Below are 128,697 nucleotides of genomic sequence, written 5' to 3'. Positions count from 1 at the left end.
TCGTGGATATCAAAATACTTTTTTCAGATATCGATATGTTTTTTACACAGTGTTCACCGTCCCGAGGGTGGTTAGCTTTTTCCTTAATAATGATCCTATGCCTTTCAACTTCAAATTATGGAGGTCAGCTTCAGAATTGATAGGATTGTGATGGAAATATTGAAAATGGAAGGAATTCAGCAATTTCCTTAACCTAGTTCATGGCAAGGCTTTGAGCCAAGCCACCTTCTATATAATCAGTTGCTTACACTCGCCACTGATTAGGTCACATCACAACGCGCTTTAGAAATATTTTCAAGTTTTGTTCATTCAACCTTCCAATTTAAAATGAACTTTAATCAAACAGATTAGGAGCCAAGCCCGCCCAGCTCAAGTTTCTTTTTTCTTCACTCTATATAATTTTGAAAATCGAGCTGAGCCAAGTATTGCACAGTTTAATTTGATTTAAAAACTTACTAAATTCAACAAATGTGACAAGTTTAGTTTGTCTTTATAAAAACAGATTTTGTACGACGGGTTTTTTAATAAATGACAGTTGATTTGAGTAAATTTCATTTGCCATTCCTATAAAAGTGATAAACTAATAAATTGAACTTCTTCTGTATGCTTTCTTGCTTTACACACAAACAAGCTGGGTGGCTGACCTAACTTAATCTTTTCTAAAGACAATTGATATTTGCGATTTCGTGTAGTTTTTTTTTTTGTCAAACTTTTGGAGATTAATCATTCATTTAGAGGAATCGAAAACGTATAACTCTATGGACTGAATCAGAAAAGTCTAGATAAGATTAACCGAAAGCCAATAAAATTGTGTGTTTTTTTAAAAAAAGTAGTCTTTAAAATTAGTGAGTTTTTGGTGTCAAGATGTGAATGATTATATTTTGGTAGTGTCAGCCAGTCAACTAGCTAGATGATCAAGCATTAATATATAGTGCATACCCATTAGGGTAGATTTGCATCATAGCATAATCTTACCCCCACTTCAATGAAGTTGACTAGGCAACAGAAAATTACACTTACTACTAAAAAATAAGGCCAGTGGCTTCTTAAAGCCAAACCACTCCAAAATTAATATTCAAGCAAATAAAAAAAAATCAAATTGAAAGCGACTTTCATAGTCCATATTTTATAAACATTTCCATGTGTAATTCGGACAATTAATTAAACGAATTCTACAACTTTTAATTAGCATGTTGGAATTTTTATTTAGTTTTCTTAATTGTTTCGAAGATATTATTCGATCGATCTTGAAACCAAAAACAACACTTGTTTACCATTTCAACGAATATATGTGTGTATGCTTTAGTGAAGAATAATTTCGATTGGAGTAATAATTTTAACTATTTTTAATTCTGTGCAATCGATCCGAAGACACCTCGTTGACGCGTCATAATATTTAACTTTTTGACACATATCCTATATATTAAATCATGAAATATGAATTTAGAAATATTTGATTTGATACTTGGAGGCACACCTACACACGTATACAACACAATCGCCTTTTTGCTCTTTATATATATTGGTGGTTCTAAATAAATGTGCATATCATTATCCTATAGTATATACACGTGTAATTCACGTTGCATTCTCTCTGTTTTTTATAAAGTAAAATAACAAAATAAAAACACGTCACCGTTCACCCCTCTATGCTATTTTTTATTATTATTACAAGCTGTACGAATAATACAAATATGAGAATTATGTCAAATTGAAAATTCTCAATCACTATAAACCCACCTCAACTGATGACCTCATTAAGAGGAGAGACAACCACATCAAATACACGGAAAATAGAACCCGTACGTATATGAAGAAATTCGAACTCTTGACCTCGTAATAAGATTCTACAATCTTGGCAACTTGAAATAACCCAGTTCGTTAAGGCCTTGTTCCACTAAGGTTATTTTTGGGAAAATGACGGCCAATGACGTGCTTTGATAATTAATATCTGCCAATGACATTTTCAGCATTAACAAATATTAATTATCAAAACACGTACTGGGCTATCATTTTCCTGTTATTTTTTGCAAGTACTTATTTCTCGCTTTATGAGACATGTCATTATAATACATCACATTTAATTCAAAAAATAAGTACTGTATTTATTTCTCTTAGCAGAACAGTGCCTAAAACTTAGCAGGACCTTAGAGCATCTGCAATGGTAATAATTAAAACTAATAACCAAAATGTGCCACATCAGCATTTGGTTATTTATTTAGTCCATAATCAAATTTAACAACCTCTATCCCACATTGGTTATTTTTACATTCCTAACAAAAAAAAAACCCTACAATACATGATGCACATTTGTCCAATTGTAAACGAGTTCCAATCACGCACCCGACCATATCAAATTATTCGTCTCAATGAGACGATTCCAATTTGGTTATTTACTAAAAGACTTGTAACTTTTCTTATTACAATGTGGGATATTTTTTGAGCATTATTGTTAAATTTGTTTATCCACACTACCACACCCATTTATTTATTATAATGGGATGCTCTTATCTCTCTACTCTCTACTCATATTTATTTGTCATCTGGCAGAAGGAGCCAGAAAAACACACCCAGGCCTATAGATTTACTCATGTATTTTATTAACTTCGTATGACGCCTGTTCTTTCTAAATTTTTGTTTCAGTATTGACTTTTTCTGCCATGAATTTTATTAGATTCCCATTAAACTGATTTGGCTATTCGTCTCAACGAGATAGTCGAAAAAGTGAAAAATTACAATTAACAATAAAAAAAAGTTTCACTATAAACGAAAAAGCCAAAATAATTGTCTCATTTTTCGTTATTATAATTGGGACCAGGGTCCTGTTCAGTTTTTATTGGGTCCAGTTTGGTCCAATTTCGAGCCATTGTGGGGCCCAGGAGGGACCCACAACATTGATCAAAATCGTTCATTTTGTTGAGTTCATCAGGTATGTAGTCCACATAAAAATTAATTATCTCGATCGAACATCGATATATAAATGAACTAAATAGATTTGAACAAGGAAAACGGGATGAAATAAAAAAAAAATTGAAACTTAAAGTGCCCATTTCTTTAATATACATATATATTTTGTTCATAAACCTATTGATGTTCGATCACATTAATTTTTCACGTGGACAAAATACTTTATACCAAATGAATAATTTCGATCATGCCCACAATGGCCCAAAACTGGATCAAACTGGACCCAACAAAAACTGAACATGTCCTAGTCCCATTATAATTTAGGAAGAACTGCTCCTTAGTTGATTATAATTGTGTCCATCATAAACACTTTTCATGCATTGCAGTTTGCATGGATTTCGCTTGTAAGTGTAGAGCTTCTTTTTCTTTTGCCAGAAGGATAATGGTTTCCATTGATAAATCGAAAAATGCAAAAACAATCAAAGAGCGTATTCATCCTTTGTCAAAGGCCTGGACACTGGACAGTCATATTGACGGGTAACTTACCAGCTCCAATTTGTTTAGAGCATTCACGGATACTCATCAATCTCCAATTGTCCCATTCTTGTGTATGTGACCCAATTTTTGGCTCAACCAACTTAGTTTAAAGGTAAAATAAGTTTGACCATTAAGTTTGCAGCCTTGATACGAAATGGTGTCTTTTTTCCCTACCTGTTCCATTTCCCAAACCTACCCAATACACATTCCCTCGTACCAAAGTTATTAGGCCTTGTTCCGAAAAGAAAAGAAAAAAGTAATTATTTTTTGAATTAAATGTGATATATTATGAGAGAATGACATGTTTCGTAAAATAAAAAAATAAATATTTAAAAAATAAGAACCTTAGCAGAACAGACCTGAGTTCCTTTCTGATGACACTCTAGTGGTGTCCCAGCCATTCAGGGCTTTAAGTCATGGTACTCTCTCTCTTTCTCTATCTCCATTAACATTCTATCACTTTTCATGATACAAATAGAAAACAGATTAGTACTTCGTCAGTCCCATTTTGTGTAGTACGTCTTTTTCCACAAGTCATGTCATTTTTCGAATAAGAAATAAAAGATTCTTTTGCACTAATTTTGAGATAGTTGTCATCTTTAAATTGGTGCCAAAAAAAATGAAAAATAATGCACTGAAGTAATTAAAAAAAATTTGACCCGAAAATTATACGACTTTTTGTCCTGATTGGTACTAATCCTCTAATCTGCAATGCTTCCATTCCTATTCAATCCCGCATCGTTCATTTCGTAACAAAAATTCATTTCTTAGATGAAATATGATTCTCTCTTGTTCAGAATTATATGTTTCTAAAAGATTTAAAAATAAGACCTTTGCATAAAACTATTTTCACCTTATTTGTTGATTTCCAAAACTTATTTTTCTAGACTTGAGCTCATGGCTTTAGGTATTCCTAGCCTTAAACTCACGTTTTGAGGTTAAACTTCCTTGAAGTCACCGGAAGGTGAGGTTACCCATTACAAAAACAATCTGCAGTGCAAGGGCAACTCCGAAGGGGAAGGTTACCATTATTAAAAGAAACCGGCTTTTCTATCTATGATCTGAAGTCCGGCTTTGGACCGTCTGTAATCACGACTGGCCAATAGTGTTTTTAATAATTTAAATTTATCGACATATTTTTGAGTGTAAGAAAGTATCGTGTCAGAAATAATCTGAACCAATGAATATCAAATTAAAGACCGAGAGGAGACTATTTCCGGTGGTCTATTCTGACAGATGGGTCCATATTAGACCTACCATTATTATGGAGAGAGCACAGAATAATTTCTAGAGAGAGAGAGAGAGAGGGCACTTGCAAAAACGGCCAACGAGAACAAGAAGGTCTCTTTTCATGCGTGTATGTGCGTGTGCATCCAAAGTCCAAACAAAACAGAGGAGAAGATTAAAAAGTCCAATTGAAAGACCTCCACTTTGCTGAATACTTAAAAGTATAGAAGCCGCCTCTCTCCGCCCGCCTCTCTCTCTCTCTCTCTCTCCCTCCCTCCCTCCCTCGCTGGAATACACTGCCAATCGGGTTCTCAAGTAGGTAGAGAGAGAAAGAAAGAAAGAAGGAAAGAAGAGAGACCATGAACCAGAAGGCCGGCGTTTCCAAAGAGCTTAATGCCAAGCACCGAAAGGTTCCTTTTTTTTACCCCTGGAAGTCTCTATGATCTTGTTTGTACATGTATATTATATCGATATACACCTGAAAAAAATATGGTTTTTTTTTCTTTTCTGTCTTTTTGTGGGTTTCAGTTCTATTGCTTGAACTCTAATAAAAATATCCAATCAAAACCCAAATATCCCTTTAGTTTATTAATACTAATTTCTGTCAGAATGAAACTGCCGATTGAGATAACTGGGTCTGTTTAGGCTGTGACGTTCTTTCAAAATCATGTTCGAGATAAAGAAGATGAACAATAGATTGTTGCATTCTCTTGCAAATTTCTTCTTTTGGTTTATTTCATGGGATAGTGACAAATTCTCAGAATCTATTCCTGATTGATATTTGGTCATTGCCCACGAAGTTTTTGCTGAAAAGTTTAGTTGGTTTTAATTGGGTCACCCACCTCCCTCTCTATTTGCATACAAGAATTAGGTTACTATTCATTAGCCTGAGCAGCTGTCAGAAGTGTTTGATGATGCTTTGATATCCGGCATAAGGCCCCGCCACTTAGTTGTGAGTTGTAATGGGTGAAAAACATATTCTTGGCCAGATTTTTATTGCTTAATCATGTACACAGCTGTATGTTGTATTAAATGATGGAGGATCTATTTTCGCTTTTGTAACATACCCAAAAGATTTGTGTTTTCCTGACTTGGTATGTCACTGACAGATGTATAAGCTTTTTGAATCACTTGCATACTGTTTGGGGGCTGGAAATCATCGATGAATCACCAACACAACTAACTGTCCCATACGTATCCCTTGTGTTTCCGGCGTGTCGGTGTACCAAGTGAGACACGTATGGGGACACATCGAGGTGTCACTTTATAATGTAAAGAAACTTATTTCAAGAGCTCAAATTTGTAACAAACTTGTCAGTTGTACCAGTGAGGGATCCCGCACAGTTTTACTGGGCGGTCCTCGCTTTCCGAACAAATTTCGATAATCCGAGCCTTTCAAAGTGATCAGAACGTGATTTTAAGGGTACCCGCGAAAAATTGGCATAAAAAATGACCGGTAAGGGCTTGATCGGACCAGTTTTCATTGAACCGTTCTATGAAAACTGCTCCGATCAAGCCCTTCCCGGTCATTTTTTTGCTAATTTGTTGATTGTATCCTTAAAATCACGTTCTGCACACTTTGAGTGGCTCGGATCATCGAAATTTGCTCCGGAAATGGAAGGTCCGCACTGTAGAACCATAAGAGATCCCTCACTGGATAATTTGTGTGAGCGTGTGTGTGCATTTCTTTATTTTTGTCGTGTCCCCCACTATATCCGTGGCCCCGTTCATTAAGAATTGTCATTTCATGTGTCTGTATCCGTGTCCGTGTCCATATCAGTGTACGCGTCCGTGCTTTTCTAATTTATTACTTCCTCTCTTCTCATCCTCCTCCTGTGATTGTTACTCCATACCTGTTAGTCGGAGAACATGGATGGAGGTAGAGTAAAAGTTGATGGGAAGGGATACTAAATAATGAGCACTGACCACTTTTGAGAATTTTGTCAATTTTTCTTAGGAGAATGAACGCTTATGGTAGTAGTTAATTGTATAACGATAAATACTTAAACTAGAGTAGTGATACATCAACTGTATCCTATCTTTTCTTCTTTTATCGTTTATTTTATCTGCCTTTTTGTCTTCAAAATTAGGACTTCCTCTCCTTCTCATCATTCTCCCATGGGTTTACCTAGTTTTTTTGATAACTCAGGTGTTCGGGTAACTTATGCACACCTCAACTAATCTTGGAAACCAATCGCATTGTACACTAGCGGGGGCTCAATTAAAACCGGGGCAAAGCCTCATATAGACAAGCCCCAAATGAGTTGATAGTATAGCACTTTGGAAGTTTTGACTGTGAGACCTTAGGAGGAAACGAACCCCAAAGTCTTGGGCCTTGACCACAAGGGGGGTGTTACCCTTCAGTAGTGATACCTGGAGAATATGGAAGACCCAGAGGAGTCTTCCAATATCAATGGGTTGATTGTATCCGGTCTCTTCCAAAAGGAAAAAAGATCTCTTAGTGTTGCTTCCTGAATTCGAAAGAGAGTACTTGGGTCTCTTCCAAAAGGAAAAAAAGATCTCTTAGAGTTGCTTCCTGAATCTGAAAGAGAGTCCTACCTGCTTTCTGTTTTCAAAACTTCCTCTCATTCTCGTTATGGAGGCTGGTTTTATGCCTTCACTAATGATGGGATTTACTCTTTGATTTCCGGGTTTGAATATGCAATTATGCTTTAATCAACCTGGTCTTACTACAAAACAACACACCATTAGTGAAACTCCGGCCAGTGGAACTCGACTGGAATGCCCTCCGATGATCATGTTTGTTTCCTCTCAAGGCAAACCTAAGGACTACTCACTTGTCCAAGAACACTCAAGTTTGGAAAAGAACAAGTCAAGAAGATATATTTCTTACAGAGAGGGTGCTTAGTCTTTCTCACATATGCCTTGTTCTATGTTCTCTTATCATGTTTATGAGTGAATGGGCTAACCATCCTCATATTGGTTACGCCTTTGTTAACCATGGTTTTTTCTAATATCTTTGCTTGTGGTACGGGATATGCCCATGCGTCTACTTGTCAATAAAGTAACCATTTCAGAGGCGCATGGCATACCATGTGGTAACTGCTTGTTCATTCCTCTATCTTTGGCTTCTCTGCATGAAAAGACTTCTCCTCGGAATAATGTCACCTCACGAGAAGGTAGCAAGTTCCGTTGTTTACCTCTCCACGTGCGGATTAGGGGTCGCACGTGCGGGAGAGTGTAAGATTTTGTCCCACATTGGTTAATTATAACCTCCAAAACTAGTATATGAGCCTCGGTGGCCTCTCCTCTCATTGCCAATTGGTTTTCAGTTGGATGATTTAACAGCCTGGAACAAGTATTCCAATGGAATGAACAATCCAAACCAGCTTCATTCCAATCAATCAAACACAATAAATTAGTTTGAGTCATAGGGGTGTGTGGCAGAAGTGTTTTGTGGTGCTAGATTACCATTAAGTTGAAGCAAGATTCTACCGAATGTTTTAACACTTGCTTTCATGTATGCGACCTAATGTTGTGTGTCATGTTTTGAGGAAACTCTTATACCTCACCTATTTGGAACTCTCATGGGCATGTGACGTTCTCCTGATCTGGAAAATATTTTTTATATGGTTTCTGAAAAGGAGTTAATTGGACTTTGATTTCATCATTATCTAGCAATTCAATTTCTGTCCTACTAATCAACTTTATTTGTACTATGTGAGCATCACCCTTTTGGTGTTTTGAGTGCAGATATTGGATGGGCTTCTTAAATTACCAGAGAACAGAGAATGTGCTGACTGCAAAAGCAAGTAGGTATATTGGACAAATAGTGAAGACGAGAGACATTAGGGGCAACATTGTTGTATCTCTTACACCAGGCTCGGATTTGCTTACTGTGACATGTGACTTGTTTCAATGCAGAGGACCAAGATGGGCTAGTGTGAACCTGGGAATCTTCATTTGCATGCAATGTTCTGGAGTTCACAGAAGTCTTGGAGTACACATATCAAAGGTGCATAAAATTGCTTTTTCTATTTTATTTTTAGTTTCATTTCTGGATTTATTCAGTGTTCCTTTCTTTCATGAAAACACTTTTTCATTTGATTTCCGAAGTGTTGTACTCCCTCCGTCCCATATTGTTTGCTCCCTATAAGAGACCATGTCATATTGAACTTCAAAAACAAATTACTTCCCGAAACTATTCTTTGAATTTTTTTGCACCTTTCAAGAGATCTCAATGAGTACTTTTGAAAGGTGGCAAAAAGTTCAAGAAACTATTCTCAAAAGCACCTTATTTTCTGAGGTCAAAATGAGATGGAGGGAGTAGTTATTTCACTTATATGTAGGCTCCAAAGTTTTGTAGTCTTGCCTAGCAAATTCCTGTTCACTCTGCTGCAGGTGAGATCAGCCACACTGGACACATGGCTTCCCGATCAGGTTGCATTTATTCAATGTGAGCACCACTTTTACTTTTTTGGCTTTTGAAAATTCTGTTCATTGTAAATCAGTTTTAAGAATAAGAAATACAGAAGTGGGTGCATAACACCAATGATTGTAATGATTTAATTTTTGTTCCTTTCAGCGATGGGAAATGAGAAATCAAATAGCTATTGGGAAGCTGAGCTGCCTCCCAAGTATGATAGAGTTGGAATCGAGAATTTCATTCGTGCAAAGTATGACATTGTTAGTTGATCAATGTCTAATTGTATTATTCAATAGTAATTCATTGCTGTGATTGTACGGTCCCGGTTTTGGCCATGAGGGTGTTAACACAATATTCTTTACTATTCATGTGAATCTATTAGGTATGTAGACAAGAGATGGAATCGAAGGGATGGAAAAGCAAAATCACAATCTCCAGTACATGAAGAGAAGCCGTCGGTCAATAATCCTGAACCTCAGATTGATAATGGACCTAAATATCCCAATCCCATTAAACAGTCTACTGAAGAAAGGAAAGGGCCCCCTCTGCCAATTAAAACTGGAAGTATTTCCGCTGCAAAAAGTAATGGCCATGTTTCCCCTAATGCATCCCAGCGGGTAAATGCTTGTTCTTTATTAATTTCGTTTGCAATGCATTATTGATCCTAACATCTATCAGTATACTTGATGATCTTGTCTTTCCTTCTATGTTGTGTAAATAACTGATATCACATGTCAACTAATTAGCAACTGAACATTAAATCTGAGTCAATGACGTTTGTTTAACGAGAGATAATAGTATTACCACCTAGGCGTCTGAAATTGAATGTCTAAAAACCGTTAGGTAGATAGATGGAGGAAACATCACAATGGCATACGTTCATAAAACATCAGTAGGGATACAGAGAGCTATGGTGCAATATTTTACTAAGGTGGTGTATAGTTTCCCATCGTTTAAGTTAAGCATTTAGAGACTTTTATCTGAATGGGTGGTCTCTTTTAATTAAGTTAATTGACCTTTTGGAAAAGGATACTGATTTTACGAAGCTTCTGATGTGTTGAATCGGATGGGCAGGATACTCCTGATGCAAAAACACAAGAAGTACATCAGAAAGCAGAAACTGCAGTCCCAAAGACTAATGGTACACCTGTTTCTTCGGCAAGGAAGGTTGATTATGCCACCGATCTTTTCAACTTGCTCTCAATGAATGATTCCAATGATAACAACCCCAAGCCCTCTCCTGCAAATGATAATGCAAGTACGGGAATCCACTGTATGTTCCACTCAATGGTTCCTCTCCAATTGTACACTTCCGGATTTGAATTCCAATTTCCACCTAAATTTTCTTTTAACTTCCGTAATTTGCAGCTGCTGAAAGAACATCAACACAAGTGGAAAGTGTCTGCTCAAAATCAGTTGAAATAAAGACCCAATCAGACCCTGGGATCGAGGAATTAGTTAGGGAGTTACAGTGGGTCACAACACCCAGTAATGATAAACCTGCCAAAGACGAGAGGAATAACACTATGAATCTCTTTGATAAGGTAAATACGAAAACTACGTAGATTTTATTCCAAGAACCATAGGACCGTATGATAGAGGTCATTGTCGTAGATTCGGATCTTACAAATAGAAGGGGGGTTGAATTTGTAGTAGTTTTCTGTCTTTTCCACATACAAAAGAAGGCAAATATTCCTTAAGGGCCTGCTTGGTTTGCTGGATTAGACATGGGCTTGGATTGCAAATCCCTAGGGCCAGGATATTAGGGGCTTGAACACCAAAACTTGTGGGGGGATTACTTTTCTGTTGGAAGAAAATCCCCCACAAAATGGAGTAACAACACTACGGGGGATATAATATTAGTCTGGAAGGATTACGGGGGATATAGTATCAGTCTGGAAGGATTGTGTATCATAGGGGATTACGTATCTCCTCCCAGTAGTCCGACCAATTAAATATGGCCTATAGCCTGCAGCTTTGATGTGTGCTTTTGCTTGTCTGCAGCCAACTATGGTGTCCCCATTTTCTATCCATCAACAACAAGAAGCAGCTCTGGCTCAACAACAGTCCTTTCTCGTGGCTACTGGACCAACGTCTTTCGCAAGTCCCCAACCATATTACGGGAGTATGTATCACCATGGACCAATTAACGGTGTTCGCTTCCCCTCTCAGATGATGCCTACGGCTCCTCTACAAACCAATATGCAGGTAAGGATCATAAAATGTTAAATCGATGTTTTGCCCATCAAAGTGCAATCTCTTATATTGTTGGCTTGTTGCTATGTTCTTGAGGCAGATGGGATATTTACAACCTTCATTTCCCACAAGGAGTGCTGCTCCTCCTTATCTAACAAGCAGGTACATACTCCATGCTCACACTATATTTCATTGTGTTCGTAGTAATTGGTATGTTTGTTGCTTCGCAAAGTTCATTGATTGGAGGGGAGGTCTAGCTTTCCACTTTTTCATCAAAACCACACAGAGCAAGCCTGGTTTTTTTTTTTTTAAAGGAAAAAGAGACTTATTTTTTTTTAAAAAAAGTCTCTTTTGCAATTTCTCTTGAGCCCGAAGTCATGTATATCATAATACGCTATATCTGGCTATAAACTTGTTTGATTTGTTCTCTGTTTTTTATGCTCGTTATGAGCGTCCGTTGAATTCAAGTGACAAACTAAGATAAAGATGGGAACTAAAATAGAGTGTGTTATAGTTTCAGCAAGTCTCAGACAAAGCATATGTCTGAGTATACTATCACCCAAGATTTCTGCATATATCACTTGCTTAAGTTGGTGGAATGAGGAAAGCCCGCAGTGTCAAAGACCTAAAAGTACCTTAAAGTTTTACGTCTGATCATAGCTGTTCAGAAAAGTCATTTAGCGCAAAGACTTCAGGATCCTCAAGGTTGTTACTGCGCGAACCTTATATATTCGAATATCTGATGATCCATTATTGACATCATAAAATACTCTTTTGTGCACATAGAATCCTTCTAATAGAGTCCCTCCGTTTTTCGTTAGCCCTTGAGAAGTAGAAAGAGATACAAACACCCGTTCTGCATAAATTTCTTGGAATTTGTCCGTTAGACTATTTCGTAGGGTTTTTCGGGTAATCACATGAGTATTATTCAATTTCTCATGCACCGATTGCAACATACGACTCTCCATTCTCCCAGTGTTCTTGTTCAACCCTCTTCTTTAATCCTTACAAAATGGCAAATCCTTATGAAAAGAGCTACTCTATTTTAAGCTAGCCATGCTATGTTTCACTTATAGCGACATCATTGATTTAGTGTTAGGCTATGGTTTGGATCTTGGATTCATTTAGGATTTTAGGGAAAGAAAAGCAAAACAGAAATGGATCTACTTTTACAGTGTCATTTTGAAGTCATTATTAAATGAAAATGTTGTTTGACAAATAAATCATTTTCTTTACCCAACCAAAAGGAGAGAACAATTACCTTATACTTCATTTTTCACGGCTTTTCCCTGTCGTTTTCTTTTCCCTTCGCCAATCTAACCCCGACTCAAAAGTCCAAACACAACGTGGGTGAATTTAATACTTGGAGAGTGCCCAAAAAAGTGTTAGGGACACAGACATCTGGACAAGTATCTGGAGTCGTCCGATGCCTGCGGCTCCCGTGAATGCACTATGGGACAGCATACGTCGGATGGTTCTAGACACAGGTGTTCTGAACGTCTGCGCAACATTATTAAGAATTGCCATAAAATATCGCAATTACTGTATAGATCTCAGACGATGGCATGTTTTGCAGCCCGTATACCACAAGGCCAGTAGCTCCAAATAGCCAAATGACAAACTACAGAGGGAATGCACCAGCTTCTTCGATGGCTAATCCAGCACCGTCATCCAATATTCCAGCTCAATCAGGATCAAGAGATTATGATCTTTCATCATTAGTACAGGGGATGTTTACCAACCGGTGAAACATCGCGTGAGTAGGGAAAATCAGGATTTACAGGGAAAATAGTGTCTGGATTTGTTTTCTTCTTTATTAGAATCAGTTTCATATAAATTCATGTGACATTCTCATTTGTATATTGATAGGCATTTCCTTTCGGTAAAGAAGCTAGGTGTCCAAATTGCTTCCCATTTTCTTCACTAAATCTTATCTTGGGGTGGTTATTTTAGCTTTCCACTGTTTTTATGTTCATGATTTGGTATTTTTTGATATCCCGCGAGTAACTTCACACTACTGTTGAGAGAGGGTGTCCGAGAGTTTATATATACTCTGGGCCAAAGCCACAATACAGTTGAGACGAGGGAGAGCGGGGAGGGGGAGATAACTGTAGCAAAGAAGGAAGACAGGAGAAATTAAATAATTTCCGTTGCATGGAATTTTTTACATCAGATTAATAAAAAAAATTAATAAAAGAAACACAATAAATCCATTTTTGTCGTTCCCCAAATACTTATCTCACTTACTTCAAACAACCTTTCAGTCATGATAAAGATCGAGTACTGCTATGGGTACCGACGGTACCCATAGGGAAAATGCACCGACGGCCACCGGACGGCCGTCTCCGGTCACCGGACGGCCGATCCGAGCCGTCCAAAAATTTTAAAAAATAAAACCGAGTGGCCTTACGCGAGAATCAATGGCATCCGAGGTGTGTAGGGTACTTGATCCGAGCACCCATTTTTCGTGTATATTTGTATATACGTGTATATACACGAAAAAGGGGTACTCGGATCAAGTACCCTACACACCTCGGATGCCATTGATTCTCGCGTAAGGCCACTCGGTTTTATTTTTTAAAATTTTTGGACGGCTCGGATCGGCCGTCCGGTGACCGGAGACGGCCGTCCGGTGGCCGTCGGTGCATTTTCCCTATGGGTACCGTCGGTACCAATAGGATTTCTGTTTTAATAATTGACAATAACAAATTAACAATTTCGTACTTTACATGATGTGTAAATTCGAAACATTAGCATTAATGCTATTAAACATATTATGCCAATGCTTTATTGAGGTAGTCAGATAGAGGACTAATGGACACACAAATTCTTTCTTTAAACTAAGCAGGTCATGTGATATACTCTCTCCGTTTCTAAAAGATAGTCCAATCGGTGAAGACATTTGATTTTCGGATAAGCAATAAAGAAATTTCATGCACATGTAATTTTTTAAATTCTTGACACCAAATTGAAGATTTCAATTAGTTTCTATTTAATTTGGTATCAATAAATTTAAAAGATTATGCACAAGGAGTTTTTTGTTTGCACATCTTTCAATACCTTTAACTAATTTGCATGTTGTATTTTATATTTTTGGCTTTTCATTTTGGAAATAAGCAATATTTGATACTTACGAGGCCAAAAAAACATTGACCTTGATTGAGAAAAAAAAAAAAACTTTCTAGTTATGATTAAAAATGTTGTTTTTGTATTGAAATTTCAGAATCCACCATTGCACAGTATATTTCTATGATTGTGTCACTACGTATGGTTAATCCCATAGTTAAAGCTTAGCGATGGCAAATTATCAATAATAATTCCATTGACAATTTTAAAGTGTAGCTAGGGGAACTCGGGGACCTATACCTCACTATAGAACTGTAGTGCACAATTCGAACAGTTCAAAAATTTTGTATAGATGAATGGCTGAATCAATCACCCACCACACTCCTGTAATACACCCTTACACTACAATATTCCTGGGTCGACAACGTTAGGGCTAGTCAAAACTAGTTTACTTAACCACCTCACCATTTTGGGATGGTTCAAAGAAGTTACAAGAAAGAAAGAACACAGTAACAACGACTTCAAAGGTGGTGGCGGATTAGGACAAATAAATCCCCGTAATGTTATTAATGTATCCATGCAGGGATATACCACAGAAAAGATTCCCACCCCATGCAGTAACTGGGCGACATCTGGCGATCAGCTAACAAATTGACGGTGCTCATTATCCATAGCCCTACACCCTAAGGATAAAATATATATATATATGAGTAAGCTTTTAATGCGGACCTCCGCACCCAAGCAAAGTGCGGACCTTCCATTTTCCGATCGAATTTCAATAATCCGAGCCGCTCAATATGTTCAGAACGTGGTTTTAAGAATATTTCGCGAGAAGTCAACAAAAAAAAAACCGGGAAGGGCTTCATCTGAGCAGTTTTTGTTTATTTTTTATTGAACGGTTCAAATAAAAATTGCTCAAATCAAGCCCTTCCCGGTCATTTTTTTGGCCAATTTCTTGCGGCTACCTTTAAAATCACGTTCTGAACACATTGAACGGCTCAGATCATCAAAATTCAATTAGAAAAGAGAAGATATGGGGTGGTCTGCACTTTGCTTGGATGCGGAAGTCCGCATTAGAAGCTTATTATATATATATATATATATATATATATATATATATATATATATATATATAGAGAGAGAGAGAGAGAGAGAGAGAGAGAGAGAGAGACCAACTGTAGAAAAAGATCAATTGTGCAGTCAAACACACGGCGCGCAATGGCCATTTTTCCAGCTACCACGTACCACCGTCCATAGCTGAGAAGTTAGAAGACAAAGCTTAGCTAGGATTTAACCTCTCGACAGTTAAGGAATTGAAGAAGAATACAATTCACGAATGTGGAACCCACCCCTGGGTTTCCGAGCATGTGAAAGGGCTCATCCAAAAGTTTATCTTTCTGTTAATACCGGTGCAAACGACTAAAGATCCGAGCTTTGTAGTATTTGAGCTATCAATCTATCTTAATACTGGTGCAAACGACTGACGATCCCAGCTTCGTAGTGTTTGAGCTCGGCTCATTTACCAAACGAATCCAAAACATGAGCTCGGCTTGTCGAGCCCTAAGCAAGCCGAGCATGGCTAATTTATTTAACGAGCCTATACAAATGTTTAACAACTCGTTCGAACATCGATGAGGGCCTGATCCATTTTTGTTCTTGCGAATTCAAAGACAGGACGAAAATCAATCAAGCTCTTATAATCAATATCCGATTGACCGGATTTTTTTTATAAAAAAAAACCCTACTAAAAGCATGTTTTAAACAAATTGAACGGTTCCGATCATTTTTTAGAACAACGAGGCAAGTCACACACAATCCGGTAGAAGGTTGGTGTACATCAAATGGTATACCCGTAGTATTTTTTTGAGACCACCCTTGCTTGCACCAATCACGGTGGAGTGGTAGTTATTTGGGGAGTTGAAAAGTACTAACGGTCTACCCTTTTAATGGGGCCCAGACCCATTATCCAAATCTTTGGCCAGCCCAACTGAGGAAGCTTCAGAATAATGCTGCCCTTTTATCTTCTTGGACAATTGGACCGACTGATCTGATATGTACTACAAGTCAATGCGTAGAGTTTAATTTCCATAGTTCGTTCATACCAGAGATAAGGCATTATAAACAAGGCAATTAGAAAGTTCACTGAAGCTTCAAAGAAAGTAAGTACTCCCTCCGTTTCAATTTATTTGTTATTTTTTAGAGTTCGTGTCACTTTTCAATTAATTATATTTTGTAATTTATAATGTTTTAGGTGGTTTCGAAAACATTGAATTATAGAACAAATCGAGATCTATCAAACAAGATCCATATTGGATATAAAATTTACAGTCGTGCTACCGTTCCCGACGGGAGGAATCCCGATCGGAATTCCGACGCCCTACCGGGCCCACTCCGGCCACCGAATGGCCAATTCGAGCTGTTCAAAAATTCTATAAAAAAAAACCGAGTGGGGTAACGTGGGAATCAACGGCATCCAACATGTGTAGGTGGCCGATCCAAACAGAAAAATGGATTGTTTGGATCGGTCATCTACACACTTCAAATGCCGTTTATTCCCGCGAGGGCCCACTCGGTCTTTTTTTATAGAATTTTTGAACGGCTCGGATCGGCCGTCCGGTGATCGGAGTGTGCCCGCCGGGGCGTCGGGATTCCGATCGAAATTTTGGATTGGGAACCATAGACTTTCCGTAAAATTTATTACCATTTTAAAGATATAATTAGTTTTTTAATACAATTAAAATAAAGCTGGGACAAGTATATCGCGACGGAGGGAACACTAATTAGAAATGTGGACCAGCTTAATTCCAACATCTGAGATATGGGGACAGGTGAACTAATTAATCAAGTGAGAACGTCACATGACAAGTGGACTAACTGCAGGTAAGGGGATAAGATTTCGAGACCCTTACCTTGCGGGATGGTGAAGGACCCAAAAAGTCGCTTTGTAATGATGAGAATTGGACTTGATAGCTAGTAATAATCAACAAATAGTGTAAGGTGCCCCGAACATGTGGCACCTAACAATGGTGGACAAATTAACCCTACCGTGTAGGTCTGACAATCAATGCTTGAGATCAGGAATTTGCTTTCTCTTGAAGTCTCATATTTATTTGAAACCACTCACGTGCTGTCAACTCAAACCTTTTGCTCTGACTTTTCTTGGGGTGCGATTGGTGGATGGTGGGATTGCTTCATCAAAATTAGTCAGGGTGCGAGTAAACTGGCCCGAACATTTGAGTTTTCTCACGGGGAAAAAAAACTATGGTGGACAAAATAACGCAGTCCTTATAGTTGTACAATGTAAGCATTTTTTTTCGACATCTATTCTCTATTGATGCTATGGTGTCCCTGGTCATTTTGGGGACACCGTAATTTTTGGCATAATTTAACCATTATAAGCATAACTAAAACTTATTATAAGCATAACAAAACTCAAATAAGGCATAACCAAAGAATATCCAAAAAATCAACCAAGGCATAACTATGCTATGGTTCTGTTATGCTCATAATGGGTTTTGGTTATACTCATAATGATTTTGTTATGCCAAAAGTTACGGTGTCCCCAAAATGACCAGGGACACCGAAGTCATATCGACGGAAAGACTCTTTAAATAGTTATGTAAGTTTCACCATAATTTGGGAGAGATTGTATAAAGATAAAGGATGATGCTATGGTGTCCCCGGTCATTTTGGAGATACCGTAATTGTTGGCATAATTTCACCATTATGAGCATAACTAAAACCCATTACAAACATAACAAAACCCAAACAATGCTTAACCAAGGAATATCCAAAAAACCAACAAAGGTCTAATCAAATCCAACCAAGGCATAACAAACAAGTTATGTTTATAATAGGTTTTGTTATGCCTTGTTATGATTTTGTTATGTTTGTAATGGATTTTGGTTATGTTTATAATGATTTTGTTATGCCAAAAGTTACGGTGTCCCCAAAATGACCGGGGACACCGAAGTCATTCCCTAAAGATAAATGTAAAAGTAAATGTGTCACTAGTATTGCTCTGAGGTACCAAGGTAGAGGAGGGCAAATGGTGACGTGGCTCCAATTTTGTTATGCTGTCTGGGAGTACCTATTTCCTTAAGCTCCGTTCACTTGTCAAGATATTGGTAGGCAAAATGTATTCTCGGAAAAATTTGAATGGAGTGAAGCAATAAAGGAAAACAAAATGTATTTTTCTTTTATTCGTTCATTTGATAATCTATTTTGAGAAAGTAAAAATTTAAGTAGTTTGATTGTCTACGAAACTAGCATAAAAAAAAGATAGTATATTCTTGAAAAAAAAAATTTTGCATAATAAGTTTTGGCAGACAATTAATTCAAGTAGAAAAGTTAGAGAATTAAACATATAACGAATATGGAAAAAAAGTCAGACATTCTCGTACTTTTCTTTGTTTTTCCTTCAAATGTGAACAGGCCAGAACCCGAAGGTGAGGGTTTTTTTTTTCTTTGTTCGGTTGGCCTAGTCTCTTGCTTTTTCTTGAGGAATGGGCCTCTTGGCTTGTCCCCATGTATCCTCTGTATGAACGTTTTGAGCTTTAGTGCCTTTTCTTTTCGTGTAATACAAGCATATTGGCAAAACATATTAGTTGATTGATTAAATCGTTCCTATAAATTGAAAAATAAAATGGTGAGATTGTTGTAATTAAATCCATTTTATAATAAAAGGAATTCAAAATCTACTATATATGAAGTAACATATATAGGAATTCAAAATCCATTTTATAATAAAAGGAATTCAAGCATATTGACACATTGTGATTTTTTATTATTAAGGAAGAAGTTTCCCCTGTTTAATGTGATTCCAATGTAAATAATAATAATCCCCTCCATGTCATATTCCTTGCCCAACATTCCATTTTAGAATGTCCCAAAATGTTTGTCCTTTTAAAAAAATAAAAAAAGTGTAAAAATTACACAAATTAACCCTCATAAATGATGTACGGTCTTGTTATTGTCAGCCCATTGGGCTGACGATAAGCACACTAGAATGCAAGAAAAATATGTATTTTTATTTATTTTTTACACCCTTTAATACACATTCACATACCTACTATTGTCAGTCCATTGGGCTGATTTTAGAATTTTCTAATGACGTAAAGGAGTTTTAGATGTAGAGGATAAGAGGTGTATAAATCTAATTTAAGCTTCACAAGAGGTCATGCATTGATTGTGTGTCCCTTCAAAAATTGAATTTCCCGTGGTGAACAAGTAATGTGGGGCGGAGATAGTAATATTTTAAAACTCCTGTGGTCAATATTATAATCCTCAAATATTGATAGGCTACTCTTCTGAAAAATACAATGCAAATGAATAAGAAAAAGAACAAGAAGCATGATTTGATCAATTTGTAGGACCAGTCCTGCAAACTCTCATTATATATGCTTTTCTCCAGTGAGGGGCATCCAGACAAGGGGATATTATGTGGTGGGTTGCCCGACAATGCTATATGGTCGTCGATTCGGTCGGCTCATTTCAGCAATGAATGGTTCGGATCAATAGAAGCTCGGATTAAATACGAGTCGTCGGCGTCAAAGACTCAAAATGGATGGTCGGATCAGCTACCTTAGTGTGTGCTGCACAACAAAATTTCCAAATAGCTTCCATAGTAGTAGTTTCTTCTCACCATTAATGAAGAATTGCTTTACAGTTCAAAATAAGAAGAAGAAGAAGAAGAAATAGCTTTAGAAAATGGGCATTACAAAAAAAGGGCATGTGGTCGGCTAGTGGGTTCCACCACAAAGCTCTTTCTGCACTCGAGCCACCAGCGCCCACTGGACCCGCGCTTCAGGATCCTATTCCTGCGACAGCTTCCACTGCTAACGGTCACTTTTATGTTACCGTTGCGGGTTTCTCTCATTTTCTAAATTCAAAATGTTCTCTGACACCTTATCTGCGGAGTATTTAATTCTGTTTCAACCTAATTTTAATACTCCCAGGATCCTGTATCTAGGAAGATTACCGCCCGTGTGAACGAAGTTTATGGAACGCTTCAATTAATTAATTATTTACTCAAGTCCTTCAATTAAGATACTAGTAAATTTTTGGCCTCGATATGACATATATATACCCTTTTATTGTACTCCAGTAAACATACCCTTTAGAAAGAATACTACTATTACTAGCAATTTGAAAAAAGGTCTTTCTATTGGCAACATACTCGTTTGTTAATAAAATTGACATTTTCATGCCAATTCTAATTAAAAAAACAATTTGTCCGCAACAACTATTTGAGACTTTTTGATTGCGTGGGTAAATAAATATGTAAAGAAACAGCAAAAAAATGATTATTTATTGACTCAAGTAGTGGGGCAAATTGTAAAATAAAGACAAATAAATAACGGCAAACAGAATACAAAAATTCATACCTTACGTTGTACAAAAGAAGAAGAAGATTACAAATAGATTAAGCTAAGACAAATCGATGAAGAATATTTAGTCTTAATTTTGACCTATAGTGGAATTAGTGAACTCGCAATTTCATTGGCACCATTCATTTAGAAATACTGGATTCATAAAATTTTACTATACCCAAAAGAAAAACGGGGCATGGGAATTCAAAAAAAAAAGAAAAGAAAAGAAAAGAAAAGAAATATGAATGAAAAAAAGACATATGGTTTACCGTAATTTGTTGAGACATACAAATTAGTTAGATTTCTTTCATAACCTAATGTATTTTCACGAAAAGAAAACTTTCAAATTAATACTGTTTGCATATGCTAATGATTAACCAAAGGATACGTTTTTTATAAGAGTTAAAAATATTAAAGGATGCCTTTTGTAAATTTACTCAAACAAAATGAAAAGGTGGCACCTTTACGGTCAATTTCCTTAACTAGAAGGTGGAGTAGTAGTAATATGCAATCACAACCCACTTTCGGGGGTTAACTACCAGGCTTTGATTTCCCTGTTCCCTCTTCTTTGTTTGTGCTTTTCAATCAATAAAATGGGGTGTCATTTTTAGTTCATACGCATCTCAACTATTTCCTTCTTCGGTCTGATCAAAAGCGAATTATTCGCGCCAGAATTAAGAGATTCATAAGAGATTTCTCTTTCTATTACTTTACATTTGTTCCTTCACATTTTGCAACAATTCTGTTTACCCACGCTAGCACTAGGTATTGAAGCCAAACGACGCAGATATTCCATGTCTTACTTAGCCCGATGACAAACACATGTATGCACAACCCTATGGGTTAATCCGGTTGGTTGATAAGTTTGCTCTCCACTTGGCTTAGCATGGTTCTATTCTTGGGATCAGACCTCATGAGAGTTCTTTTTGTGAATTTTCTAGTCCCAGCATGGTTGACCTTCCTTCAACTAGATCAAAAAAAAAATTAATTGAGGCACGCGTAAACTAACCCGACCACCACATACCATAAGGGAAAAAAAACACATGTATCCACTCGTATATTCTTAGGCTCCATTTCTTCTATCAATCCAATTTCATCATCTAATCTCATCCTAAATAAACATACTCGTTATCAATCCCTTCTCATTATCAATCTTAATTCTAATCTCATCTCCTTACAAATTACATCTATCTATTATCACTGTTATTTAACCGGACCTTAACTCTTTAATAGGTGACCAATGGAATTCACATTCACTAGTGTACTCAAAATAAAAATAGAAAAAGCGGACGGCCCACATTTTACCCTTAATCGGACGGTCCACATCTCATCACAACCCACAAACCGCGTCCCCTCCTCTGCTCTTTACATAGTGGAGTATGATTTTTGCTTATATATACCGCATCTCCAGATTCTCCCCCTGAAAAGTGAAAACCGCATCAGCACATTTCCCGTCTCTCTCTCTCTCGCCGATAAAGGTAAGAAGAAGATTCGCCGGTTGGAAAAAATGGCGATTTCGAGCACTTGGGTTCTGTCTCTGAAACTTCTGTTCATTTCGACCGGCGTCGCATCCGTAGCTTTTTTGATGAACCTCTCTGTTCCATTGATAACCCACTTCGTACTCCACCAAATCCCTCTCGTTTGGTCCACTTTCGTTTCCTTGTTGAGGCCTCCGTACCTCTACTTCGTCGTCAACGGCATCATCATCATCATCGCCGCCACTTCGCGGTTCCACCACCACAAGCCCGACGACGGCAGGACCCAGTCGGAGCCGTCGGCGGTCGAGTTGAAGCCTCCGCCGTCGGATCTGGTGCACTCAGGATACTCCGCCGTCTCGACCCCGCTAGAGTTCGGCGTCGGCGAGTCGCCGGCGGTGTACGAGGACGAAGTTGTGGAGAAGACAGTGGTATTGAATGGCGAGGGGCCTGCGGGTGAGGATGCCGCGTGGACGCCACCGCAGAGGAGTATCTTGGCGGAGGCTGAACAACCGGAGTGTGTGTTGGCGTCGCCGGGGAAACCTCTGGTTTCTTCGAGGTTCGGTCACCGGAAACCGCTGAAAGCCAGTCCTGAAGGTAAGATTTACGTATTTATTTATTTTGTTTGAAACAAAGTCGATTTTCTTATTTAATTCTCCAATATTTAAGGATCCGGTTCTTTAGCAGTTGGACGGGAGAGAAGTCGGTGCAGTTGAATCTCGACTTTCTCGACTGTTTTATATTGACAATTAATGGTTCAAATTGCAAAAATTCTATACTGGGTAGAATACTTTTAACAAATTTGAACAGTTGAAGACACGTTTTACATGATTAGGACTAAGCAAATTGTCTTTGGACGGTAGCAAGCCGAATTGACGAATTCATATGTTATGCTCCACTAATTCAACGATCAATGCTATTGACACCGTATTATGACATCGCATTTTTTCTCCCTATTTTTCCTGAATAATTCTATTTGTTTAATTTTTAGGATTAGTTAAATAAGACACAAAAATCCAAAGAGTTGGCACCGGAAGAGGTTTGCACCCTCCTAAAGTCTCATGTTCAACTATTTCGAGGGCAGTCAATATAGAGCATATGCTCCAACTTCAAGTGGAGCTTCCGCTAGCGTACGATGGATTTGTGATCTCCCAAAATTAGTCGAGATGCCCGTAAAATAATCCAGACTCCTGATCATCAAAATAATGAAACATTAAAAAGTAGCCAAATTTAAAGAGAATGTTTGTTTTCACAGGCATATTGGTCCCTACAAATACTAATAAAATTTAAATGCCTTCGGCTGAATTTGTACACTTTTGTGTCTTGATATGTGCATTTATATTGCATTGTTTATATTTAAAAAAGATTTGAATTAAAAAGCCTACAAAAATCATGTCAATGTTAGAGAATAGGTATTACTCAGCTCAATCTCGGTCGGCTGTCCAATAGATTGTTTTTAATCTAAACCATTCAAAATGTTTTTAAACAATCAAGATTGAGCGTTTCCATAAATAAATTATTCTCGTCAATGTTTTTGTTCAACATCTAACAAGTTTCATTGCATTTTCGAGTATTATTTTACAGAGTGAGGGACAATTTAGTAATTTGCAATTAAACGGTGGCCATCGGCCATCATTTCAGGTGGGAGGTCGTTGAGGGTGGCGAAGCCGAAGCGGCAGGAGACGCTCGAAACCACCTGGAAGGCGATAACGGACGGCCGCCACGTGCCGCTCACGAGGCACCTGAGGAAGTCCGAAACGTGGGAGAATCACGGCCGTCAGTTCAACACCACCACCGATCACTCTCCGCCGCCGCCGCAGATCGTCTTGAAATCGGAGACGCTCAGGGACCGAACGAACTACAACCCGCAGCCGGCGAATCCCTCTCCGGGTTCGAGCAAGCTGCGGAAAGAGGCGTCTCTGAGTCAGGACGAGTTGAACCGCCGAGTCGAGGCGTTCATTAAGAAGTTCAACGACGAGATGAGGTTGCAGAGGCAGGAATCAATGAACCAGTATATGGAGATGATCAACCGCGGGGCCCATTGAGTCAACAGCTTAAATTAGTTTGTTGGGTTTTATTTTATTTTTTGGTTTAATTTTCAATGGGTTGGTTATATAGTTGGATAAAACAAAAGGAGGAAAAGAAAAAAAAAAAAAACCTCACATAGACTCTAGAATTATAGGGTTTGTTTTTTTATTTGTTTTGGGGTTGAAAAAGATAAAAGGTGTGGCAAAGAAGCTATTTGATTAATTTGTTTTTTGGATATTTATTTTGATTAGATTAGATTAGGTGGCTTGTGTAAAGGATCGTTATATGTGTGTCTATTATGCTAAACCTAAAGGTGAATTGAGAATTATAAATTAGTAGGAGCATGAGATATTGCCTATTCAACTTTTTATTTTTTTGCCAATTTTGGGGAAAAAAAAATTACTTTACATGGTGTTATCATGGTGGAAAGCCCAGAACAAATTGTAATATCAGAAATTTTTAATTTAATCCGTCAACATGGAGAGAAAAATTGGAATTCACATGAGGAGCCTTTTGACTCGGGGATGGTGCTGCAAATCAAGTCCAAGGATCATGCTATATCAGCAAGGGCAAAATGAAATCCAAAATATACAATAGAAGACAATATTCACCAATAAAAACTACTCCTACGAAGGTAAGATTTTGCCATACATCACGACGGGTTCCATTTTTTGAAAGCTTTGCATGCTAATTTTGTTATTACTGCTTTCAAATCTCTCCTCATAAAAATTGAAGTGGTTGTGATTTGTTTGGCTCTGTGTATTAGTAAGAAATGAATGGGGAAAAAAGAGTTCGAAAATTCTAGTGGGAGCACGTGTCCCACTAAGCTTATATGGTCGAATCCTGATTGTTATATGCGATATCTTAATAGACACTTCAGAAGAACGGAAGAAAGTTCAAATATTTGACTAACGGGTATTACTAATATGAACAGGAAGAATACAAGGTGGGCGGTGGCGGGAGGTTGTTGGGCGGTGGATACAAGGTGGGCGGCTATAGAGTTTGGGGTCATCAACGGTGCGGCAGGCGGCGGGAGAATGGGATCTAAGGTTGTTGACGTCTCTCGGGGCATTTTTGGGATCGGCAACATACGGCGGGTTCTTCAGTGGGATGGCAATTTGGGCAGAGGTTTGTTCAGGTGTGGTGACAGATTAGGCATTTCGGGTTTGGAGGTGTTTTAGGATTTTGTTTGTCTTTGACCAGCGATTGGATCTCAGGTACCTATGGAAATTAAGGATTAACACTGAGTGGTTCTACTTCAACCCACACAAGTCACAAATCCTACCTAATTTCGAATTTCCGGTTCAAATAGAATTAGTTTTTGGCCTTTTGCACATTACCATCCTATGGAACATAAACTTTATGTCTTTTTAGTTGCAGGTAGTATGTCTTTCCCCTTTCGGAAGGTGGAATTTGGGCCCCTTTCTATGTTGCATTTCCCCCGTTTCTTGTCGACAATTATCACTCCCAGACTAGCAGTGTCCATTGTCCACCATCACAATCATTACACACCACCAAGTTCACATGGCAGTCGCTTTAAGCACAAAACTTCGTGCTTCATGATTTTGAGTACATAAGAGTAGCAACACCACGAATATTCACGTGAGTCATGACACGAGTCCACACATTCAGTCATGAACCCCACAAAAATACCTAGTGCAGAAGAGTATTAGTCGATATCTGCATGTAGTTTGGCGGAACACGCAAAAAAAAATTAGGTCCGCACGTATATACTCATCCGTGTCTCTTTTGGAGTTGGATGAATGGCCAACATCTCCACCATCTTGTTTCCTAGCAAACAATCTTCAAAAGTGGGATGGACCATGGATGATGCTCCATTGAGAAAATTTGAAATCTTTTCATTCTTCTGGTTAATCAAAAGCGCTGCGACCTGGACCTGTCCAATACCGATGAGGGCCACCATTTGATTGGGCAGTCATGAAGCCCTGATTCATCACCATCCAATGACATTGCAACACGTCACACGCTTTCAGCTCGGCTAAACAATCAGCACAACTGTAAACAGCTACATTCAATGAAAGAAAGAGAGCAAAATTCCGGCCAGTTGATTCATTTCAGTGGAAAAATCTCCAAATTCCAACTTAAACCTGGAAAAAAAAAAAAAAAGAGCCGAGAAACATTCACATCTACAACGAACTCTTTCCACTTATAAGGTAATGGAATGAGCCAAAAACTACAGGGTATTGCAGAAATATACAACGAAACCTTTCATCAATGCGTCTATAGTACAGTGACCAATCCAAAAAGAGAATGCCACAAGTGACAAAAAAGAAGAGTAGAAAACTACATCAAACCAATCTTTCTGACAACGGCATCGAGACTTTACCACTTACCGGACTATTAAGATTGGCAGTAAGTACATTTCCATGAATAAATCATCTGTGTGAAGTGTTTTCAAACCATTGCTCCTCGCCTTTGTCTTTTTATTCTCTCAAGTGCGCCAAGACGGGCCCCATCATCTGTATCTTTAGTAGCAGCGCTATCATCTCCATTGCCATCATTATTGTCGCCCTCTTCCCGCTTCCTAACTAAACCACCAAAAACGGCAGAGGGAACATCTTTTTGTGCAATCTCAACTCTCTCATCATCTTCCGAGTCACTCTCTTCCGGTAGCTCAATGTCCTCGTGATTTGCAGCAACTTTTAATCCTCCTTCAGTCTGAGACTCCACTCCCGCGCTCACAAAACCCACTACTTTCCTGTTACTATCTTTGGTAGCAGTTTTACCGGCATCAGGCAATAATTGCTTCTCTAGAGCAGCCATTTCGTCTTCTGGAACACCGGCTTTTTTTAGTGCGTCCATTGCTTCGTCGAGATTTGGCTGCTTATCCTTTTGCATCAGATACTCGGGAAGGATGAAATGTGTCTGGAAGGTGAACAAAAAATGAGTATAACTAAAGTAAGAGACCACATAGAAACACTAACTACAAAATTCTAGAATCACAAAATAAAGCAGGGGGAATATGCATATTAATCTTGGAAAAAAAGTTTTTGTGCAAGCTAAGATTGTAGTTATTAAGAAATAACATACAGAGTGATATAGAGCATCTCCAGTAGTGATCTACATTTTGTGCTATTTAGGACCCAAAAAATGCACTTTATACATTGCTACGGCCTGCTCCACTAATGTAGGATCTAAATTCTAAAGTGCTATTTAAAAGGGTGTAGTCTAAGATAGCACTGTGCTATCTAAGATGTCACAGAAAATAGAGCTGTGCCATTTTAGCACAACCTATACTATAATGTGCTTGAGCAAGAGTTCTGGTTGGATTGTGCTATTTTAGGACTGCTACATTCAAAGGCTACACCACTGGAAATGCTCTAAGGAACTATAACCAGAACAAAACTCATGTTGCAAAATCCTTTAGAGAACTGATCATGATTCCATTAACATAATCCCAAACTTGTTTATTTGATCTCTTGTAGACAATCCAGTGTTTTGATGAAACTAAAATTTAATCCAGAAATCAGGCTGATATAGTTTTTGACACTAGAAGCAAATCTCAGAAACACAATACTTATGTACATGGGTGTATAGGTCCTTTTTTACGTTGGCCTTTACTTTTTTATTTCTCACTTTCTTTTGTACATGGGTGGCATCCCCTTGATGCCTTTTCAACAAAATTTTATTTAATATCAAAGAAAAAAGAAGACAAGTCCCTCACCACAAATAAAGGATACAGGGAAAAGACCAATAGAATGTAAGAACATGAAACCTACCTGGCTATAACTTGCAGAAACACTCCTTTTAATTCTTAGCATTTCTCGGAAGGTGTCTTCATTACCATGGTTCACCTCAAAATCGTTCCATTTGTTCCATATATCAGGATCTGATCGCGGATCCGCAAACTGAGATGCATATATGAAAACCCCACGAGCACGATCTATTTCTCCAAGGCTCTTCTCCAGCTCAGCATATTTCATACACATGGTCTTGACATCTTTGTCCGGAAGACCAGATTCTATGGCTTGCTCGTATATTTCCCTTGTTCTTGGAACACCGAATATCTCAGCGGCACGAGCTATGTAGATCTCGTACATGCTCAATTTCTCATGGGGCGGAACCGCCTTTGTAGATTGGTCATAAACCTTCATTGCTCGCTTTGCAAGACCATAATCCTCCTCTAATTTAGCATATTGAAGGTACAATGGTTTCACAGATTCAGCTGGGGTCTGACGCACAATAAGGTCAAGGAAATTACGAAGTTAGCATTATTAAAAATTCCTGATACTCGAAGGTAAATAAGAAATAGCTATGCTTAATGAACTCTTCCAAATGTATTAGGTGGCCGTGTCCAACACTAGACACCAAGACAAAGGTATGGAATCTGTGTCCAACATGTCTAGTAGGACATTTACCAAAAAAAACATATTTTATGATTGGAATTTACCGTGAACAACTCATACAGCTCAATGTTCTAAAACTCGGTACTCGGTACTCACTCGGCCGGCCACCTTGTACCTTCCTTGGAGGCCGAGTACTCGGCGATTACTCGGCGAGTAGAAACTACTTGGATTTTTTTTATATGTTCCCCAAATGATATTCATAATGCATAATGAGAAGTTTTCATAGTTCAAACCAAGTACAAAATTACTAGTCCATTACAAAGTTTAACGTTCAAACCAAATGAAACCAAGTATGAAATTAATAGTCAATTACTTGATTGGTGGTGTTGTCGGAACAGCAGTCTCGTTGGAAAAGAAGCAGCAGCTCGAAGAAGAAGAGGAACAGCAGCAGTCGCTTCGAACAGCAGCAGTAGCTTGATTGGTGTGTTTACTCTATTAGGGTAAGTATAAAACTATACTGAAATTACACTAATGACCCTTCAAATTTAACATATTATGTATTTTACCCCATTTTTTCTGTTTTTTTTAATTTTCTCCCCACTTCCGAGTAATCTCGTTTTACCGAGTAATCGGTACTCGCCGAGTAATGCAGAGTAATCGGCTAGCCGAGTAATTCCCACCGAGTAGCCCTAACTCTCCTCGGCTAGGCACCGAGTACCGAGTACTCGCCGAGTATTTCCGAGTTTTAGAACACTAACAGCTCCTATATTATGCACAAAGTACTGTAAGGCACCCTGAAAACACCATCATCCTAGAAAAATAAGAAAATAAAAGCAACATACAACGGAACATGAATATATTAGCGTGTCCCATGTCCATGAGATGAACTTTAGAAATTCAACACTTAGCCATGTAGTCGCCCATTACTCGTACCCTGGTACATGTAACCAAGAGAAAGAGAGATAACCCGAGCATCACCATTGAAACAAAACACAATTCTGGATAATAAAGTAACTCAACAAAAAAAATCACCTTCTCCTATAAGAATACATTAACGTTCGCAAATCAACAGGAGTCCAGGACATTAAACAGTGGGAGCAGTAGGCAACTTAAGTGATCGCAAATCAATAGGAGTCCGGGACATTAAACAGTGAGATCATACTGATCCTGGATCGTTTAGTGGCTCGACCTACCTAGTGATTTCACTGACTTATACTTCATCAGATTTTTACTTGACCCTGTAACTATGTCTTAACAGTACACTTCATATTCTATGACTAGTGAATGCCCGTGCCTAAAGGCACATGCTCCCGCAATTGGTTGCAACCTAAACCAACAACCCGACGTTACTATTAGCCACCTCAACTAATGAAGGATCTAATATGGTGCATCTTTTATTTTATTTTTCCCTCAAAATCAAGCATGCGTCCACAGAATGTCTGCGCCATATAGCAATTCCCACAAATTATTTGATATAATTTTTTTATTCATATAAACTCTTAAACCACTATCTTTGTCCATTTTGACACGGCATGTGCCTTTGATTTGTGATATTGCATAAACCTACCTTAAAAAAAAAGCAGACGGCGTAATTCCTAATCAAACCTAGAGTTCCCACACAAATACAAAATTAAAAGAAGACCTCTTTTAACTTTTGAGAAATTATTGTGCATGCTGATTCTTCATTGGCCCCTCATCCATCAGTTCAAGATTTTGTGCGATGGACTCTTTCTAAATCTGGGGTGTATTCAGCTAGATCAGCTTGGCAAGCTATGAGGGAGACCTTTCCAGTAGTTCCTTGGGCAAAATGTGTGTGGTTCACTTGCAATGTCCCACAGTGGGCTTTTATTGAATGGTTGGTTTTCCTTAGCAGATTATCTACCAAGGATAGATTGTCTAAATGGGGGGTGGTAGTTGATACAAGATGTCTGTTGTGTCAGCTGTCAGATGAGTCTCACGAGCATTTGTTCTCTGAGTGTCAATACTCTCGGGAGGTGTGGAAGATGCTCTTGTTGAAGAATAACGTGGTTCGTCCTTGTGGTGGTCTGTCTAGTGAGCTAGATTGGGCTTGTTCCCACAGATCTAGACTCTTGTTCCCACGGAGTTTAAAAACTTTCAATGGCTGCTGCTATTTACGGGATATGGAGAGAAAGAAATAAAAGACAGTTTCAAGGCCTGCATATGGGTGCCTCTGTGTTGGGTGCTATGATTATCGAAGAAGTCAGAGCTGATGCTAATAGACTTTTAGTTAAAACCTGGAATCTTAGTTCCAGGATTCTTAGTTCTTTGTAAGTATAAAGTTGTTTGTTTTTGTTGTGCTCCACTCCCTAGTTAAGTGGGGGAAGGTAAGTTAGATGTAATTGGTGAGGATCTCCTCTTGTCTTTGGTTTGGTTGCTTAATAAAGGGTTAATTTACCACACACACAAAAAAAACCTTTTGAGAAAATTGTTTCAACAACAAAACCAAAGAGACAAAAGAAATGTACTTTTCACAGTTTATGCTTCAAGAACGATGAGAAAAAAATGCATGTTTAATTGTTGTTTGCACCAAAATTTTCCTTCAGCCATTAGAAGAGATTTTCATCCATGATTGCAAACCCAAGCAAGTTCCATAGGCTTTCTAACCAATTCCAAATGTTGACAGCAAACTCTGAAAAATAATCCCCACACTGCCAAGCCTAAGTTTCTCATCTCAACAGTAATCCCTACGCCTATGGTTTCTCATCTCAACACTAATCCATGGTTTCTCCGACATCTGAAGTTATGGGAGGGCGCAACAACTGACAATCAAACAACACCTTATGATAGGGGAAGAAGATAATATAATGATAGGGGAAGGAGAGAATATGCCTTAGGGAAATAATTTTTGAATTTCCACTTTTTTATAAATGCACTCTAAAATTCGTCTTTTAATTCTTAATATTATACATAATACAGTTTTCAAAGCGCACCAAAAGATAAATTTTGGAGCGCATCTACAAAAAATAGAGTGCAAAAATTATTTTCCTATGCCTCCCCTTCAACAATCAACCAAACACCTTCCGATCAAATAAAGATAATCAACAACAATTCTTGAATTTGGATTTCGAATAAGATCATTCATCCTTAACAATCCTGCATACATCCTTAACAATCCCGCCTAGGTAGGCATGGTATGGCTGACTTTTTATCTAACATTGGCAATCTTTCCTTCCGTTTGGCCTGACAACCAGTACCTCAAAACCACAACCAGTGACTCAATTCTCAACCCAACTCCATTGTGGATATTTTGTCAGCACATGTAGGTTGGTTCCGCATAGTAAATTAATTGCAATTTACTTTTTCTTATGATAAGTTTTCCGGGTGATAAATAATAGCTCATGTAATTTACAGCCACGACATGGATGCATAACATAGCATTTGTGATAATACATAGTACACCGTCGGAAAAGTTTCTCACAAAATAAGTTTTCTGAAAGGGAAAAACTTTAACTAATGAGGAGCTCAATATTGGTTGCAATGTTCTAAAAGTAGCTGGGCGCTAGTCGGGCGGTCGGCCACCTTCGAGCGACGAGTAATCGGTGCATATTAATTAGTAATCGGCGATTAATATCTAATCGGATAGGCCCTGCCAGCGATTAATCGCCAATTAATTCCTTGTATTTAGAACACTGATTGGTTGAAGGTTGGAAACTCCACAGCCAAATTCATCAACACATCACACAAAACCACAACTATTCCGATCCCACCAGGATCGGAGGTTGCCGCAAATGGATGGGTAATTGGATTGCAACCCATTTGTTTCATATACACCAATTCAAAGTATTTCCCCGAAATAGACTGACTAGATTGGAGTATTCCACTTAACCGTTAATCATATTTTAAAAGGTAAAATAACACTAAAACGCTTACACAGTGAAGCTAATTATTGCTTCCCCGCCCGATTTTGGGTGGGAGATGTCAAGTGGGAAAAACATAAAAACCAACCTCTCGGAAGATCTACCCTTACCAACTCCATGAGGTGGACTTCTAAAACCTCTGATCTGATATGAAAAAACTTTGGATATCTCAATGGACCAACAATATTTTTGTGAGAAAGAAAGGGCAAGGAGAAAAAACATCACAGGTAGAAGAAAATGATGATAACTTTTCACATACTCCGTATCAAAGACAATAAATGCTTCTGTGTAAGGTAATTGACCCTGAAAGGCACATCCAAATGTAACCTAGCCTAAAAGGCACGCCCCCTATACTTCAGTATTTAGTACAATTTTAGGTATCCTCGAGAAGGTGAGGGTATAAAACAAAACATTACTTTCTGTTTTGAACAAAAAGTATGCACACTAAAGGGAATATATTATGAACGCAATCAGTAAATCATAAGTCGGTACGGTTTGTAAAAGATAATCAAGAAACTCATCTTTGCCCTACAAAAACAAACTATTCATCGGTTTAATGCAGAAAAAAGCCCATCTCCTGCAACCACATGGGGTGGTTATTAAATGCAAGGAAGTTGAAAACCACCTCCCATAACCTAAATAATGTTTCTTTGCTTTTGACCGTCTTATTACACTAGTGGGAAAGTCCTTTTTTTTTTGCTTGACAACCTAGACTACAATTTGGCTAAGAACATATACTGACGTCAGCCACTCGCCCACAAATCAGAAAGATAACTTAAATCATGACAGAAAATAATTCAGGAAGCCAAGCAGAGGAAGAGCCACAGTGGCAACAGGAACACATAGGAGAAGGGTCCGCTAGCATTAACTACACATTCAACGTGCAAGGCTACTAGTCAGGGACTCAGGTGTATGTCAAATGAACCTTAAATGATGATTGAATTTCATACTAAGCTTTTGGATCATGTAACTTTCGCAAAATGCCTACGGAAAGTGCACCATTAATTGATGATTGCTTGCAAGGTAAGTAGTAAATACATATGCTAATATCAGACTGTGTTTTAACCCTCATAAGCATTGAATCAGACTGCTGACAGAAGTTTTCCAGCAAACTTTTAACTGCAGCGGATTTCTCATGTACAGTTCAGCCTCCACCGACAATGTCCAAATACAGAGCATAACTTATCACCTATCACTATCAGATTACTTTTCGGAAATCAATAAAAACACAAGTAGTGGATGGAGCACAAAGGCAGTTGCGATTATTATACAAGGATAAAGAGGCTAAAAAAAACATACCACTTCAACAGCATGCTCAAACAGCTCTCGCGCACGTTCCAATTTTGATTTCCCATATCTTTTAACAAACTTGGAAAGATAAGTGACCCATATGTCCTTAACATGTGGATATTTAAAAATCTTGACGCCTCTTTCATAAACCTTGAAGGCATCCTCAAAATATTTGTGTTCCTGGAACATCCAATCAAAAAATTATTAGCTCTCCACCCACGCAAACAAGAACAATATTAGAAAGACAATAGAAAGCATATTCTTACCTCCAAAAGCATAGCATAGTTAATTATGATTTGTGGTGTGGCTATTCTTAGATCCAATATCCTTTCGTAAACCGCACGAGTTGACTCTAAAGTTCCAAGGCTTTCCTCTAAATCAACATAGAATGCCCAAAGCCTCAAGGATTTATGCAACTTAATCTGCACTGGTTCGTTGCCATCAGCAGCCACTGCATAATAATAACATATACTAAAAGTCAGAAGAAGAGTCATAATTCAACAAATAACTCATCATTGAAAGTCCAACTACTGCTTAAATGTAGCTTCTCATAAAGTAGAAAAAGCATAATTGAACAATGTTAACTTAATTTTTGAGTTTCCAACAAGGTAACTTGACCAGTAATAAATGCATTCTACACAATTACCAAAGAGAAATTTAAGTCACAGACATTAAGGGAGTATATGGACGGGGCACGAAGAATTTCAGAGAACCAATTCACATTGAAATTCTTCGTGGCAGTTGAAGCCCATACCATTGAATTTCAAACACTGTCCTCACAAATTGTAAATGAATTTGCTTCTAAATAGAAACTGGTTGGTAGGTGGGGACAGCGAGAAGGGTGAAATTTTGGGAGCATGTTTGCTGTAGTGGTGAGAGGATGCGGGATGTTCATCCTTCTATATTTCCGTCGGCGGCGGATCGGAGAGCGGCAGTGGCGGATTACCTTAAGATGGATGGGGAGACAGTGATCCGGGATACTTCTCTTAGTAAGGAGGTGCATGATTAGGGGTCGGACAAGTTTTTTGAACTTTCAAGTATATTAGATGATTACTTATCAAAAAAAAATTATATTTGCGGGACTGACATGGGGAGGATTAGTTTTATCCTTTGTCGAGCTGACCAGCATTCTTTTCAATTGCTGAATGGAATGCTAGATGACTTTTATCTATACTCCAAACTTATGCCTAATCTAGATAAAAGTATTATTTGTTAGTAAGGGTCTGAGAAGTGGATAAAGCTTGTTCGCATAATATCTTGCCTGTTTCAGATGGGGGGTGTTTCCAATGAGGTAATTGGGGGTGCCTTTGATCACTACTAGATTGCATTCAGTTGACTATAAGTTGCTTGTTGATACAATCCTGAACAGAGTTCACTCATGGACCAATAGATTAATTTCTTATGGGGGCAGATCTCAGCTCACTAGCTATGTTCTTTTTACTACCCAGGTTTATTGGAGTTAGATGTTCATACTTCCCCAAAAGGTCTTGAAGAGTATTGAGGCTGTGTTGAGGTCTTCCTTTTGGTCAGGGCCTGAGCTTAAAACAAATTGTGCCAAGATTGGATGGAGCTCTGTATGTGCCCCAAAGGTAAAAGGTGGTTGTGGTCTTATGGTCCTTAAGGATTGGAAGAAGGTTGCAATGTCTAGGCTTTTATGGGCCATTGAAAAGAAGGCAATCACCCTATGGACAAAATGGGTCCATGTTTATATCATCGAGGACCAGTGTATGTGGTCTATGACTATCCCAGCTCTTGCATCTAGGACAATCAGAAAGATTTTTGGTCTGAGGAATTTGGTTCAACCATGTATAAAGTTCAACATTGGTAATGGTCAAGGCACCTTTCGTGGCTTGATAATTGGCATCACCCGGGTCCTCTAAAAACATATGGATAGTAATCTCCTCAGGACTTTACATTCCAAAGTGGCTTCTGTGATTAGGAATGGCTCCTGGATCTGGGCTAGAAGAAGCAACTCTGTTGTTAGAGAGATTTTGGAAAGCTCACCTAATACTTTAATTCCTAAGACAGCCCAATAGGACTCTATCATCTGGTCTTTAACTGCAAATAGGGCATACTCTATAAAGTCTGCTTGGCAAGCAATTATGCAGCATTTTCCAAAAGTCTTGTGGTGTAAGATCATTTAAGCAATATGTGCCAAGATGGACCATAATCCAACGGATAGCTGTGTGGGGTAGGCTTTTGACAAAAGATAGACTGCAATCCCAGGGGTGTTATCTCTGATAATAGTTGTGTCCTTTGTGGTGGGGGTCCTGAAAGCCATGATCATCTATTTTTTTACTGCACCTACACTTCTCATGTGTGGGTGCAGGTGATGCAAAGAAACAATGTGCATAGAGTTCCTGGGAGCCTGTTGCAGGAGTTGGCTTGGATTGACAAGTATAGAAGAAGGGTGAGCATGTCGCATGCTCTTTATAAACTGTCCCTTGAAGCTACTGTGTACCATATAAGGAAGGAAAGGAATTTTCATATTTTTCAGAATAAGAGTGATGGGATGGACGCCGTGGTGAAGCGAACCGCTGATATCTGGTTCTGCATTAGTTCTTGGAGGAACAAAAGGACTTCCATTAATCAGAACTTATGTTTGGTTTTGTATATTTCTTGTAAAATATTTGCTATATCGCAAGTGGAATGGTAGCTCAATGGTAGGCACCATGTAGTCTCCCATGCATTAGGTTGAAAATCACTAACTAGTAACTACAACTAACTAATACTGAATTTTGCCAAACAAAAAAACAATTTGTTACATCATAAGTCCGTTGGTTGCAGGGTTAGTTTGGTACTGCTGTTTCTGTTTCAGTTTTTGGTTATGTTTGAGGTCTCTTTTATTGAGGTAGTGTAGTTTGGTTGTTTTTAGGGAATGCCCTAGTGGTCAAGTACTCTGTTCGGTTCAATGAAATTTAACTTACCAAAAAAAAAACACATTTTAGGGTACAATCGTTGCAAAAGTAAAAAACTTCCAATCCGCGATTATTAGTGGAATGATTAACTAATAATAAGCAATCATCAGTAGACAAAAGGAACATGATGATTACCTCTCCGTTTCACCTCCACTGAAGGCTCAGCTGTTGCACGCCTCATCAACTCCAAAGCCCCTTTAAAGTTCTTATGCCGAAGTTCCATTTCAGCCCATTCACACCAAACACTGGCCAAATTATCAACGGTTTTGTAGTTGACCTGAACCGCCTTATCAAAAATCACTCTTGCATTGACAACATCCTTGTGATCCTCATACAACTTGGCAAAAGCAACCCACAGTGTATGAGGTTTCCCCACAGCTTTCATAGGATCAACTGTCCTCACTGCCTCTGTGTAAGTCAGAATCTGCTTTGTAGGGTTACCCTCGAAAAGCTTCACTCGCCGATGCCATTGCTCTACGTTATGCGGGTTTTGGCGAAGAAGCACGCTATTAGCCAGTTCTGGCCTCCTATCCAATAGATACTCGACCCGGGCCATTCTCAATTCAACTTCTTTATCATCAGACAACCAAAATCTCTTCAGCTTCCTCTCAATCTTCGCCACATGCAAACGGTCATCTTCATCATCGTCGTCGTCCTCATCCTCTTCACCGTTTCCCTCACCCTCGTCTAGCTCATCCTCGCTTACTCCTTCCATCTTCACAAGAAGCACGGTCTCTTCAAACTGCGCGTAGGCATCGAAAATCACACTAAAATCCCTAACCGTGACAACCGTAGTCATCCCCTCCTCAAACACATCCCTAGCTTTCTCTGTCAACTCCCTCCTGATATAATAATCCGCAAGCGCGGTCCAAAGCCTCCCAACCTCATCCGTAAACTTCCTAATCCCTCCTCGAATAATCGCATCCACGTTCATCCCAGAAACCACATCCGCGTGCTGCACAAGCAAGTCACACAACTCCAGCCACAGCTTATGCTTAGTCTTACCCTTAATCGAATAAAACCTATCGTCGTTCAAAACCCCGGCTAACCTCTCCGCGGCCTCTTGCCACAGGCCCGAATTCACCAAAAACTCGATAAAATCCTCTATATGCGAGGGGTCGTACTTCAAGTACCGTCTATAAACCCTAAGCGAGGTCTCTATCGGGACGCCCCTCTGGCTAACGAAAACCAGGTAGGGGTCCCAAACCCTATCGTGCTGGGTCACTGGCAAAGAGCACAGAGCGCGGTCGAAGGTGCGGCGGGTCTTGGTGACGAGCTTCTGCTCGGTTAGGGTTAGCAAGTACATGATCCAGATGCGGGGCATCTTGTGCATGGTGACGAGCGCGCGCTCGAAGGTGTTGTTGAGCTTCTGGTACTCGCGGTGGGTGATGGGGAGGGGGCGGACGAGCTCGAGCCGCTCGCGGAGGAAGGCGTACCAGAGCTTGTAGCTGCCGGGGAGGGCCTTGAGGGCGCGCTCGTAGATGGTGAAGCGCTTCGTGTGGGGGGAGTCGGTGCGGGCGACGAGGTAGCGCCACCATAGCTTGAGGCTGAAGGGGTTGCGGAGGAGCTCTTCTTCGTAGGGAAGGTCGTCTTGGCTTGGGTACAACTCTTGCGGAATCGACATTGGATTTTGGGCGGAATTTGGGTGGTGACAAAACCCTAGATTCAGAGAGAGAGAGAGAGAGGAAATGATTTCCTAAACCTCACCTGTGGCCTGTGGGAGTAGTTTTCCTGGAGGAGAGAGAGAGAGAGAGAGAGAGAGAGAGAGAGAGAGAGAGAGGTGAGTTTGGGTCGGATTGCGTAAATTGGGCCAGTTTTGGGTGGGCCCGGAAATAGGGCTGGGCCTTGGCATCGTATTCAGTCCAACCCGAGTAGTCTTGTGGGCAAACATAAAAATAAAACCTACTAATAAGCTTTCTTTATTTTTCTCATCAAAAAAGAGAAGAGAAGGAACATGTGATATTTTATGCTAAAACGTACTGATAATGTCAAAACTATTTTTTGTTGGTGTCAAAATTTTAGTGCATAAAATTCTTGTACACTGCGCATGGTACGAGCCTTTTGAGCACTAGAATTTTGGCATTATCATTTCCCTACAAAAAAATAAACTTAATATGTAACCTTGACTTGATTTTTGGTTAGGACGGAAAGGAAGAGAAGAGAAGGAACGATTAAAGAAATAAATATCTTCATCGTTTGGATTGAAAAGAAAGGGAGAAAATATCAAACAGTACTGAAAAGTGAAAATGAGAGAAAGTAAAAAAAAGAAGTGAAAAGAAATTTTCTTTTCTTACATTTGTTTGGTTAAAATGAAATTTTTTTGTAAGAATCTTGGAAGAAAAATATATATGTACTAAAAAAAAAAGAAAAGAAAGTGCAAAGAAATTTCCTTTTCTTACACGTGTTTGGTTAAAACGAAAAGTTTTGTAAGAATCTTGTAAGAAAAATATATATGTACTAACTTATCCTTAACTTACATAATGGATTATGATAGCAAAGAAAATGTTACGGACATAATAGGAAGTATCATAAAACATGACAACTTTTCGCATAAAAAATAAATAAAAATTCATTGTGTTTTTAGCAAGAAAGTGAAAACTATGTACTCATGTGTTTAATGAGTTGTACAATAAAATTCTTACACTTTCTTGTATTTTCATGCTAATCAAACACCAAAAAAGTGTAAGTATTTTCTCTTTCATGCATTTTTTTTTATCACTTTCACTCTATTCAAACAGACTCAATTTAGATTTTTTCTTACATTTTCCTACAAAATTATTTTGCCTTTTCCCCTATTCCTTTTACTCTTAACCAGACAAAGCCAAAAGTGAAGAGAGAAGAGAAATAAATCAATCAAGAACGTGATAAAAATAAACTATCAGAATTGTGGATCCTTCTTGGGTCTACATGGATAGTCGAAAACATTACTTTCTTAGATGTCACTGAAAAAATCAACTACGTAAAAAATCACGTTTGTTCTGATACCAACTACTATTATTATTTCGGAGTCTATTTATCATGAAAAACAATGTTATAATGCTGAATTCGAACTCATTTATGTCAAGATAAATGTGTTTCGGAATCATGTTAATCCATATCCGAAAAATAATTTTATGCATGATGATATTGTTCTCAACAAGTTCTAAAAAGCAATCGATTACAATTATTTAAAGTAACCTGGTAAAAGGCCCAAATGGCCTAACTAGATCGTCCTGTCTATAAGATAGAATGGAAAGACAAGATTGAGAATGACTTTCGATTTATTTGGTCTGAACTTTGTCTGACAAAATACCTAATTTTTTCAGGTTTTTTCCCCCTTGAGTTCCGAATCAAGATCTTCATATGATTTTATTTTATGATCAAAGTGAACTGTGCTGATATGACCATCACGTGATGTAAAATAGAATTCATTATGATTTCATTTTATGATCCAATCCAATCATTTTCATAATTATAGATGTGTATATCTTACTCACACAATAAAGATTAAGTTGATCGGATAGCTTGCCCAAATCCTATTGGTCATAACAAAAATGGATGAGCAAGTGGATGAATCATCCAATGACATTGATGATCTATGAAATTAGTCATTGGAATTACTCAAATAAGACCGTGATGAGTTTCATTTTAGATTACACGAGGTTCAAATAAGATGATCCACACGCTAATCCAAAAAAAAAAGATGATCATCACAATTCCCATACGATGATCCACACGCTCAAGTTCCAACCATTATCACATACGCCTGTCATGCATTCTTTGCTCTCAATTATCCCACACCCCTCACGCTATCAATTTTCGCTCTTGAAAATTTTAGTGCTAATGAGGAATATATTTCAAATGCACTTTTACGGTTGGGCTCGTGCTTACACACTTGCACACCAATAAAGCAACTAGGTTCCAAGTTTCCAACCGCACCCATGTAAGGTTTGGGTGGAAAGAAGGGAAAAACAGGATTGTATTAGGCTAGAGTAAAAAACCCGTTGACCCGACCCGAAGAGCTTCAATCGGTTACGGGTTGAAATATGTAAGAAAAAATTGGTTTTCGGTTTAGCATCGGGCAAAACTGTCAAACCCGACCCGATCTATATATAATATATAAGATTATATACCATTTTTTTTCCAGACAAACTGAAATTCAATATTATATACCATTCCTAGGTATAAATACTTCCCCGTTCCAAAAACGCTCCAAAATAATGCCAAACAAGCCTACACAAGTTCCAAAAACGCTCCAAAACAACGCCAAATAGGCCTACACAAGTATACGGTCCAGAAGTCCAGATCTAGAAAATGAAGCCGCACACTCCTTCGCTTCTGCCGCACATCATCCACCGTTTCTCTCTCTCGCACACCGTCCGTCGTCTACCGTTTCTCTATTCAAAGTTGAAAAGGGGTCATTCGCCATCATTCATCCAGATTTTGGTAGAATCAGTAAATCTCATGCGTATAATACAACAATCTTAAAAAAATTGAATTTTCCATTACTAACTTATGTTTTTGAAATTTGTAGTTTCGGTCAAAAAAAAAAATTGGGTTTTGCGAGCTTCGATTCATGTGTTTGCCCAACCCGACACGATCCGCAATTAAGAATCGATTTTCCAGACGGTTTTGCCATTACACGTATCGGTTGCAGGTCAAAAATGACCTACCCAACCTAATCGGGTCGGGTGACGAGTTCAGGCTAAAAAGCGGCCCAATCTGTGCACACCACTAGTTGTATTAGAAGCTCCCGTAGGGCCGTACGCTGTGTCTGGCGAGAGAGAGAGAGAGTCGTCAGCAAAGGCAATAATTACACGTTGTTTCTGGAGTATTTGATCTCCCATTCCCAAATAATAATTCCCACACGCAACCCCCCCTTGTCCGCAAGCCTACACCTCCTTCTCCTCTCTCTCTCTCTCTCTCTCCATCTTCTCCACCTGCAACAGCTTCACATTATTCAAAGCCGCGTTTTCACTCTCGGTAAGTCCTCTCTCCCCCCATCTGTACCTAATATATCTATATTCTCTCCCTGTATATATATCTGTTCTCTGTATGTGTATTATTTGAGTTGACTTTACCAAGGAAGCCCTAATGGTCTCCTTCTCTTGAGGTATCCCCCCTTTCGGCTTTTATTTATTTATTAGGGTTTCGCGACACGATTTCCACTCCCTCTCAATTTAGATTCGCGTAGATTGCAATTAATTTCTACGCACTGTTGATTTTGGTTTTCATAAAGTTCGATCTTGATCGCAACGGCCGATTTTGAAAACGTGTGATTTCAGCGCTTGTTGAACTTTAATGTAATTTGGTTGTGCTTGTGTCGTCATCTCCATCGATTCACCAAACCCTCTTGCCATTGCCAAATTTTTTCTAGACAAGACAAAAATTTGGCATGAAGTTGGCTTATTGGCCAAATTTTCCATGTCAGCGTCCATGTTTAGGATCCATTGCTTGTCAGGGAAACAACACTCCACCACAACACCAACCGTACCTGCCTACGTGACACTGCATGATTGGTAATTGGAGAACAACTACTTTGCAACCACCAATCATGCAATGCCACGTAGGCGGGTGTGGTTTGTGCTGTGGTGTGGTGGAGTGCTGTGTCCCTAGCATTATTGTAAAAAATATTAAATGTGCTAAATGGGATTGAACTAATGGATCAGAAACACAAATCAATGGAGATACTCTTCGGACTTGTTTTTGTTTTTTTTAAAATCTTGGTGTGTGTTTGTTTCGGTCTGAAGCTGTTCCTATTTGTGTGACACAGCTTATTCATTTGGCTCATGGGCTAAAACATGATGAAAAAGCTATAAAAGAAGTGATTTTCAGAAGCTTTGTTTGGAATATTGTTAAGACTCTTGCTTTATAATAATTTGCTTTTATGTAGCTTAAGGGAGATTAGTCTTGGTGTGTAATTTGTTCCTTTAATGGTTACTATGGTATTGTGATTGTTGTCTCCAGCGAAGAAAGTTGGTCATATTTGCGCGTGTCCCGTTCTCTTCTCCATTTCCAAGTTTGAAGACCTATTCAATAATACAGTAGTTCAGAAAAAAAAAAAAAAAATCTACATTTTTATACTATCTAATGGAAGTTAAGCTATGGAACGACAAGCGCGAGAGAGAGATGTATGAGAACTTTGCCGAGCTCTTTGCCATCATCAAAGCCACTGAAAAGCTAGAGAAGCTATACATTCGGGACATCATTTCGCCGGCGGAGTATGAGCCCGAATGCCAAAAGCTAATTGCACATTTCAAAACTTTAGCATCTACGCTCAAAGACACTGTTCCAAGCATTGAGAGGTTCCATGACACATATAAGATGGATTGCCCCGCAGCCTTGAACCGCCTTATCACTTCAGGCGTCCCTGCAACAGTTGAGCACAGGGCTGCTGCTGCAATGTCAATGAGTTCTTCGGCTTCCGTAGTGGCTGAATGTGTGCAGAACTTCATTACTGCAATGGACGCATTGAGACTGAACATGCTTGCCGTTGATCAGGTCCACCCATTGCTGTCGGACCTTTTGGCTTCACTCAACAAGCTTACCATATTACCCCCCGATTTCGAGGGGAAGACAAAGATGAAGGAGTGGATTGCAAGGCTTTCGAAGATGGGGGCAGCTGATGAGCTAACAGAGCAACAGTCTCGGCAGCTTCACTTTGATCTGGAGTCGTCTTACAACTCTTTTATGGCAGCGTTGCCCACTGCTGGGAATTGACTGGTGGGGTAAGCCTGTAAATAAGTGGACAATGTTGTTGTTTCGGTGGCTCTGATATGTAGTTTCTTGCTTTTGTTTCACTGGGAAGAAACTCAACGATTGTTTCGAAGTATTATTGCTGATTCTGTATGACTTTATATACGGGTTTTGGGTGGCTAGATTGGTGATTGCTTAACTGATTGTTTGTGCTGACTATGAAAATATATTAGTTCCTATAAGATCATGATAATGAATATGTACCCTAGGCTTGCTTCTAGATGTTTATCTTCATTTTCTGATTGTATTTGGTAATGGCTGTAAGTTCTTAAATGGCATTTTATCGCTTCAGTTTTGAGGTTTTGATTGTTTCTTTATGGGTTTGGGAGTTATTCTTGCTTATGACATTTTGTATTTCTTTCCTCTTCTATCTTTCTTAAGTCATGAAGGAGAGGAAACATGGTTATTTTGTTTGCTACAAGTGAACCACTCTCTTCATCATATAGTATCTGTAATTTGATAAAGGTGGTTGATTTGAATTCTTAATGTTGTGCTGTTTTCCACTTCAAGGTCTTGGAAACTCTTGTCCTGTATCAGTTTCCATATTTCACCATTTATGGTGCTCATGCTCCCTATATATAAGTTGCTCCTTTCATTTTAAAGCGAGATCATGCTTTCTTCTTTCAGCATTACACCTAGATTATGCTAACGTAATGTGATTATATTATGCCACCCTGTTTGACAGGATAGTTATAGCATTGTGTCGCAAAATCCCCTTCACTTTGTATTTCTGATGTGGTTTATTTAGATGACCAAAAGTGTTTAACTTTCTTTCTTGCTTTGGATCTTCTAGTAAAGGCTATTCACTGTCCTTGACTGTTTGATTTATCAGAAATGCTACACACACATACAATCTGTGCACAGATTGTGCACAGATTTTATTGTGGGGCCCACCACGGATTCCACACAAATCATCCAAGCCGTTCATTAAATGTAAAACATTTTTTCAAGGGTCCCCGTAAAAAATAATCTCAATCCGATACCTATAGATGCTCGATCCAATCGTATAACTTTTCATCATCTGAAAATCTGAATGAAAAGTTAGATGGTTGGATGAAGCACCTATAGATATTGAATTGAGCTTATTTTTTACGGGAACCCTTGAAAAAATGTTTTACATTTAATGAACGGCTTGGATGATTTGTGTGGGACCCGTGGTAGGCCCCACAACGAAATCTGTGCACAATCTGTGCAAAAAAATCTGTACCGGTAGCAGGACTCTTGATTTATATCCTCCAAGTTGCTTCCAACTTACTTTTTCTCCATTTTTGTTACTTCTCTCGATCTGATTTCTGACTCTTCGCTTCCATTTTCCCCCAGTTTTTTTTTTTTTTTTTCTATCTTGGATTGGATGGGGAGTGAATAAATTAGAACCTACTGCAGCCATATCCCTTGCTGTACGAATTTCCTTTTGAGACGAGGAGTCGATGAGTGTGTACTTGCACAGTTGAGGGATCTTACACATTGGCTTCATTAGCATAACTTCCTCCTTGAGTTACTTGAGTAGCGTGCAGCTAAAGCATAAATTAATGGTTGCTTCTCATTGCTGCTCAACCAATATAGTTTCACCGTACTTTAACGTCGAATTCCCCAAGCTCTGCACTATGACTAAACCTTAAGATTGTGGAGTATCTGTTATGGTGCATGAATAGTTGAAATGGTTTCGGAAATGGCAATAGGAAAATGGAGAGAGATTATGCTGAAAGAACTAGGTTGTTGACATACCTAGATTGCCAATGCCTTTTTCCTTTCCAAAGGGATGTCTATGCATTGCCTATTCTCGTAGAGCTTTGGATGTTTCAGTGTGTTGAAGATATTAGGGGTATACTTAGCAAGCCAAAAAGGGTTTAGTTGGTGTTGGTGGAATAGATGTTGATTCACATGAATTTGGGATTTTTTGCAAATTCTAGTCGACTTTTCACTGATGTCAATTTAACAAGCTGGTTTTTCTTGAAGTTGCCAGTCATAGGTGTTTGGAATCTGGACAGCTTCAGGAAATTAGTGATGATCTTGGGTTTTTTGTGATTATAGGTTGGTCTTTGTTGAGAGGTAGAAGATAAAGTTTTGCGTTTTAGAGGAGGCGGCAAAAAGCTACAAGTGGTTGTTGGATTTCTGAAGTTGCAGAATATTGGGATTAGCTCCGATTACAGGGTTTAGGCAATTGCTATTTTATCCTAGCTTGTGAATGTGCACAAAGAAGAAGCGAGGAAGAATCAGTATCCGCAGAAGGGTATTCGAAAACTTAAGATTGGTAAAATCTCCATAATTCCAGAGCGAATAGCCTAGAACCATTTATCTATGCCAACATTTCCCAGTTCCCTCACCAAATGCAGGTTTTGTGTTATATGCATGAGCGGAACTCTCGCATCGCCATTACAAGTGAACACCTGCAGTACGTATGCAGTACCCTCGAGGGCTCCTCGCTAATCTTTGGTGTCGTGTTTTACTGTTACCGGATGGCATCATCAGTTACCATGTTCTGTAGTTATCAAGCTCTGGGCTTCCAAGAGGTTTATACGTGAGTTTACTTGTCAATTTTTAACCCATAATAACTTGTCCCCAACTTAAGTTTACTTCTGATAGCAACTTTCTTTATTAGAAGCCTTCTGATTTCTACATTTATTATCAGGACACAGAAAACAAAAAGTACCTTCTCCAAGGGGGTACGCAACTCCTCTCTAAACCTGCAGGCAAGAAAATAAAGCTCTCAACCTTTCCAAAAAATCTTCTGTACAAAAGCAGCACATTAGACAGAGTGGCACAGCTTCCCACACTTTCCTAAAGCTACCCTTTGAGTGTAACCTTGAGACTCTTGTAATATCCCATTTCTAGTGACACATCAAAATAGAAAGATTTTTGGAGCTTCTGGCCATTTCATTTTTGCGTGCAACAAAATAGAATGCATGTATGGTAGTCCATTAGGGAGTATTGCCCCATCACACAATACCATTTTTTGTAAGAGACTCCGATGTTGGGATCGAAGCTAAGGTCCTACCACATGTGAATAATGTTAGGAGTATGTTTAGGGGCTATGAGGACTTGAACCTGGGCATTGTCCAATTAAGTACAAGTTTCCAATCGATGAACCAACCCCTCATTGGCAGAACTTCTGGCCATTTCTAGTGATACATTCAAAAAATAGATTTTAGAACTTCTGGTTTGTTGGATACAGTAGTTAAAGCCCCTCTGCCTTGTGACAGCCCAAAGTACTTCCTTCGAAATTAATTTGCAACAATGCCACTTGCACATATTTTTGTGCACATATCATGCACATACATTTTTGTGAGGCTCATATCAGGATCCCACAAAATGATTCGAATCGCTCATCTTTTTTAAAATATTTTTTGGAGGGTTTCTGTAAAAAAATCAGCTCCAACGAATATCGGTAAAAGCTTTTTCAGAAATCGCAGGGCAAAACAGAATGATTCACTACGATTTCTGAGAAAGCCTTTACCGATATCCGTTGGAGTTGATTTTTTACAGAAACCCTCCAAAAAATATTTTAAAAAAGATGAGCGGTTTGAATCATTTTGTGGGACCCCGATATAGGCCTCATAAAAAATGTATGTGCATGATATGTGCACAAAAATCTGTGTGGGAATCGTTTCCGATTAACTTGTTCACAAGGTGCAACCGTGCAAGAATATGGAAGACAATTCCTTCTTTTTTAGATCCGCATATGGAAGACAATTAGAAGTTCTCTTCATTGCAGAAACACACTCTTTTTCAATAATGCCCGAAACCTATTATCATTCTTCCTGCTATGCCATCCATCTATTCTCTCTAATATACACACACAAACACATATGCTCGTATATCGTATCTGGACATTAGAAAACCTGTTCTCCAACTCCCAGGGCAAAGTAGTCCAATCTCTCTCTCTTTCTACTTTGGAAGCAGCAACGGAGCCAAGAGCGGGAAAAGGATGACGACAACAAGAACAATCCCTAGCAGGATGGCGTAGCACGTCCACTTCCTAGAGCTCTTTTGATGTACCCGGGCCTCCTGCAGTTGCTCGGTCCCACGCCTCACGAACGAGCTTGCGTGGGCCACGTGGCTCTCGATGTCGTTGAGCTGGTGACCTTGTGCCTCCACCAAGGCTGCCATGTCCAAGAACACCTGGTGCAGCTCGAGCAAGTTCTTTTCAATCTCCTTCACCGCGTCATGTCTCTCCTGAATCTCTGATATAGTGTCCAGAATCCGACCCCTCCCCTGTTCCTGAATTGCCTTTTGCATGAAATTCTCGCTTTCACCGCTTGAAATCAAGTTCTCAATGGTTTCTTCATTTGCCTTCTCTCCCGTAATTGTAAAGTACCTACACACGAATGAAACTAGGATTTAGAATTGGAGCGGGGACAGATTTTCGGAGATAAATTCTATTTTCCGAGTTTTTGTAGAATAATTTTCGAAGACTATAGAATTAGTTTGGTTATTGTGAATACCTACGCTCTACCGTTTCCTTGTATTCAGCCGCCATTTTCCCCCTCAATTCCTGGAAATCGTCCATCATATCCTTGAGTTTCTTTCCCAACCCGCCAACCACTGAAATCCTGGTTCGGTCCGCGGACGACCCGGGCCCGCAACCTGGAAGCTTCCGGTGGGTTGCGTTCGACTGCTCTAGGGCTTCGAGTTTCCTCTTGATGAGCTTGACCTGTTTCAAGACGTGGGCAACGTCCGAGTCCATTCGGGCTCGGACCTCTTTCATGGTTTTGGCATTGTGCACGGTTTTGCTCTCCTCGTTGGATTCATGCAACCTCTGGTAGAGTTGCTCGACGCTCCTCATGTCTTCCTTGACATTCTCGACGTCCTGAAAGAACCGGTCGAGATTACCCTCGTTCCCGGCCTGGCCGGTCTCCACGTCGTCCAAGTGCGTCTGTTGCTTCAGGTCCGTGTACCTTTTGAACGAGCCCGAGAATAGATCATTCATCCTTGCCGAATTTCTATGTAACGATCTTCGTTGCAAACGGATTTTTTCGTTCCAACGGCGGAACCCAATAGAATAGTTCAAAGAAAATTAAGAGAAGAAATGGAACAATCAATCCCTATTTGTTTCTTGTAATTATTATTTGATTCTGAGATCATAAAAAGGGTTTTGGGGCTTCAATCTCTTCTCCAACACCTATTGTTTTGATGAGGATGAAGAGAGGTGGCAACAGAAAGCTTAACGGTCATCTATAAATGGCATTGGCAGCAGAGATGAAGGCCAACCAATACTAACCTAAAACTCTTACCAACAGGCTGTGTCTAAAAGGGGGAAATACCGTAGGGTGCCCATAAATTGTTTAATTATTCAATGCTCCTGCAGCACGGTTACGTGGTGCTACGGTTAACTCCAATGCCACATATTTATGTGGATCCACGACTATGTGTATGAACTCTATATAAATGTGGTTCTAGAATGATCTGGAGCACCATGTGACTATGCTTCGGTACTACTGAATAATTTAATTTCATAAATTGGAGCGTGGCACCAATCCTCACAAAGAAGAAGTAACAGCTGTTAGGATGAATTGGTCACCCATTTTTGCAGTATTTTTACTCTCTTTTTTCCGGTTTTACAAATGGAAGTGCATATCGATAAAAAAAAATTTTTTTAGTCAAATGGAAATATAGAAGTGCATATCTACATGGTATCTCATCACCTCCACCAGAGAGTATTGTTGTCCTGGCACACCGTATCTTTATTTGTAGAGGATCCGACCTTACATATGTCAGGACTGAAGCTAATGTATCATCATGTGTAGGTGGTGTTAGAAGTATGTTTAATCCCAACAAAAAGCTACGGAGACTTCAACTTTTCAACCAAGCCCGAATGTCCACCACTGAACACATTCTGACCACACTAACCCCACAAGGGGTCAGCTTCTCGACGGACTTTGTTGGTTTTGAGATCCTGCTATGGTACCCACCCCAGGCTTTGCATCCGAAAAGTGTGCATCAGTCTTTTAAGGAGCTAAACAATTGCACATAAGGTGGTTGGTAGGCTGCTAGTGCTATTTACATAGGGAGCAAGTGCATGTCGTATTAGTGTTTACTCATAGGAATATACCACACTTGCAAATATTGTATATGGAAAATATATTTATTCCAAACAAAAATGCTGCATTTTCAATGCCATCATAGCCAAACAAATTATAAAATCAGCAAACAAAACCCAAACAACAACCGAATCACATTCACGCTGCATCTTGTCGTGTTTGAGTTTTGTCATATTTCAAATTAGCAAACCAACACGAAAAAATAAAACAGCTCTTCGTGCCCTTCTCGAGTTATGTGAACCCAACCCATATTCTGTTAGAAGAATTAGTTTTAGAATATATATTTGGTTTGTCCAAAACCTATTGAAGTGAATGAAAATCGACTCCATTAATCTCCATTTGATAAATTGATTGAAGAAAGCCAATAAAGATTTTATTTTTATGGATTTTATTTTGCTTTGATGGATTAGTTATTTTCTTAGAGTTGTGTTTATTCATTGACACTTATTCGGAACTTCCGATGAACCATTTATAAACAGGTAGATAGTTTTTCTGATTGATTTTCCATATTTATGCGAGTCTCGAGTCTTCACATGGGAGAGTACAAAAATTCAAGTTGGTTCACCAGGCCCATCAATTGTAATGCTACTTCTGTGAGATTTTGATCATTACATCCTAGGAGATAAACGTCCAAAAAAATCTGTAAGCACCATAACAAGGACAAATTTGTCTCAAGGACGTAGCTTCTAACACTAGCATTGATCATTTTTCATGCGATTTTCCAAGTCCCACCTTTCTATAAGTTTGTCGTTTACAATTCCGTTTGATAAATATCACAATAAACAAAACGTATACATATTTTCTAAACACATTCATCCCGGTTAGTCTTCGTGTTGCTAGGTCATGTCATATTCGCGCGCGTTCGTGTTAAAAAGTAATTAATCAAAACCCTCTAATTCCTGCATATTAACGATTTTGTTCTCCATAGATTTCTTTCCATTCCATGAGTCCCAAGACCCAAAAGTTATGGGGTTGTCAGGGAAATTGGAGCGAAAAAGAATGGGATACAAGAACTTCGGCTCAAGACCTTATTTTGACCTGGGCAAAAATTATACAGTATTTTTACAAAAGAACAAAACAAACCCTGAACTTTAGCAGTCATTCTTTTAACATACAACTTCATGGGTAAAAAGGGAAAAGACCAAAATGATAAAATCATATATTCCTGTATTCTCCTTGTATGACTCTGTACAAACAGAAATGTCATACATAAAACCCACTTTTGTTATTGGTGAATGTCAAAGAGGGGTAAATACAGTAGCCAAACCTTGGTCCACTGTTATTTGGAGCTTGTCATATGCCATCAGAGCCTTCTGGTCGGACTTGTATGTTGCTTTTCCTCTGGCCAGGACCTCGCCGTCTACATCTATGATACCTTCTTTTGTTGCGTCGTCGGTTCTTGGACCGGGCTCCAAAACAAACGCTTTCACCTGTAATATATTTCGAGAAACAGAGCAACAAGTTAGAATCATATGCATATGACCAGCGGTGCATTTGAGTAGATTTTGCCTTTCAGTTTTATGTTTTGTTCTTTTAACATGCATGGATAAGTACTTCGAAACTACATCACACATGGGAATGTTCAAATTGAATGCTCTAACATTGTGCCTGATCGTATGAAATAATTTTCAAGGTTATGAATAATAGGTTGGATGGCAGAAAACTTGAAAATTAAGAATTTGGTTCTTAATCTCTGTGATTCTAATGCTGGAATGGACAGACAGATGCGAACAGGAAAGCGACTCATTATTACAACTGAAGCTGGAAGCACAATCCTGAACGAAGCATGGATCTCTATCCCCACACTCTCGTGTTCCAGCCAACCAATAAAAGAAGGGAACATGCAAACTCCAATTAATATCCTTAAAAACAATTCTCGCGGGAAATAACTCAAAACTCCTCGATAGGAGGCTAGGTGGGAAGGGGGAGATTAAGAAGTTGCAGAGACAGAGCATGGAGAATGAAGATTTCTGCTCTTCTGCATCAGCAGTCTCAGAACTACCATGGGAATTAGAATATCTAGAATACATAATCAACATGGTCATTGTAGTTTCTCTGGAATACCATGTAGTCTCTACAACATGGACAGGTATTAAAAAAGCTGAACTACTGCTGGAAGAAAATAATATAAGTATACAGTAAGCCGAGCTAATATCATGAGCTCACCTTGAAGTACAAGACATGTGGTGATTTGACATGATTCCCATTATTAAGTTCTGTCATCAGTGCTAACAAAGCTAACCTTGGGCAATTCCTAACAAGGATCAAGTCCAAATAACCATCTGAGAACTGTACAACCAGCAAAAAAAGAATGTAAAAGTCAATAAAGCTTAAATAAGAAAATCTAGTAGTCTTTAGTAGAAATTTAAGGACTCAGTATCTATGGCAGAAACTATCAGAGGTCAATAAAGAGTAACATTTTCATAACTATTTCTTGATGACTATATTGCTGCACTTTTGTGTGTAGGCTCCACGCTAAAACGTCTGATGTTATTTACCCAAGGATAAAAATAAGTCAAACATACAAAACCTTGGCATCAGGTGCTGCCTTGGTATTTTCACCACCCCATGTTACATTATGGAGCCAAACCGAAACAAATGGACCATCAATCTTCCTCCAATTCAAGCTCTCCAATGCAACAGTGGGACCTCTATAGCTACCTTGCTGAACCTTCATAGGTTCATCATGGCTTGGATTGCAGATTTCTTGGCCCATAAATTCACCCATGTGACTGCTCGGCTCTCCGTAATCTTCAAAACCAGGAGCAGGCACAAATGAAATACGCCCGTTGTATTTCCTGAGATGAAATATTCGCTGAAGAGCCTGGAAATGCAGTAGTTGTAAGGAAATAATAGCCGAGCAAAAAAAAAGTTAGTTAGGAAATAATAGCATCTCATTGCACCTTCAAAGCTGTTTTCATCTTTAGTACATTAAACAGTACTTCACATGGAAGCAGAACAGTCAACTTCATCAAATCTATAACCTTTAATATGAGTTGAACAAATAGCGATGATGGAGACGATCCAAAGTTTAAGGAGGATGCGGAAAGTTCCACATACTTTACCTCAATAACCCTGGGTCAATAGAAGAGAGATGGGATGATTGTTAAACAGGACTTCGTTTGCTCCTATATAAGCCAAACACCTTGTGTATCATAACTGTTGGTAATGCTACATGGAGCCAAACATCATGCGTGTCACGGATACAAGTTGACGTTCATGGCATATACGGGAGGTAGTTATAAGAAGGGGGATTGAAAAAGCTGGATCTTACACAAAGTCGGTGTGCAGCAAAAAAAAGCAGATTCCTACAATAAATAGTCAAGTATTTGTGCTTTGAAGACATTTATAACAAGTTATGTACTGAATATAGCTATGTGAAAGCAAATCTTATAGAGAACCATAAGAACAAAGATAGATTCGTCAAATGGAATATCAGATACTACTTCTAAACAGTTCTTTTATGAGACTTCATACAGCATAATAAATGCGCTTTAGACTTCAGGAACTTACATAGAAATCTAAGCGAGCACTGCCCATCCATCTATACTTCTCAGACTCGATGTCGATATCTGCCACCAGACCTGTATAAGAACAAGATTTTGTAAGCACTGCTGGAAATATAGCTACTGCTAACAGCAAAGAATCAATGAATAACTAACACAATCTATAAGGAATAATAGGATTAACTAGCTTGAAATTTAAAACTATCAAATGGATATCTGACATACCCCATGCAAGCGTCAAGACACTAAAGAACCTGGTCTCCCCTTGCGAGATGGTAGCTACGTCCAATGAACACCGCTTGCCTGACATTAGTAGGAGTTGGCAGTTATTTCTGTAGCAAACACAATCCCATTTGAAAGCAAAAAGTGGTAATTAACTGTTTCCCGACAACATCATGATAGAGAGCATAAACAACCTCGAATAATTGCAAGAATTGCATTAAATGCGGTACACGGATGACCAACAGAATCGAGAAGAGATTTTGCCATGCCATTTCCAGTACCTCCAAACAAAAATAAATCACGTCAGATTTAAAATTCTAAAGAAAAAAGTGGACAAGGAGTAATGTTTTCCTGGCATAAGATTGCCATACTGAACGTGCAGTGGCGGTGTTCGTTGGATATTTTACCTGATTACAGCTATATAGAAACAAACCTTTTGTTTCATTCATTAAATAAACCTTGAAGAAACTACAATGCTATTGCTCGCTAGGACCATGCCCCAAATCATAATTTCTGAAAGGTTGAGGGAAGAGTATAAAATATTAACTAAATTGGGTAGACAAACCTGCAGGTACTGCTCCAAGAGGTATTTTTATTGCGGTATTCCAATCCTCTCTCTCAAGTAGTCCATTTACTACCTACTAAATTTTGCAAGTGTATTAGAAAAAAAGAAAAGAAAAAGTGGAGGTGCTATCAATGCATCTAATCATGCAATTCAATATGTCTGAAGACTCTGATCTGGAACTCAAAGAAAGGAAAATGCAAGTCAAGCCAAATCATAATTGGACATTCCAATATCACAAGTGAGAGGTTTACATTTCTATGCACCCTTAACTGTTGCAACTTAAAGGTTCACTTAATGAACTTCCAATCATGCCATGGATGCGGAGATGTGTAAAACACCATTGGTGGGCTTGTGTGATGTACCAGTCCTTACTTATAATCCACCATTCCCGCTGCATGACAATTGAAAAGTCAACCTCAGCAAATAATCCATTTGCAGTCTATGTTGAGAGTCATCACCGACTCTCCGGAAGTCTCTGGATGCTTCAGGTATCTTCCACACTGTTCAGGAATGTTCCCGACTCTACTAGAAGGTTCCAAATTCTATTGGAATGTCCCGGCTTATGCTAGAACCTTCCGGAATCTTCTAGACTATGATGGAATGGTCTAGAAATCTTTTAGAATTATTCTAGGATTGTCCTACTCTAAAGTACCTTTGCTCCCTATAAATAGGGGATGGGAGCTCATTTCGTGTAAGTGTGGTGAGACCACAAAGTGTGAGTGCAAGTGAAAGACACTCACGTGTGAGTGAGTGTTAGAGTGTAAGTAAAGGCATACACTTTAAGGTGATAGTGAACAATAGTGAAGTGCCTAAGTGTGAGGTATACTAAAATGTTATCTTGTATCATGGGTACTTGTGCATAGTGAAGGGTATTCAATAAAAGTGTATTAGTTTCCAATGTCCAAACCCAACAGAATATTTCCTTGACCAACCTAGTCATGATGCCATGAAAAGGGAACATACATTGTAAATTTTACAAAGCCTTTGATCTTTAGCATCTCAGGAGCCAACAACTGGTAAGTAGGAAGCAACTTAAAGGGAGGATGGCTTCTAGTTGAAGTGTCTAAGTCATTCATTTGATTTTCATTGTGATTTTTAGCTCACTTCGTATTTAGTAGAACATGATTGGTAAATGAATGCTTAGCCAATGGATTCTAGGGTACCATCTCAACTTCGGAAGTGTCATCCCTTCTAAAAGTGCATTGATATCTATTAACATCACAAAACACTCTAGCTACAACTTTGAGTAGTACCTCATAATGTTAGATGATGAAGCTGTAATGCGGAATATACACACACACACATATATAATATGTATTCTCATACAATAATTCACATAATAAGCAGCCAACCTCAACCAAGACTCCATCCCCGCTGACACAAACTATTCCATCATACTTAGAGAGATCCAATGTTTGAACAACTTCCTTTGCATGGAGCTGATGTTTTGTTTCTGAAAGTGACAAAATGAAATCAATAAAAATAAGAGTCACAGTAAAACCGTTCCAGGACTCAGAATCATGAACTACAAACCTTGCAGCGTAAACTCAACATTAGCATCTTCCAATAGTGGTTTCACATCATCAAGGAATATCTTAGATGCAGATTTCTTCCCCCCAAATGGATTCACAAAGACAAATAGCCTCTTTGGCCGACCTGTTATAAAACAAGAAGTTAAAAAGGAAAACATTATCACTAGAGATTAGCATAGGGGCGGAGGCATTGATGGGGGTGAGAAGCACGCGCCACCCCCTGGTTCAAAAAAAAAAATTTGTATTGCAAAAGTAGAAGTTGCATTAGTCTACAGAACACAGTACTTTATTTTGAATATTAAGTATGCTGATAGGTGATTAACCTATGAAAATGTGTACTTTTTTTGTATGAATAGTTAACTGTTGAACACATGTACTTTAGGTGTGTATTAAGCATCTTAATGGATAATTAAGTTGTCAACCTATGAAAATGAGTGTGTTTTTTGAAATTATGGAAAGCAAATTTTAGTATTAAGTATATTGATATATTTGGGTACCACTTAACAAAAATGATCTAGTCTTAAATTTGTGAAATTTTTTCAATGTCTCGACTTGTCCCCTCTCTCTCTAGCGTCACTCTCTACCCCTTCTTTTTTTCATAAGGATTTTTTTCATAAGGTTTGTGGTGGGAGGGGGCCATAGAGGCATATGTGAGGACTCCCCCTCCCCATGGTTGGCTCCTCTAGTGCTTTGGTTATTCTCCCTTCCTAGTGAGGGTTTCTCTCATCTCCTCTGAGAATTTTTTTTCTTTCCTCCCCTCTCTCAGATCCCCTCCTCTTTCGAACCTCCTCATTTTCATTGATCTTCTCCTCTCCTTCACCCCTTTGCCTCCCTTCAATCCAAAACCGCCTCTCTTTACTACTACTACCGCCTATGTACCGCCACCTTTATCCTTTTCCTCACCCCCTCAATTATGGATTTGGAGCTAGGGTCTGAGACCTCAAGTTCGGAACTCGTCGATACAGAGCTTATCAATGTTTCAGAGCTACTTAGTGATTGGACTCTTAGGGGGTTTTTTAGTTTTCTTTGGGGTTTTTTTTCCCAATATAGATTCCATTGATGCTTAACAGTATACTCCGATTTGGATCTTTGCATCCCTTGGGGGCTTATTTCCTTCATCTTTGACTAGCATTATTACCTAACTTAGTTTTAGTCTACTTTGGAGTATGTGCTAGCGAGCATGACGCTTACGTCTATATGTAACGCTTTAGTTTTCTTTCTATGTAATTTGTTTATTGTTTTCCTGATGGGTTGTTTTAGATTCTTATCTTTGTATTTTGGATGGAATTCCTTGTGTGCGTTGTTGGACTTTTCTTTTTGACAAAATCATTTCCTCTGATCAATGGAAAAAAAACCTATGCATTTAACGACTCGTTGAATGTCCAAACCAAAGTACTCATCTATCTTCAATTAAATATCTCAAAACACATAGTTTTAATATGTGCAAGCCACACATGGGTCTCTCAATTTCGTATTGCATAAGTTTTATCTAAGGCTCAGTTTAGATGACAATAATCTTGAGGAGGAACGGGAACGTGATGCCATATTTTCATAATTCCTTAGTTCGGAAGTGATTGGAATGGGAATGTGGTTCCTGAATCCCGATAACATATTCAACCAGGAATCGCATTCCCAAACTAAGTAGGAATTTGATTCCTCCCATCCCCATGAGAATCCTAGATTCTTGACTCAAACCATTAAAAAAGGAAATATTTGCCTAGTAAATTTTCAAAATAACTAATTCCTAGATAGAATTACTGAATATTAAACATCGAACAAAAAAATACTCCGGGTATTGAATTACTAGAAATTTGATTCCCGGGTATCAAATTCCTACTCCTAGCGAAGCCTAAAGGAAATGGGTCCAATGACCAAATTTAAAAGTTCACAATGTAGACCCCACAACCATCTCATTTATGGCAAACAAATCCCATACTTAACCCTGGCCAATTCGCAGTTAATTGTTCAGAAAATACTGGAAAAACGTGCCGCTCATATATGGAAAAGAAAAAAGAAAAAAGGAGAGGAGCTAATCCTTCAAATTCATTAAATGCACAACGTCATGTGATTTTTCTACTTCATTAATTGCACACTACGATTCGAGCAAGCCGAAATGATTACCTAAAGAATCGATGAAATCCTGCAGCTTCTGGCACCAAACTCTCAGCAAGTCCTCCGACTGGGGCTCGAACACGAAGGTCTTCCTCATCGGAGCTCCCCTGCTCCCGGGGCAGCAGATTTTCGCACCCTCGACGACGGCCCTGATCTTGATCCTCGGCCCTTCGGTGGAGAACCCGAGGACCTCCTTGTCCACCTCCAGGCAACGCTGGCTCCCGCCCTCCGTCCACCGGACAACGCCGTCGCCGGTCAGAGTCACGTCCGTTACGGTGCCGTTGACCAGGACCCGGTCGGAGAGCAGTGCGAGCTCTCCTCCCCCGGTTTGATCCATTTCGCAGCACAAGAAGTTGATGCTGTTTTCCACCTGGGCTTTTATAGGGAACACCTGTGGGCCTGTGGCCGTTGACCGGTCCGGGTCGATTTAGATAATATGAACCGGGTGTTAATAAAATGGATCAAGTAAATAACCGTTTTTTAATATCAAACGGATCTAGATGGACCCCGCGCCGCTGGATGGGAGTCAGATCCCGTCCGGTATAGGTTACCCTCCGTTTTGGCCTCCAATAATGATCGAAATTTTTAGAGTTCATTGAGAACAATTATGTCAAAAATTACGTTGATCGGATATCGAAATACATTGATGTTGTACTCCCTTTGTCTCAGTTTATTTGTCAAATTTTGACATATGTGTCTTTTAAAAAATTGTCTATATCTCACAATCTATAATGTTTTACATAATTTCTAAAATATCATATTTTAGATTTAATTGAGATCTATCAAACAAGATACATATTGCATATAAAAAATATTATAAATTAAAATATATAGATAATTTTGTAAGAGGTCTCAAATAGTGAAAATGGACAAACAAATCGAGACGGATGGAGTATAAAATAGGGTGTGAAACATAAGATTGCAACCCTTCAACACATTTCTCCAAAACTTAATGTATTTTGAAATGATATCAAACAGTATCCGATTAACATGATTTTTAGAGTGATGGTTGGTCTTGACGAACTCTAAAAAACGAATGTTTCCGATTATTATTATGGCCCTGAGAAGAGCCCACAAAAAGCCAAATTGGACAGGACCGGAAGATAACTCATACCGGACGGGATCTGACTCCGGCTGGATGAGGTAGGTGACAGCGGGATATTATGGCCGGCGGTTGACTTTGATCGTTGGAAGAGTTTTTTATTCGGAATTTATTCCCACACCCATTTTAACAACAGTGTGTGTATATATATATACTGTATATTTTATTATAGTATTATTTTCTGGAGGAAGGTTCTCTAGTCCTTCAAATGAACTAGGTATCGGAAACGTTCACTTTATATATATATATATATATATAGGAACGGTTCAAGAGACATTTTAAAAAAATACCTAAAAAAACATCCATAATCTCAATTTCATAGTTTTCGATCAAATTTTTATGATCCGAACCGTTCAATGTGTGCAGAATGTGATTTTAAGGGTGCCCGCGAAAAATTAGCAAAAAAATTGACCGGAAAAGGTTTGATTTGAGCAGTTTTTATTTGAACCATTCAATAAAAAACTGTTCGAAACTGTTCAGATCAAGCCCTTTCAGGTTATTTTTTTTGCTGATTTCTCATGGGTACCCTTAAAATCATGTTCTGATCACATTGAGCGGCTCAGATCATCAAAATTTGATCGGAAACTATGAGGTATTTTTTTTGGTATCCCCGGAACCGCCTCGTATATATATATATATATATATATATATATATATAGTTCGGATCTCTTGAGGGATTCCGCATAGGCTTATCGTGCGGGACTCCCCTTTTCTGAGCCAATCGCGACCATCCAAGCCGTTCAAAGTGATCAGAACGTGATCAGGAAGGGCTTGTTCCGAACAGTTTTTTATTGAACGGTTCAGTAAAAAACTGCTCGGATCAAACCCTTTCCGATCATTTTTTTCTGCTGATTTCTCACGAGTACTCTTAAAATCACATTCTGAACATATTGAGCGGCTCGGATCGTCGCAATTCCCTCGGGAAAGGGGTGTCCCGCACGGTAAGCCCGTGCGGGATCCCTCATTGGATCCTAAGTGTATATGTGTGTGTGTATATATAGTATTATTTTGTGGAGGTAGCTTTTCTAGTCCTTCAAATGAACTATAGATCGGAAACGTTTACTTTATAGTACTCGTCGAGAACATCTCTCGAATCAAAAATAGATTTGATCTAGTATCATTTGATATGAGCTCGGAACACATTTATCTTAAGGAAAAAAATATTGCAACATTGGGGTGGACCATTTGTTCCATTTGATCGAGAGAGATGCATTTCAAAATTATATCAACCAATGTGATTTTTGGTGTTATTGTTGTTAATGACGAATTATAATCACACAAAAGGTAAAAAAAAATATCAAATTCATTCATAGTCGAAAATAATCACACATGTGCGTTGCATTTGTCGACAATAATGCAAAAAGTATTATGTCCGATATATTAATATACCACAAAGTACACCATATATTGAGTTCATTTTGCATAAAAATATTTCTCTTATGTCGGCCCCCCTCGAGCTAAAATTCTGGCTCTGCCACTGAAGGTAAGGATTTGATTCTCACTAGAAGCGCGAGTGCTTGGTGTGGTGATTGATTCCTTTTGGCCTTGCGCCACCCATATGCCGCTTAACGGTATCCGTTTTCCATTCATTTAGGAGTAAAACAGACATCTATTGAGTGACCCAAAAAAAATTATAATACCATAAATGCAAAGAGTTTAAAATTCATTAACCTCCCATGCTGTTATTACTTATTACCACACATTTCTATGTATTGTACATGTGCAAGACTTCTTTAATTTTTTAAATGACATGTAAAATAACCAATGAAAAGAAAGCAAAAGCTTTAAATTTTTGTAAGTATTTTTTCGGCTATCCTTTAATTCATCTTGAATCTTGTCCGGACTTTTTTTACTTTTTAAACTTCTCTCGTCCATACAAACCAGACAAGTAATTAATGTTTCTCTAAAAACTAAAAAAAGAGTACCCTAAAGATGAGGAAAAGAAAATTATGGCTTTTGCTAGTATTTTTTTTTTCATCTATGAGGTTTTCAATATTGATCTAATTAGCATTTAACAGAGGATATTATGCAAACAAATAGGTGGACTCACTTTCTTTTTCTTTTTTTTTTTTAAACTTTCCACAGTAATCTCAAAGAAAAAACAAAGTCCGAAATGATAAATATAAGGAATCAGTTGAAGAAGAGTAAGGTACCTCAAATGTGGAGATAGAGTTACAACTAACAACTTTGCAGAAAAACCTCTAACCATGGCAGAATTCTAAATGAGTTTATGCAGTGCCTTTGATACAGTACTTGTTTAGGGATACAACAAGCATTATTGCTAAATTAAAAAGTTGGATTTCTACTTTATGGAAACAATATTATCCACGGATCACGACTTCTTGTACCAGTTTCTGCTGGCACATTATGAGGAAGGAATTGGTAGATTTTGTATTATGGTATCAGAAAAAAACCGATATTTATGATCTCTTGTTCGGCGCTGAGGGCATCCCCAAGAGCCGTGGAGATGCCCAGTGCCATGCCAAGTAAGTAGCTGCCAATAAGTAATGGGAGTTAAATCGGACGAAAAATTAAAGGCAAAATCCACTTTGATCTCCCGTGGTTATCGTCATTTGCGGATATTCCCCTCATGGTTCAAAACTGACCACATAACCTACCTGTGGAAAATTGAATCCAAATCGTTGATATTGTAAATTTTGATGAGTACTACATCTATGTCAAAACTTAAGTCAATCAAAAAAGAAAAGCTCATGGTCGAATCGATTTTTTTATAAAATTAAAATTTCAAATTTGAATTTACTAAAAATTAGATCACCATGTTATTAATGCCTGATCGAGATGATTTTTTTACAGAGATACTCTATTATTTATTTAATACATTACGAACGAGTAAGATTACATTCTAGAGGCGTGTGAGATACATCTCCGTTAATATAGATGGAAAACATGACGGCAGGAGGTCTATCCACATATTTTCAAAACCAAAGGTAGGTTATTTGGTCAATTTTGAACCATGAGGAAAGTATTCACACATGGCGATAACCACAGGGGTGAAAGTGGACTTTGCTAAAAAATTAATCTATTAGGTTGTATAGTGAGGGAGGTGGCCGTGATATCTAGAACCAAAAGGGAAGTTGCTTAGAAACCTTCAAGGAGGTTAGTTTTTAATTTACCCATAGTTTTTAATTTACCCATCATAGTGAAGTTAAGCAAATCATTATTTTCACTTTTGTTGGAAAAGTATGATGCCTGATAAAAAAGTTGACAAAGAAAAGCTCTCACTAGCTTTTTCAATTGTAGGAAATACCAGTAAAGGTAGAGAATTAGCAGACTAGTATTAAGGTGGAGTAATACCTATGGTGGAAAAACCTCAAGTTTCCACCACTTATTGTGGGCCACACCATGCGTGTAATGGGGTAATTAAAATAGTTCTTCTGTTAGAACTAGCAGACTAGTATACCTATGCGAAAAAATCAGATTGATCAAACATCGATAGGCATATCAAAATTTGGACTTTGATTTACAAAATAAACGACCGACCATGGACGGTTGAACTTCTAAAAAAACAGACCGTCCTTCTTACAAACTAGAATTTAGTTTTTGATATATACCTATCGATGTCCGCTCAAGCGATTTCTGGTGTGGATATATTACTTTGCGTGTCTTATCTTATAAGATAAATGGTTCAAATTATTGTATTACATGCACGATGGGGTCCACAAATGAAGGTGGTGGAAACTTGGGATTTTCCAGGAGAGAATTTATTAATCTCATTAAGGTGAATTTTCCCCCAGATTTTTTTAAGAAGAGTTTAACACCTCAACTCTTCGGCGAAGAGTGGCCCGGCATGGGTCTCGGTTCAATGCGGCAGATCCTAGGTTTTCGTTTCGGTCTTGGTTTTTTTGGTTTAAGTGGTGTTGATGTGCTTAGGGTTTGCAGTTTTTGGTCTTGTTTTGGAGTTTCGGTTGATTTCTTGCCTTCCTCTGGGATTGGTTCATGGGTGTCTTTTTGCCGGTATGCCCGAGATCTGTTTGATCTTTGTATTTTTCCAAAGATTAATAAATCTTTTTCTTAGGAAAAAAAAAACACCTCATCCATTTCTTGTAATTGGCTTATGCCTCATCTATTCTTTGACGACGTTATTGTTAATAGATTTTATGTCAGTCAATTGGATCTTTTTTCTTTGGTAAATATGAGTCAATTGGATCCGTTAGTATGTTATTATAAAAAAATATGTAAAAACCTTGTTGATGACGAGGGTGTTCTAAGGTATAGTCAACTTGCATATATAGTCCAGTTCGATAGATTATGTATATACTTTTTGGGTGATGCAGGGTGTTCCAAGCCAGTTTGCTCGCATCTCAGACTAATTTCTACGGTCCATTTCACGGCCATTTCTCTACGGTCCATCCCATGGCCATTTCCAATGCTTGCGCATGAGAATAAGGTGGTCCCAAGAGCTGTATGGAATACTTTTGCCTGAATTGATTTAGAATAAACCAAAAAATGCCTCAAATACTCGTGCTACTTGTTGCACATTCCTGAAAAATTATTCTATGTTCCTGGACCACCAAAATTAAGGGATTGTTTGATGGCGCAATTCAATATTTAAAACTGATTTTATTTTATTTTTTTGCCATTTGATAGATGTTTGGCGTATTTCTATGGGGATGGGGATGGGATACCAGCTAAACGGCAAACGGGTGGAGCAAACCCAAAGAGTATCAACCACCCCACCAAACACTCGCGCTTCTGACGAAAATCAAACCCTCACCTTCCATGGGGAAAAGGTGAGGAAATGTCGTTAGACTACAAGCTCGTTAGCATTGAATGTATTGAATAACAAGTTCATTTAGTTTGATGACCATATTTTATCGTACTTAGCATTTCAAGTGTCTCTTATAATGTAGGCTTAAAAATTGTAAAAATTAAGTAGTCTGTTATCTACTTAATTCTGATTGAATTTGTCAGTATCACTCATTCCTTTACCACCACCACCTCCTTCCATGACTGCCACTGCCACCACTGGTCCACCACATCCACTATTTCATCATCACCATCATCATTCCCACAGCCGTAGCACTACCACTATCACCATCAATGCCACTATGGTCACCACTACTCCATCGTTGCCACCATCATTGCCAGTCTCCACCGCCGCACTAGGCCACTACCCCTACTACTCCATCGTTGCCGCCACCACCACCACCATCACTACTCCATCGTCGCCACCATCATCACCGCTCCACGATCGATGTGATTACTTCCTCCATCACTACTTCAACGCCATCTTCTACCACCAACGTTGCTATCGTTGTCGCTAACAACACCACTATTCAAAACATCACTATCTCTCCATCTCACCATCATGTTGCACCACCACCACCCTCGCCATCCTTCTGCCACACCATATCGTTGCAACCACCACCACACCACCTTGCTATAGCCATCATCATCACACTACCAATTGCCGCTGCCACCGCCGCCACCACTGCCTCTGCCACCATTTCTCTACCACCACCACCACTGCAAGCACATGACATCCATTAATGCAACTAAAAGTGAACAATCACAAATAAAAATAAGGTAAGAGCATTTCCAATAGGAGATGTCAAACATAACATGGACGGTGCAACGGCTACTTTTGGCATCAACTTACCTTCCACCCCATCTGCCTTCACTCATGTCAAAGCTGATGTGGCTTTGGCATGAACCTCTTGCATGCCTAGTTTGGCAGCTACCCTCTCCCATGCCAAATTTCAAAAAGCAACCGTTGAAGGTAAAAAGCTGTTGTTAGAAAGTTTAAAACCTCTTTGTACTACTTGTTTGAGTTTTTTTTCCTTTTTAAATAAATAAAATTTGGCTTAAGGGTTCGAGAGGAGGTTTTAATGCCAAATTTGAGATGCCAAAATGCCACATAAGCCTTCAAAAAAATTTTGACATCTTCAATTTGAAGTCAAGTGTTGGAGATGCTCTAAGTTCATTTACCTTTATAACGATTACTCTATTTATTTCAATTTTGCTCTTCATATTTATCAAATAATTTTTCAGCTTAAAAAGTTCACCATTCAGATTCTAACAATTTTATCAAACAACACCTACATATATGAATCCACATAGATGTATGGTGATAAGAAAGGCCAAAGGATATGTGGGAGTTGGGGACAACAAGCTGTTGTCTCGGGGCAAAACAATATCGTTTCGAGTCCGAAATCTTGATCTGACACGTTAACTTGAAAGATCTTATCACAAACTATGGTCTTGCTAAAAACCGAGTTGATTGAACATCAATAACCTATTGAACGAATCATTCTTTTAACAAATCATCTGTTTACAATGTGGTTATCAATGTCCAAAATATTAAGCCAAAAATTAAATCAAAAAGAATGATTCCTCACTAGGATATGATGTTCAATCAACTCAATTTTTTTTGTTTTGCTCCGTGACAGAGCCCCCAAATCCGGACATGTGTGGTGGGGGAAAAAATTTGCAGTGTACCAAACGAGTCCTTATGAATACTACAAAAGAGGAAAAGCTATTCTAGTACACAAGCCGTAATGCCGTATATGAGTAGTATACCTCTTAACTGTTCATGAGCCGTCAGAGTGGACAAACCTTTTTAGACGCCACTGGATGAAACGAAGATTCGCAGCCTCTTTCCTCTGAACTTTCCCGGAAGCCTCTCGACCTGGAAAACGATTCAATTTTCCCGCTTTCTCTTTCCCTTTCGCCTTTTCCCCTTTCTCCTTTCTTCTCTCTCTTTTCGAATCCACGAGAGAATACTGTCGGACTGCTCGTATAGCTCGTTTTTTTTGTTTTGGATCGGATCAGATCTGTTCTCGTGATCTGAATCGAGGGACCGTTCGGAAGCAGAGAAAATGCAAACTAGGTACATGGAGAGGTCCAACAGCATGGCGAGGGAGAAGCGGGCTCTGGATCCGACTGCCAGTGAAGAAGGTCAGCGCGACCGGAAACGGCCTGCTCTTGCTAGGTACTATAAAGTTTGTTTTATTTTATTTTTTCCGGTTTTTTTTTCCATGTTTGTTTTCAATTTCTTCTGCTTTTTTTGTTTTTAGTATTTTGATTGTTTTGTTTAGGCAATTGATAGTGAAAGTGCACGTAACATGATCCTCTCTATATACTGAGCCGAAAAAAGGAGAGAGTATCTATTTATTTATGTATGAAGTTTGTTTTCAAAAATTCTGCTGCTTTATTAGTTTTTAGTATCTTAATCGTTTTGTTTAGGCAATTGATAGTGAAAGTGCACCCAACATGACCCTCTATGTATGCTAAGGAAAAAAATTAGAGTATAGTACATATTTATGTATAAAGCTTGTTTTTCGATTTCATTTTGTTTTTTCATATTTGTCTTCACGTATTGCTGCTTTATTTGTTTTTAGTATTTGTACTGTTTTGTTTTGGCAATTGAGAGTGAAACTGTGAAAGAGCACACAACATGACCCTTTTTATATTGAGTCAATTAAAGAGCAGAGAAAATATATGTATGTTTTTTTTTTTTTTCTTCATGTTTGTCTTCAAATTCTGTTGCTTTATTGTTTTTTAGTTTCTCTTTTATTGTTTTGTTTAGGCAATTGATAGTGAAAATGTGAAAGTGCACAACATGACCCTCTAAATATATGCCGAGAAAAAAAAAAAAATTACTTTAGTATGTTTTGTAAGTGTTGAGACTGGCAAAGGAAATTGACGAAGCTCTTAGATTTTACAATTATAGAAAAAGTCGCCTTTTTGAAGTACAGCTTTAGCATCTAGTTTTGTACATCAGTAAAAAGGATGACAGTTATAACATACATACATGCATGCATGAAAACTTATGTATGTATGTAAATATTTGTATGCGTTGAGACTTACAATTATGAAAAAAGGTGACCTTTTTGTGTGCACTAGTAAAAGGATGAAAATTGTATTGTCCATGCATTTTTCTCTTTTTAGGTATGAAGTTTGTTTTTCGATTTTTTTTTCCAATACTCGTCTTCAAATTTTGTTGCTTTATTGCTTCCTTATTTAAGCAATTGGTTTAGAAAATGCACGCATGAGAACTGCCCATGTATGCAAACATGTATGTGTAAATTTGCTTATTTGTGTGGAAAAGGAAAGAAACGAAACTTTTTAGATTCTGCAATTATGGCAAAAAGCCCTTCTTTTTCAAGTTTTCAAGTTTTGTACATCAGTAAAAGTATGCAATTATTTTGTCCATATTTTCTCTTTCTTGATGTTCTGAGATGGTGGCATATAACATTGAACTGAGAAACTTGTTTGTGCATCGAATTGGTTACTGCAAGGAGTCAAAAATAGGGAAATCTTGTTAATAGTGTTATAGAGAGGTGGTTGAGTTGTTTCTTTTGCCTCAGTCTGGAGCTATTCCTGCCCTGCTATTGTTTCGATGATGTTTTTGCCCTTTCTGTTTCATTTGATTTTCTATTTTCTTGTGCATCTTTTGTCCGGGTGCACATTTGGAAACCAAATTGGGTCTTGAGTGATGATTTGATATCCTGTCAATTGATGGGTGATGGAAAAACCATGGCCTATGCAATCGATGCAATTCCTGGTTCTTTGTTTTAGTTTGGGAAATATCAGTTTTCTGATCATTCTAAACACATCTCACCTGCACAAGTGCTTGCCAATTGGATTAGCTGTCTCTTGCAAGATCTTATGTCATGGATTAATTTTCTCAATAGTTGAAGCTCAGTTTCTACTTCTGTAAACTTTTTGGGAGTGCGTCACAACTAGTTTATTGATGAATCCGCATTTTGTACAGTGTCATTGTTGAAGCTCTCAAGGTGGATAGTCTGCAGAAACTTTGTTCATCACTGGAGCCAATTCTTCGGAGAGTTGTAAGATAACTTTGCCTACCTGTGGATTCTTCTTTTTGTTTACAGCTTCATTTGATCAGTATATGGCCGGAAAGAAAGACGCAGGGGTAGTCGACGAAATCAATCCAGGAATAGCTTTGCCTTGTGTTGTGTTGAGAATGCTATGCTTTCTGGTGTATGTGTTTATTTCGCATGTGAATATATTGAGATTTGAGAATATGAGCACTCTCAGAGCAGTCGAAAAAGTCACTACATTTTGTGAATTTATGACTTCCCCATTTTTTAGAGATATGGAACACAGACTCAGCATTGAAAACAACTATTTGGGCTACTTACCATTTTATATTTGATATTGTCTTGACAACCAGTAGAATGATGGCATCTGAATGCTTAGTCTTATTAAATGTATCCCATGGCATGCTTTCATTACCTGATCTAGAACAGACAACGTCCTTCATTTTCTCTTCGAACGAAAGTGTTACAAAACAAATATTAGGCACTAGGCTCGCTTTGGCTTTCCTAAACCATAGATTCTAGCAATTTTGGGAGGTTAAGTTGCCGACTCTGTTTTACAAATCAATAGTGATAGTGTAATTTAAATCACATTTGCTGTGGACATTAAATTATCGCCCAGCTGTAGGACTATGACTTTTTTTTTTTCCCTTCCTTTATACTTCTTTAAACCACATCCTTGGCAGTGGCCGTGTCCTGCATAAATTTAGTTTGGAAGCCTGCCACAAGCTGGACTGGTAAAAAAGATGTTTCTGCAATCCATAGTTAAAGCTGGTGTTGTCAATATGGTATTGGAAAAAAGCTACAAATGGTCAAGGAGAAAATGACCTAGTTTGAGAAATAGTGTAGAATATGGATGATTTCATGGTTGAATTCATAACATGTCATGGACTTCTGAGTTTCATTTGGTAAGAATAAACTGGTCTCCAAAGACCATTTCAGCACAAAGATAAATAGAATGCTTCAATCTATGGGCATTGCATTTCATTAGATCAAGTTGCTTCTGTTAGATAGCTTGATATACATTGTTGGGCCCATTTCCTAACAACTTAAGCTTTTGGGAGAGTTGGTAACTTAACAGCTTCTCTATGTATGTGTTTATCTACGTATGATTTTTGTGGAGTGGGGGAGTTTAAATTATTTCATGCTGTAGCCTCGAGAAATCATGGGAAAAGCCGTAATATGGCATAGGGTGAGAATATTGAAAATGCACAAATGTGAAAGTCTCAACATGGAAAAAAAAGGTTTACCCATCTGGATTATCCAAGGGGGAGATGTCAGATGTGCATGCACCAACATGTTTCATTATTGGTTAAAACAGCATGTCGCTGTTCTCTTCTGAATCCAGTCACGTAAGGGGAGTATACCATCCACAAATGTTTTTGACAATGCATAGAAAATTGTGGCCTTAATTTATTGTTCTTTAGATGTTTGGTTTAATGATGCTTGAGTATTTGTTAATAGGTTTGAGTTCTTGATTGCCAAATAGGTTAGTGAAGAGGTGGAGCGTGCTTTGGCAAAGTTGCACCCTGCTAAACTTAATGCGAGGTATCATATCTACTCTCTGTTATCAAAATAGTTGTGTTCCTTTTGACTTCATTGTAGATTTGGTTGGATTTCTTTTGCTTTTTCTTTGTATTCAATTACTATATACCTGTTCATCTTTAACTGAACATGATGACAATCTCTCTCTTCAGTGTCGTTGGCATCACCACCTTGTTTTTTATCGAAGTTTGGATTACGATTATTAGTCTGGCTCACAAAGCCTGTCTATATGGGACTTTCTTTGAGTCCACCTTCTAGTACTATGGGGATTGGTTGAGGGGCCTGGCCATTATTTGGACTAATATTCTAGTTTAGTGGTGGACTTCCGATCATCTGTGTAGAGTAACGGGTTTTATCATGTCATGTATCTTAACGCGAATGTATTCCACATTTGGCATGCTAATCATACGTATGCTTTTTTTTTTTTTGAAAACTATTAACGGACAGGAATGCCATGTGAAAACGGGATTGTTGCGGGTCTGTTTCACTTTGATGTTGGTAACTCAAAAGCTGTTGGGGGCATTTTGAAAACAGATCGTTCTGTTGTTTTGATTTCATATACTTGCCCAGATACGTGTGCCCATATCATAATTTTTTCTGCTTAGTTGATGCAACATTATAATGAATCACAAAGGTTGATGTTTGAAATCAGATGTGATTTTCTGACTATTATTCTCTCTTCCCTTCCTTAAAAAGCGATATGCTTTAAGTTGCGTATTCCTCTTTTGTACATCATTGCTATTTACTATCCAGTTTTCTGTTTGTATTTTTTTATGTACATAAGTCTATGTTTCATGCTTTTTTCCCCTGTTAGATTGAATTTTGAACGGGGAAAATGCAGGGCATCTCCTAAACGAATAGAAGGGCCAGATGGGAGAAACTTGCAGCTTCACTTCAGGTCCAGGTTGTCGCTCCCACTCTTTACGGGAGGCAAAGTAGAAGGCGAGCAGGGTGCTGCAATCCACATTGTTTTGCTTGATGTGAACACAGGTCATGTTGTGATATCAGGTCCAGAGTCTTCAGCAAAACTTGATGTGGTTGTGCTTGAAGGCGATTTCAATAATGAAGATGAAGAAGGCTGGAGTCAAGAAGACTTTGAGTCGCACATAGTGAAAGAGCGTGAAGGAAAAAGGCCTCTTCTGACTGGGGATTTGCAAGTGATTTTGAAGGAAGGTGTAGGAACCCTGGGAGATCTTACATTTACTGACAACTCTAGCTGGATAAGGAGCAGGAAGTTCAGATTGGGTCTAAAGGTCACCTCAGGCTGTTGTGAAGGCATTCGTATTCGTGAGGCAAAAACGGATGCCTTCACTGTCAAGGATCACAGAGGAGAATGTGAGTTCATGCTATGTCAGCCGTAATTGTTTCAAAATCAGTTTACTTTTTTTAAATCTCAGTTGGTCGATGGATTTCGAAACTTGTCTTGAGGTTATACATTTTCGGAAAGAATTTATTTTTCGAGAAAACATTACTTAGATATTTTCAAATTCTTCATAACTATTTCTGGTCATAACTATATAAAATTTTAAAAGGCCAAGTGTTTGAGTTTTCAAATCAAGTTTTTAAATATTGTTCCTAGAAATTAATTCTGAGAATAACCAAACATGTCCCTTATGTTTTCCTTTGCCTTCTGGATGTTTCGTGGTAAGTCCATCTTTTGTTTGTCTTTACAGTATACAAGAAGCACTATCCACCTGCATTAAGTGACGACGTTTGGAGACTAGAGAAGATTGGCAAAGATGGATCATTTCACAAGAGGCTTAATAAAGCTGGAATATATACAGTTGAAGACTTCCTAAGGCTTATAGTGAGAGACTCTCAGAGACTAAGAAATGTAAGAATCTAGAATTGTGTGTTGTAAGTTAGAATTTACTTATCCATGTGCCATAAGCAAAATATTAATTGATTTCTACGTTTTGTAGATACTGGGAAGTGGCATGTCGAATAAGATGTGGGAAGTCCTTTTAGAGCACGCTAAGACTTGTGTTCTAAGTGGGAAACTTTATGTTTACTACTCTGATGATATCAGGAATGTTGGTGTTGTTTTTAACAACATCTATGAATTAAGTGGCTTGATTGCTGGCGGGCAATATTGTTCAGTTGATTCTCTTTCGGATAGTCAGAAGGTAGGTATTCCTGGTGCTTGTCCCCATATTTGGAATAGTGTTTTGTATATTTCTGAAAATGACGATGTTTTAGGGAAATATTCCTGATCATAAACAAGCAGTAGCTACTTATGAGTGTGGCTTTGGGAAAATGCGGTTTGCTTCTGACTTCAGAAGTCTAGCAAAACAATTGTCTTGTTTTATTTACTTTTTTTTTATAAACATATGGGCTGTTACCTTTAAAGAGAAAACCTTTTTTTAACAGACCAGAGTATTAAGTGTAGGAACTTGAAAAGGATGGCTTTTGTGTTTTTGAATTGCTGCAACAAGAAGTGCTCGAGTCCTTGAGATTACTTCGACAAGTTGGTTTTTGCAGGTCTTTGTGGATAGCTTGGTGAAGAAGGCCTATGACAATTGGATGCATGTTATAGAGTATGATGGCAAGTCTCTTTTAGGCTTCAAGCAGAATCAGAACTCTGTTGCTTCTCAGAGTGACATTACAGTGGGCCCACAAGATTATTCCAACTCCTTTGATTCTCAGCTCGCACTACCAAGCCTTTCAGCAGCAATTCCTCAGCAGCACTCTATGAATCCAGTCCTCACTGTAGGAGGTGAGAATTATGTGGAAGGTGAAAGGTCAAAAGGGACTGGGGAATATATGTCGAAACACAAGTCTTATGTTTAGACATGACTGGTTCCAAGCACACGTGCATTGGACTTTTTAGAATCCTATTATTGTCAGATGTTTGCTGACACCAGCCAATTGGCATACATTATCGGAAAAATTATTTTCATTGGACCTGCCAAAGATTGTGAGTCTTGTGTGCGTGAGTCTTTTGGGTGGTGGTGGTGGTTGTAGGGGGAAACACCTTTAACGCACATTTCAAACAGATCTGATAGAGTACCCATTCGTTCTCTAAACTATCAAACACGTAGCACTTACGTTACATCGACTTGGTATCTGGTGTATGTATGTGAATATCATGATTGTTTAGTTCTCATGTCAAAGATACAGGCTTGCGGCAGGATATTGAAATTCGTGGGTATGTTTCTTTTATTTTTAAGTGCAAATTGTGTTGACAAGGAGTCTAGGAGCATTTCATACGTAGTAGTATATGATTTAGGTAGAGTACTATGATCCTAGATGAATGTCAAACTGAATTTTTTTGGATGCATATCACATACCCTTAGCAAGTGTCAGAAGCCTCGGACATGGGTTATGCATTTAAGAGTCCTTATAACAAACTTAACACACAAAATTAGATCTAACCTGTACCCCTTTTGTCATATAATACACACTTTAACAAACATACTTAGCTTCACAAATGCATACATAAATGAATACCTAACCTATGTTTGTTGTCATATTTACTTTTTCTTTGAATACTGTCTTTGACTAGGACATGATGTCAGTAACCAGTACCCAACACAGTCGCAGAATGTGAATCTCAATGCTCCTATCCAGTTCGACAGCACTTCATTTCCTCTTCACAACCAGCTGATCAGTACTTCGCTACAAACCCAGCCTCCCAGAAGTGACAACGCGTTAGCCCTGGGTCAACCAGAGTCATCCATGTCAAGCTTCCAGACTGGTGGCACATCAAATTTCAGTTCTTATAGGGGACTTGAGGACTTCTTCCCGGAGGAAGAGATTCGCATGAGAAGTCATGAGATGCTAGAAAACGAAGACATGCAGCATCTACTTCGTATTTTCAACATGGGTGGCCATGGTCAAGGTCATGCCTCTGTTAGCACATCTAACAATGGCTACTCTTACCCATCTGCAGCATTTATGCCCAACCAATCTTCAAACTATGTGTTTGATGATGACCGGACACGTTCCTCAGGCAAAGCCGTTGTTGGGTGGTTGAAGCTCAAGGCAGCTCTTAGGTGGGGCATATTCATCAGGAAGAAAGCTGCCGAGAGGCGGGCTCATCTTGTTGAGTTGGATGATTTATAGACATGGGGTTTGTATCCATGGGCAAGGGATCCTCTATTCAAGGTTGCTTCTCCAACTGTCCGAAGGCACTCCCGCCACACCGTGAGGCTGGGTTTTTGTATTTATGGGCAAGGGATCCTCTGTTTGCGTTACGATGAAGCGTTTCAGGATACCATTCTGCATCTTCTGAATGACCAACGGTCGTCTGGTATCTCTTAAATGGGATGGAGTTTTTTCGTCCTTTTTGATATTTAATCACCTTTCGGTTCATTTTTTTTACTTTTCTGGTTCTTGATGAGAGTAACTGGTAAAGTGGGGAGAAAAGATGTTGCATATTTGAAAAAAAGCCTGCTGGAGATAAAAGTAAGCCTTACTTAGACTTAGTTTTGTCTTCAGTAATCTTTTTTCAAATTTGATCATAGGTTTTTCCTTTCTATCTTTTTCCAGTTTCTCTCATCGAGACAAGCTGGAGAAGTGAAATAAAACTAACTGAAAGGTGGTAAATGTTCACAAGATACGAAAAATTATCAGTGAGAAGCTGACTTTTGTAAACATCGCCATTAGGTACAGATTCCTGTTAAGACTCGGAATTAATGTAGTATCGGGAGGACCATGGAAGTCTGAAAATTTAGAATGGCCTCTTTCTCATTTGCCGTCATATTTTTCATGGTAGAAGCAGGGGCAACTTTCTCCTCTATCTGTTGTACCTTATTCTTTTTTGTTTTTGGGTGGAGATTGTGCCTTGCTATCGTAGCGTGCTTACACAATAATCGCCATCGGTGTTGTATGTTTGTAACAGTAAGACTGAACTGGTAGCAGTGCTGATTTGATTGTATAATTTGCTAGTATGATTTGATGAGGACAGTGGCTTAGTATTATGAACGTGTTTTGTTGTATATTTGAGCAGCTGCCTTAAAAGCACACGGTTGGCAATGCTCGTGGTTTGAATCTGGAAGGTGATAATGGAATCTAAGAAGTTGCAATTATCCTCATAGAAGCTAAAACTGGTGATACTGTATACTACTTTCACACACACACACAGAGAGAGAGAGAGAGAGAGAGAGAGAGAGAATCAGTTCAGGTATCCTCACTTGGTTATTGACCTTTTTTTTTAACATAACTTTTGAACATGATAACATAAACGGTCCGGTTAACCTTTACCAACTAGGCGGAGGATAATACGTCCATAATTTTAAACAAGTTTGAATATTAATGCAAACTACATGGATTATTAATAAAATTTTTACCTATTATCATACATCATTTGGGCGAAAGTTAGAATAATCATAGCATAAATACTTGAGACACTGAAGGTTTGTGTAGTGTTCCATTGACCATGGATTCAAAAAGACACTATTAATGGCTCGTTTGGTTATTCATCTTACTTGCTTATTTAAAACAAAGAGAGTTTAGTAAAATGAAAAAATTTAGATCACCGTCACCTGCAAAGATAAGTAAATAAATTACTGGTAACGCTAATTTTTTAAATTTAATTCTGTGATTTGTCAAGGCAAATAGACTGGTTGCTAAACGCTTCTCAAAAACATAGAGCAGGGGGCAAAAAACCCAGGATCAGAGCATATGGTTTCCCTTTTTCCCCCCATTTTCTGAATTATTTCATATATTTTTGGATATTGACTAGAGTATTGATTCGGTATTTTTGGGTTAATGTTTAACCCTTTCAACAAATAATATTTCCTAAAAGTGCCAAGCTTATTCATCACCTATAATTATCTTAAATTTTTGCGCCAATCGATAGTAGCGCCCTTGGTCGGTTTGGATTTTGAGAGAAGTTTTTATAAGTAATGAGTAGAGAAAAATAGATAAAGAAAATTTATTAGAGACTGTGCCAAAAGGTTTCACAAAACGAACAAGGACTCAAACTCAAGCATCATATTCCTTACCGTACCCAACGACGTAAAAGACAAATTTGGAAAATTCTATTATACAACATAATTATCTACTACATAAATTACTCACACAAATAGAACAATATATTAAAATAAAAAAAAGAAACAGAAATTGCTTCTAATTAAGACAAAAAAAGAAAAGGAAAAAAGAAAAGATTAACGCAGTCACTCCTCATCTGATGCTTCATCTTCGTCTTCCTCCAAAATATAGACCAAGGCTCGCTTTCTTGCAGCAAAAACACAAGCCACCCCCCTGGATGCTGAAGCAATACATTTACACAAGGATGTCAGACCCTCAGAACAACTAAGAGGTTAGTGAGCAACGACGAGTTTAACCTAATCGATAAGTTAAAACCTAAGTCACATAATTCGTGTGCGCGCGCATAAGTAGGAGCAGAAGAGCAAGTGTGAAAGCGTCCCTGAAACACATCTAGAACTCCTTACGTGCTCGTGCCATTCCAATACTTGTACTCACAGTAATTGGAAAGCAGTGTGTAACACGGGATTAGGTGTTTTTTCTTCTTTCTTGACACGTGATTCGGTGTGACAAGTGATTCACAGAGATTGAAGAAAATTTCTTTCGTAAAATTCTTGTACCAAATTTGATTCTCTTGTACTTTTTCTGGCCCTTTTTAATCCTCCTTTTATTACCATGAGTTTTTCCCAAGTTTTCCAATTTTTCCATTTGAAAGTGTCAAAACAGCCCATCGAAAATAAATCCAATCCAATACGGCATGAAAGGTGATAATTCTTTTTGAAACCTCACAGACGCCAGTGATCTGAGATGAGAAACACTTACCACTGACTGCCAAGGGAGCAATCACATCGTGTGGGATGCTCCGAACCTTCTCATTCTCCATTTGCAGGTACATGACAGAATCCTGTCAAGTACCATTTTTGTATGGGCAGTTTAGGACATATAAATCACGTGGAACATTGTAGTCAAAGATAAGGACGCCGAAAGACTTAAAGCATCAAAGTTAAGAGAAGGTTACAGCAGGACAAGAGATCCTATGGGCCTGTTTCCGATAGTTTTTTTCTCCTTTATTTTTTTCTGTTTTGTTTTGCGTTGTGATTTTAGCTTCTGAAACCTCAGAAGCATATTAGTGTGCTTGCCACAAATTTCGCTTCTGCCTTTAAGCCACATATAGCTTTTAAAGCCAATTTTGAAAGCATCAATTTTGATGCTTTTGGACTATGGCTTTCACAATAAGCTTTTGATAATTCCAAAACTTCCCCTATGTCTGTTTCAAGTGTAAATTTAACCTACAAGTTCTTGTACTACACAAATTCAGCAGACGTGTTTAAAGATATAGAACAAACAAATTGCTCATGCGGAGAAGAAAAGGTTCATTTTTAGGACGAGAAGTTCAAGCTTCAATAAGCCCCTATATAATAGCTTGCCAATGAAAGTCGAAAATAATGTACCTTCAATTCGTGCAGATTCCAGTGGTTTGGAGTGGATCTTGAAATCGATACAAAGGGAAGGTCACTGGCTTGTACAATCATCATACAAGAGTTTCCGGGGCTTTCGGAACTGTTAGTTGATTCGTTGAACAATAGAACAATTTGGGTTTCCTGTTTAAAAAAGAAGTTACATGGAAAACAAGTTAGGGAAATCAGAAGGCATAAACACCAAACTCTTAGGGTTAACACTGCCTCTTCTGTTTATATTTCTAATTTTCTGGAAAAAGATTTTCGCATTTTTTACAAAAAGAAGAATACGTTTGGTGCACACTTTTGTGTTCAACTTGTTTTGAAGGCTGCAACCCTCCCCTTCAAATCACATCTTATTTTCTACTTCTAGAAAACAAATTTGGTTTCATGTGTATGAAGAATTAGGAATCTCAGAGCAAATCTTGTTATCATTTTATTGGAAGCGGAAAACAATTGCTACAACTTTTGTTTTCATTTGCAGAATTTTTGGAAATGAAACAGAAAACTGAAACAGATTGGGTGAACCAAACAGGGTCTTAAAATCCTTACTTTATATAGGCAGAGATCCACACAGTGGTAGCCATCAGGAACGCATAACAAGGCAGCTTCCAGGGAGGGATTTCCCTTCTTTACATTGCTTAACTCGTGCATAAATCCCCTCACGATGCCTAAGCAGTTTCTGACATTCGAGATCGACTCATCTGGAATTCTGAATGAGATGTAGTCGACAAGCCTTGGTTCAAGTGTTTGAGAAGATGTAACAGCCTCAGAAGCCTCCTATAGAGGAAACCATCAGTACAATTTACTTGCAGGGCTATAGAATAAAATAGGAGGTAAGTATAAATTATTAGGCAGCATCGCCTACTGGCGTAAACATTACAGTTCATATGGTAGATGGACGGAAAACGTGAACAAGACAAAGCTGCAGCTAACAAGAAGTTGAAATCATAGCACAAATTGACGTGTTGGCAACACATCAGAATGCATAGATTTGCCAAATCTTTTTGGTGATAGGAATTTAGTCAAATGACTTATTTGTTAGTGAGGTTTGTCCTTTATAGATTCTGTTATTGGCTGTTGGGCTAGTTAAGCCTTATTAGTGGCTCAAGGCCCACGACTTCCCGGTAGGCGGGGGGTTGTAGTGAGGCAGCGACCCGACCTGAAATTTTCTAGTAGTAGTGAGCGTATTTTGGTAATTCTGTTGTATGTAGTAGCCCAGCTATATATATTGTGGCTAGCCCAGCGCCATCATTGTAACTCTTCTTCCTCATTCAAAACATAGTAAAATCTAGGGTGCACTGCACCATGGATGTAGGCATTCTTGCTGAACCACGAAAATCTCTCTGGTTGTTCTTGATCTTTATTCTTCGTACTTTTGTGTGTGCGTGTTTAGTTCGGTACTTCGGTTCCCAACATGAATGTTGAATGGGAACTGGGAAAGGAACTGCTACTGGCGGGTCTTTGCCTAGAACCGAAGCTGACCTTTAGCTAGCAGACCGTGTGCCAGAAGTCTATACTGGCATTTCAATAGGTCAAGCAAGTCTGCGGGCAACCTTGTAAGCTATTGGCTTCTTCAAGCATTCGCGCATTGGCATTAAGTGTCAAGGATGTGGTAGTCATGGCATCCAGATTAAAAAAATATGCATTACGTTGTGTTACGGTTGCACTAGTTTAAGCATACAGCAAATTTTTTTTTTCTTTTCTGGAGAGATGCAAGAAATATCACACATCATGTGTTATGGGGTTAGGGGGGGTCAAACTCCCGACATAAACCATGCCATTAGTGCTCTTTACGAACTTGAGCTGGACCCAGCCCCCAGGTTCAATATCTCACAATATTGTACTCTTGCTTTCTGGTGTAATGACTCCTTCCCTAGTTCCACTTTGGCTGGGTTATTTATCTTTTAGCAGCACCAAGCTAAGTTGAGTTCGATAGCTATACCCTGTTATTTCTCCACCCTTATCGGTCAGGCTTGCATACTTCTATTTCATAATTCAATAAATATTAGACCCCTTGAAGCACATGAACTCAAAGAGATCTAGTTCCTTCAAAACATGAACCTTGTGATGAAATACCACCCAAAAAAGTTGGTAACCATGCACCATCTCATGGGCCCATGGCACTGAAGTCCACAATGACGAAAAAAGGGAAAAACCTTCAGAGGAAAACCGAGGGTGAAGAGAAGAGAAAAGTAGCACAGGGTTAACAGAGAAATCTTCCATTTTTTTTGAAAGGTGGAGAAATCTTTCATTAGTGCAAGAAACATGCATTAAGTTCATGGAATGACAAAGAAGAAACAGAAACTCAGTTATCATGCATCATATTCCAAAAGAGAATTTGATGCGCCAAAGAACATACTTGATAGTATGATATTGACGTAGGAAAACTTGAGGACGCAGATTTTGGTGAAGATGCAATAGGAAACAGTGGCAGAAAATCCTCAACAATTATCTTCTTGGAAATTGTAGTGAAGGGAACCTGGAAAGCCTCCTTGAAACTGAAAACATGGAGTGATTGATGCGGCGCATTAATAACTTGAACTAAGTCACAGATCTATTCATCAAGATCAGCCAAGCTTTCTCATTGTGAAATAAAGAAACGAAAAATGCCACTTTTCAAAGAAAAATATAGGACAAACAACATCCTGCTTATTTGTGCTATCAACCCCCATGTAATATACTGTCGTGTGATTTAATATAAATGATAGAAAAGTTTTTGCGTTGACAGATATTTTCTAAATCAGTAGAAACAGTCTTCTTGTTAACCTTGCATAATAAGTAATAACTGGTAGAACTTGTCCCAAATTGGTTAATTATAGCCTCCAAAACTAGTATATGGGCCTGGGCGGCCTCTCCACTAATTTGCCAATTGATTATGCGTTGGACCTTATCACATGGTATCGGAACTAGGCTTTTGGACGAGACTCTCTTGATTGATTGTCCCGTTATTTGTGCTTTAAGTGCACTTTAAACGATCCCTATGTTATGGATCACATGTTTACCTCTAAACATGTTGGTCAAGGGTCACATGTGCCAGGGAGTGTTGGTACTTGTGTCCCACATTGGTTTATTATAACCTCCAAAACTAGTATGAGTCTAGGCGGCCCTCCACTCATTGCCAATTGGTTTTGAGTTAGATGCTTTAACAATAATAGCACCAATCAGAAAGCAAGGACGCTTAACTACCTCAACCATACTGTTTGTACTACACAAACTCTCAAGTTATTAGCAGCAATAACTTCAACCTCATACTGTTAATTGAGTACTTCTGTGTTAATGAATGGTGGAGAGAACCGCCAAGAATGCATTTTTAACCACAACAAAGAAACTTGTAATCAGGAATAAGTACAAGAAATTCCAAAAGAGGACAAGAGGTCCACCAAGAAAAACAACAGAAATACAGATTACACACAGCTCACTAATATATAAAGAAAACACTGGGATCTCCTTGGAATCAGGTGACCCCAATGCCTAAAGGAGTTTATTTTTTCTGGTAAAGATCAATGGTTCAAAAAATAAGCCTTCTCTGTCTCAGTGGATCGTGATCATAACAACGTTCCAGTTGACATTCTGATACGATGGTTTGGTCAGAGTTCTCAGAAATAAGTAGACGCTATTTCGTGATTATTACAATACTTTAAACTTTCGCACTGTGATGATATCATATATGCCAACAAATGAGAATGGAGAAAGGGAAGAAGGAATACCAATATTCCATTTGCTGAAATTCTTTAGCTAGCGTCCTTTGTAAGTACCCTGTGTCCGAAAATCCCCCAAATGTAACTAATTGTTTCAGTCTTTTCATAGTTTCGCTGAAGAACAAAGGAAAACAAAACTAATCAATCATCAAAACTCATGCAAGAGCATAAGTAATATTGTCCTTAACTTTGAGCAAGACATAGCATAATATCCTTTACAGCTTACACCCTACCATTAAAAAGAAAGTTGCCAACTGAAGGTGTAACTAAGAAAAGTTGAAGTTCAACTTGCATTCTTTTGAGAAAGTCAGTTGAAAACCGAAACGTGCGGAAATTTTCCTGAGCTTCTAAAACTGTAATACATTACACCAGGACCACATATATTTCATATATTTACATGTCAGAAGTTATTAGAGGCAAAAACTCTAAACAGACAAGAATTGAAACACAATAATTGATAGCCAGGGTTTAACCACCTTCATTTTCACACACTATACTGATGCTTTTAGATCACTAAAAGGCAAAATTTCTCACTTATGGTACTCACATAGTTTGCTAACAACCTCAGATGTCTAACCCTATGCAACTCACAGAAATCGTAAAAGGAAACAGAGAAACCAAACATCGCTATATGCTCTGAGGTTTTGTAAAAGATAATGCAAGTTTTTAAGTGAACAAATATATGCGCAACTTGAGGTTTTTGCAGTTGGGGAGGTAACTTACACATCAATTTCTATATTTTGATCAACTTCAGATAGTTCGAGGAACTGCCTGACAGGATCTTGATCATACAGAAACTTCAAGAACATAATCACAAGTTCGCTGCCAAACCATGAAGCATAAGCACAAATATTTAGTTCGGGAGATCAGCAAAACCTAATGGAACAGAAAAGAAATATCTGAAAGCCGAACCTACTGAATGGTGGAAGCTGATCACTTGGCTCTGACATTAGTATCTTTACACACTTTAGAAGCCAGCTGAAGAAATTTGAAAACTGAAAGAAAGAATTTTAGAATTGAGTTACATAAAAAAGATGACACTGAAGTGGAAAAATGGAGCATGGAATAAACTGTGCATGAATATACTTCAGCCATATGATTCATATCCTTGAGTTTGGAGGTATAGGAGGCTGCTACTTTGTGATAAAACTTCATAGAGCAGCCACCTGTGCTTATATTGCCACGGTTAGGTCTGTCTCTAGTCCTACCCCATCCATGCCCTCATTGAGTGGGGATTACATGGAGTCATGGATACTGTTGTTGCTGTATCATGAACAAAAGGTCATAGTACCGAACGGGAAAAAAGTACAAGTAGAAAACAAAGGACAAGAGTCTACTAAAATACGGAAAAAGAAAAAAAATTAAAAAATTAAAAAATTCAAAGTCATGAAAAGTATATGTCAACATGTCGTTTAGCCATATGATTTTCTTCTTTGACAATGACAGACTATAAAAGAATAATAATACAGAAGGTCCATAGGTTATGCAGAACATTGATTCCCTGTTTTATGATCTGATTTTGAAATTTTTTAGATTTTCTCCGTGAAAATTGGTTGGTACATTTGTTTTGGTTTCCAAGATGAAACCAACAAAAGATAGCTTTGGTTTCTACAAGAGAAACACTTTGGCATACAATGCGACGGAGTTATTACTCATTTTAGATTCCACCATCCCCCAATACTTCTCTAATCCTCTGAAGATCATAAAATTGTCTTATCAATTACAAAAGATCTCTTCAAGCAAACCTAGTAATGTATGGCCTTGGAAGACCTCTAAGTTGTATATCCTGTAGATGGAGTAGAGTTCAACAGCATTGTAAAGATGCTGCACCAAATACAAAGACCAAAGTTCAGTTGTTATTTTATACCATTCTACTACTTTGAATCCGAAGAAAGATTGTATCACCTCTTTTGCATCAGTTAACAGAAGTTAGTATGGCTATACATTTTGGAGAAGGTAAATTTTAGAATAAATTAAAACCAAAAACACAAGTATAAGTATATATTCTATAAAAATAAAAATAAAAACAGGTCATGTCTCATTATCATAAGAAGAAATGAAATCTAAGGAGCATAAATTAAGATTAAAAGAAATCATATGTATGCACGAAAGTAAAACAATGGCACACCTGCTGCACCACAGAGGATAGAACCCTCATGAATCGTTCAACTTGAATGAGCAATATACCAGCTTTTTCAGTTGCGTTACTCGTTAACGTCTCATCCAACCCAATTCCCTGAAAACGTGCTCGCCATTTTGAAAGGCCTCTCAGTTCTCCTATTCTGAATCCAATAATTTCTACAGCCGGCTGGAAAATAGACATCCAAAACATTCAGTTTCCACTGAAGCCCTTGGAATAAGGAGCAAGACTAGACAAATTCATAACTCAATTTGTACGCAAAAAGTTAATCATGTCATTTGAGAAAAACTAATGACAGCAGCACAGAACAGCTGACGGTTCCATCAATGGCGAAGGTGAGCCCGTTCTAGTATTTCCAATCACCAGTACTTGATTAAGAAATAAGCCAGCGTTTTGTTCACAATTTAGATGGTAAAATTTGCAAACACATACTTCCATTGCCGTGGCCATGTTGGCAATAAGTATAATTGTAGAATGAGTCACATATTAAATTTCACCAATACCAAGAAATCAGATTTGACACCATAATCTTGATGATTTAAAGTTTTTAGGAGGACACCTGCAGATGATCAAGGACAATAAGCTGAAGCTCTTTTCCGGCACCACAAACTACCTTCCCTACACGCTTGAGACCCTATTCAGTGATAACAAAGTGAATTAGAAATTATCACAATTTTGCTTTCATAATTCAATACATGGTGTAAGAAAAGCATACCGCTTCACCAAGAGAATTGACTAGAAATTGATGAACTGGTGGACTTGTTCGAGCACCACCTAAAAGGCTCAGAAACTCCTCCTGGGGAGTCGAATCCAGTCCTGTGTTTTAATTATGGAGACATGTGAGGGGAAAACAAATAGGACAACCATTAAATCCTAATTATTGTCAGCCATTACCGTGGTCAATAATCAGAGTAGAAAGAGAATCGAATTTCTCATGAAATGTATGCATGGCATCAGACCACAGCTTACACATGACTGATAGTGATGCCCGGATGACTTCAGTTAAATCCTCAATATTGGAAGCCTGTTGAGCAACCTGGTGAAGCTCATTCTTCCTATAATAGTTGGAGATGAAAAAAGCAAAGGAAACAGGTAAGAAGATAGTTAAATATGGTGACCCAAGTAAAGGTTCCAACTATCACAGCCATAACCATTTTTGTCCGTCTCTTAGCCACAAACTGTGAGCTATGAAAACAGTGTTGCCAAATATAGATTTTTTTTAGATCTCTCATAGTTTCATTTCATGTCAGAAGATGAATCTTTTGAAAACAAATCCTAAAATGAACTCTTATGAACAGAAACACCAGCAAAACATGGTCAGATAGAGAAATAAATAGAACCACATATAAGAAACAAAAGCTAATTATTATGCATGATAGATATGATTTAAAGGAGGGACAGCAACGAAGCACAGCACATGTAGTACAAATGATAAATGCAAAAAACGTGATTGGTTGGAAGATGCTAAAAGAAAATAACCACATTAAGAACATAAAGGCTAAAGCATCAATTCCTGAGCAAATAAAGCAGTGGATTACCAAAAGGCAAAATTGGGAACGACTCAAATTCATGTGACTTCAAGATTACATGACTCGTTAGCTTCTAAAACTCTTGAAATAATTAAATTTTCTACAACATGGTCAAATTACCTCTTCCAAAATATTGAAGTATCAAGCACTAAGCAATGCAAACCAGCTAAATCACGTCCAGATATAGGACTGTTGCTTGGTCCAACACCGTCTTCCAAAAGCTCCCCAGAGCAAATGACCATCAAATGACAAAGATCTTTTGCCAAAGCCACCTAACACAGGAGTATCTAAAGACATGATCTTACAGTAGGAAAAAAAAAACTGACATGAAAAGGCAGACTCGTGTCAACGAATTAAAACTGGATTCATAGTCGGATAAGATAACTTCTCTTTTAGTAGGAGATTATTCATTCTGCAGCTAAGTCTCCTAATTGGGAAACTAACGAGCTATTTGCCCATAATTATCCATAGACATTGTCCCAAACTAGACAAATATAGACAGATTCTTTCTTCTTTTTTTTCTTCCATATTATTATCCAACGCTTCAGCAAAGAATTATGAGCACTAGTATAACCCAAAATAACCCTGTAGAAGAAATGTGCAAACAGCTTGGAAACCAATTCACTCCTTCCTGAAACAACTTTTCAGAGAAATCAAAATTGATAGAGCTAAAGGAATGCGATATTGGGTTTTTAATAGGTTTCCATTCAGATATATTTCTTCCATAGTCCAGACTTTTTGAAAGTTCATTGTTTGGTTGACTTCGCAGATTAATTTTCCCTATTTAAGCAAATTTTTTTCCAAACTTCAACCATACAGACGTGCATTTTTCAGAATTTCTCTTCTAGTTCTCAGCAGATATTAGAAGGATCCTCGAAACATTCCAACATGTAATTTGTATTGCAGTACAGGCACAGATCAAAGTTTATTTTATTTTATTTTATTTCTTTTACAGAGAAGAGAAAGACTAAACTAGTCGAAACTAACTGGGCGAAAAAAGAAAACTTATTTTGGAAGGTAGCAAATTGTTTATGATTCTATTGCACATAGTTTTTTAGCCTTCCCAAAAGGAAATTCTCAAGGGCTATATTTTTGTTTGTAGTCCCATTCATATTGTTAACACTAATTCAGTATATTCATAAACCTCTCAAGATATCATGGCTTACGCAACAAAAGTACTAATCAATTTAATTGGAAATGAAATAGCCAGATGTATATAGCAGAAACAATAATGATAAATATGCCTTTGAGCAGTGGGAGTCTAGGGCAGAAACCATAATACATATGCTCCACAGACACCAGCATCACATAATTAGATAGATATCTAGCGTACAACTCAAATCAAGGACAAGATACCTTGCAAATCGAGGCATTCAGAAGCCGACAATGCATGCAGTTGTCCATTGGTTGATTAGAAAGAGAAAACCTGTGTATATTCTGGCACATAATCCCGTAGATTCCACAAGGAGACTTGTCAAAATCAATACAAAAAAAGAAAGAAAAGACTAGAGAGTGATGTAGTGAAGCGAAATATGCCACATATATGGTTATTTCCACTATGTCGGGATCCAGAATCAACTTACAACTTTTCCTATGGGAAATATGCCAAATATACTAAAGCAGATGCTTCCATCTTTGTCCCCACTACATAAGATGTTAAATCGTTGATGTGAAGAATTTGATAGCTCCCGAAATGAATCTTCTGTTTCATCCATAAAACCAGTATCTCCAGAAACAACTCCAGGCGTCCGAGGAACCCTTGGCGCAGGAGGAAAGAAACGGGAAGTGCGGTCTTCATAAGTTGAGAGGCCACCACGATCATCCTAATTCACAATAGAGAACAGTGACCCCTTCATTTACATTAGGACAGCTAAGTAAAACATTAAAATCCTACAATAGGAATGTCTTAATTACTAGGCGACGCCGAGTCGCAGATGTTTTCACTGAATGACATCGTGGCGATTAAGGTAAAAATGGAGTAAGATTTTAAAGATTGCTCAATGCAAGATTACTTCCTACGAAAAATGTACTGGAGAAACCCTACTCCAGAACCAATTAACTTAGCGTTTGAAATTAAGTGGCGAACAGTTGGAGCCTTAGAAAGCCAATAAGAAGGCAAAAGGTTAGATTAAAATTCATAAATCAAGACATGTACTTCAAGATCTTGGCTCTATATGTCCTACTCTGCTCATGTTAAGCTATGAAAGACCCACCGGTAAATTTTATTTTAGCCACCTATCATCTTCGGCATTCATTGTTGTATATCGAAGCCCCACAACATCTAATCAATAATCATCAATGCTTTGAACTTCTTGAAAGATTGTTATCGTTGGCAGAAGTGAACAATGTAACAGCAATTTCAAGCCCAATGTGATGGAATTTTAAAGATCTATTCATGTTTCATTAGTTCTGCAACAAGTGCGCAACTCGGGCACATTCATTCGGGTTGGAGGCCTATCAGTGCCCAGCTCAAATTGCAGTGAGGCTTGCTTAGGCCAATCTTCTTAAGGGCAAGAGGCGCACCAAGGTGCAAAGGACTGTTGGGGACTAGGCGTGAGGCAAGGCACATACCTTATTTGAAGCGAGGCGCACTTAGGCGAGAAACGGGCACACACCAACTTTTTAAATAATAAAAATTAAGATAGTGAAGTTTAGAAAGTGTACCATTTAAAAATCAATAAAATCATCCACCAAATGCCAAATAGTCGACAATTCTTGCATAGAGAAGAACTCAAAGTCAATAAAAGACAATAATGCAATATATAAAACACAGGTAGAGCGAAATCATTTGGTTCAAGTCGTTCCATTGAGATATGAGAGATTGACGTGATGTACTAATGTGAAGATCATTTAGCCCTAAGGTTGAGACCTTAGTTACATTTTTGCCCTTCAGAATTAAATTGGTTCAAATTGAAAGAGGCTCACCAAGCAGTCACCTAGGCCTCGCCTTTGTCAAGTCACCTCGCTTGGACCCCCTCCAGGCCCCAAGAGTGAGCCTTGACGTGACAACTATGACTAGGCCCAACCTTGAAGGCCTAAGATCACCAACCCAAGCCTAGTCGGGTTAGGCTCAAGTTATTGACAAATGAGTAGGCTAGACTGGTTCAGATATGTCCGGGCTTGTTTGAGTGACTCATCGCAAAATCTGTCCTAGTCAATCCACCTAGAATAGACTGCTTTCCTGCACATCTCCAATGCATCAACCATGATCTTTTGAAAACATTAGCGACACCAAGACCTTACTTTATGACATAGTGTCAGGTTCAATGGCATAGGATAGATCATACTGTTGCCTATAAGGGCCACACAATACTGGACCACTCCTGCAAATAGTTGACAATAGTGCATACGGTATGACAGGACAGAGCTCCCACAAGATTGGGCATGTCACCCTTTGATGTCGTAGGAATCTTATTCTAGTCCCCACAAAAATGCCTAACCTAAGTTTCTTAGCATAATCTTTTATTTAGCGCCTGTTTAGAACCCACGTTCAGCTTTATTTAGGCTATAAGATGTTGAGGAATTACTTTATTTCCAATATTTAAAGTCTCATCTTAACCCATCTAAGGTGGCATCTGAAAACAAATAAATTTTGTGTACTGCACAAGCAACAAAACACTCAACTCGCTGGCTCTCAAAGAAACAAGATATGTAATGTCTCATCCTACTCACTACATAAGCGCCAGGGTCCTCTGGTAGAGAAGTGACTCCAAGGCGCTGAAGGAATCTCCTCAACCAAACAGCTTCTTGCTATGGCACTGAACAAGCAACATACTCCAAATCTTAGTGTGGGCATTGGGCAAAGTAATGCAAAACTGTTTCTTCCTACATCAAAAAGCAGTCGCCCCGCTGAGCAAGAACATGTAGCCCATAGTGGACACATGCTCATGTTTGTCACTAGCCTATCCCTTCAATCCCAGGTTGCCACCCTGATAACAAGGAGCAAGCTTTGATGTGACTTTACCCAACACGTGAGTGAAACGTTGGCATCTATAATACCATGTGAGTAGTCCTTAATGCCACTCTCGTGACTTACATAATGCCTCGCCTAACCGACTCAATTGTGCTATTAAGAAAGAGGAGAACGGGGAAAAAAAGAATGTTTAGCAATAGAAAGGCACAAAATGAAAAGTGAAAATAATATGAGAAAATTGAACCTTGTATAGCCCAGCTGGAGTATAGTTTTTAATAGGCTATCTTTGTTAAAAATTCTAGTTGCTAGTTGACTGCTAATTACTCATGACTCATGAGTAGGAGGCAACCTATGCATTCAGCACCAAATATCTGAAGACAAAAGGGTATCAAATGCAGCTGCATATTTTTTCCTGGAGGCCAAGCTACCTTGCATGGTTGGTAACTCATTACAACAACCAGCACATAAACAATCTTAAGTTATAACAAACAATGACAGGGCCCATTCCATCAATCAACCAATTTTAATCTAACTAAATCACAATTCAAAACTCATCTGCAAGGAAATTGGGCATCTAACTCTGGCATTGCAGTATGAATCAGCTAAAACTTGTGTAGCAAATGCGTACTCACATTCTTTGTTCCATCTTCCTCCCAATTAAGACAAACAACAGCAACAGTATGGGACTTTATGCTTCTCAACAATTTTCCATTCTGCAGCACACAAGGGACATAAAAGTACCCATAAGCAACCTTGAAAATCTGTGTGTCTTAGTACAGCTACTATATTTAGCTGTACATTGAATATAAACAAAGAGAAACATAATGAAGAATGAAGGTGAACTGGGAGTTTGTCTTCGTGGGGCACAGTTAAATAAGGAGACTAAAATCATTTGAACTTCTTCATTTCAGACTTTGGGATGAAGTAAAGACTCCAATCTCGAATTTGTTTAAAAGTCGCATTTTGAAAATACAGAATCTGCGAGTACTTGGGTCCCAGAATTTGTTTCCAACCCACGTGTGAATTGGGGGAAAACACTCTTAAGGTTGATATTTGTTTCTCCCCCTTTTAGAGATGGCCAACCATGAGTTACTTACTTCAACATCATGCAACGAAATGGTCCCATCTTCAAGCCCCACAGCTATAGCTTTACCATCAGGACGCCAGCATAAGGATGTTATGCATTTCCCTACAAACGAAAATTGTAATTCTGTCAAGTCCATAATAAATAGAAAAACAAGTTTGATGGATATTAGATCCCATTTAAATCAACAGACTAAAACAAGGTTTTGATGGTGAAACAAAGAACCAAGAGGTGCAGAACTACGCTGTCTTGTTCAAGTTAACCTAGTAACTAGAAAGTAGTATCTTAACAAACTCAGATATACCATTAAAATTGCAATCCAAGACACATAAAACTAGTTTCTTATAAGTCCATGATTATACAGATTGAGTGCTTCACTACAATACCACTATTTTTCACATAACATGAATCCTAGTGCAACAGAACTGGAAAGGGGCCTTTTGGACTAAATTATTTTTGGGGAAAAACAGTTGGTATTATTTAACTTTTAGTTGTTTTTTTTTAGTTTTCTGTCACAATTTTTACATCAGATCATTCATCTCCGTGAGGGAAACCGGAAAAGTACAAAAAATGGAGACGGAAGTTTAAAAAAGTTCATGTAACATGATGATAAAGACAATAAAAGACCAACTTTTCCAAACGTTTTCCATCTTTAGTGAACTATTTTCAACTATGCACTATATTTTATACTTTTCCGACTCCTCTTGTCAAGATGAACAATTAATTCAAAAAAATTGGCGCGAATCTAGTAACAATAAAGAGAAAACAACAAAAAAAGACTCAAAAATTTTGGCCAAGGAGGCCTCAACTTTGTCGGGAACAAGCTGCAATTGAAACCACTAACCCTAAACCAACTCCTTGCCAATAATGCAGAAAACAACATGGAACTTCTGCATAAAGGCCTTAAAAACAATTGGTTTTTGGAAAGCACTCAACCATTCAAATTATTTGTCCCCTCAAAATCTCGACCATAGACAAACGCCTAGCATTCACTCTCCTGCTTGTCCTTGCCAGGAAACAATGTGACATTGTAGCTGCTATCCCAAATGCTCATATTTTTATTACATCAAACAACACAATACATTTAAAGTCTCGAATGCACTACCATGACATGTGAACCTATCCTATTCCATCACTAGCAACTTCTCAAGCATCCCATTATGACACTTTCATTCTTCTCCAATATTAAGCATCTCTACTCGCTTTCAAGAACTTATACGGTTCTAGCTGAAAATCGGAACTCTGTTCAGTATTGTGAAGCCCGATCCAACGAATGAGGCTAAGGGTGACTAAGGGTACTACAGCAATATGTTCAGCAAAACCTGGCCTATGTAATGTGGTTAGCCTAACAGCTGATGAAACACTTTTCGTCATTCTAGAACGTAGTAAAAAATGGTGCGAGCGCAATACTGCTGTCACGCTTTCTTGTTATGAATGATTTTATTTTTTCGTACTATTCCGCTGCGTGCATTTGGTTCTTTTCCCAACAAAATCAAGTAGTGGAAGACAAACACAGAGAAAGAGTGAGCTCACCTGGAGAGACAATCCACAACCGCTGCCAATTGAAACGATGGAGGACAATCTTAGAGTCTTCTGTGACCATGGCGAGCAAATCCTTTTCTGGGTTCCATTCCGCTATTTTAATCTGTCAACACAATACGTTTTGATTTGAAAAAAATGAGCAACTGGGTATGTGATGCACACATAAATGGGTACTTCTATTTACCCAAAAGAATGGGTGCTTCTATGGGTATATAATGCACCTATAAGTATATACGAATAAATGGAGAGCAAAACGGATAGGAGCAGGAGAGAGAGAAACCTGGGAGGGGAGAGGCTTGTCGAACTGGAGCTGAAATGGAAGCCCACTTTGAGCTTTATCTGTGTCCATTGTTGTTTACAGGAAGGCCCTAGCGGCGGGGAATGAGAGTGGTTCGAACTTCTTTGGGATTTTAAGGCGGAGGGTTTAAAAAGCGGACCTTGGCTCCGTTACCTTGATTTTCCTTTTTTGGATACCTAGCAGTGCTCCTTTTATTTTTTTTTAACTTGAACCAGTGGCTCTGTTGTTTTTGTTTTTCTTCCAAATATTGTACACATCCGTGGAGTGGTTAGCAGGCGAGTTAATTAGATAAGTCTACAAATCTCCGAACCCCCAAACGTCTTTGTCGAGGTTCGAACCCTAATTGAACGAAAGAGAGAGACCTTCATGGTGGGATAACGTCATCGGACTGCCCAAAAGACGTTGGTGGTGGCGGTCGCCGGCGGTTGGGATCGCTGGGGTTGGGTTCTGGTGGTGGAGGTGGAAAGCGTGATCACCGGTGAAAGTGGGAAGCGTCGTCGCCAGTGGTGGTGGTGGTGTGAGCCCCCCTCTCTCTTTATTCTCTTCTCTGATCGTAAATGTGGAGAGGGAAAGGAAAGGGAAAACCGGAAAAGCGTGACATGGGTTTTTTTTTCCCTAAGAAAACGACGTCTTTTTGAGATGGCGTTAGCGGCTGTGTAAGTTGTTGTGCGGGAAATGTTGTGTGTGTAGCATTTTTGTTGATATTTTCAAGGATAATTACACTGATCTTTTGTAAAGTTTTTTACAAATACGTTGTCCTTCCATTTTGGTTCTATTGAATTACAATCACATTCGCTATTTTATATACATCCGCTATTTTATATACAGATCCACCCATTATCATCATTTGACTAATGGTGTCAACTTAGATGGATAAAAGATATCACAATTATAAATGGCTATTTTATTGTTTTGAAAATATTCAAAAAATGTTAAAAAATTCAAACCTTTTATGTATTTCTATTTATGGTCATAAAAACATGTTCCTCACTTTCCAACTTGAACTTACCTCTCATATCGATGTGCAAAAACCAAGTATCTATATTGGGTGTAATTAAATTTTGGTTCCAAGTATCTACTTTAAGCCAAAATAAGTTTTATTCGATTAAATATTTAGAATTTAGAGGAGATTTAGCCTCTCTCTCTCTTTTTTGGCCAAAATTGCCCAAAATTCAAACTCTACAAAAATTAATACTCGTATGTCCATCGAAGAAGAACTCAATGTAAACTACAAACAAAGCAATTGGAGTACAATATTCAGTCACCCACTGGCCACTCACTCTACTAACATACTTACAAGGCTACCTTTGAAAGAAAAAAGTTGCACTAGAGTGACAATAATATTGCCAGCAGCAAAGTGGAAATAACTAGGAAGCCTACAAAGACTATAATATGAACTCTTCCATGATTACTTCCACCATGCTCTCGAAAACCCATGCATGCTTAGGATGATCCTCAGATCCACATAATTAATCTATCTCTATCCCACAAATGTAGCCCATCTAGATGATCATTGTAGCTACCAACCTTGTAAATTCTTTGTCATCATACATTCTTCTGCCGTTCTAACCAATAGAATCAGATCAATCACCCACCCCACTCAAATTGTTGTATTTTTTATAATTCGGATGTCCGGCCAGCGTACCCGCATCTCGACTAATTCTTGATGACCAATCCTCTTGTACTTTAAACTATTGTATTAGCCTCCTAATTCCTAAACATTACCTTTTCATCGCTATAGCATGAGAAAAGGCAACCCATTAGGGATAGTTTACGTGGAGCCAATCAACCCCATGATTCTGTAGACATGGAATATACAATCCTCTGATAAGTGAAAATTTGCAATATTAGTAAATAGTAAATTTTCTAGCGATTAGTCTAGTGAATTTAATCATCTTCGCAATTTTTTCTTGGTTAGTTGGTAACCCAAAAAAAAAAATGTAAAATCATCTTCATGTAAATTAATTGGCAATGTTTATTTTCAGGGACCTAGCACTTGATTGTGAGGGTACATTACAGAATAATGGTGCTTCCAATGAGCTCACTTAGGTTTTATTAATGTAATTTGAATCGTTCATTTTTTCGACTCGAGAATTCATTGATGTTGTCAAAAATGAAATTGAAAGGACAACAGTAGGTAGTAGAACACGAATTAAACATATTTTTTTCCTTCAAAAATTTAAAGGTTGTGACAAATTTGACATGTTTTCTCTCAAAAATTTAAAAGGTCGTGACAAATATGAGCAAAACAAAATTACACAAAATTTGGACGGACGCTATCGGGGGTTGCTGTTCCCCAAGTCAAAGCAGAGCGCAGTTCCATTTTATGTTGTGCCCATGCGGTACTTTAGGGACCTTGGACTCCTAGCTGGAATAGTTTTCTAAAACACCACGTGGCGGTGCTCAAGAAGTAACTAATAGTTTGGGAAAATTTCAAAAAAACCCTTGAATTTTTTGATAATTTGCAAAAAAACACCTGGACTTTCACTATTAACAAAAAAAACACCTAAACTTAGCATTCCGTTAGCAATTAAACCCCTGCCATCCAATTCCGTCAATTTTTAACGGATGGAGCTAACGGAAGGTGTTAACTTTTTATTTTTTTACTTTTTACATTCAAAAATTACTTTTAACTCTTTCTTTTTTTATTGGCAAATAAATATGCAATTAAGTTCTTTTTTTTCTTATTATTTATCGAAAATTACTTTAACCCTATGTTTTATTTTCAAATTTTACCTTTCCACCCCCCCCCCCCCCCCTCTCTCTCCCTTTTTTCTTATTAGAATCGACTCCACACCACCAACTAACCCCACAACCAACCGCCAAAGCCTTAGCCACAATTTCAAAAATTCAAAAGTTCTTTTAACCTCCTCTTTGTAACCTTTTCTTTTTTTACTACTTTTACTTCCAAAAATTACTTTTAACTCATTCTTTTTTTTAGTCATAAATAAATATGCAATAAATAGTAAAAATGGGTTAAAGTTATTATTATAAATAGTAAAGATTAGAGTTAAAGTAATTTTTGATAAATAGTAAGAAAAAAAAACTTTATTTCATATTTATTTACTACTAAAAATAAAGTGTTAAAAGTAATTTTGGAAGTAAAAAATATAAAAAACAAGAATGCTAAAAAAAAGAGTAATTTCGAATTTCTAAAATTAGAGCTAGAGCCTTGGCAGTTGATTGGTGGAGTGGGGTTAAAGTTCTAAAAAAAAAAGAGGGAGAGAGAGAGAGAGAGAAAAGGGGAAAGGTAAAATTTGAAAGAAACAAAAAAGATGGTGGTTAAAGTTATTTTTATAAATAGTAAAAAATAGAGTTAAAGTAATTTTTGATAAATAGTAGGAAAAAAAAGAACTTTATTGCATATTTATTTACCAATAAAAAAAAGAAAGAGTTAAAAGTAATTTTTGAATGTAAAAAGTAAAAAAAAATAAAAAGTTAACTCCTTCCGTTAGCTCCATCCGTTAAAAATTGACGGAATTGGACGGCAGGGGTTTAATTGCTAACGGAATGCTAAGTTTAGGTGTTTTTTTGTTAATAGTGAAAGTTCAGATGTTTTTTTGCAAGTTGTCAGAAAGTTCAGGAGCTTTTTTGAAATTTTCCCTAATAGTTTTGTAAATTCGACTTTATGCCAATTACGTCCTTGCGCGTGGAGCAAAATTCCCGTCAAAGACCTTACAACGGTTGGCTTCAACAACCTGAAAAAGTGGGACCTATATCTCGTTATTTGAATTCCACATATTAAAAAAGCAAAAGGCAAATCACCTCTTTCTTCAGACGAACTCCTGTTCCGTCCCCAAAAATCTGCAACCCAGCTTGGCCGGCAGCTCAAGCGATTCCCAAATCCACGCCTTTCCCTTTGACCTCTGTTTCTGGGTTTTAATCCATACAAATTTCTGTGCAATAAGTACCACTCCACTGGTTTGACTCGAGGAAGATCCAAAAATGGATCTCCTGGTTATTGGGTTTGGGGTCAATTCTGGTTTATGGGTTTAGTTTGGTGTAGTCTTTTGTGGCAGTAGAAATATGGCGAAGCGCTTGACAAGTACTCGTAGCTCACTGGAGCTTATGCTGGACTCACTCATGCAAAAGGACGAACAGCTGCCGGACGTGCCGCCGGCGTTGCCGTCTCGTCCGGTGTCGAGGGCTCGCTTACCTTCGGCAAGAAGGGCGGTGCAGTTGAACGTGCAGAAGTTTGGGTTGAGGCAAGATTTGAATCAAATTGAGGGTAGAAAGAAAGGCGAGTGTGGTATCAAAAATGGGTTTGTTCTAAGTAAGGTATGGGAATCTTTGGCTAACAAATTAAACTGCGTTTTTAATGCTTGAGATTCATTGTCTAGACGAAGTGGGTAAATAATCAAATATACAACTATATTTGCATTTCATTTATGTGCATGTGATTGCTTGCTTTTGGAATTATATGCAGTTACATAGCATTTTGATTTGATGGGATTTAGGAAAATGAGATTATAAGCACAAATTACTGAAAAAATTCTTGGATCTAGATGAAGTCTCATATGTGCTATATGTTATATGGGTTCTGTTAGAGTCTTAGAGATTTTTTTTTTTTTTTTCCTTCTCCGACGGTCAGGGGTGTGTGAGCCAGCTTACTCGCACCTCAACTAATCCCCTCCCCGGTCCAATCAAAGGCAGGCCATCCCCTCCGGAACTAGGGAATTCACTAGAAATTACATTCTTGTGGCCTAACCCAAAAATCGAAACCTGGTCAATTGTGTTGGAAGCAAACCCACAAACCAACTAGACTAATCCTCAGGGCTCTGTTAGAGATGTATGAAGTACTTTTGTTGGACACTACGGGATTTTAGTAAGGCGTGGGATTTTAGTAGGATACTCTGCTGAAACGCACATAATTTTAGGTCAGAATTATGCATAAAACTCCTAGGTAATATATCATATTATCTCAGACACCTTGTAAACACATATACATTAGAAAGTAGAAAAACAAGTACATCACCATATATGCATATTTAAAAAAAAAAGTACTTTTGAGGGTCCAGTGGCTTTGACATAAAAGTTGGATGAGTCCAGCACCTGGATACATACCCGTGCCGGATACGCTTAAGGTCGTAACTGAGTCCATATGACATAGTTGCGATACCTTATCTCTGTCCATAAAGTTTGAAGTGAAATATGATATCTTTGTTATACCTGTTCAATGAATTAGTAGGTCTAATTTTGGTTCACTTGTGAGATACATTTGAGGCTCTTAAGCCATTCCATGAAGTGGTTGTTGCATTGCCATATCCTCTGCCAAAAGGTTTCGATATCATTACTAAACTCTTTTCAAAATAGCCTTCTTGTACATTATGACAGCTCTTATTAAAGTAATAGTCTACACTAGATCTTGAGTTCATGAGAAACAGTGCTGAAGTTTTCTACAGATATAAGATCTTGGCGTATTTTTGAATACTGAGATAGCTAAAGGAGGCTACAAACTGCAGAACCATACGCATTGAATGATTCAATGCACTAGTAAGTCGGCTTCACATGATCTCAACACCCTCACACAACTTGGCCATCCTATTTTGAAAGCTCATTATAAGTTCCTCATATTTCACTTCCTTTTGGAAGAACTTATCCAAGAACTTGTTTCGAAGACCGCAGAAGCACGCGAGATGGTATTGGAATTACTGAGAACTTTTTGTGTGGGTTGCCTAAAACTAGATCGTTATGACGCAAAAAATGGACTCCACACGAGAGAAATGGTAATTCCCATCTTGTTTCCCAGTACTGGAGGTTATATGACATACAACCCTCTTTCTTTACAAAAAAGCGGAGAGGATGTGGACCATGCTACACAAGAGAACTGGGAATTTTCAGTGCTAGGGTTTGTATAATATCAGAGTTGGTGAATAGTGTGAAAACTATTAATTTAAAATATATCATTTTATCACAAGGATTATTTGAAGTTAGAACACATAAACCTCCAAAAGTAACAAGTAAAATTGAGAACGTATGAAGATATCAAGAGTAGGAAAGAGCTAGCCTGTTACTCTGTGAGAATAGGAGGTGTGTTGAGCACTGTCATAAGGCTAATATTCCTCCACTCATGAAGGTTTAACCGGAGTGTACTAGCCCAAGATTCAACCACTCACAAGCTTTCGTCATCCGATGTTCACTATCACAAGGAAGATTTGAATAAGTCACGAACCGAGTTGCCCAACATATAGAAATAGTAGTAGTAGACACTATCATAGGCCATCCATGTACCTCTCTAACATGGATATATAGCTCTAGAATATATAAGTGTATTTCTTCTCCTCCCTCTATCTCCTTATCCTCTTTTTTCATTCAACATTCTTGTGAAGAATGATATCCTATTTATAGACTCTAAAATTATTTTTCATTTAATGTAATGATAATATGAGACATATCTCCCATAGTCCTATTAAATTTTGTAAAATAAGTAATTTAACATGTAATAAATTTTGGAACGGTAATTCATATAAGCAACGATAAGTGTATCTAATAATAATAATTTTTATTTAAAAGTTCCAACAAATAGGTTTTAACATGTATGTTACATCCTTTGTTCCTTCTGTTCTGAATCAGTTGTGCAGCATAAATTGATCCCGTTATCTGATAATCATATGTTTGTTGCAGATTGAATTGCCAGATTTGATGAATGATACGAGGGAAAGAGTACTGGAGATTCAAAGATACTTTCGAGGACACCAAGCCCGCTGTTACTATCTCAAGCTTAAAGGAGGAGCAATTATACTGCAATCATGTAATGCACACACCATTTACTTACTTTATTTATTCAATATCTAGAGGTTTCTATTTCTGGTTTTCCAAATTTCTCCGGTTTCAGACGCGGAGTTCTTTAGTGGACATGTCAGTCAACTAGTAGGAAGTAACGATGGATCAGTTTAGCTTCTACTTGGGTTTAAAAGATCCAGCATGTGCAAAAAAGATGATAGGCGGTTAGAGTTAGGACTCTCAAATTGCATTTACATCCCTTCAACGCGGTCTTCCTCTCTCAAACAAAAGCAAACAAGTATATTTGATAGCCTAAGATAGCCTTCAATCTCCTGTTCCTTTTTCATTCTCTAATGTTATTTGGCCAAGAAGGAAAATATATACGTTCATCTCTAATTTTGTTCCTCAACCTAATCAACCCAAAATATTTTTTCCTACCATTTTGGACATCTGATGCAATATAGTTTTACCATTTTGACAAAAAAAAAAAAAAAAGCCCAGTCTAATTTATTAATGCCTTTTGTTAAACTATCCAACTCAAAATCAACTTCCATTGAGTGGAGGGGCCACCGAGGTTTATATACTAGTTTTGGAGGTTACAATTAACAATTGTGAGACAAGCTTTAACACTTACTAGTTTTGGAGCTTATAATTAACAAATGCGGGACAAGCTTTAACACTCCCTGCACATGAGACTCCTAACCCGCACGTGGAGAGGTAAATAAAGGATCCATATCATTGGGATCGTATCGAAACAAGGTGCACTTATGGTACACAACAGAGCAATTAATCAAGAGAGTCTTGTCCAAAATCCTCCAAAAGCCTAGCTCTAATACCATGTTAAAGCACCAAACTCAAAACAAATTTGAAATGAGTGGAGAAGCCGCCCACTCATATACTAGTTTTGGAGGTTATAATTAACCATTGCGGGGCAAGCTTTAACAGCTTCAAAAGAGAATACTAACATAATCCACATTTTAGTACCCTAATTTTGTAGGCTAGAAGATGTTACGTTTTGTTTCTAAGTGCTCATTCAAAAAATACATGTATGCAGTTGTTCGTGGTGAAAGTTCAAGAAAGGATTACCTAGCACTGAGTAGAAGATTAGCAGCAATTATTGTGATACAGCAGCATACAAAAAAGTGGATTGAATGGAGAACTGCACAAAAAAAGAAGATCGCAATTATATGTTTGCAATCTGGTAAAATTATTGAACTTTGCATTAACCTTGCTGCTGCAAATAACATGCTAAACTTTCATCCTCTTACGCAGTGATCCGTGGCTGGTTGACTCGTCTTAATTGTAAGGAAAATTTCAGATTGCTGGGCACTAAACCCATGGAAGATATGAGGACACTAGACTGGAGAAATCCAGAAACAAAGGTAAATATCTTGCGGCCAGGCCTACAAGTAAGGTCTAAAGCATTTTTTGTCTTTGGCACTGCTACTTTGCTCGTGGAAGTTTTTTGTGTTTGTGTGAGACATTTACTTATACAATATGAGGTCGACATTTTATTGTGATCATTTTACGAGAGTTAATATATGCTATGGTTTAAATAGCTGCAGCGATTTTCTTTAGAATCTTCGTAGTTCATTGGGGCATATTTCCAATTAAATTCTTCAAATGTGCTCGTTGATTATTTTATTTGATGGATAGCATTTTAATTTCTTTCACTCTTTCGAACTGCCACTTTGTTTGCGGAGGCTATTTACGTTTGCATTGTAAAATGACATCTATAATATGCGATCAACATCTACTTCAATAATTTCTAAGAGAATCAGTCAACGGTTTGGTTTAACCAGCAGCAGCAATTGTCTTTTTTTTTTTTTTGGTTTATTCTGACATAGATCCAACCAAACTTTCTTTCACAATACTGGTTTGTTATCTTATGGATGGCTATAATTTTTGTCCCTTTTCAAATTTTAGTAGTTAGCTTTTAATTAAGCTGAATCAGAAGTCAAGAAAAAGGAACAAAAGAAAACAAGCGTTGAGAATCAATAATCTGATTTTCCCATTTTGCCCCCATTATTTTTAGCACATACTCCAAATCTTTCGTTGATTAATGTTCCCTGTTTCTTTGGCAGGACTATGTTCAAGTTTCACCTTCAGCTATTGCTGACCTTCAAAGTCGGCTCCTTAGGGCAGAGACAGAACTGGGGATAAAGGAAGAGGAAAATGCTGCTATTAGACAACAACTTCAGAAGTTTGATAAGAAGTGGTCACATTATGAGGCAAAGATGAACTCAATGGAGAAAATTTGGCAAGATCAGCTGACATCTTTGCAGGTGAGTTTTCCTTGCTTCCAATTCTCCATCCCTTGTTACTCCAATGGACATCTTGGCCTTTCTCAGATTCAAACCAGATAATAAGTATGTTAAAAAATTGTAAACAATTTTTAATTTGACAGATTAAGGCATAGAAATGTCCTCGCTTTATGGCTGCCTTCTGTTTTAGATGATAGTCCCAAACTTCTTCTGCAAATGATCGTAATAGTATAGCGGCTTACATGATCATAGTGTCCTACCATGGATAGTTCTTTAGGCCATGTTTGGATCAGAGGCGGCTCCATGTTATAGGTTGCATGGTCAACTGAACACCCGAACAAATTTTTTGTGCTTAGAATATATGTAAAAATTATGAGCTAGCATTTCTTTGAACACCCAACATAAATATCAATGAACACTTTATTCTAAAAGTCTTGAACACGTAACGCAAAAAGAATTGAACACCTAACCCAAAACGAATTGGACACTCAATTACAATCCAATTACAGTCCGTCAATCTTGGTACGTAATTCATATTTGAACACTTAACACATTGCATCAAATAAAGCTTATAATCATAATAATAAAAAATTGTAAAAAGAAAGTGAAAGGAAGAATATATCGGTGTAAGTATTATGCTTTACATCATTTCTCCATCTTTATTGTCGATGATCTAAATGTGTTAATTTCACATTCATGACAATAACCTTTTTTTGTGTGTGTCTAGTTAGCTTACAAAATTATGGACAAAACTTTAAAAAAATTCAACAACATTGCAAACCCCGTTTACTTGAATAATATTCCTCCGAATTTAAGAATATGATAGAAAATCTCATCATGTCATCTTAAAAATATTTTTGAGAATGTCAACCCTAACGTACTCCCTAAAATTTCTTTCACAAGGGTTTTAGTAGATTAATACGCTAATTAAATGTTGACAAAAAATATGAAAACTCATTGAGGACAACTGTAAAACTTTACCTTCTCTATTCTCAAAACATTGTCTACTACAAAATACAACAACTTTTGAAAAAAATAAATTTTTGTTAAAAAATATAGTATATATTTTTAAGTTTTCATTTCGCCCCGTAGTTAATTTTTTAAGAACAAAAGTTATGTTTTTTGACCATACTATTTATACAACTATATGAGATTCATGAACATATATTATTAGTTAATATATTAGCTAGTAGAGTTAAGTTAATTTCTGAACACCCAATCACAAATTTCTGGAGCCGCCACTGGTTTGGATCATGGATTGGTGAGGGATTTACCAAAGGAAAGGAAAACAAAGATATAGCAATACCTTTCCTTTGCATCGTTATATTTTTATCTTTTCCTTAACCTCTTCATTTCTCTGAAAAAATCCCTCCTCTCTTCAAACACAGATGTTAGTGTATATGCATGTAGATGGAACTTCAAGAAAATTTGTTTTATTTTACGACATGACGAATGTTCTTGTACCCATATTTGTGCAGATAAGTCTAGCAGCAGCCAAGAAAAGCCTTACTTCTAAATGCATCACCGATCAACCAGTAATATTTGATCCTTTCCCATTATATCCTTATCATGGAGCTGATGCTTCAACGCCCTTGGAAACCAACGGTACTGATGGAAGAATAGAAGAAGATATTCCAGAATTGCCTTGCGATACAGAACCACAACAAAGAAACAGAAGATTAAATGATAATACTCAACCGAGAGAGCAATGTGAAAATGAGTTTCATGGCAATTCCAGCATTGACAGTGAATTAAAATCAGCGAGCTTAGCTTCCAGCATAGCTCATGACGAGGAACTTCGAAAACTGAAGCTCAAGTTTGAAACGTGGAAGAAAGACTATAAAACTCGGTTACAAGAGACAACAACAATGCTACAGAAGGTTGGCCACTCAGAAGCGAAGAAGAGCCGCAAAAAATGGTGGAAATGATAAATCCAACGAAGTGGCGTTAAAATTTGATTTGTTTTTTAGCAAAAAAATCTGGCTGGTTCTTTTTTTTTTGATAAAAATCTGGCTGGTTCTTGGTGGGGCCTATATCTGCATGATGGTCAAGGGAAGGGAATGGTGTTTACAATCCTGGCAATATTTGTTGCTTGTGGAGAAAACATGGATGCAACTGAAAGATCCTATGAAGCTCTTGTGAAAACAAGTTGTAACATTTTGTTCAATTTGTAATGTGCGGCATCTAGTTGTATGGCTCTTGAGAAAATGAGAACAGAACTGTTCTACACATCGAGGGAGATGTTGTCTGTATATTGTGGATTTTGTAACTCCATTCTAGTGTTCTGCAATTAATCGAAGTACATAAAAATTCGATCTTCAAGAAAATTTCAATGCCCTGATAGTACTTTCTAGCTATTTTTTGTTTGGAGAAGCTGATATTGGCGTGACCTAATGAAAGCAGTACAGTATTCTGAACATTCAAACAATTTCATTGATCTCAGTTTATGAAAAGGCTGTTGCATTTATCATTTCAAAAGCTACGCCTCTTTACTGGTGTTGCAGAATTCGTATGACCCCTACAAATGCTGAAAAAACACTTACGGATATTGGTTTGAGTAATTCTTTTTACAAAAAAGCATAGAAAAAAAACATGCGGTTTAAATCAATTTTTTGGAATCCGAAATGGACCTCATAAAATAATTAATCATCATGCCTATTTATTGGGCGCCAAACAGAGATTAAGAGGAGAAGTTAAAAAGATATTAATAGGAGAAGTTAAAAGGAGCTGGAGTGAGTTATGTGGCGCAAGGAGAACGATGGGACAGACGCTTGGACAGAGGATCCGAGTCCTATTATTCTGTTGTTTGTACCTGTAACTATTCTCCTTATTATTAATATTAATGCATTTCTTACTCTTCAAAAAAAAAAAAAAAAACTTCACTATTCACAAATAAAATTTAGAGGGTTTAACTGAAAATAAACAAAAATTAAAGGATGATTTTGAAGTTAAAGAACGACGATCATCAACAACAAGACAAGAAGTAAAAATCCAAGTACTTTTCAAAACCCCAAAAGTACGAAACGAAGGAAACACAGACACGGCCGGAAAATGGCCGGCGACGACCGCATCACTGCATTGCCCGAATCCGTACTCGTCCACATCCTCTCCTTCCTACCTGTCCGAGACGCCATCAAAACCGAAGCCTTGTCGAAACGATGGCAATTCCTCTGGACTTACCTCCCATCCCTCCTCTTCCGTCAAGATGACTACCTCACAACAAACGAGGAGGGATTCGTCGCCTTCGTTGACAAAACCCTTCCCGTCTTCAGCTTCTCCAAGCTCGAGAAATTCGGGGTCGATTTCTTTTACCAGCCGCGTTTCGCTCCGAATGTGAATTCGTGGACTCGATTTGCAGCGGGGAAGGGCGTGGAGGAGCTTTACCTCGAATTCGACTCCGATGATTTGGACGAGGACGTACGGTACGAGTTGCCACAGGTTTTGTATACGAATTCATCGTTCAAAAGTTTGGGTTTCTCGTTGTGTAGGGTTATTCCTAAAGGAAATGTTGCCTGGAATTCGCTAAAGAAACTGTCGATTGGGTATGTGAAGTTGAGTGATGGTGTGATTGAAAAGATATTAGCTGGTAGTCCTGTGTTGGAAGTATTGGAATTGTGTAACTATGGGGGTTTTAGTCGTTTGGACCTCAGTAATACCAGTGTGAAAAAATTGATCCTTAGAGAGTTTTGGGAAGGATATGTACCGGATAGGGAACACGATAATGACTCTGAAGAAGATGATGAAGATGACGATAGTGAATCTGAAGAAGAGGAATCTGATGGCGAAGACGACGACGATGGGGAAAACAATTTTTTTTATTTGAACATCGAACACGACAACTCTGAAGAAGAGGCAGAGGATGGGGAACACAACTACTCTGAAGAAGAGGAATCTGATGGCGAACACAATGACTCTGAAGAAGAGGAATCTGATGGCGAACTCAACTCCTCTGAAGAAGAGGAATCTGATGGTGAACACAATGACTCTGAAGAAGAGGAATCTGATGGCAAACTCAACTCCTCTGAAGAAGAGGAATCTGATGGCGAACACAACAACTCTGAAGAAGAGGAAGATGATGGGGAACATGGTGACTCTGAGGAAGATGATGGGGAACACGATGACTCTGAAGAAGATGACGGGGAACACGATGACTCTGAAGAAGATGAAGTTGATAGTGAACACGACAATGAAAGGTTGGAAATATCGGCTCCTTATCTCCGGTCATTGGAGATTTCCGGTTGTATACCGAGGAATTGTCAGCTGAGGAACATATCATCTTTGGTTGATGCTACCCTTGACTGCGACTTGGATAGATATGACGATAATGAAAGGATCCAAGATACTTTAAGAGGACTTCTTGAGAGCCTTGTTCATGTGAAGAGACTTACATTAGGTGCTCAGGCTGCAAAGGTTGGTATCTAAAAGATCTACTTTTTTGCGATTGAGTTATATGTTACCGGCTATTGTTTCATTTCCTTTTGCTGAAGAAACCGAAGGAATCTTATATGCATGTTAATTATTCTCTAAGAATTGCACGTGGCTTTGTGTATAGTACCATTTCTCAGGTAATTTCAAAGCTACCAATTCTCAGGCATTTGCTCTCCAAGTAATTGGCTCGTCAATGCTATGCATGTTGCTTCAATTGGTAGAGTCACACGGTAAAAGGCCATTAGTCCATAGCACGACTAGCACCCATAAAGAAGTCCAATTGATTACAACTACGACGTACCAAAACTGGTCATTTTCTCTTGTTATGGGGGCTTTAAATGTTTTCTTGTATCTCTTGCCAATCAGAATCAGTTGATTCATACCTCGATTTTATTTCCTATTTACATGGCAAGCCTCTACGATATAACAAATTATGCGACATGGGTTGGAACTGAGTGTGAGTCATATGACTTTAAAAGAGGAAAAGTAAAAGACAATTGCTTTAGGATTCCCTCTTTGTGATGGGATTTACTCTATGAGTCCCTTCTTAGAAGATGAGGGCTTTCCTTGCTGACTTTGGCTTAACAAGAAAAGATATTCTTATTCTACGCTCGTCAACTAGCTACCATAATCAGAAATAGAAGTCCGTTAGTGGCACTCCAGCTGGGGTTGGCAACCGGAAATGCCCTCCGACGGTTAAGTCAGTTTCCACTCGAGGGCAAATTGTTGACTAGAGGCACTAGTCCGAGAACTCTTAATGAAGTAAAAATGGAATAGAAGTATTTTCCTCATAGTACTCTCTGAGTCTCTGTATTGGGTTTTAGATGATCTGTTATGTGATGCACCATAGCCAGGCTGGGGTTGAGCTCCAATGAAGAGTCCCTGTAGACGTTTGGATGGATGGTCACAATCTCACATCGCTTGGTGAATGCTTCCATTGGAACTTAGCAGTTATGTGCATTTTTCTTGTATTTATAGGTGAATTTGGCTACTACCCATAGGTTACTAGACTTGTAACTGTGGTTAAGTGTCATCATTGCAATCTTGTTCATAAGATCTCCGCATGTGGGTTTGACATCCCCATGCAGCAACCGAATTGATGCTTGTCAATCATTTTGGAGGTGCATGTGCTCAAATTCTCTCGGGCATGACTTTGGAGATAATTGTCGACCTTCTATTGAACGAGCATACACCTCGGCTATCTAGAAGGACCGACCATGAGATGGTTCTCATTAGTTCAGACTTTTGAACCTCCTCGGACTCTATTCAACCGAGATACCTGATACGAGTATTGTTTGATGATATTGACGGCTCGAGAACTTGGGCCTCTTTGGATTTTTGACCATAACTACAGTAAGTGTTGGCCAAGCTTGAAGTCAGAACTGAGGATCCCTTGATCTAGTTGACCTAAGTATTTGGTTGACCTCTGTTGTTGAATGAGTCCGAGGTTGCGCTGACTTCCTTGTCTGTATTTGACTTCTTTTAATGAATTTGTCTTCATTTCTCATTATGTTTATTTAACATATGTCACTGTTTTCACCCCCCACATCCATATTTTAGGACTTGCATTTGTGGTAGATGATGAGATTTTTAGGAGGAGTTGGTCCAGGGTTGTTAGTACAAGTAATTAGTAAATGTACTACTCGGAGCAAAAAATTATAGTCTAGGATTGTTGGAATTTTTTACTTACTTTTCCTCTAATTTCCCAAAAGCTTGGCCTTGAAGGAATGATGCATGGTTCAAACAAAAGTTCCACATATTGTTGTCATTCTAGAATATACAAAGACTGTCTTATGGTAAGACTGTTTAAAACTGTACTAATTGGTCTTTTCTTGTTGCTTGCTTTTGAATTTTTCTTTGATGCATCAAGGTACGTTCAGGAATTGATTTGAATCAATCGGGGCAGTTTTTACCTGAATTTTTAATCGCGGGTTCCGTTGTGGTTTTTAATTTCAAAAAACCGGCCGGTTTAGGTTGGGTTTGATTTTATATGATTCCTGCACCGAAACCCAAGCCTGACGGTGATATATTTGAAAAATACCATAATGTGGGGTTGTTGATCTGATCCGGTTAACCTTGTGTGCGCCTCTAGTTTAGTGAATGGGTTCCCTAGCTCCGAACTCCTAACCTGCACAGGTGACACCCCCGTTAGTGCCTAAGCCGGTCAGAGGCGACCGGTCAGGCACTCCGATGGTTAAGTGAGCAAGTGCTCAAGGCGAGGAAAGGAAAGTACAGAGAGATTAGGGTAGCGTTCCCCTATAGGTTGATCTCTTTCCTTTATATAGAGTCCCTAGATTTTCTCTCCAAGCGAGCGCGTGACTCTCACGCTCGGTTACCGCTTCAGATAACGTCATGCCTAACGTAAGCGTTCCCCTATAGGTTGATCTCTTTCCTTTATATAGAGTCCCTAGATTTGCTCTCCAAGCGAGCGCGTGACTCTCACGCTCGGTAACCGCTTCAGATAAAGTCACGCCTAACGTACTGGATAGGGCAGTTATCGTGCATGTGCCTGAGCTGTCACCCATGTGCACTTGTGCCCAACTCATGCCCTAATACGTATGGAGCAAGGCAGTTAGGCTCACTTGGATGAGCTGGCTTGTATGAGTCTGCAGAACCTTAATGTCTGAACTGCATGGAGTTGATCATTGACCTCAGTATGGACTGGCAGTCCGATGCTGCTCATCTGAATGTTGCCAAAGCCGAACCTATCCCACCGAACCTAACAGTCCAGTGAATGGCTCGATCTGATAAGACAAAATCGAGGAGGGGCTGAGCCCGGTCTTCTGCTGAGTGTATTGACTTTGACCGAACCAGAATATTCGGCCCGCTACACATAGTACATATGTACATTATGCCTTAATTTTGTTATGTCAATACATGTTCGGGTCGGTTGCGGATTAGGCCAGTTAACCTCTGGATTCGGGGGAAATCCGAGCCGAACTAGTGGCTAGATGAAAAAAAAACCAAGTTCAGTTTCTGATATAAATTTCAGTTCGGGTTCGGTTTTACCCAAATCCAGGCTGAATCGACCCGATGTCATCTCTTTGAGTCCTCCACTGTTGAGGTGTGAATGTCTAACGGTACATACGTGCATTAACAAATCAAATGTGTTATTAGTGTGTGGGTATGAGGAGTGGGAAGAGTACCTGAGGTCGCCCTTTGGGAATATGGTGGTTACTACGATGACTCAAGACCACCGGAGGTGGAGGAGGAGAGAGCTTAGGGCAACCTTAGAGAGAGAGAGAGAGAGAGAGAGAGAGATGGTAGTGGAGAGTAGGTGTGCATTGAATGCTTGTCTTTAATAAGAGTTAACTCCTCTTTATATAGGAGCTTGAGACCTGCCTGTGGTATCAAGCATGCTCAAAAGTTCACCTAATTTTGAGACATTGTTCGTGACAATGTAATTATCAAAAAAAATTGTTCTATGTCCTCTACCACAAACATAGAGGTAGCCCTTCCTCACAGAGATCGCCGAGGGAGGCCCGACCATCTCGTTTCTATTCAGGGTCTGCTTGATGATATACTGGCTAAACTGCACCACCTAAGAGCTGAACACCGTTGGAAGGGAGTCCAGTTGAACAAGATGTTAGTCCTATTGAGTGAGATACAAGATGGCCAGCAGCCGCAGCAGTTTGAAAAAATGGAACACTTCATGTCCAGCTTGAAACAATGGAGTACTTCTTGTCCGGTCAGCAGCAGTACTATGAAAAAATGGAGCACTTCATGTCTGAGCTCATTCAGTGCTTTCCCAAGTTCCCCCTTCAGTAGTTTATGCGACTATTTCTGTTTATCAGTGGGATGTTGAGTGTTATATTGGCATATCTGTTGTCTCAACATACTATTTGGGTCTATACTTAGTTATACTGCAGCCATCTTTTGGTTCCTTAATTTCTCTTGGTTGGTGCGTAGTGTTCCAGTTGTTTATATCGCGTAGCTCGTGGACCTTGAAAATGGATGTTTTATGATCCCTAGTCCTATGTTGATCTTATTGTTATCCTGTTTGGTTTTAAATTTCATTGCTCAGGTATACTGTTTGTCTGGATCCTATGCTTATTTGTTGATTTATGCTCTCTTGTTGCCTCACCTGTACTTTGTCAATTCTAGACAAAAAGGAGTATGTTGGCTATGTAGTACTATATGTGACTGGGGTTATATGTTGATCATTTTGCAGCTTTTCAAGTTTCTTGATAGAATCTCTGGGAGGAGGGGTTTTGTTTTTGTTTGGATGTGTTTTGTTGTGGCATTGCCAAAGGAAAACTCCAGCATGCCTTGCTCTCCTTTTGTTGGCAATGCCATTTGGAAAACATTGTTTTTTTTTTTTTTTTTGTAATTTCATGTAATGGTGTTGGAAATTTCTTTCTCTGTAAATTGTAATTGTTCTTAAGTTTATTTAAGTTTATGTTGTCGGAATCAGAATGGGATGAACTTTAAGAATCCAGAAATACGCTTGTGCGATTGAGAAGTCGCTCCACATAATGTTCGAGCAAGGGTTGGGCGAACGCTATGTCAAGCCTTCATGGATATGAAGGGTCTGATGAGATTTGGCTCGCTCGAGCGGTTTAGAGTTTGCTGGAGCTATTTATGGGCACACGACGACTATATATATGCTGTTTTTTTATCTGACAACTATAAATATTTGCATACAGCATTCCCGACCTAAACGAAGCATTGTGCCAGACGACTGAGAGCTGTGAAAACCTACTATCATTTACACGTTAGAGAGCTAGTACAACTAGGGCATGGAGTATCATTGCAGACTTCCAATGCCATAACGTTATTTTTTCAGTTGAAAGGAGTAAGGCCAAGTTTGCCGCTTCATTAGGAATAAATACCGGCGAACACCTAAGGTATCCCCCGATTGAACGGTTGAGATCATGCCACGGAGGCACGGATGCAAGTTTGACCAAAATTGCAAGATGTATTCTTTGAAGTTGAGTTCTCTTGAAGATTGCTTATTGTTTAGCCTTTTTTTGTTTTCCTCTTTAGTGGCACCTTCCTTTAAGTCACTGGATATGTAAAATGTTGGGCCAACTCACTTGACCTCCTGTGCTTTAATCAAAGTGCAGGCCTTGACGTTCATTTATCAGCACATAAATTTATGTGCTTTGTTAACTCGTGTGCATCGCTACTACTAGGCTAGTCAATATCCGGAGAATCCGATCTGAATTCGATAAAGTTAATCCGTAATCTGATAATAAACAAACGGATTGGATCAGATTTGGATTGTGTCAGATTAAATCTGATTAAAATCCGAATGTTATTTTAAAAACCCTATTTCCTCTCATCGATTAAAAAATCCAACACATTCTCACTTCTCTCTAACAGGGAGAGGGGGGGGGGGGGGGGGGGGCGCGGTGTCTCATCTCCACCGTTGACCAACACCACCGACGACCACAACCACCGGAGGCGCCTCCACCTCCCTCCATTTTTTGTCTTGCGGATAGTTGAATGATTCGGTTGGATCTCTCTCTCCCCCCATTTATTTTTTCCCAAAAAATTTGTATTTTTTCCTTTTTTCTAGAAGTTTGGAAGTTTAAAAAACGAAAAAAAAAAAACCCGGATTGAATTCAGATTTTCGGATCGGATATTTGATTTTATGGATTTGGATTGTCACTGTCGGATTTTTAAAGTTTGGATTCGGATCGGAGCTTGAATTCGGATTCAAATTTGTCAGATTCGGATCCAATTCAGTCCATTGATAGGCTTAGCTACTACCTTCGCCATAAATTCCCCTCCCCCACTTTTTCATGATGTCTCTATAGACGTCAATGTATAATTACGTATAATCTACGTATTATAAAACAGAGCGATTTTTGTCCACATATACAAACAAGAGCATCTCTCCAACCGTTAAATTGAATTTTCAATAGGTTATGGCCATTCGATCAAGAAAATACATCCTAATATAAACCTCTTAACCTTATGACTGGTAAATTCTTTCAATTGATTATTTTTAGGTTATTTCCTTAAAAGACTTGAATATATTTTTGAATTTAAATCAACTGAATAATTGATTTTCCTCTAAAGTTGATTTCTTTACATTCAATTTAATATTTGCTTTTAAGCTGTTTCCTTTTAGGTTTTTCTTAGAGTAAAAAAAGAAACAATTCTTTTTGGATTCATATATGAAATGTAAGAACTTTTTTTTCCTTTAAAATTAACATTCACATACATGTTTCTTTGGAGAAAGAAAGAGGTTCATAGTCTATGCAAAAGCGCGAATAGAATGCTAAACTTAGATTTTTCTTTCATAAGCGTACAAACAATTCTTTTAATTCATCAGCCTCTCCAATAAGAGGAGAAATCAGTTTTGCTTTGTACCTTTATTAATGGAGAAATAGAGAGAGATTCATAATCTATGCTAAATGCGAATAGACGAGATCCATGATTAATGTAACTAATTTTCGCCACCATTTTACTTTAGAGAATCCTACTCATTTAATTATTATTTTTGTATGTTTTTGTGTTGGCCTTCATGTTCTTAATTCCGCTCTTTGAAAATGTAAAGTTCAAGAGTGATGAGAAGACATTTAAAGACAAACTTTTTAGACTGATCCTTTTGTATAACACGACCTCCTATGGGGAGCACTCTTTTTAGCTACATTTGTGTATGAATTTGACTCTATTATTTAGTATAGCTTTTATTTCATGTTTGAATTTGGACCATATGAATGCAACATGGTAGGGATCGCATTTGTGGCTCGAATTTAGGTGATTTGGATGATCATTGATAGTGTCATACACATGGGTTAGATATCATTCTTAATTATTATAAAATTGAAAATAAGCGGCAAGGGATCAAATAACAAAAACTTTTTGTGATAAAACACATTTTGCGTTCAAAACACGTTGCTTCACGCCTTTAGGCACGTGCAATCCCTAGTATTTACTCCCTTCGTCCCATTTTGGTTGTCTATTATTTCTTTGATCTCTTTTTGTGTCTATTGCGTATGTCTTTCAATTTATAATGTTTTTCATGATTTCGACAACTTTGTATTATAGGAAAAATTGAAATCTATTAAATAAGATTCATATTGTATATTTTTGAAGATTCACATTGAAAGATATAAGCAATTAAAAACTGACTCAAACATTAAAAAATGACAACCAAAATGGGATGGAGGGAGTATATATATAATATAGAATAGATGTTTTTTGTATCTGTAAATTGCTTAACTCCTATTATTTTACTACTAACCTCTCTTTCACTATTCACCAATAAAATTTAAAATTTAAAGGGTCTAACTGAAAATAAACAAATATTGAAGGATGATGCTGAAGTTAAAGAAGTAAAAACCCAAGTACAATTCAGAACCCCAAAGTACGAAGGAACACAGACTGACATGTAAGAAGAGAGAACTCAAAAACGCGCCGGAAAATGGCCGACGACGACCGCATCACCGGATTGCCGGAATCCGTCCTCGTCCTCATCCTCTCCTTCCTACCGATCCACGACGCCATCAAAACCGAAATCCTGTCGAAACGATGGCAGTTCCTCTGGACTTACCTCCCGTCCCTCCGCTTCATCCAAGACCACGCGACGAACGAGGGATTCGTCGCCTTCGTCGACAAAACCCTTCCCCTCTTCAACTGCTCCAAGCTCGAGAAATTCGGTGTCGATTTCGATTACCAGCCGCGTTTCGCTCCTAACGTGAACTCGTGGGTCCGATTCGCAGCGGGGAAGGGCGTGGAGGAGCTCTGCTTTGATTTCTACTCTGTAGCCGACGGCTTCGTATCGTACGAGTTGCCACAGTTTTTGTATACCAATGCATCGTTCAGGAGTTTGGGTTTCTCATTGTGTAGGGTTACTCCTAAAGGAAATGTTGCCTGGAATTCGCTAAAGAAACTGTCAATTGGGTATGTCAAGTTGAGTGACGGCGTGATGGAGAAGATATTAGCTGGTAGTCCTGTGTTGGAAGTATTGGAATTGTATGGCTATGGGGGTTTCAACCGTTTGGACCTCAGTAACAATGCCAGTGTGAAAAGATTGGTCCTTAGGGAGTTTTGGGGACGATATAGGCCGGATAGTGAACATGGCGACCCTGAAGAAGATGATGAAGATGGCGAACACCACTATGACTCTGAAGAAGAAGAAGAGGAAGATGATGGCGAACACGATGACTTTGAAGAAGAAGAAGAAGAGGAAGATGATGGGGAACATGACGACTCTGAAGAAGAAGAGGAGGATGATGGGGAACACAACGACTCTGGAGAAGAGGAAGAAGATGGGGAACACGACGACCCTGAACAAGATGAAGTTGATGATGGTGAATACGACGAGGAAAGGTTGGAGATATCGGCTCCTTATCTCCAGTCATTGGAGATTTCCTGTTGTATACCGAGGAATTGTCAGCTGAGGGACATATCATCTTTGGTCGATGCCACCCTTGACTGCGAAGGTAGCGATGACAATAATGAAAGGATCCAAGATACTTTAAGAGGACTTGTTGAGAGCCTTGTTCATGTGAAGAGACTTTCATTAGGTGCTCAGGCTACAAAGGTTGGTGTTTAAACGATCTTCTACTTTTTTGCGATTGAGTTATATGCCATTGACCATTATTTCATTTCCTTTTTCCGAAGAAACCAAAAGAATGCTATATTTATGTAAACTCTTCTCTAAGAATTACACATGGCTTTGTGACTTGTGTACATTATCATTTCTTAGGTACTTACAAAGTTAGTAAGTTTTTTGTTTGAAATGGCAAAATTTTTATTAAGAAACTTGACAAGGGTACATCAAGTGGGGGGAGAAGAGAGAAATCCAACCAAAGGTTGAATAATGAAACAAAAAAGAACACCCAAGTGCATATGAAACTCAACAACATTAATGCCCCAAAGGCCCCTAATCTTCATATGTAAGAAGGTGGGCCAACACCATTGCACCTTCTTTCGACCACACAGAATTAGAACGATCAGGGGCTAAGGATCCTTGTCTGTAGGTGGGTCCAGCACCTGAACACTGTCTTTCGAACATACATACCAAGATCAACAGCCCCTAAACTGGCCGAACACCGTCCTTTGAACATACATACAAAGTTAGTAAGTTACAATACTTGAATTTTCAGATTGAACATTTGCATTTGCTCTCCAAGTAATCGGCTCATCAATGCTATGCATGTTTCTTCGAATGGTAGCGTCCATAGTAAAGCCAATTAGTCCATAGCACAACTAGCACCCATAGAGAAGCCCAATTGATTACAAGTTACCAAAGATGGTCTTTTTTCTCTTGTTATGGGTGCTTTAAATGTTTTCTTGTATCACTTGCAAATTAGTTGACTCTTACCTCGATTGTATTTCCTATTTACATAACAACCCTCTTCGATATAACAAATTAAGCAACATGGGTGTGAGACAGAGTTTTAGTCATAGGACTTGAAAAGTAGGAAAAGAAAACAACTGCTCCTAAACATTTGAACGTGTCAAGTGTGGAGACCAGGTTTAGGACTCCCCCTTCGTGATGGGATATACACCCTGAGTTCCTGCTTAGAAGATAAGGACTTTCCTTGCTTGTTGACCTTGCAAATAAGACGACCGTTAGGAACACTCCTACCGATATTTATAGCCGGAAATGTGCTCTGACAGTCAAGTCAGTTTCCTGTTGGCTAGAGGCACTAGTTCGAGAACTCCTGAGGAAGTAGAAATGGAGCAAAAGTATTTTCCTTGCATTACTCTCTGTATTGGATTTTGGATGATCTGTTATACGACACACCATTGCTAGGCTGGGCCGAGCTCCAGTAAAAAGACCCAGAGTCGACAGATGGGCAGTCACAATCCCACATCGCTTGGTGAATGCAGAGTTCGGTGCTATATATAATAGATCATGACCGACCTTGTACAAGGCCTTTTACGCTAAAGCCCTTTGGAACTTCACAGTTAAGCGTGCTTGTCCTGCTATAACCCAAGGATGGGTGACCTACTTGGAAGTCCATAAGGGCTTGGCCGCCAAAGCGGGCAATATATTAAGGGTGAGGGAAGGCGTTACATATTATGTGGGTTCTTCCTGTGTTTATAGCCTTATAGGCAAATTTGGCTACTACACACAAGTTACCAGACCTGTAACCATGGTTAAGTGTCATCATTGCAATCTTTTTCACAAGATCTTCACGGGTGAGTCTAGTATGCCCAAGGAACTACCTACTTGCCTCATTTGCGAATGATGGGACGCTTGTCAATCATTTTGGAGGCGCATGTGCTCGATTTCTCTCGGGCATGACTTTGGAGATATCTGTCGACTTTCTATTGAACACATACACCCCCGACCATGAGATGGTTCTTGTTTTTTGAATTCTTGAACCTCTTCAGACTTTGTCCGAGACCGAGATCCCTGATACGAGTACTATTTGATGAGATTGATGGTTGAGAACTTGGGCCTCCAAAGATTTTTGACCATGACCAAGGCAAGTGTTGACCGAGCTTGAGGTTGGAACTCAGGCTTCCGTGATCTAGTTGACCTAAGTACTTGGTTGACCTCTGCCGTTGACCGAGTCCAAGGTTAGCGCTGACTTTCTTGTCTGTATTTGACTTCATTGGTGAATTTATCTTCATTTCATATGCTTATTTGACACCTGTTATTATTTTCACCCCCCACATCCATATTTTAGGGCTTGCTTTTGTGGTAATTGAATTTTTAATAGGAGTTGGTCCAACCTTGTAAGCTAGTACAAGTTAATTTATTGCTTAGTGCTAAGAATTATAGTACAGGCATAGGGGGCTACTGTTTCAGTAGTATTCTGAGAGCAGCCATTTTATGCGTATTGCCAAAGATTAGGCCTGTCTCCAATCCTCCCACCCATCCTTCCAATGATTGGGGACTACATGGGTTCTGTTGTTGTTGTAAGAATTATAGTCTTGGATTGTTGGTATTTTATGCGTAATTTTCCAAAAGCTCGGCCCTCCGTGTGACCCTATCTATCTATCTTGCCAATGGAAGGGCAGAGAGCTTTAGGTGTTGAAGGAATGATACATGGTTCAAATAGAAGTTCCACATATTGTTCTCATTCCGGAATACACAGACTGTCTTATGGTAAGACCTGTCAAATTAATAGTCTAAGGAAAACTGTAGCAATTGGTCTTTTCTTGTTGCTTGACCTTTTGAATTTTTCTTTGACACGTGAAGGTACTATCGATTATACCCGAATATATTTTTGTTGAATCGGGGCGGTTTTTACCCAATTCTTTAACTGTGAGTTCTGTTTTGGTTTTTAATTTGAACAAACTAGCCGGTTTAGTTTGGGTTCGGTTTTACATGATACCCGCACTGAAACCCGAACCCGATCCTAGACCGCAATATATTTCTGAAGTTACCATAATACATACGCACATTATGCCCTAATTTTTTAATGTCAATTCATGTTCGGGTCGGTTTCGGATCAAGTTTGGTGATTTAGCTTGGTTAACCCTCCAAATGGGGGAAAATCCAATCTGAACAGGTGACTAGATGGGAAAAAAAAAGGGCAAAGTCCACTTTCACCCCTGTGGTTATCGCCATGTGCGGATACCCCCCTCATGATTCAAAACTAACTACATAACCTACCTGTGGTTTTGTGAAAATGTGTGGATAGACCCCTGCCATCGTGTTTTCCATCTATATTAACGGAGGTGTATCTCACACGCCTCTAGAATGTATTTGAGTCATTTAGAATGTATTAAATAAAGAATAGAGTATCTCTGTGAAAAATCATCTCGATCACGCATCAATAACCCAGTGATCTAATTTTTAGTAAATTCAAATTTGAAATTTTAATTTCATAACAAAATCTATTCGACCATGAACTTTTCATTTTTTGATTGACTTGAATTTTGGCATAGATGTAGTACTCGTCAAAATTTACAATATGAACGGTTTGGATTCAATTTTTGGTATAGGGGATGGTGTGGTTAGATTTAAAAAAGAAGAAGAATCAAGGGACATGATGAGGGTATATCGGTCTTTTAATGTTGTGTCCGTTAATATGGATGGAAAACATGATAGCAGGGGGTCTATCCGCACTTTTAAAACCACGGGTAGGTTATGTGGTCAGTTTTGAACCATGAGGGAGGTATCCGCAAATGGCGATAACCACAGGGGGTGAAAGTAGACTTTGCCCAAAAAAAAACCTATTTTAGTATCAGTCATAAATTTCGGGTTTGGGTTTGGTTTTACCAAAATCCGGGCTGAACCGACTCATTGCCATCTCTTTGAATTCTCCATGGTTGAAGTGTGAATGTCTAACGCTACATACGTGCATTAACAAATCAGTTGTATTATTATGAGCTAAGGATTATGATCCTGTCTCTTTGGTATGTTGTGCTTACTTTTTGTCAATTTTTCCAAAAGCACGGCCCACCCTATCTATTGTGACAAAGCAAAGAAAGAAAGAAGAGAAGAAGAATTTCTGTATTACTAAATGAGTCGATTACATTGTTCAACACTAATGCTAGGTATAATAGAGAAGACATGAGCATCCTCAATGTAATAATCAAAATTGGATAACCAAAAGTTGCCACATCACCTTTTGGTTATCCATTCAAGACCTTGCTAAGGTTAGCAATGTAAAGGTTGACAATGTAATAATCAAAATTGGATAACCAAAACTTCAAATCTAATGGTCAGTTTTTTTCTTCTCAATCTAATGGTCTACATTGAATGACATTCTAGTAAAATAAGTGAAAGTAGAGAGCATTTGTTAAAATCCATAAAGTGATCAATATTGTTAAATGCACAACCACTTGTCAAAGTGGAGAGTGAGCTTCACCTACCAATAAAGCATTTGTTTTATGGAGAGTGAGTTTCACTTTCCCATGATGATTGTACTTGATTAAGAAGATGTGGGGTCCAATAAATTTGGTTATTGGCAAAAAGGTAGCTAGTTTTGATTATTGAAAGGCCAAAATTTGACGAGTTGCTAAGTTTGATTATTACAATGTGAGCACTTTTTTGAGCTTACATTTCTAACTTTAGCAACCCTTTGATTTTGATTATTACATCGTGGATACTCTAAACCTAGAAAATATACAAAAAAGAGAGCCTAATCTACGCCCTAAATAAAGAGGTATGATATGATTACGATTATGCCTAATCTACACCTTAAATAGAGAGATACACTAGGATATGATTATGATATGATACTCAAAGATTACCACCAAGATACATTCCATTCACATCTTTATCTTCTTAATGGAATGGCAGATAGCTTTTGGTGTCAAAGTTAGTGGTACAAGGTTCAAACAGAAATTCCACATGATGTTCTCTTTTCGGAATACACTGTCTTTTGGCAAGTTCTGTCAGTCTTACAAAGTATTCTAATTGGTCTTATCTTGTTGATTGTTCTTTTGAGTCTTTCTTTGATGCGTAAAGGTACTAGTGGCTATGGAAGCAAAAGGATTGAGTTCTCGACTGTTGAAGTGTGAATGTGTACATACGTTCCTCAACAAACCAGACCAGCCTGGGATGGCAAGCATTTTCAAAAGTTCATCTAATTTGGAGACATTATTCACGGAAATGTCCTCTACCACAAACGCAGAGTCAGCCCTTCCTTATAGAGATTGTCAAGGGAGGCCCGACCATCTCGCTTCTATTCAGGGTCTGCTTGACAAGACACTGGCTAACCTGCGCCACCTAAGCGCTGAACACCGTCCTCAGGGAGTCCAGTTGAATGAGATGCAAGTCCTGTTGACTGAGATACAAGCTGGCCAGCAGCGGCAGTATGAAACAATGGAGCAGTTCCTGTCTAGCCAGAAGCAGTACTGTGAAAAATTGGAGCACTTCATCTCCGAGTACACTCAGCGCTTTGGACCCCCTCCTCCTCAGTAGTTTATGTTTCTGTTTCTGTTTATTGGTTAGATCTTGAGTCTTATATTGGAATATCTGTTGTCTCAGCATTACTATTTGGGTCTTTACTTATTTACTCTGCGGCCATTTTTGGGTTCCTTAAATACTCTTGGTTGGTGGCTGGTGTTCCAGTTGTCCATATCGCCTAGCTCATGGCACTTGAAAGTGGATGTTTTATGATGCCTACTCCTATGTTGATCTGATCTTATTGTTGTCCTATTTGGTTTTAAGTATCATTGCTCATGGATATTGTTTGTCTATATCCTAGTTTTTCTATTTATGCTCTCTTGTTGGCCCACCTGTTCTTCGTCGATTCAAGACAACAAAGAGTATGTTGGCTATGTAATGTAGTATATGTGACAAGGGTTGTATGTTGATTATTTTGCTGCTTTTCTAGTTTCTTGATATAATATCTGGGAGTAGGAAAACTTCAGCACGCCTTGCTCTCCTTTGGTTGGCAATCCCATTTGAAAAGCACAGTTCTTTGCAAGTTCCATGTAATGGAGTTGGAAATTTCTTTCCCTGTAATTCTTCTCGAGTTTAGTAAAGTTTGTGTTGTCGGAGTCAGAATGGAATGAACTTCAGTTTTCCAGAAATACTCTTAGAGCGATATTAAGGACTCACTCTGACTTGGAAACTTTTGAAGACGATAGCCATGGTGATAATTATGGGATCCAAGATACTTTAAGAGGACTTGTTGAGAGCCTTGTTCCGGTGAAAAGACTTTCATTAGGTGGTCGGGCTGCAAAGGTTGGTGTTTGAACAATCTTCTAGTACTTTTTTGCGATTGAGTTCTATGCTACTGTGAAAAAGAAAAAAGGTTCTATGCTGCTGACTATTGTTTCATTTCCTTTTGCCTAAGAAACAAAGAAATCTTTTTTTTTTTTTAGAAGTACAGAAGAAATCTTATATTTATGTATGCTGTTGTCTAAAGATTATGCATTACTTTGTGTATTATCATTTCTTAGGTATTTACAAAGTTACAATACTTGTATTGTGAGATTGAATGTTTGCGTATGCTCGTTTACTAAACGAGGGGAGCTCAACACGCAGAAGCTCGGCTCGCATTGTGTATGGTTTGGTTGGATTAAAAAGTCTTGTGTTGTTAAATTTTTTAGTTTCCAGGTATGTATTACATTAGTGAGCTTGTTTTAACTCTAAATTTGTGGTCCTGCAGGCTGCAGTTCTGCTGGTCCAAACCTAAGTTGTTGGGGGGGTTTTCTTCTGTCTGAATTCCCCCAGTTTTCTGTTGGTTAGGAAACCCAAGACTTACCCAAACTCAATGGCTTTAGCTCCAATCTATTGACAATTAGATGCACAGTGGAGACGGAACACTTGAAGAGATGAGAGGGAGAAGTGGAGAGAGACGATGAGAGACCTCGTCAGATTAGAGAGTCACCGGAGTTGCAGTGGTGTAAAAGAGGTCATGGCCTAGAGAGGGAGATGAAGGGGTTTGGGAAAAATGGAAAACTGCTACATCTAGAGATTGGAAAATTATAGGAGGGTATTTAGGCGTGTTTGCGATAGTTATGGGTACAGATTTTTAGATTTTAGCTTCAGTTTTTGCTGCAGATTTTAGATTTCGGATTTTAGTAGACACATGTTTGTTGCGGTTGCGAGTTTATGAGAATTTCACTTCCTTTCGAACCCAATGGATAAGGCATAAGCAAGAATGGAGTCATGGAGCCAGTCTACATGAAGTTATGAACAGACTTGAGACTTATCAAACAGCAGGGGGTGTTTGCTGTTCCCATGCATGTTGTCCAATCCGAGCTCAAATGAATGCTTGTCCAATCCGAGCTCAAATGAATGCTTGGAAACCTTTCTTCTTCTTTTTTGGAACGGCAATGCTTGGAAACTTGAATTGACTTTGAAGTATCCTAGCTCAAACGAATGCTTACTATTTGCACAGTGATGTACGCTAAAGTGTGTTTTGAACTTGACTTAGCTTATCTCAAGGAAGAATAGAAGTTTTGAACTTGCCCTTAGTGGGGGCTATTTCATCTTTGGGAGGCTAATCACATTGAATGGGCAAGCAAGGGGTAAACAATCTTCTCCGGGTCTAATTCTGGCTACCCAACATTCGTTAGTCACCATCATGTTAAATTTTTTTAAGGTTAAGTATCGACTTCAATTGATTCTAGAATGATGACCAAGACACACTTTGATATTCTTCTTCCATTTTAAGAAATTGTGATGCTATACTTTCTAAAGCCTTTTTTTTATTCTCTCAGCTCACCAGGTGTTCTTCAAGGTAATATTAGAAACCATGAATTTCTTCTTTGATGATATTGAAAATGAAAGAAACGGTTCTTACGTTAGTGAAGAAGAGGAGAAGAGGAGCAGAATGAAGAAGATGAGGAGGAGTGTAAGGGGAAGGGCAAAGGGGAAAAAGAAACCATGCTGCCTCAACCCAAGCGGCCAAGGAATCAAACTTTGGATCAAATTTACACTGGGTTAGGTCATATTTACTAGGACGGAAAAATCAGGGGCACATTTTAAGATAATAAGCTCTGGCTTTGAGCTACTTTACTTGGATAGGTAGTTGGTTCACATTTCGAAGTTTCAATGATACACATTCAATTTGAGAGTTACTTGTCAATATAGTACCGTATAGTATTTCGTGAATATTTAGTGTGTATCACGTAAGCCATTGCCAGTTGTTTTCGTGATTGTTCTCTCTATAGTTTTGTTGTACGTTTGTTTCGGACGAATTGACAATATTTTTGAATTTGAGGAACGTAAATTTGAAGGACAAGTTTGCAAACCAACAACTAATTTTCAGGAACGACGACACAGACAAGCCTTTAAAGCACCTCTATTTGGTCCGTATTTGCGATGTTTTTTTCATGTCATAGGCATGCCATGCTTATCGATCCCGCACCTACCCCACCTCCTACGATGGTATATGGACACTCCATGCACCAGTTTTTTTTGACAATGCACAACATTGTCATGTCGAGAAGCAAGAACAAGCAGTCTGCTACAAATAAATGAACTAAATCAGTGCAAAGTCAACAAATACATAGCAGAAACTACAGAATTACATGTTACATGTTAGGTACAGCACTGTTAGACTGCGGCATAGGCATATGCATAAGTAGAACTTCAAGTTACAACTCTTTCAATTGGCAACTCTCACAACCCCTGTTCCCACATTGAAATAAAACTACTGCAATCCTTACCTTATCACCCATTAAGCCCACAAGCTGTGATATGTGGCAACAACCACTTCATTGAAAAAGAAAAGGTGCAAACTGAGTAATACTAATTAGGAAAGAACTAGTCAAAAGGCATCAGTTTCACTGAAGGAGTGGTGCTCTTTGATATATCCGCGAGACCCAATGTCTAAGAGATTCGCCGTTCGGCTGCCGAAGTGGTTAGTGCTTTATCCTTCCAGCAAACTCTCTCCCAGAAGGATAGTTGTGAAATGGCAGGCTCCTCATAGGGGTACTTTCAAAATCAATGTTGATGGGGCATCAAATGGAAACCCAAGATTTGCTGCGGCTGGAGGAGTAGTTGCAGATGGTGGGAACTGGATAAGGGGCTTTGCTTGCAGAATCGATAATGCGGATGCATTAAGAGCTGAACTTTGGGGCAGTTGGAGAGGTCTCAAACTTGTGTGGAATATGGGTTTGCCGCGTGTTGTGTTGGAAACACTCTCAAATGGCTCTCCGTGCAATTTCGAATCAACATCCCTTTGATCCTAATTACAACCTGATTATGATTATGTTGATCAATGAACAACTTAAAATGAGCTGGATCTGTCACTTTACCTTTGGTTGGAGGGAAGGAAATAGATGTGCACATAAACTAGTTGGGTTGGGTCTTCAGTTAGACAGAAGTGAACAAGTGTTTGATCAAGCCCCGGTAGAGGTGCTGGATGTTCTGAGCGATGATCGTGACAGACTCAGAGTATATCGAGCTATTGTGTCAGATGTTTTTGATTCTTAGGACCTAGGCCCTCTTTGGTAACCAAAAAAAAAAGGTGGTGCTCTTTGATCAGTTCTTACTAACAGAAGATAACTGCTGCATCAGGAGAGGATCTGGGAAAGCTTAAAAGCTTTTTAGCTGCTTCAAAATATTCCTTCAGCCGAGCATCACTTGGCGTACTGATAACCATCTTTTGCAGCACTCTTGCATTTCTCAACAGAAATTGTATGAAAGAAAAAAAGTTGGACTCACAATTATACTTCATTAAACAATCACTAATCGTAACATTTTTTAGATGCAGCACCAAGCACTTGTAAGTCCACTTTTGTGATGTCCAATACCGCTCTTCATCGTAATTGAGAAGCATCGTGCTTTCGATCCCATAGAGCTGCAGATGAAAACACATAAAGCCACATATTAAAAATCTAAGTATTTGTAGGGAGGTACTCCCGAGCAAGTACAATTAATAGCCGAGCACGTGACATGTGAGGTCACTATGTGAGTAAAATGGATCATACTGCCGAGGAATGTGGTGGTTGGCGGTAAAGTCAGGAGACATGAGGGGTCGTTTAGTAGACGTAGTCTGTTCGGCAATAAGATGGCCGAACAGAGGAAGAACTCTTGTCAATACTGCCTTAAGTGATAGGGCGGTAGGAATGTTCCAGAATGTTCCAGTACAACTGTACTCCGTGATAGAATAGGATCCCGTGAATAACGGATCTGCGTGGGTCTCCTAATGAGAGTAGGATGTTTGGCCCGTTACGGAAAAGAGTCCCAAAAGGGCTAAAGAAGTGATCTGATAAGGGAATGAGGATCCGGAGTATCCTGGGTTCCTATACGAGAAAGGAAACCTAGGGCAGCAAGGATGCTTGGGCACCAAGCATCTGAGTGTCTATATAAATGAGATAAACCTAAAGGTAAAAGGTACACAATACGTTGCATTCAATACTTTTCTATTGATAATTAGGGTTTCTCTAGTACGTGATACTTAGGCCTTTGCCAACGAGGCAAAGGTGAGCTCACCCTTATCTGTTTTGCAGCTAGGGTTCCGGCAGAGAAAGCACATGAGGCTTACCGTACAGAAAAGCTTTTACAAGCACTAGGCGGATTTTGTCCACCTACAGTATTGCCATACATAATTGTCCCCATATTCGTGTTGAACACTCTGGGTATGCGTGACACGGTGAGAACACGGCAGGACACACCACCTAGCGGGTCTGATTACTTTTATTAGTTGTTAACCACGACACACACTGGATACACTCATCTCAAGTAAGACACAAGTGAGGATGCGAAGGGACATGTATGGACATGCCACCACGCGTATCAGATTAATTTTCTTCTCTTAATTTTTAACCATGGCACACACCAAATACACGGGTCTGAAGTTAGACACAAGTGAAAACATGGCAGAAATCGATTTAAAGTTTTAACAACTTTATTCTGGGGTCAAATTATATTCTTTGACCAATTAAAGGTAAAAATTGCAGATAAACCAAATTCAACCTGATATTTATATGGAGTAGTATATCTAAATAAAAAACGGTATCATTTGCAAAGTATAACATCAGTTTCTGTTATACCACTATAATGTACATATACTAGCATTTGCTCGTGCCTAAAGGCACTGATCAATATAGTTTGAAGCCAACTTGAATCAACATCTATATATTCAGTTGTGTCGTATCCATATCCCCATCTGTTAGAATTTGCCGTGTTCTGTGTCCTGGTAGGAGTGGGCATTGCATCGTGTTGTATCATGTTTGAGTCATATGACTCATATCCTTTCGAGGTTTGTGTCATATATCTTGATACACCCGACCTGCTTAAAAATGTGTCGTGTAGGGTTGACTCTGCTAACCCTTTTTGTTAAATTTTTTAAATAACATTAAAAAATTTATACATGTAAAAATGCTACACGCACAATCGGTTAAACCAATAAGAAAAATTAAATCATATAAACTACACGTTAAAAAATGCCTCAAGCATCAACTAGACATCAATATTAAATATAGATTATAGTACCGAGTTTACCTAAAGTAAATAACCAACACCCACCACAACTATGACATAAGCTTCAATATAGATTGTGAACTACAAGACTAGTATGTATTGCGTCGTCTCACTTGGGTTAACAGGTCGACGCAAAAAAAAAGAGACAGTAATCCATGTCCTTCTTGAGCTATGCTGCTCCAATCCGTATTCGTCCTGTTAAATTTGTGTGGTCGGGCACTGTCACATTCGTGTTCATTTCAAAAAGTTGTCGACCCAAACCCTCAGTCTTCGTGTAGGGTTCGAGTAGTGTCCAAAATTCCCACTACGGCAACTGTTTGTACATTTCAACGAGTATATCATTGGTCATTTACGAGGATATTAAGTGAAGGCATAAACATGGCAGGGAAGTTGTTAATTCAAGGTAATGACTTGCAATCTTGAGAAATTGTTCATCAGTCACTCCCAATAGAGAGGCACCCCAGACAAAGTTAAGTAGCCATGAGCTAGTGATACTGCTTGGAATTATTAGATATGACAAATAAAGATAGAATACAAAAGAATATCTAACCATTGTAACCAATAAATTTTTTTGCACATCTTTATGAAATAATCCAGAGAATATATGAAAAGGGCTCCGAGAAATCGCACCTCCGGTGAGGAAAAGGACCAGGTCATGATCAATGCCTCCACATTAGGAGTACTTTTGAACACGTTTGCTATCCCAGGGAGGACATATTTATCTATCTTTGTATCTAGTGTTAAACATTCGCAATTCAACAATGGAGAACTCAAGCCTTTAGCTTCCATAATTGATAGCACCTGAAAAAGATTCAGAAGGACAAAAAGAGGATAAGACCATTAGGATATTTGACAGATCGTACAACTTTCAAAATTCATAAAACAAGAAAAGATGCAGATCTTTAGTTCAAAAGAGGTTCACAACTTTGACTTCAAAGTCCTATGCCCTAAAATCCCTTTTGATACGAAAAGACAGAGGGTAGAGCTTTTGCAAAGTAGGAGCAAAAGTAAGTAGAAAGAGGTGAAGAGTCAGGATTGAGTACTTAGCACCTAATAGTACATTTGATTGACATTAACACACTTTGATAGGTTGAAACATGACCATGGCTCTCTCTCTTATCCAAATCCACATAAAGGAATCTCTCTCTCTCTCTCTCTCTCTCTCTCTCTCTCTCTCTCTCTCTCTCTCTCTCTCTCATGACCAAAGTTCATAGATGTCCCACCGCCCTAAATTTGTTATATGTAGAATGAGTTGCTTTGTACTTAAGCATTCAGCTTTAGGTATGAATCCTGTACAAGGCACCATTTACAGCTAAGAAGCCCTTTTCAATGACTTCTTGGTGTAATCAATTGATCTCATGACCAAAGTCCATATATGTCCCGCCGCGCTAAATTTGTTATATATAGAATGAGTTGCTTCGTACTTAAGCATTCAGCTCTAGGTATGAATCCTGTACAAGGCACCATTTACAGCTAAAAAACCCTTTTCAATGACTTCTTGGTGTAATCAATCAAACTTTTTTAATGGGAGCAAGCGTCCGATAGGCTATGGGTTTATGCTATAACCTCAAAATCTAAGAAATCTATAGAACATTGATGACTTGAAGAGCAAATCAAAATGTTCTACTTCACAATTCTCGTCTTTCAAGTAACAATAGAATTATTTGATTGTGTAGTCCGCCATGGAGAATTATACAAACTCAATAATCATGCAACACCGTAGATTCATGTTTTGTTAGTTTCTTCTGGAAAGGAAAGGCAATAATAATACCTTGTAATACAGAGACCTCAATTGCAAAAGAGAAGGACTGCAGAAATACAAACCTCAATTGCCCAAGTACCTAGCGTGAGATTCTTCACATGGAGAAGACTTGCAAGAAATACTACTACAATATTTTGGATCCTTTCATAATCATTAGCCCGATCTTGCTCAAAACATGCAAAGTGGCAGTTGAAGACAGCATCAACCAATGATGATATGTTTGTAAATCGACATCTCTTCCCTAAAACACCAGACATCTCCAACGATAGGAGGTAAGGAGCCGAAATTTCCAACCCACTGTCATCCCAAATATCCAAAAAATCTCTCAGGATCAATTTCTTCATACATGAATTAGTGACAGCCAAGTGACTAAAACCTTCGCAATTATGCAATTCCAATGTCTCCAACACAGGACAGCCTGCTAATATCCTTTCAATCACATCATCACTGAACTTCACATACCCAATCGACAATTTCTTTAGCGAATACCAGGCAACATTTCCTCTAGGAATAACCCTACAACATGAAAAATGCAATTCCTTGAACCAATAATTGTCATACAAAAGCTGTGGCAACTCGTAAAGTCCCTCCTCACCCAACTCGGGCAAGAGTAGAAGGTAAAGCTCCTCGACGGCCTTTCCTGTGACGAATCGAGTCCAGGAATCGACATTCGAAGCGAAGCGCGGCTCGTAGTGAAAATCAACCTCGAATTTCCTGAGCTTGCAGTCAGAAGAAAATAGCGTTTTTCCGACAAAGGCAACGAAAACACTATTCCTTGCAACTCCATAACCCTCGCCCTCGCCGCCGTAATCATCAATCGCAGTATAACGGAAAACGAGGGAAGGGAGGAGGGTCCAGAGGAATCGCCATCGTTTGGACAAGACTTGGGTCCTGACGGCGTCTTCGATTTCTTCTAAGAGGGAGAGAATGTGAACGAGGACAGAGTCAGGACACTCACTGATTCGATCGACGGCGGTGGTCTCGGGGCGACTGGTTTTCCTTTTGCGTCTCATCGTCCGTTTTTAGGGCTCCCGTCTCTTCTCCATCGACTGCTTTTAAAACTGGTGAGGAATGTTCAAAAAATAAAATAAATGAAATAAATACAAAATACAAAAAGTTTTTTTTTTTGACACATGCGCCTTCCGTTTCATATTAAGAATCTACTATGAAAAGTCGTGCCACTTTTCAAATAAAAAAATCAACTACTTTCGTGTATAATTTTTTGAATTTTTTCGCACCAAATTAAAGTACTAATCGAAATCTTTAATACGGTGTGAATTTTTTTTAAAAATTATGCAAAGAAGTAATTAATTTTTTGATTTGAAAAGAGAAAAAAAAATGAGACTGTTATTGTGAAACAGAGATGGTACTTTTTACCGAAAAAGTATTAATTATTTTTGTATAATCAAATTTTCACCTATTTAACAAACTCATTGAATGAGTATGATTTATAGACTTGTATTTAATTAATACTAGGAGCGTCAAATGGGCGGGTTTGGGTCAAAATGGGTAAGTTGCAAGTAGATAGGATTTTTAATGGGTCATTGACCCATTTAGACCCATTAATTATGAGTCTAATAACTCATGCCCAATCCAACCCATTTATTTAAAAGCAAACCCGCCCCGCCTATTAACCCAATTACATACTATATACTAAAATGACTAAAATACATATGTACACTAAAATGACCATATTACCCTGTAAATTTAAAGGACTAAAATTACCATACTATCCCTCTACTACAAAATGACCAAATTACCCCTGTACACTTAATTACCATATTGGTCACTCTTAATTATCAAATTGCAACGTATCCAAGTGGCTTATTTTTTTTTGTCTTTATTCAAATATTTTTCGCATTTGTTAGGCTTTTGTCAAATTCTTAAGGATTATTGCTTTGTCATGACTAGAAGAATTTAAAAAGTAAAAAATTACGATCGAAATTCATATTTTTTTGAATAAAGATGAAAAAATTGGCTTATTTTTGTCTTCATTCAAAAAATTTAGGTTTCGATCATAATTTTTTACTTTTTAGATTCCTCCTGTCATGTCGAAGCAATAATCCACAAAAAAATTAACAAAAACAAACAAATGCCAAAAAAATTAAATAAGGACAAAAAAATAAGCCACGAACAAGCCAGCTTTCCATTCATAAGTCAAATTTTCCATTCGATAAGAATCAAAACTAGCCCGTTGCGAGATGTATATATCTTTTTTTTTTGTCTTTATTTAATTTTTTTTTCATATTTGATAGTTTTGCATCAAACTTTTGTGAATTAGTGATTCGTCTCGTCGAGAAAAATCGGAAAAGTAAAAAATTATAATCGAAACTCATAAATTTTTTCAAAAAGACAAGAATAAGTAAATTTTTTGTCTTATTGACTTATTTTTGTCTTTATTCAAAAAATTATAAGTTTTGATCAAATTTTTTTTCTTTTTTGATTCCTCTCGTCAAAACGAATCAATAAGTCACAAAAGTTTGACACAAAACAAAAAAATGCAAAAAAAATTTAAATAAGGAAAAAAAAAAAGTTACTTAGCTTTTCAATCCAAACCCTATGCGAGACTACCATGAGAGAAACTTATTCACGACGGAGCGCAATTTCATCAGTCCATTCACACAATCGATGAATGAGATGTGTTTTCAATTTTGACTGGTCAAAATAATTATTATCTGTTACAATTGATTTTTAATTCGGATCGTTCTAAATAATTTTGGACGCGTGTAATTTAGCACGTAAGAATTGAATAAAAGAGAGAGAGAGAAGGAGAGCAGTCATAGGGGAGGTTGATTTACCAGTAGAAATGGGTCCTTACACGTTAGAGAAGAAATTGATCCCAACCCCAGCGCCCATCAATGATCCCAACCCCTTTTCCTTTTGAAATCCGGTAAAGTGACCAAAATTTTGATGGGTTACTTTCATGACCTATTGAATCATTTAAGTTAATTTAATTAATGTCCAATTAAGATTCAATTAATAATAGATTAATTAGGTTTGAATCCATTCTTATCTAATTAATAAATGAATTGGATTGGGTTTATTTTTTAATTGATGGGTCTGAGTTCAATTTATCACCCCTAATTAATACTGTACAACTTTTTGGGACTCTTTATTTTTGCAAAAAATTTTGGGGCCAACACTTCATACTCGCCTTTTCTTAGAGACGATACTGACCGGGATTAACCCTCTCTCAGGGAAAAGATAGAGAGGCTCTCAAATTCACTCACTTATCATTGGGTACTACTTGATCACTCCCATCTATTTGGACAAAGCATATTGGACGCATAAGAAAGGAAAAGAAAGGACACTCCGTTTGGTTTAACATTTTGAGAGTTACTTTTAACTCTCGGCATAATTTTCAATAAATCTATTTTTAACTTTCGGCATAATTTTCAATAAATCTTTTTCTTTATCTCTC

The 128,697-nt window shown here is 38.3% G+C and overlaps 12 protein-coding genes across 22 annotated transcripts; 7 read left to right on the top strand and 5 right to left on the bottom strand.

Moving 5' to 3' along the window:
* Positions 1-4,738: 4,738 nt before the first annotated feature.
* On the top strand, positions 4,739-13,206 carry LOC131313775 (ADP-ribosylation factor GTPase-activating protein AGD5-like). Of its 3 annotated transcripts, none has more exons than XM_058342280.1 (11): positions 4,739-5,081; positions 8,386-8,444; positions 8,557-8,647; positions 9,034-9,088; positions 9,218-9,308; positions 9,441-9,675; positions 10,133-10,331; positions 10,427-10,602; positions 11,063-11,266; positions 11,355-11,416; positions 12,831-13,206. In XM_058342280.1, exons 1-11 carry the CDS (start codon positions 5,031-5,033, stop codon positions 13,000-13,002), a joined length of 1,395 nt encoding a protein of 464 aa, XP_058198263.1. In that variant the 5' UTR covers positions 4,739-5,030; the 3' UTR covers positions 13,003-13,206. The 3 variants fall into 3 exon arrangements, with proteins under 3 accessions (XP_058198263.1, XP_058198264.1, XP_058198265.1); XM_058342281.1 differs by having other exon boundaries at positions 4,748-5,081; positions 10,133-10,316; XM_058342282.1 differs by having other exon boundaries at positions 4,764-5,081; positions 8,386-8,448.
* An 8,899-nt stretch (positions 13,207-22,105) lies between these two features.
* Positions 22,106-24,538, top strand: LOC131312307 (uncharacterized). The gene is made up of 2 exons (XM_058339970.1): positions 22,106-22,763; positions 23,808-24,538. Exons 1-2 carry the CDS (start codon positions 22,199-22,201, stop codon positions 24,209-24,211), a joined length of 969 nt encoding a protein of 322 aa, XP_058195953.1. The 5' UTR covers positions 22,106-22,198; the 3' UTR covers positions 24,212-24,538.
* Positions 24,539-25,259: 721 nt separating this feature from the next.
* Positions 25,260-38,325, bottom strand: LOC131312306 (uncharacterized). Of its 8 annotated transcripts, none has more exons than XR_009195835.1 (6): positions 36,723-38,312; positions 33,936-34,120; positions 33,679-33,849; positions 27,935-28,387; positions 26,542-27,080; positions 25,260-26,220 (listed from the first exon to the last, which is right to left on the bottom strand). XR_009195835.1 is itself a non-coding variant. In XM_058339969.1 (5 exons), the coding sequence occupies exons 1-5, from the start codon at positions 38,209-38,211 to the stop codon at positions 26,610-26,612; spliced, it is 2,769 nt and encodes a 922-aa protein (XP_058195952.1). In that variant the 5' UTR covers positions 38,212-38,325; the 3' UTR covers positions 26,231-26,609. The 8 variants fall into 8 exon arrangements, 1 of the variants encoding a protein (XP_058195952.1); XR_009195834.1 differs by having other exon boundaries at positions 25,260-26,210; XR_009195832.1 differs by having other exon boundaries at positions 26,549-27,080.
* Positions 38,326-41,306: 2,981 nt separating this feature from the next.
* LOC131312608 (vacuolar protein sorting-associated protein 28 homolog 2) lies at positions 41,307-43,542 on the top strand. Of its 2 annotated transcripts, none has more exons than XM_058340486.1 (2): positions 41,307-41,549; positions 42,534-43,542. In XM_058340486.1, the coding sequence occupies exon 2, from the start codon at positions 42,657-42,659 to the stop codon at positions 43,284-43,286; it is 630 nt and encodes a 209-aa protein (XP_058196469.1). In that variant the 5' UTR covers positions 41,307-41,549; positions 42,534-42,656; the 3' UTR covers positions 43,287-43,542. The 2 variants fall into 2 exon arrangements, with proteins under 2 accessions (XP_058196469.1, XP_058196470.1); XM_058340487.1 differs by lacking the exon at positions 41,307-41,549 and adding an exon at positions 41,551-41,679.
* A 3,484-nt stretch (positions 43,543-47,026) lies between these two features.
* Positions 47,027-48,518, bottom strand: LOC131312607 (syntaxin-124-like). Its single transcript, XM_058340484.1, has 2 exons — positions 47,765-48,518; positions 47,027-47,637 (listed from the first exon to the last, which is right to left on the bottom strand). Exons 1-2 carry the CDS (start codon positions 48,247-48,249, stop codon positions 47,208-47,210), a joined length of 915 nt encoding a protein of 304 aa, XP_058196467.1. The 5' UTR covers positions 48,250-48,518; the 3' UTR covers positions 47,027-47,207.
* A 1,847-nt stretch (positions 48,519-50,365) lies between these two features.
* Positions 50,366-57,685, bottom strand: LOC131312606 (sphingosine kinase 1-like). The gene is made up of 10 exons (XM_058340483.1): positions 57,307-57,685; positions 55,187-55,309; positions 55,006-55,106; positions 53,654-53,726; positions 53,283-53,369; positions 53,092-53,169; positions 52,874-52,944; positions 51,891-52,184; positions 51,527-51,649; positions 50,366-50,790 (listed from the first exon to the last, which is right to left on the bottom strand). The coding sequence occupies exons 1-10, from the start codon at positions 57,632-57,634 to the stop codon at positions 50,599-50,601; spliced, it is 1,470 nt and encodes a 489-aa protein (XP_058196466.1). The 5' UTR covers positions 57,635-57,685; the 3' UTR covers positions 50,366-50,598.
* Positions 57,686-64,935: 7,250 nt separating this feature from the next.
* LOC131313142 (calmodulin-binding protein 60 B-like) lies at positions 64,936-73,688 on the top strand. Its single transcript, XM_058341276.1, has 8 exons — positions 64,936-65,351; positions 67,137-67,212; positions 68,693-68,751; positions 69,590-70,083; positions 70,422-70,582; positions 70,671-70,874; positions 71,230-71,464; positions 72,254-73,688. Exons 1-8 carry the CDS (start codon positions 65,239-65,241, stop codon positions 72,811-72,813), a joined length of 1,902 nt encoding a protein of 633 aa, XP_058197259.1. The 5' UTR covers positions 64,936-65,238; the 3' UTR covers positions 72,814-73,688.
* Positions 73,689-74,612: 924 nt separating this feature from the next.
* On the bottom strand, positions 74,613-90,516 carry LOC131313784 (anaphase-promoting complex subunit 4). The gene is made up of 19 exons (XM_058342294.1): positions 90,326-90,516; positions 90,037-90,148; positions 88,517-88,608; positions 88,052-88,132; positions 85,090-85,329; positions 84,863-84,943; positions 83,627-83,778; positions 82,872-83,032; positions 82,693-82,793; positions 82,537-82,611; positions 81,966-82,145; positions 80,750-80,832; positions 80,561-80,659; positions 79,847-79,951; positions 78,499-78,637; positions 76,689-76,916; positions 76,131-76,280; positions 75,502-75,583; positions 74,613-74,962 (listed from the first exon to the last, which is right to left on the bottom strand). The coding sequence occupies exons 1-19, from the start codon at positions 90,392-90,394 to the stop codon at positions 74,868-74,870; spliced, it is 2,325 nt and encodes a 774-aa protein (XP_058198277.1). The 5' UTR covers positions 90,395-90,516; the 3' UTR covers positions 74,613-74,867.
* Positions 90,517-94,075: 3,559 nt separating this feature from the next.
* LOC131313367 (myosin-2-like) lies at positions 94,076-101,663 on the top strand. Its single transcript, XM_058341644.1, has 6 exons — positions 94,076-94,621; positions 96,968-97,094; positions 98,121-98,267; positions 98,339-98,448; positions 99,151-99,351; positions 100,809-101,663. Exons 1-6 carry the CDS (start codon positions 94,370-94,372, stop codon positions 101,256-101,258), a joined length of 1,287 nt encoding a protein of 428 aa, XP_058197627.1. The 5' UTR covers positions 94,076-94,369; the 3' UTR covers positions 101,259-101,663.
* A 667-nt stretch (positions 101,664-102,330) lies between these two features.
* Positions 102,331-108,191, top strand: LOC131314427 (F-box/LRR-repeat protein At1g55660-like). Its single transcript, XM_058343034.1, has 2 exons — positions 102,331-103,740; positions 107,930-108,191. The coding sequence occupies exons 1-2, from the start codon at positions 102,382-102,384 to the stop codon at positions 108,086-108,088; spliced, it is 1,518 nt and encodes a 505-aa protein (XP_058199017.1). The 5' UTR covers positions 102,331-102,381; the 3' UTR covers positions 108,089-108,191.
* A 2,853-nt stretch (positions 108,192-111,044) lies between these two features.
* LOC131313657 (uncharacterized) lies at positions 111,045-117,815 on the top strand. Its single transcript, XM_058342091.1, has 2 exons — positions 111,045-112,258; positions 117,095-117,815. The coding sequence occupies exons 1-2, from the start codon at positions 111,137-111,139 to the stop codon at positions 117,548-117,550; spliced, it is 1,578 nt and encodes a 525-aa protein (XP_058198074.1). The 5' UTR covers positions 111,045-111,136; the 3' UTR covers positions 117,551-117,815.
* A 2,747-nt stretch (positions 117,816-120,562) lies between these two features.
* Positions 120,563-126,349, bottom strand: LOC131313769 (putative F-box protein At1g49610). The gene is made up of 3 exons (XM_058342273.1): positions 125,339-126,349; positions 124,145-124,315; positions 120,563-121,889 (listed from the first exon to the last, which is right to left on the bottom strand). The coding sequence occupies exons 1-3, from the start codon at positions 126,287-126,289 to the stop codon at positions 121,581-121,583; spliced, it is 1,431 nt and encodes a 476-aa protein (XP_058198256.1). The 5' UTR covers positions 126,290-126,349; the 3' UTR covers positions 120,563-121,580.
* Between the last annotated feature and the right edge of the window lie 2,348 nt (positions 126,350-128,697).

The sequence above is a fragment of the Rhododendron vialii genome, chromosome 13a, assembly GCF_030253575.1.
Source record: "Rhododendron vialii isolate Sample 1 chromosome 13a, ASM3025357v1".
Lineage (NCBI taxonomy): Eukaryota > Viridiplantae > Streptophyta > Magnoliopsida > Ericales > Ericaceae > Rhododendron > Rhododendron vialii.
Note: the sequence above shows the minus strand (reverse complement) of the source record. Positions and strands in the feature narration are given on the sequence as shown.

Coding starts and splice junctions, on each gene's coding strand:
- LOC131313142 (XM_058341276.1), top strand. CDS start 65,239: ATGCAAACTAGGTACATGGAGAGGTCCAACAGCATGGCGAGGGAGAAG. Junction 70,583..70,670: donor ACTCTCAGAGACTAAGAAAT/GTAAGAATCTAG, acceptor TACGTTTTGTAG/ATACTGGGAAGTGGCATGTC. Junction 71,465..72,253: donor TCCAGTCCTCACTGTAGGAG/GTGAGAATTATG, acceptor GTCTTTGACTAG/GACATGATGTCAGTAACCAG.
- LOC131312608 (XM_058340486.1), top strand. CDS start 42,657: ATGGAAGTTAAGCTATGGAACGACAAGCGCGAGAGAGAGATGTATGAG.
- LOC131312306 (XM_058339969.1), bottom strand. CDS start 38,211: ATGTCGATTCCGCAAGAGTTGTACCCAAGCCAAGACGACCTTCCCTAC. Junction 34,121..36,722: donor AGTGGAGGTGAAACGGAGAG/GTAATCATCATG, acceptor ATTATTATGCAG/TGGCTGCTGATGGCAACGAA. Junction 33,850..33,935: donor ACTATGCTATGCTTTTGGAG/GTAAGAATATGC, acceptor TGGATGTTCCAG/GAACACAAATATTTTGAGGA.
- LOC131312606 (XM_058340483.1), bottom strand. CDS start 57,634: ATGGATCAAACCGGGGGAGGAGAGCTCGCACTGCTCTCCGACCGGGTC. Junction 52,945..53,091: donor TGTCTTGACGCTTGCATGGG/GTATGTCAGATA, acceptor GTTCTTATACAG/GTCTGGTGGCAGATATCGAC. Junction 50,791..51,526: donor CACATGTCTTGTACTTCAAG/GTGAGCTCATGA, acceptor AATATATTACAG/GTGAAAGCGTTTGTTTTGGA.
- LOC131313367 (XM_058341644.1), top strand. CDS start 94,370: ATGGCGAAGCGCTTGACAAGTACTCGTAGCTCACTGGAGCTTATGCTG. Junction 97,095..98,120: donor AGCAATTATACTGCAATCAT/GTAATGCACACA, acceptor ACATGTATGCAG/TTGTTCGTGGTGAAAGTTCA. Junction 98,449..99,150: donor GGAGAAATCCAGAAACAAAG/GTAAATATCTTG, acceptor TTTCTTTGGCAG/GACTATGTTCAAGTTTCACC.
- LOC131313775 (XM_058342280.1), top strand. CDS start 5,031: ATGAACCAGAAGGCCGGCGTTTCCAAAGAGCTTAATGCCAAGCACCGA. Junction 10,332..10,426: donor TGCAAGTACGGGAATCCACT/GTATGTTCCACT, acceptor CGTAATTTGCAG/CTGCTGAAAGAACATCAACA. Junction 10,603..11,062: donor CTATGAATCTCTTTGATAAG/GTAAATACGAAA, acceptor GCTTGTCTGCAG/CCAACTATGGTGTCCCCATT.
- LOC131314427 (XM_058343034.1), top strand. CDS start 102,382: ATGGCCGGCGACGACCGCATCACTGCATTGCCCGAATCCGTACTCGTC. Junction 103,741..107,929: donor TAGGTGCTCAGGCTGCAAAG/GTTGGTATCTAA, acceptor ATCATTTTGCAG/CTTTTCAAGTTTCTTGATAG.
- LOC131313657 (XM_058342091.1), top strand. CDS start 111,137: ATGGCCGACGACGACCGCATCACCGGATTGCCGGAATCCGTCCTCGTC. Junction 112,259..117,094: donor TAGGTGCTCAGGCTACAAAG/GTTGGTGTTTAA, acceptor TGATGCGTAAAG/GTACTAGTGGCTATGGAAGC.
- LOC131313784 (XM_058342294.1), bottom strand. CDS start 90,394: ATGGACACAGATAAAGCTCAAAGTGGGCTTCCATTTCAGCTCCAGTTC. Junction 80,833..81,965: donor TATCCTCTGTGGTGCAGCAG/GTGTGCCATTGT, acceptor TCTTTCTTTCAG/TTTTCAAATTTCTTCAGCTG. Junction 74,963..75,501: donor TGCTCCCTTGGCAGTCAGTG/GTAAGTGTTTCT, acceptor GTATTGCTTCAG/CATCCAGGGGGGTGGCTTGT.
- LOC131312607 (XM_058340484.1), bottom strand. CDS start 48,249: ATGAATGATCTATTCTCGGGCTCGTTCAAAAGGTACACGGACCTGAAG. Junction 47,638..47,764: donor AAGGAAACGGTAGAGCGTAG/GTATTCACAATA, acceptor ATTCGTGTGTAG/GTACTTTACAATTACGGGAG.
- LOC131313769 (XM_058342273.1), bottom strand. CDS start 126,289: ATGAGACGCAAAAGGAAAACCAGTCGCCCCGAGACCACCGCCGTCGAT. Junction 124,316..125,338: donor TAGGTACTTGGGCAATTGAG/GTTTGTATTTCT, acceptor AATCTTTTTCAG/GTGCTATCAATTATGGAAGC. Junction 121,890..124,144: donor GGTCCTTTTCCTCACCGGAG/GTGCGATTTCTC, acceptor TTTCATCTGCAG/CTCTATGGGATCGAAAGCAC.
- LOC131312307 (XM_058339970.1), top strand. CDS start 22,199: ATGGCGATTTCGAGCACTTGGGTTCTGTCTCTGAAACTTCTGTTCATT. Junction 22,764..23,807: donor GCTGAAAGCCAGTCCTGAAG/GTAAGATTTACG, acceptor CCATCATTTCAG/GTGGGAGGTCGTTGAGGGTG.